Source organism: Paroedura picta, chromosome 6, assembly GCF_049243985.1.
Source record: "Paroedura picta isolate Pp20150507F chromosome 6, Ppicta_v3.0, whole genome shotgun sequence".
Classification (NCBI taxonomy): domain Eukaryota; kingdom Metazoa; phylum Chordata; class Lepidosauria; order Squamata; family Gekkonidae; genus Paroedura; species Paroedura picta.
This window is the reverse complement of record NC_135374.1, coordinates 11,019,196-11,161,808: the sequence shown is the minus strand read 5'-3', so window position 1 is coordinate 11,161,808 and position 142,613 is coordinate 11,019,196. Positions and strand designations below refer to the sequence as shown.

General features: G+C 48.8%; 2 protein-coding genes across 3 annotated transcripts; one reads left to right on the top strand and one right to left on the bottom strand.

Moving 5' to 3' along the window:
• The first annotated feature begins 70,953 nt into the window (after positions 1-70,953).
• Positions 70,954-94,803, top strand: CHORDC1 (cysteine and histidine rich domain containing 1). The gene is made up of 11 exons (XM_077341415.1): positions 70,954-71,210; positions 77,327-77,376; positions 78,286-78,342; positions 79,794-79,954; positions 80,614-80,714; positions 82,065-82,123; positions 83,557-83,627; positions 83,784-83,889; positions 86,192-86,311; positions 87,181-87,243; positions 90,422-94,803. The coding sequence occupies exons 1-11, from the start codon at positions 71,147-71,149 to the stop codon at positions 90,572-90,574; spliced, it is 1,005 nt and encodes a 334-aa protein (XP_077197530.1). The 5' UTR covers positions 70,954-71,146; the 3' UTR covers positions 90,575-94,803.
• A 3,272-nt stretch (positions 94,804-98,075) lies between these two features.
• Positions 98,076-139,889, bottom strand: LOC143839420 (N-acetylated-alpha-linked acidic dipeptidase 2-like). Of its 2 annotated transcripts, XM_077341412.1 has the most exons (19): positions 139,640-139,889; positions 133,684-133,795; positions 133,287-133,473; positions 130,684-130,785; positions 129,467-129,592; positions 127,313-127,499; positions 126,057-126,150; positions 124,197-124,295; positions 123,005-123,090; positions 120,677-120,796; positions 117,290-117,372; positions 115,018-115,081; positions 111,974-112,041; positions 110,397-110,488; positions 107,057-107,147; positions 105,601-105,865; positions 102,100-102,181; positions 99,723-99,815; positions 98,076-99,456 (listed from the first exon to the last, which is right to left on the bottom strand). In XM_077341412.1, exons 1-19 carry the CDS (start codon positions 139,833-139,835, stop codon positions 99,267-99,269), a joined length of 2,337 nt encoding a protein of 778 aa, XP_077197527.1. In that variant the 5' UTR covers positions 139,836-139,889; the 3' UTR covers positions 98,076-99,266. The 2 variants fall into 2 exon arrangements, with proteins under 2 accessions (XP_077197527.1, XP_077197529.1); XM_077341414.1 differs by lacking the exons at positions 133,287-133,473; positions 133,684-133,795; positions 139,640-139,889 and having other exon boundaries at positions 129,467-129,588; positions 130,684-130,766.
• Between the last annotated feature and the right edge of the window lie 2,724 nt (positions 139,890-142,613).

The following is a 142,613-nucleotide window of genomic DNA, read 5'->3' as shown; positions in this document are numbered from 1 at the left end:
GCCTCTTCAGCTCTGGTCATCTTTGAAGGGGCACCTGTCAGGTGCACAACTCGATCCTGAAACGCTTGAATCAAGAGTTTCAGCCAGATCCTTCACCCTCTTCCTATCTGCAATCAGATAGCTCAGCAGTTGCAATGTGGTGGGATAAGCACTCCAGATTTGCTCTCTGTGCATCGTGGCTGACGTACTTTGTTGAGAGTGAAAGGGGAGCGTTTCGAGCAAATTGACAGATCAAAGCGTAATAAATCTCCAGGGCCAGATGGCGGGCACACAAGGGCTTCCAACAACACTCTGAAACGGCTGAGCTATTGATTTCAGTATTCATCCCCTCTCTGGCATCCATCTCTAGGCCAGAAGAGTAGAGGTAACCAATATACCAATCACTGAAACAAAAGGAAAAGGACGAGTCCAGCGACCGTGCTAGAAACTGCTGGAGTTCAAAATCAGCACCGGGCAAATCAAAGTGAGCTTTAGGAGTTAACATTCCATAAGAAGAAAAGAGCTCAACTGATGGGCAACCCTTCAGAAATAATGTGGGTTTAAATAAATACCTCAGGGCTCAGGGCTCGGCCCGGTACTTTTTAACATATTTATTAATGATCTAGATGAGGGGGTGGAGGGACTACTCATCAGGTTTTCAGGTGACACCAAATTGGGAGGACTGGCAAATACTCCGGAAGATAGAGACAGAGTTCAACGAGATCTGAACACAATGGAAAAATGGGCAAATGAGAACACGATGCAGTTTAATAAAGATAAGTGTAAAGTTCTGCATCTGGGTCAGAAAAATGAAAAGCATGCCTACTGGATGGGGGATACGCTTCTAGGTAGCACTGTGTGTGAACGAGACCTTGGGGCACTTCTGGATTGTAAACTAAACATGAGCAGGCAGTGTGATGCAGCGGTAAAAAAGGTGAATGCCATTTTGGGCTGTATCACCAGGGGCATCACATCAAAATCACAAGACGTCATAGTCCCATTGTATACAGCATTGGTCAGACCACACCTGGAGTACTGTGTACAGTTCTGGAGGCCTCACTTCAAGAAGGACGTAGATAAAATTGAAAGGGTACAGAGGAGAGCGACGAAGATGATCTGGGGCCAAGGGACCAAGCCCTATGAAGATAGGTTGAGGGACTTGGGAATGTTCAGCCTGGAGAAAAGGAGGTTGAGAGGGGACATGATAGCTGTCTTTAAGGGCCATTCTGCACCGGGATCCATGTTGCAAATTGTTTGCGGAACGAAAAATCACCATTTTAAATAGTGGAATTCGTCGTTATGCATACCTGCCTTTGGAGTGGAATCCAGTTGTGTTTCTATCGTTTCCCACAGGGTTCTGGTCTCGGCAAAAATCGCTAGCCAGGAAGCGCTATTGCTGAGCTGTGTCCCGCCCCTGGCTGTCAAGCAGCCAATGGGCAGCCGTTAGCATGCTCCCAAACAGCCCCTTTTCCTTTAAGGAAGGTTTTAAAAAAAAAAAACCACCCGTTGCAACGAATATGCGTTGATTCGTTGCAACGGAGAGACCCATCCAGCTAGCAGGTGGTGTTTGAGCTGCCGTTTCATCGTTGCCACACTCCCCCCGAGTGAAAAAAAAATCCCCCCCCTTCACGGGCGCGATTTTCGGCCTAAAACAGTGTGAAAAATAAAGGGAAAATAAACCAGCAAATGGGCCTCTGTGTTGCTTGTGCTTGGTGACTTTAAACAGAGGGACTGCAGCCGGGGAAGCCTCGCTGGGTAAACGAAGGCTCGCTGGTGCATTGATCTCCGCTCGCTCAGAGAAAAAAAAATAGTGATCGCTTTGCCGGAAGATCAGAGGAGAGAGCCAGCAATAAAGGTAAAGGTAAAGGTATCCCCTGCACAAGCACCGGGTCATGTCTGACCCTTGGGGTGACGCCCTCTAGCGTTTTCATGGCAGACTCAATACGGGGTGGTTTGCCAGTGCCTTCCCCAGTCATTACCGTTTCCCCCCCCAGCAAGCTGGGTACTCATTTTACCGACCTCGGAAGGCTGAGTCAACCTTGAGCCGGCTGCTGGGATCGAACTCCCAGCCCCATGGGCAGAGCTTTCAGACTGGATGTCTGCTGCCTTACCACTCTGCGCCACAAGAGGCTCATAATAACTATGCTATAGCAGTTTGTAAAAGGGAATTAAAAGGTTACATTAAAAGGTTAAAAACGCATCAACAATAAAACTTCAAAACTTCTCCACCATAAAAGTCAACATTTAAAAGCATTAAATACCGTTGACTCTTTTACAAGGATAAAAGGAGCCATGAAAGCTATAAAACTATCAAAGCTGTTAAAATATAAAACAAAAATCAAGATTAAGAGACGTACCATAAAAGCTACTAACCAAAAAACATAAGAAGTTCTGTGGACCTATCAGCAAGGTTATAATGGCCATAAATGGCCAAGCCTTTCCTATTTCTTAAAGGTAGCCATGCAAATTTTGCTCCTTTGTTAGTTAAAAAATGATCTGTATCTGATAGCTATAGTTGCAGGCGATGCTTTCTCAGGTCGTGAGGGCATTCTATAAGCATTGGTACTAATGCACCTGTGATAATATGATTATACAGCTTAAATAAGATGTGTGTTCTGTGTTCTCTCCTTCAGGGGTAGTCAACCTGTGGTCCTCCAGATGTTCATGGACTACAATTCCCTTGAGCCCCTGTTCAGCGTTTGCTGGCAGGGGCTCATGGGAATTGTAGTCCGTGATCTGGAGGACCACAGGTTGACTATCCCTGCTCTACTTGACCCTTGTTGCAGATACGGAGTGGATCCTTGAGAGGGAACTTGGTTGTCTAGAAATCTATTGTAGTATCAGGAGATCTCTCAGCCCTACCTGGAGGTTGCCCACCCTGATCATGCCCTGGAGTCCACCCCTGTTGCCCGGAAATCAGTTTTAATCCTAGAAGATTCTGTGGCTGATTCTGGAAAGGTTCAAGGGGGTGGCAGGTGACAGTGGATGAGCGACAGGGTTGTGAGTGTCCTGCATAGTCCTGTGGGTTGGACTAGATGACCCAGGAGGTCCCTTCCAACTCTATTATTCTATGATTCTATACTTTCCCATATAGACACCTTTATCTAGCCCAAGACATTTCCCACGCAATTCAATCTCAAGTGAATCCAAACAAATCCAAATTGCTGGGGGTTTTTTTCAATTTCTCACTGGAATCTGTTAACCATTTCCTTTATGCTGTATGTTAACTGACTCTCGCACTTTGCCTGTAAGTATGAACTGATGATTTCCATTCCATGACATTGTACCTGAAGAGGTGTGCGTGCTCATAAAATCTCAGGCCTCGAATAACACCTTGTTGGCCTTAACGGTGCCTCAAAACCCTCAAAACCCGAAGCGTGAACAGAAACCTTATCCGACCATCTTTCTGCCTTCGAGCATCTCAGCCGAGCTGGCTTCCGCCCAGCCAACCATGTCTCTGAAACCACCTAGACCAAAAGCCTGTGGTTTTCCCCCTCAGCAGAAATCCTCTGGCCAGCGCAAAAGTTCTGTGCAAACCTGGATCGACTGCGCATGAACTGTCAGAAGGCTTTTGAGCAATTCAGCACCTCACCAGAGGCTCGTAAAACATCAAGGCCATTATGGGATAATAGGAATGTGTTTTCTGGCATTAGCAACTTGGTTCAAAGATTAGAAAGGGAGCACAAGCACTCCGCTTTTACAGCCAACAGATGTACGCAGGAAAATGCCTTGAGGAAGAACACTGGAATGTGTGGTTTTTTTAAAAAAACAACCACAAAAGTGATGTTCTGGAAAATAAAGTGTGAGAAGAACACCAAAGTCTGCTACATTATTCGTGGTTAATGCATTGGAGGAAAGCACAGAGGAATGCATAGCAGTGCGGAAGAAATGAACCTTACTGCAAAAAGGTGTAAAGAGCACTGGAGACCTGCATTTCATTCTCCGCTCCTCCACAGGAGGCCTGCTCGGTGACCTTGGGCCAGTTCTCTCAGGACTCTCTCAGTCCCACCCGCCTCACGAGGTAGCTTTTGGGGAAAGAGGACAGAAATGCGATCCTCGGCCACTTAGAGACACATGAGGCCTGCCAGGTGACCTTGGGCCAGCCCCATCTGCCTCACAGGGTGTCTGTTATGGGGGGAGGAAGGGAAGGCAACTATAAGCCGCTTTAATGAGGCTTGCTTGGAGCCAGTTTGGTGCAGTGGTTGAGAATGGTCGCTTCTAATCTGGACAGCCTGGTTTGATTTCCCACTACTCCTTAACATGCTGCCAGCTGGGTGACCTGGGGCCGGTCACAGTTCTGATAGTGCTGTCAGAGCTCTCTCAGCCTACCTCACAGGGTATCTGTTGTGAGAAGAGGAAGGGAAGGTGATTGTAATTGATATAGATTATATAGATTTGTGGAACACAATTGAGAACACAAATACAGATTTGTGGAACACACTTTAGCCACAGTCTGTCTATGGTTTATTTTTAGGTCAGGCAGAATGTATCTTGAGTTCATTGTTGGCTTCTGTGGCACTATGTGTATAGTTATTTCTTTGTCTCTCAAAGTAACCTTGAATTTGTCAAAAGCAGATAGCTCCTGAATGTAGCATCCCTCCATATAAAGGAATGTATTCTTTGAAACAAAGAGAGAGAAAATTGTAATAAGATATATAGCCATCCGTGATAGGTCAGATTGTACGCCCTTCGTCGTCGACCTGATTGGTCAAAGGGACAGTGAGGGACTGAGCGTCAGGATACTTCATGATGACGTATCAAGGTCTTAAAAATGAGCTGCACTGATGCAGACGTCAGAGAATGCACCAATTAGCTTTCTCTCTATGCCTGCAAACATGTATCCTAAATAAATCCTCTTGCTGCTTAGCTGTCTTTGTTGTGGTCTTGTAAATTTTACACTGCATGATCCATAACATAAGCCACTGAGACTCCACCAGGTAGTGAAAATCAAGGCACAAAAACCTACTTTCTTCTCCTTCTACACAGTGTGTTTAACTGGGTAATCTGGGGGGGGGGGTTGAACCAGAGATTTTCTGCTTGCTTTGTTTCGACCACTTAGCCACGGCCCCTCCCTATTCTGGCTTCTCAGAAGAGAGTGCTAAAGGTTAAGGTAAAGGTATCCCCTGTGCAAGCACCGAGTCGTGTCTGACCCTTGGGGTGACGCCCTCCAGCATTTTCATGGCAGACTCAATACGGGGTGGTTTGCCAGTGCCTTCCCCAGTCATGACCGTTTACCCCCCCAGCAAGCTGGGTACTCATTTTACCGACCTCGGAAGGATGGAAGGCTGAGTCAACCTTGAGCCGGCTGCTGGGATCAAACTCCCAACCTCATGGGCAGAGCTTTCAGACTGCATGTCTGCTGCCTTACCACTCTGCACCACGCTCTAAGAGAGTGCTAGGAGAACGCAAAATGTTTCTAGGACTGGTCAGGGAATCAGGGATACTGGCAGTAAAATGATATTAGGGAATACAGGCAGAAAATATAAAAACAACTCCTCTTCTGCTTCTGCCCCCACAACACCTCTTCCTTTATATATTTTATTTTATTTTGACCCCAATGGGGACTCAAGATGAGAAGCCCAAATTGCCTTACGTTGTCTTCTGTGGGAACACGAGGAGGAGGAGGAGGAGGAGAAGGAGGAGGAGAAGGAGAAGGAGAAGGAGAAGGAGAAGGAGAAGGAGAAGGAGAAGGAGAAGGAGAAGGAGAAGGAGAAGGAGAAGGAGAAGGAGAAGGAGGAGTTGGTTTTTATATGCCGCTTTTCTCTGCCCAAAGGAGTCTCCAAGAAGCTTACAATGGCCTTCCCTTCCTCTCCCCACAACAGACACCCTGTGAGATAGATGGGGCTGAGAGAGCTCTGACAGAACTCCTCTGCAACGACAGCAGAGAGGTGGGGCTGTCAGAACAGTCTATTGGGTTCTGTTTTGCAAAATGTTTTTAGATCCATCAATCCTTTTGCATTCATCGATTTCTGTGACACTTTCTATCAATAAAAAACTCTTCTGATTAGTACATGAAGTTGATTTATGCGGAGAGACCAGCCCCAAGGCCTCTCAGCAAGTTTCCATGGCAGAGTCAAGAATCAGACCAGGATCTCCCAACTCCGAGTCCAATACTGTAACCCAGAATTTTCTCAACCAGGGTTTCATGAAACCTTGGGGTTTCTTGACAGGCCTTTAAAAGCTTCTTGAAAGATTTCTTAATTTGTTAAACATTGATCGGGTGATATGACCATATATGGTCAGGTTGACCTGCCCCCTCCACCCAAACTGGCCAATGAGGGGCCTGGAGGGGGTGGGAAGGGGAGGGGCCCCGGGTGGGCGTGTCCACAGCTCTGCTTCCCAACCATACTCTGTACAATCACAACCATTTCTGGGTTTTCTTGAAGCCTGAAGAATGTTTCAGGGGTTTCTCAATGGTAAAAAAAGGTGAGAGAGGCTGTTCTAACCACTAAACCCCCACTGATTTTCTCATGAGGTGTGGCTTTGTCTACCTTTCAGCAACATAATCCCTGCAGTTTTGGGAGCACACTGGTGTGTCATTGGTGTGCTCAAAGTGTTCCATGACATGACGGAATTAATATTATTATCATTATCATAATTATTATAAAAATGCCTTATATGGGCAGGTTCACTCTCTCCCGCCCCCTCCTAGATTCACCAATGGGGCCTGGATTGGGTGGGAGGGGGAGGGGCCCAGCCATTCAAACCATTGTTGATTGAGGTTCCTACCACTTTGTTGACCAGTGTCATTGGTGTTGGCTCGGCCACATAAGACCCCTGTTGACCTCTGGGCCTTGGCTGGCGGGGAGAGGAGCCTTCTGTGACTCTAAAACAGACTGTTTTTACAGTAAAATCTACTTATCAATGGGTTTCAATGGGGACCAGTGATACCAGGTGTTCCATTGTGCCTCATCTGGGGCAGGAAATTGGCTAATGAAGCAATGATTCTATCTTGGTAACGTCACTTCCGGGAGGAGTGGCAAGGAGGCGTGGCCAGCTGACCGCTTCTGGCATGCCTCGTCCGCGAAGAGCATTTTTGTTAGCCGGAATGAACCTTTCCGCCTCTAACTTAAGAAACAGTGGGTTTAATAAGACCCCGGTACCCCAAACACTGCATCTGCATGTGTGGATACATTGGATCCTTTAATTTTAGACTGTCCGCATTCTGAGAGTTACGGCCCAGCTTGGAGGATTTCCTTCTGCTAGGCTACTATCACCCACCCAGATGGGAGCCCCTGCATTGGGATAATATCTAGAATGAGAAGGATCCTGTTACGATGCGTGCAATCGCATCGATTTTATTTTGGACTGTCGCCATTAACTTGGAACGTAGGAATGCTACGAGTGCTAGTAACTGCATGTGATTATCTGTCATTATTTCATTCTGCAAACTTAGTTTTGTACCGTGACTGCGTTTTATTCTTCTTTTACTCCTTCCTTTTTGTTATGCCAATAAAGCCTTCCCTTGCTCCTTTGCCTCGGTCAAAAGGTCGAGAAAGGCTGGCCTAAGAACTCATCCTCCTGATGGCTTTCTGCGTTCTTTGCCTTGCTCTGGTACAGTCGGGCACAATCAAGGTTGCATGAATATTAGCATGACACCCTTACAATTTACTGGTGTCGGCACTGTGCCCATGAAGCTCCCTTATGCCACATTTGACCATTGGTCCTTCCAAGTCAGTATTCTCAGAGGAGGAGCTGCAACTCAGTGGAAGAGCATCTGCTTTGCATGGAGAAGGTCCCAGGTTCAATTCCCAGCATCTCCTGTTAAAATGTGAAAGACCTCCACCAGATATCTTAGAGAGCCACTGCCCAGCCTGAGTGGGTAAAACTGACCTTGTTAGACTGATGGTATGATTAAGTATAAGGCGACTTCATGTGTTGTTCATGGATGTCTATGATGTCTGGTTACAGCTCTCTGGAATCTCACGTCACAGATCCAGTGTGGTGGCATGGCTAAGAGTGGCAGACTCTAGTCTGGAGAACTGGGTTTGATTCCCCACTCCTCCTCCACAGGAGGCCTCCTGGGTGACCTTGAGCCAGTCAGTTTCTCTCTGAACTCTCTCAGCCCCACCTGCCTCACCAAGTTCCTGTTGTGGGGAGAGGAAGGGAAGGTGATTGTAACTCGCTTTGAGGCTCCTTTGGGTAGTGATAAAGATGCGGGGGGCTTATAAAAAACAGCTCTTCTACTACTACTATTTATTTTATTTGTTTGTTATTAGTTTTATACACCGCCCCTCCCAGCAAGCCAGTCGGTGGTGGTTAACAACATAATAAAAATAATAAGAAAAAGAGATGTTTCTTATATACCGCTTTTCTTTACCTGAAGGAGTCTAAAAGTGGCTTACAGTCACCTTCCCTATCCTCTCCCCACAACAGACACCCTGTGAGTGTGGTGAGGCTGAGGGAGCCCTGATATTACTGAAGAAGAAGAAGAGTTGGTTCTTATATTCTATGAATATATTCTATATTCTATGATTCTATGATTCTATGATTCTATATGCCACTTTTCTCTACCGAAGGCGTCTCAAAGCAGCTTACATTCACCTTCCCTTTCCTCTCCCCACAACAGACACCCTGTGAGGGAAGAGAGGCTGAGAGAGCCCTTATATTAATGAAGAAGAAGAAGAGTTGGTTCTTATATGCTGCTTTTCTCTACCCGGAGTCTCAAAGCAGCTTACACTCGCCTTCCCTTTCCTCTCCCCACAACAGACACCCGGTGAGGTGGGTGAGGCTGAGAGAGCCCTGATATTCCAGCTCGGTCAGAACAGTTTTTTCAGTGCCGTGGCGAGCCCAAGGTCACCCAGCTGGCTGCATGTGGGGGAGTACAGAATCAAACCCAGCTCGCCAGATTAGAAGTCCGCACTCCTAACCCCTACAGCAAACTGGCTCTCTGTGTAACAAGTTACACAGGAGTAAAACCTGAACACAACTACCACAATTACTAAAACAACAAAATCAATTACAACATTTCTTGAAAATGCCATCCCCAGGGCAATATCTAGCAGTTGCCAATCAGTGCTCCTTGGTTCCAGGGGAGATGTCTTTAGCAGAGTATTCTGGGGATTGAACCACTGACCTTTCACTTGCTTCCTTTCAGCCACTGACCAACAGTCCCTCCCTATCCTGGCTTCTTAGAAGAAAGTTCAAGGAGAATGTGAATAGGTTTGTAGGGCTGGCCAGGGAAGCAGGGATGCAGGCAGCAAAAGGATACTAGGGAATACAAATAGAAAATATGGAACATTTTCTACTTTTCTACCCCTCCTTCCCTGCATTTCTGTTGTTTGTTCATCTAGCATGCCGGGCGAAACAATGGCAAGATTCAGATTGCATCTGAAGCCATTCTGAATTTACAGGGATCCCCTCCCCCCCAGGCTATTTTACTGCTGTGCTTTAATTCTCTCTCTTCCTTTCCCTCTGCATTTCTTGTCTGTCTAGATTATGTTCTTATTGCAAACCACCTCAGCGGGGACCTGTTATTTGTTAATGTTTGCAGAGGGCCTCGTAACTGGTAATCATGATGCTAATAATCATACCAGGAATGGGATTTCGACACATGCCCAGTTCGTGGCCACGGCCTTCGTCTTCATAAGCAGGTAGAAAATACCTTTTTCTGCAGCCTGGGAGATTAAACAAATCTGGCCCAAAAAATCACCACCACCTCCCCCGTTTATTTGCTCCCGTTTATTGTTAAGAGAGGGGAAATTATACATCTCAATAATTATCCTATCTGGGCAATGAAGCAGAGAGGTATTCACTGCTGGTGATTCCGCAGCTAAGTTTAAAGACCTGGTGGAGTTTTCATGGGATTGTTAAAAACCTGCAGGGGGAGGGGGAGGGGGAGGGAGGGAACCAACCTGCACCAGAGCTACAACTTTAATTAAGGCAATTTTGCTGCTGTTAGACTTGGGGATTACTTTTATGGCTCGAAAAATGGCCTCTCTTTTCACTTCAAACTGAGACTCTAAGCGGAGTCAACTTGGACCCTTCCGTCTCTGTCTCTCAGCGTGAATGGGAAGCTTAAGAGCTCCGGAGAGCAATTTCCCAGTGTGAGATAAATCTCCAGGATCAGAATAGCTGTTTCTTTGCAAGGTTTGGCTTATATGTGTGAAATATGAACATGGGAGGATCATAGATAAAGATGGAAATAGGCGTCTTTTTTTTTTCTTTTAATGTGAGATATTGTGGCTGTGCAGAGGTGCTATCTCCATCATGCGTTATTGTAAAGATCGTAGACAAAATCTGTAATGGATTTCCGCTCTGCGCTCTAGTTTTGGTGAAGGTTTCTAACAGGGTGATCCTATGCAGAATTGTTCCAATCTAATGCCTTTGAAATAAACTCCCCGATATGTATCGTAGAAACAACCTTCTCCCTTAGAGAAGATTCCACTACAGTATTATTCTTCTCCCTTCAGCTGGTGCGTTGGGAGTCCCTGTTGGTCATTCCCTATCCCAAGGTAAGTTACCTCGGTTTCTCTCTCTCCTTCCTTCCTTCCTTCCTTCCTTCCTTCCTTCCTTCCTTCCTTCCTTCCTTCCTTCCTTCCTTCCTTCCTCCCTTCCTCCCTCCCTCCCTTCCTTCCTTCCTTCCTGTCTACTGTTATTCATTCCTTTGTTTCTGTTCTCTGTCATCTTCCTTCCTTCCTTCCTTCCTTCCTTCCTTCCTTCCTCCCTCCCTCTCTCCCTTCCTTCCTTCCCTCCTGTCTACTGTTATTCATTCCTTTGTTTCTGTTCTCTGTCATCTTCCTTCCTTCCTTCCTTCCTTCCTTCCTCCCTCCCTCTCTCCCTTCCTTCCTTCATTCCTTCCTTCCTTCCCTCCTGTCTACTGTTATTCATTCCTTTGTTTCTGTTCTCTGTCATCTTCCTTCCTTCCTTCCTTCCTTCCTTCCTTCCTTCCTTCCTTCCTTCCTTCCTTCCTGTCTACTGTTATTCTTTCCTTTGTTTCTGTTCCCTGTCATCTTCCTTAGAATCACAGAATCAGAGTTGGAAGGGGCCTCCTGGGTCATCTAGTCCAACCCCTTGCACTATGCAGGACACTCACAACCCTATCGCTCATCCACTGTCACCTGCCACGCCCTTGAATCTTCACAAAATCAGCCTCTCCATCAGATGGCTAAAAATTTCCTTCCTTCCTTCCTTCCTTCCTTCCTTCCTTCCTTCCTTCCTTCCTTCCTTCCTTCCTTCCTTCCTTCCTTCCTTCCTCACTACTTAGTATGGTTGTACAAAAAATCAGTATTTGTGAGGTTCAGGTATATTGAACCCCCCCCCTCCCAAAAATTGGTATTTCTCAATAGTCCCAAATCCTAATAATGGGATGATATTTCAATTAAGTAAATATTTGTGAATCCAATTTTTTTTTCAGCTCTGTTATGCCTCCTGGGGACCTTATAATTGATCCCCATAAGGTATAATGGAGAATCAATCTGGAGGTATCTGGCCATCAGGGGGGCTGAGGGTTTTTTTTAGGTAAAGGCATCAAATTTGCAGCATTGTTATTGATGCCTCTTCTAACCTCCTCCATGCCCAGTTTCAAAATATTGGTCCAGAGGGTCCAATTCTATTGGCCCTCAAAGAAGATAGCCCCATATTCTATTGGTATCAATAGTAGGGGAGGGAGGGGAGGGGAGGGGAGGGGAGGGGAGGGGAGGGGAGGGAGGGAGGGGAGGGGAGGGGGAGGAGAGGAGAGGAGAGGAGAGAGGAGAGGAGAGGAAAGGAAAGGAAAGGAAAGGAAAGGAAAAGGAAAGGAAAGGAAAGGAAAGGAAGGAAAGGAAAGGAAAGGAAAGGAAAGGGGAGTGTCTCCTGATCCAATTCATGTCCCACATAACATCAGGGAACAAACATTCCCAGTTATGGCAAGACTGAATTCATCTCGCAAGCACGGCATGGGTGGAGGAAAGTTCTCAGCCTTCTTTCTCTTTCATTCTCCACCACCACCACAACTGTGGTGCAGGAAACCTGGCCACACATATCAGCTAGCTAGACACTGTTTATGCCACCTAGCAAGCAGCATATGCCAACCAGTTCTCTGTTTACCCCTGGCACCTGACGGGGCTGCCTTAGTGGTCCCAAACTGGGCTGGATCTGACTAGCCTCTGGATGGGAGACCAGCAAAGAGCTTCTTGCCATGTACTTTTTACTTTTGGGAAAACAAACAAAAAAAAGAGATCTTTTGCCAGTTTGGTGTAGTGGTTAGGAGCGCGGACTTCTAATCTGGCATGCCGGGTTCGATTCTGCACTACCCCACATGCAACCAGCTGGGTGACCTTGGGCTCGCCACAGCACTGATAAAGCTGTTATGACTGAGCAGTAATATCAGGGCTCTCTCAGCCTCATCCACCCCACAGGGTGTCTGTTGTGGGGAGAGGAATGGGAAGGCGACTGTAAGCCGCTTTGAGCCTCCTTCAGGTAGGGAAAAGCAGCATATAAGAACCAACTCTTCTTCTTCTTCAGTAATCTCAGGGCTCTCTCAGCCTCCCCTCCCTCACAGGGTGTCTGTTGTGGGGAGAGGAAAGGGAAGGTGACTGTAAGCCGCTTTGAGCCTCCTTCAGGTAGGGAAAAGCAGCATATAAGAACCAACTCTTCTTCTTCTTCAGTAATCTCAGGGCTCTCTCAGCCTCCCCTCCCTCACAGGGTGTCTGTTGTGGGGAGAGGAAAGGGAAGGCGAATGTAAGCCGCTTTGAGACTCCTTCAGGTAGGGAAAAGCGGCATATAAGAACCAACTCTTCTTCTTCTTCTCTGCGTCCAGTACATGCAGAATGAGCCGGATCGTTTGATTTCTCCTTGTGTTTTTTTCAAGGTCGCATGAAGGACAAGTGCATGTTTATAAGGAAATATATCTACGGCACCCAGGGCTGGGATGTGAAAGCGTTTCTCAGGTAGCCCGCATTTCTGTTCCGTTCCTGGACCCCCTTCCGCATCATCGCCCTTGCCCGCGTGTCAAAACCGGAGGTTTCCCTTGATGGAGACGACTTTGCCCTGTCAAGAAGGAGCCCTCTTCATTAAAAGCCTCTGAAGACGATTGAACCCCACGACTCCCGGGCTCCTTCTGGGGGGAGAAGAAAAGATCCTGATAAACAGAGTCATTTCGGCTCAGTTAATGCAACCAGGAATTGGCTCCTTAGAAATGCTCTGATGTTGCCGGTTCAAGGCAAGAGCCGGTAATAGGTCATTATCGCAAAGCTCAGAGTGGACTGCAATTTACAAGCAACCATTATCTTGGAAATGGAAAAGGAAGCCATGCTAGCAAGCCAAGCACCATGTGTGTGTGTGTGTGTGTGTGTGTGTGTGTGTGTGTGTGTGTTTAAAAAGGGCTTGTGTGTGCTGAGATGAAGCCTCCATCCTTATTTAGTGGAGGTAAGCAAGTCCTGGCTGGGCGGATTATCTGGGAAGTTTAGAAGTTGGTCACGGTGATGCTTTTGTGCTACAGAATGAAGGATGGAGTTTCCAGAAAGGCTTGCTGGGGGGGGGGGGGGAGAGGTAATTTAGGACTTTAAAAAAAACGAAGAAGAAGTTGGGTTTTACAGCCTGCTTTTCACTGCCCAAAGGACTCTCCAGAAATCTTGCTGGGGGGGAAGAGGTGATTTAGGACTTTAAAAAAACGAAGAAGAAGTTGGGTTTTGCAGCCTGCTTTTCACTGCCCAAAGGAGTCTTCAAGTGGCCCACTATTGCCTTCCCTTCCTCTCCCCACAGCAGGCACCCCGGAAGGGAGGTGGGGCTGAGAGAGCTCTAACAGAAATGCTGCATGGGAACAGCTCTAACAGGACTGAAAGACAAGAGCAAAGGATGTTAGGGACACATCGGAGCCTCTGAAAGGACTACCTTCAGGGAAACATTTGTCCCAGTTTGAGTCCTTAGGTCCTCAAGCAGTTTGATTTATGAACCCAAGAGTCAATGCTTCTGAGGACAGAGGTTGGTGATTCACTTAGGGAGATCTACCCCACAGACTGGGTGCCTGGATGATTTGTGGGAAGCATGGATGAAACCCCCCTGAGCAGATGATCCTGGCATGGCGTCATTTCATTTCATTCCAGCCTGACCGCCTGCAATGCTAAAAATCAGCAAATACATTTGAAAGTGTCATTTTCATCCAGCACTATTTAAGGACTTCTTCATACCAATATGTATGAAGAAAGGTTGGGAGAGCTTGGTCTGTTTAGCCTGGAGAGGAGACGACTGCTATATAGAGGATGGAGCAGAGTTGTTCTCTCTTGCCCCGGAGGGACGGATCAGATCGAGTGGGATTAAATTAATGCAAAAGAAATTCCATCTAAACTTCTGGAAGAGTTCCTGACAGTCAGAGCGGTTCCTCAGTGGAACAGGCTTCCTCAGGAGGTGGTGGGTTCTCCATCTTTGGACATTTCTAAACAGAGGCTGGATAGCCATCAGATGGAGAGGCTGATTCTATGAAGGCTCAAAGGGGTGGCAGGTGACAGTGGATGAGCGAGAGGGTTGTGAGTGTCCTGCATAGTGCAGGGGGTTGGACTAGATGACCCAAGAGTTCCCTTCCAACTCTAAGATTCTATGATTCTATCTTCTGGCACATGCTGCATACGCTCACCCCCAAATTTGGCAAGTTACTTTGAAGAAATATCAGGGAGAATCCAGAAGGTGTCAAACTGCCCTGATCTTCCTGGAGAGTTTAATAAGATTGGTAAGGTACCTTGTGAACCATGTAAGAGCTGTGCAATAGTGCATGCCCTATAGCGGCCTTTTTCAAACTTTTGACCATGGAGGAGCTGCTGAAATAATTTTTCAGGCTTCAAGGAGCCCTGGACCTGACATCAGCTGTCCAAGCCTCCTCGCCACACCCCTCAGCTATACTGACTGGCCAACATCCCCAATGCAGAGCTGGAATAACTGCGCAGCAAGCATTTGGGGGGAGGTGGGAGTGAGGGAAGGGAAAACGTTTGGTTCCATACGACATCTCCAAAGAAAACAAGTGGCCCTGTACATAGGTGGAAACCAGCTAAATAGAGGCTGCTGGCTTGATGTTCTAATCGGAGGCTAAGCTACACTTGGGTCCACACATGGAAGTAGAAGAAGAGTTGTTTCTTATATGCCGCTTTTCTCCACCAGAAGGATTCTCAAAGCGGCTTACAATTGCCTTCCCTTTCCTCTCCCCGCAACAGACACCCTGTGAGGGAGGGGAGGCTGAGAGAACCCTGAAATTACTGAAGAAGAAGAAGAGTTGGTTCTTATATGCCACTTTTCTCTACCCAAAGGAGTCTCAAAGCGGCTGACTATCACCTTCCCTTTCCTCTCCCCACCACAGACACCCTGTGATGGAGGTGAGGCTGAGAGAGCCCTGATATTCCTGCTCGGTCAGCTTTATCAGTGCTGTGGCGTGCCCAAGGTCACCCAGCTGGCTGCATGTGGGGGAGCATGGAATCAAACCCTGCTCCCCAGATTAGAAGGCTGTGCTCCTAACCACTACAGCAAGCTGGCTCTCAGCAGAAACTAGCCGTTGCTTCCAGCAATGAGAACCCCTCTTTGCAATCCTTCCTCATTCAAGCTTTACAAAGTCTACTTATTTCAGTGGATTTGCATCGACATCTCTGTACCAGTTTTCAAGGGGGGTGTTTAGAGAGCTCCCGTCCTCCTTTGCTCCTTGCCACAGGGAGCAGCATGCTGTGTCTGTGTGTGTGTGTTTGTGTGTGTGTGGCTGCTGTTGGCAGAAGTTTGTCACAGAGATGGCCCAGAAGAGAAGTGCTCTTTGGGGGGATCGTCATTACGTTTGGCTGAATGGTCGATGGACGCGATTCGGCATGGTCGCTTACCTTGCCAGGCACTTAGGAAAAGATTATTATTTTTCCTCCCCTCCATCTCAGCGTGCAAATAGTTTGCTTGAACTGCTTGGCAGCTTCGTTAACAGTTCCACGCGGTGGCCTAAATCACGATCCCATTAATGCGGATGGCAGGAATCCGACTGCAGATGGCGGAGGAGCTGGAGAGGCTCTTTGTCTAGGAGGTTTGCCGTTTCCATCTCTCTCCATCCCAACCAGCTCCTCCTCACTCTGCTGTACCAAGAGAAACATCAGTCTTGGCTTTTCCCCTCGGCCACCTGCGTGGGATGACTTCTTCCACCGTACGGCATTTCTGCCAGCGACAGATTTACTCAGTAAGCTGTTTGGACAGGCAGACTTAAACTCTTGACAGAGGTTTCTGTCTTGATAGAGGTTTCTGTCTGTGGTGCTTCCATATTAACTTGATCCCCTGTATCATTCTACCTAATACTCAACAATGGCCTCAGAGTGAGGATCAAGAAACCCGCACAGTGGGGCCATGTACAGAAAGAGACATGCAAGGTCATCAACCATCAAAAATGACGCTTCCGGGTCATGTTCTAACTACTTCACAAACTTGGCTCTCTCACACTCATCTTTTAGTCCCTGTGTCATTTCAATCTACATGCAGAACATATCAAAAGGAAGGCTGGTTTTGGTGTAGTGGTTAAGAGTGCAGACTTCTAATCTGGCAAGCCGGGGTTCGATTCTGTGATCCCCCACATGCAGCCAGCTGGGTGACTTTCTTCTAAACTGGTGGTGATAAAACACTCCCCCCTCCTTGGTCCCGAGATATTCATGCCTTGGGGGAATGGGGGAGGACCAGATGTTAAGGTCAGCCTGGGGAGGGGCCCCAAGATCTTCCTTGCCTTGGCCCCAACTGGGGAAAGAGCTCCATTTTAGTTCTCCTGGGAGCTCATTCCACCAGGTAGGGGGCAGGACTAAAAAGGCCCTGGCACTGATTGAGGCCAGGCACACTTCTCTTGCACCAGGGATAGGTTGCTTATGACTTATAGCAACCCTATGAATTAATAACCTACAAAACATCCTATCAGTAACAGCAAACGGGAGAGCCAGGGCTTCCTAGACTGAGTCAACCCATCTCATGCTGGATCTTCCTCTATTTCTGCTGCCTTTCGATTTTTCCTAGAACTATTGCCTTGCCCAATGACTCTTGTCTTCTCAAGCTCTCCTCCAAGACCACATTTCAAATGAACCAACTTTCTTCTGGCCGGCTTTATTTATTGTCCAACTTTCACACTCATACTTAATAGTTTAGAAGAAGAAGAAGAAGAAGAAGAAGAAGAAGAAGAAGAAGAAGAAGAAGAAGAAGAAGAAGAAGAAGAAGAAGAAGAAGAAGAAGAAGAAGAAGAAGAGTTGGTTCTTATATGCCGCTTTTCTCTACCTGAAGGAGTCTCAAAGTGGCTTCCAGTTGCCTTCCCATTCCTCTCCCCACAACAGATACCCTGTGAGGTGGGTGAGGCTGAGAGAGCCCTGATATTACTAAAGAAGAAGAAGAGTTGGTTCTTATATGCCGCTTTTCTCTACCTGAAGGAGGCTCAAAGCGGCTTACAGTCGCCTTCCCTTTCCTCTCCCTACAACAGACACCCTATGAGGAGGGTGAGGCTGAGAGAGCCCTGATATTCCAGCTCAGTCAGAACAGTTTTATCAGTGCTCTGGCGAGCCCAAGGTCACCCAGCTGGCTGCATGTGGGGGGAGCGCAGAATCGAACCCAGCTTGCCAGATTAGAAGTCCACACTCCTAACCACTACACCAAACTTGTGTATTGGTCTTAATGAAGGGGGGGGGGGTATTGGGGGTTTTATTTTTGTTATTGTGACCCACCGTGAGCCTCTTGGGAGTGGCAGGATATACCTTACAAGATAAATAAAATAAATTAATTAAATAAATGGCACTCCCCATACACACAAATGTCATTTCTGCTTTCCCACTTACTTAAGTTTGTTTCTGTAATATCTTATCTTCCAACCAGATCTTATGTTCAGATTCACTCACCCAGCTTTGTAAGAGTTTTAAACTGGGGTGCTGTTTGGCTTGGCTATCCTCAAACAAAATGGATTTTAATGTCAGAATGGCAACGCTGTGACATTTGCCTCCCTGAGGGCCCTATTCGGGTAGAAGACAGTATTACAATGTTTTAAACAAATATTATGGCCCAGCATGATCAACTGTACGGCCACACCTGCATTTCCCATGAGATACTAGCATTAAAGACAAGCAAAACCGGCTTGTCACAGGTACCTTTGTCGATGCCAAATTAACATTTCTCCAACCTCCAAAAGAGTTCAGATCATACAGCTTAATGAGTTACAGCACCATGGACAGCACCCACAGAGTTTATGCTTCATTCCTTCTCTGGTCCTCGGAGAGTATTATCTGTGAACTGCGTTCTGCGGTATTAATAAAAGGCTAAGGGGGGTGGGGGTGGGGGTGGGCCAAGTCCGGGATGGGGGAGGCAACGATTGGCAACTGGCCCCAGATTGACGAGCGGAGGGGCCAATCGGAAGGCGCAATGGTTTGAGGAGTAGCCGATGTTAAAGACATCTGCTCGAAATCCTGACCTTGATCACCTGAGGGTCTGAATGAGGCAGCTTCATTTGCATTCAAACAGTATCCTGAAATTCCCCCCCCCAAAAAAAATCCTTTGGGTAAGTATAAATTTACCATTGGTAGCAGCTTGGTTTAGTTGTTAAGAGCGTCCATTTCCAATTTGGCGAGCTGGGTTTGATTCCCTCCTCCACCACATGCAGCCAGCTGGGTGACCTTGGGCTAGTCACAGTCCTGATGGTGCTGTTCTCACAGAGCAGTCTCTCTCAGGGCTCTTTCATCCTCACTTGCCTCACAGGGTGTCTGCTGTGGGGAGAGGAAAGGTAAGGCGATTGGAAGCCGCTTTGAGACTCCTTCGGGTAGAGAAAAGCACAGTATAAAAACCAATTATTTTTCTTCCTCCTCCACCCAATTTGGTGTAGTGGTTAGGAGTGAGGACTTCTAATCTGGCAAGACAAGTTTGATCCCCCGCTCCCCCACATGCAGCCAGCTGGGTGACCTTGGGCTCGCCACGGCACTGATAAAACTGTTCTGACCGAGCAGTGATATCAGGGCTCTCTCAGCCTCACCCACCCCACAGGGTGTCTGTTGTGGGGAGAGGAAAAGGAAGGCGACTGTAAGCCACTTTGAGACTCCTTTGGGTAGAGAAAAGCAGCATATAAGAACCAACTCTTCTTCTTTTGTAGATACAAGGGAGATGGGAATCATCAGGGTGACCTTGGGCTAGTCGCAGCCCTGATAGTGCTCTTCTCGCAGAGCATTCTCTCTCAGAGCTCTTACATCCTCACCTACAGCACAGGGTGGGGAGAGGAAGGGACTCCTTCAGGTCATGAAAAACAAGCTATAAAAACCCTGCTTTTCTTCATCATCTTCTTCATTGCAGCTTTGTAAATATGGGAGGAAAAGGCAGTTTTAGTCCAGCATCTTTTCTAAGGAGCTTCCCTCCTTCAGACGGAAGGTGATTATCTTCCGGCATAAGACAAGTTGACTGGCCCCTGGGAAATAATATGACATTATCTTCCTTTCCCAGACAACTAATTAAACAGGTTTGCTCTCTACCAATAGGTGTTATTGTCATTTCTTCATTAGCGTCACTACAAAAATTAGTGTCAGGTACCAAACCCCAGCAGCAATAAAGGAGGCATTGTTGAAACATAATAGGGTAATTATTGCCTAAATATCTTGGAAACCGAATTATGTTGGCATCATAAGACTCACAAATTGTGAATTATCTATTGCTCCTTCCGATGACTATCAACCTTCTGTCTTCGGTGCTGATTCATTCACTTCTCCTTTCTCTGTCCTATTGTTCAGGGATTTCTTGTCCCCCACCACTCAGTGAAATGAAAAGAAAGGGTGAGCAGGTGGTTCCGTTTAGATCTTTCCGTGTTCAGTATCCTTTCCCTAGATTCGTATGCCGGCTCGATTAAATTATATTTGTGTCCCTTAAAGGGTATTTGTACAACGGCGCTTTGCCACATGAAACTTGCAGAAGGAGGAGGAGGAGGAGAAGAAGAAGAAGAAGAGTTGGTTCTTATATGCCACTTTTCCCTAACCAAAGGAGGCTCAAAGCGGCTTACAGTCGCCTTCCCTTTCCTCTCCCCACAACAGACACCCTGTGGGGTGGGTGAGGCTGAGAGAGCCCTGATACTTCTGCTCAGTCAGAACAGTTTTATCAGTGCCGTGGCGAGCCCAAGGTCACCCAGCTGGTTGCATGTGGGGGAGTGCAGAATCGAACCCAGCTTGCCGGATTAGAAGTCCGCGCTTCTAACCACAACACCAGACTGGAGGAGGAGGAGGAGGAGGAGGAGGAGGAGGAGGAGAAGGAGAAGAAGAAGAAGAAGAAGAAGAAGAAGAAGAAGAAGAAGAAGAAGAAGAAGAAGAAGAAGAAGAAGAAGAAGAAGAAAGAGTTGGTTCTTATATGCTGCTTTTCTCTACCTGAAGGAGTCTCAAATCAGCTTACAGTGCTGTGGCAAGCCCAAGGTCACCCAGCTGGTTACATGCGGGGGAGTGCAGAATCGAACCCGGCTCACCAGATTAGAAGTCCGTACTCCTAACCACTACACCAAACTGGCTCTCCATTAGGTAGGATGTGTGAGAAATAAAGACAGAGGTGGGCGTGAATCTAAAAGAGGGGAGAAAGGGTGGACTGGTGTCGCCTTCAGAGTGCATACATCTACAAAGACAAACAGATATTGAGATATTAAGAGGCACATGAATGCATTGGTGCAAGGCCCCACAATACAGGCCCCTCATTGGAGGAAACTGCCTTTGCCTGAAATCCTCCGGGTGGTGGACAAACAGTTCTTAAAAGAAACAGAACAGCCATTTGGGTATTGATGTAAAAGTTACAAAGACGTGACATAGTCTGGCAGCGGAGGCCAAACGGTGGCTCTCCAGGTGTCCATGGACTACAATTCCCATGAGTTTATGCCATGCACTGGCAGGGGCTCATGGGAATTGTAGTCCATGGACCTCAGGAGAGCCAATTGGAGAGTTGGAAAGGACCCCCAGAGTCATCTATGATTTATTTATTATTTATTAATTGGATTTTTATTCCGCCACTCTCAGAGCTTTACGTATTTCCTTGCTTGTGACATTTGCTGTCCCGGGGATCTGCAGAAGCCTCCTCCAGCACCGGAGTTCAAACGAATCGACCCTCCTCCTGTCTGATTTCTTCATTCTCTGACTTTCGCAGCCATTAAGTGACTACTGGAAATAGGAGAGATCGAGCTAATCTACATTTGGCAGTCAGGCTTCTGTCCTTCCTTTTCCGCGTTCGGTTCAAGCTTATCCTTGCTGAGCGACCCAGAGCGATTCAATGTTTACAGCAGTGGGGAAAAGAAATTTCCAGAGGAAAGGCTGCTTTTATCTCTTCACATTCACAGGAACTGGGTGGGTGGGGAGGGGGGGGGATGGAGGCAAGCTTCTAATTTTGCCTGCACAACAGTTTAAAGGTTTTTGTTGCCGTTGTTCTTGGTGTTAATGGGGAAATATTCTACCCCCACACACACACACACACACACAAGCTGCTGGATCATTGTTATGCATATAATCCTTCCACAAAATTTCATTAAGGCTAAGATCATATCTGGAAGCATTTCGGCTCCAGAAAGTTAGAACCAATCAAGGGATTGAGCAGAGCCCAACATGGGAGTGTTAGAGATAAAAGATGAAATTAAAGATGCTCTCCCCTATGGGACAGGGTTTAGAATGCAGGAGCTGAGCAGACCTGTGAATATATAGATGATGAAGAAGAAGAGTTGGCTTTTACACCCCGCTTTTCACTGCCCAAAGGAGTCTCAAAGCAGCTCCCAATCGCCTCCCCATCCTCTCCCCACAACAGACACCCTGTGAGGCAGGTGAGGCTGAGAGAGCCCTGATATTACTGCTCAGTGAGAACAGTATTATCAGGACAGCGACTAGCCCAAGGTCACCAAGCTGGCTGCATGTGGAGGAGTCGGGAATCAAAGCTGGCTCAACACATAAAATGCTGCTGCCCTTAACCACTGCACCACGCTGGCTTACCCTGCTGGATCGTTCATTGATCAAGGTCAGTAACCTTCTATTGCCCTGATAACCCAGGCTCGCCTGATCTTGTGAGATCTTGGAAGCTAAACGGCAGCTGTGGTTAGTATTTGGATACGAGACCTCCAGGGAATACCAGGGTTGTGCCTTGGAGGCAAGCAACGGCAATCCACCTCTGCGTATCTCTTGCACATCAGCTGCCCAAGGTCTCAGGTTGAGGTCCTTCACCAAATGTACAACCAGATCTTTCTAACTGTAGATGCCATGAATTGAACTGGGGACCTTCTGAACGAGCCACAGCCTCTCAAAAGTAACAAAGGACCAGAGGCAGCTTGGTCCAGTTACTGAACTATGACATAAAGCAATGGTCTTGTATGCTCCATGGGCTGACCATAGCTGGCTCCAGCAGGTGGCAAATTGGGGCTTTCGCCGGGACCCCCAAAGTCCGTTTTGAGCAAAGTATGCTGTTCATGTTTCCCTGGCAGAATGCAACAAAGTCCAAGGCAGTGTGAACGAATGCTCAGGGCTGCACACCATGCCCATTCTAGGATTAAAACTAACCAAGCTCTTGTGGTCTGTTGAAGTTCTGGTTCTTCACTCTTTCTTGAAACTGCCTTATAGTGAGTGAGACCATTGGTATCCAGGCAGGCCGTGGGTCTCCAGGGTCTCAGGGTCTCCCACCTCGTTTCTTTTAACTGGAGATGCTGGGGATTGAACCTGGGACTTTCCACCTGCCGAGGAGATGCTCTTTCCCTTAGCCACCGCCTCTCCCCTTTCGATTAGTCATGGCTCCCTTTCCACAAATAATTCTCGATGGGTTAGCCGTGCTGGCCTGTAACCGCAGAATGAAACAGGTAGAAGAAGAAGAAGAAGAAGAAGAAGAAGAAGAAGAAGAAGAAGAAGAAGAAGAAGAAGAAGAAGAAGAAGAAGAAGAAGAAGAAGAAGAAGAAGAGTTGGTTCTTATATGCTGCTTTTCTCTGCCTGAAGGAGACTAAAAGTGGCTTAAAGTTGCCTTCCCTTTCCTATCCCCACAACAGACACCCTGTGAGGGAGGGGAGGCTGAGAGAGCCCTGAGATTATTGAAGAAGAAGAAGAGTTGGTTCTTATATGCCGCTTTTCCCTACCCGAAGGAGGCTCAAAGCGGCTTACAGTCGCCTTCCCATTCCTCTCCCCACAACAGACACCCTCTGAGGTGGGTGAGGCTGAGAGAGCCCTGATATCACTGCCCGGTCAGAACAGTTTTATCAGTGCTGTGGCGAGCCCAAGGTCACCCAGCTGGTTGCATGTGGGGGGGGTGCAGAATCGGACCTGGCTCGCCAGATTAGAAGTCCGCACTCCTAACCACTCCACCAAACTGGCTCTCAACACCAAACTGGCTCAGGAGCACCTAAAACACTAACAAAATTCATTCTCTCATGAGCTTTTGTGAGGCGATTTCATCTGTGATGCACGCTGGCCCCTCACAGGCTGGGGCTGGGGGAGACACAGAGGTGAGACCTCAGGAGTGAAAGGGGCAGCTAAGAGCCCCAGTTCTCCCAGCTAGCAGCCCTGTACGACAACCAGCTGGTGGAAGTGTGTTACCGAAAGAGACCCCCCCCCCCCCCAGCTGGAAAAGTCAGCGGGCAAAGCAGAACAGTCTTGTGAAGCTACAATGGGCTTGTGATTAAATATATTTGAGACACTGAATTCTGCCTCAAAGAAGCTCATCCTGGAATAGCCCTTGCTGCTCTTGAAGGTGCGGCTGGGGGCCTGTTGGACGTTTTACAAATAAGGCACTCTAAAATCAAAATTCCTTTGCTTGCCATGCCCGTTTCCTCTTGAGTCAAGTGCCCTGTATGATTCCGTTGATGGTTGGCTGGAAGGAAAAGCGAACATCAGCAAAGACTTAAGTTCAGCTGGCTGGAGAGCTGCCACAGGCACCCATGGCCAAGTGCCCGGCTTCCTCGGATTACGTCTGCCAGGGGGCTTGTCGTGAGCAGGACATGCCTCGCTTCAAAGCAGCTGTGTTTGGACTGGGTGTGCAGTTTTTGCACCTGGGCGTGATGTTGGCGCGTGCTCAGAACCTACCAGGTCAAGCTACGAGGCCAGGGAGGCAGTGTGGGAATGCAAAGAAGTCTTTTCAGGCGGAGATGAAACGCATAGAGTCCTACACTGTTGGCTGGGATAATAAAAGGGCCAACTTTAGGCCATTATACGTTAAGGGGTCTGCAATGCCAAGGTGATAGCCCCTTCTGCTGCTAGTGATAGGGCATGCTATTGATGAGCTGTAAAACCATCAGATCTCCTCTCTTGGCATGTCCCACATGTTACAAACAGCAAGGCCACCAAGCCTTGAGTCATCAACTGCATAGGGCCCTCTCTCCACCCCTGCCGGTGAGCTCCATAAGAGCTGCCTGCAGCCTTTCCAGGTCCTGGGGGGAAGGGGAGGCCACCATCTGCAGAGTTCTTCCACTCCACCCACCCCATCTAGTGCCCATTGCCTTCCTGAATGCAACAGGCTTGGCCCCTAGTAAGAATAATAACAGAAAAAGAAGAATGACGAAGACCTGTTTTTTCTACCCTGCTTTTCACTACCCGGAAGAGTCTCTAAGCTGCTTACAAACAGCTTTCCCTTCCTCTCCCCACAACAGGTGAGGTAGGTGGGGCGGAGAGAGCTCTGACAGAACTGTTCTGTGAGAACAGCTCTAAGAGAACTGTGACTAGCCGACAGGCCTTGCCAATGTCTGTAAGCCTAAAATATCTCCCAGAATCCTTCTGCGGATGTGAGGTGGTGCTTGGAAGGTTCAGCTTGCAAGACAATGCGGGAACGTGTCCCTGAAGCTTGTAAACCTTTGATCATGTCTAGTTTGGGGCCCCAGTTGAATCTTTGATGCAACGACTGGATGATCCCTCCGCTTCCTTTCTTTGAGTGAGAGTTCTTTGCTCTGATAAAAGATTCATTATACTTTACACTTCCAACCGGGCTGTCGGCCACGTCCTCCCATCCTCATGATTCTGGCACCCACCTCTTCTCCTCACTTTCCCTCGGGTAGGGAAAAGCGGCATATAACAACCAACTCTTCTTCTTCTCCTTCTCCTTCTCCTTCCCCTTCCCCTTCCCCTTCCCCTTCCCCTTCCCCTTCCCCTTCCCCTTCCCCTTCCCCTTCCCCTTCCCCTTCCCCTTCTCCTTCTCCTTCTCCTTCTCCTTCTTCTTCTTGTAGGCTTGGAAAGTGTCTTTCCAAAGGACTCTGTCCAAACGTGTCCCCCAAAATCGACAGAGCGGCGTCTTCCGTGCCACCCACCCATCGACACCTAATTGTGATTTACTCAGTAGTACATAATTACTGGTCACCCCTTCTGCCGATACCAGAAAGGGCAAAAGATCCACAGAAGAAATGCTGATGGCCAGAGAATACCTGATACATTCTATTACATTGTCAAGGACCATCATTAATCAGTTTTACGATCTGTGGCTGGCAGCCAGCAGATGCCCTGCCGTTCAAATCCCCCAAACGCTTGTCCGTGGCCAGTTTGGCCAGGTGTTTTAGCAGCACACATAGTAACAATGAGTCCAGTGTAGGGTGATGAAGCTAGTGAAGGGTTTAGAGACAAGGTCCTATGAGGAGGAGGAGAAGATCTGTTATTTTGTACCCTGCTTTTTACTATCGAAAGGAGTTTCAAAGTGGCTTACAATCACTCTCCCTTCCTCTCCCCACAACAGGTACCCTGTGAGGCAGGTGGGGCAGAGAGAGCTCTAAGAGAACTTGGACTGGCCCCAGGTCACCCAGCTGGTTGGATGTGGAGGAGGAGTTGGGGATCAGCCCTGGTCCTTCTTAACCTCTTCACCAAGGTGGCTCTCAGGGACTGAAAGAGCAGGGAAACTGTGCTGGAGAAGAGATGCCTGTGAAGTGATGTGGTCACCACCTTCAGATACTCTAAAGGGTTGGTGGATATTTATTTGGTCATGCTGAATGATGAACTAATGCAGGCTTTCTCAACCAGGGCCCATTCCGCACACATTGGATAATTCAATTTCAGTGTCCTTTAGTAGCTGGATTTTCCTGTGCAGAACAGGAAAATCTACTTCTAAAGTGCATTATCTAGTGTGTGCAGAATAGGCCCAGGATTTCATGGAACCCTGGGGTTTCTTGATGGCCCTGGGTTTCCTGAATGGGTGGGAATTCATTAATATAAAACATCTATTTTTAACTTGTTAAACATTTATTAGGTGATATGACCATATATGATCATGTTGACCCCCCACCCAGAATGGCCAATGATGGGCCTGGAGGGGATAAGAAAAGGAGGGCCCCCGGGTGGGCGTGTCCACAGCTCTGCTTCCCAACTATATTCTGCACCATCGTGGGAAGTGAGCAGCAGGGTGCCACAGGGCTTGGTAATGAGTCCAGTACTTTTCGATGTTTGTATCAACGATCTGGATGAGGGGGTGGGGGAACACCTCATTAAATTTGCAGATGACACCAAATTGGGAGGAGCAGCGAACATACCAGAAGAGAGTTCAAGGAGATCTGCATACGCTGGAAAAATGGGCAAATGAGAGTATCCCGGGCTTGAAATGGACCAATATTTGGGGTTGCCTATAGACCCTGATGAGCCTCTTGTGGCGCAGAGTGGTAAGGCAGCAGACATGCTGTCTGAAGCTCTGCCCATGAGGCTGGGAGTTCAATCCCAACAGCCGGCTCAAGGTTGACTCAGCCTTCCATCCTTCCGAGGTCGGTAAAATGAGTACCCAGCTTGCTGGGGGGTAAACGGTAATGACTGGGGAAGGCCCTGGCAAACCACCCCGTATTGAGTCTGCCATGAAAACGCTGGAAGGCGTCACCCCAAGGGTCAGACATGACTCGGTCCTTGCACAGAGGATACCTTTACCTTTACCTTTACAGACCCTCATGGCTGCCATTCTGTCTTGGCTTCTTCTGCATCATTCCAGGCTTCCAAAAGTGGCCACAGACTAAACAAGGCTGAAGAACCCTGCAAGAGGAGAAGGGGAGTCAGCCTCAAAGGCAGGATCGCTTCCCCCGCTTATTACCCGCGGAACGCCACACAGCGCAGCAGCCAAATTGTCCTCAGGGTTCAAGAAATCTCTGCCTGCTCGGGAGCGGAGAGCCCGTGCCAAATCTTGCAATGAGTTTTCCGATAGTTTTTAAAAGCCAGGAAAGAAACCGCAGTCAATTTGCATCTTCATGAAAAACTGCTTAACCGTTTTTTGGCAAGCGAGCCTGAAACAGGAGTTGGGAAAGGAAAGTTCATTTGTTTTACTTGCTAAATTATGGACACAGCTGGTACCAAAAAGGCTGAAAACAAACTCCCCCCCCCCCATTTATGTACTCTCCCCCCGCCCCCCATGGAGATTTCAGACAAGTAAAAGGAGCTACAACAGATAAGAATGTGGGTCCTTCCTTCTCTAACAACATCATCCACTTCCAGAAAGAAAAGACTTCCCTCAGTTCTGGAAAGGGTTCCATTTAACTGGAACTCACAGATTCCCATGGAAAGGACTTCTTGAAAAATGTATCATCAATAGAATCCCCTGCCACGAGATATAGTAAGTACACAAGAAGAGCCCTGCTGGATCAGACCAGTGGTCCATCTAGCCCAGCACCTTGTCTCACACAGTGGCCAACCAGTTTCTCTGGAGGACCAGCAATAAGGCATAGAGGTTGAGGCCTTCCTGAAAATATAAGAAGAGCCCTACTGGATCAGACCAGTGGACCGTCTAGTCCAACACCTTGTCTCACACAGTGGCCAACCAACTCCTCTGGAAAAGCCAACATAGATTCCAAGGCCCTCAGAATGTAACAGAAGCCATGTTGGATTAGGCCAATGGCCCATCCAGTCTGACATCGGGTGTCACATGGTGGTCAAAACCCTGGTGTTTCCAGGAGGTCCACTAGCAGGGTCAGAACTGCAGTGGCCCTCTGAATGTTGCCACTCCAAGCCCCAAGAAGAGCATCATTACTCTAGACATAAGAATATAAGAGCAGACATGTTGGATCAGGCCAATGGCCCCTCCAGGCCAGCACTCTGTGTCACACTGTGGCCAAAGACCAGGTGCCATCAGGAGGCCCTCTCCTCCATGATCCTATCCAAGAGCTTTATGGTCTTCAGACCAACATCTGCTCAGGGTCCCTGGCCTCAAAGCAGTGAAACTGTCCTCAACCATTGCCAGGGCCTTTTTGAGCTGGTGGACTGCGCTCCCAAGACCTCAGTCAGTTCTGCAAGGCCTGTAAGATGGAGCCATTCTAGCCAGGTTTTTGGTCAAGGCCTAAAATAGCACCCACCAGTATAGGCTGGCCTCACCGCTGGAGGAGTGAGTTGGAAGATTAGCTCCTTAGAGAGAAAAATAATGTCTGGGAAAATCTTAGCTGGGGGTATCTGGAAAATTGTGAATGTTGTGAATATTATGTTTTAAATATTATTACCCACTCTGAGTAATGTGGAAGGGCAGGATATAAATCATCATCAGCATCTATTTTAATTTTTTTATTTTGTATTTATATTTTTATTTATTTTTATTTTTTATCTTTTTATTATTTATTTATTATTTATTTATTTTAATTTAATTTATTTTTTAAGATGCCTGTGCCTGGAGTCATCCCCACACCCTCTGGCAGCGAATTCCATATTTTAATCCCTCACTGTGTAAATAAGTATTACCCCAATGCCTACAACCCTAGGTCCCGAAGGCCTTCAGAGAATAAATCTTCTTCAGAGAATAAATCTATCCACAGGCACCAGACACTGGACTGAAATGGAACCTCCACAGTCAGAGGCAGTAGCCTGTTGTATGCCAGTTACTGGAGGCGAAATTCAGGGGAGGACTGCGGCTTTTAGCCGGGCCACCGGAGTCTGTGTTGGGTAACATGACAGAGCTGCACGGCCTGAAGGGACAAAAGAGTCCATTGATTTCTTTTCAAAGAGAAATGAAAGATAAATCTCTCTTTTAAAAGACGGGAAAAGAGAGTATGAGGAATCGATGGCTATTTCTGAAAAGCCAGTTTTAGAAAAAGAAATCCCCCTCCCCAGAGCAGCCTTCCACAGCACCGACCCCTGACCCCCAACAACAAAGGGCTTGAAGAAAGGCAGATTTTGCCTCTTCCCCTGAGACTCAGGGCCATCAGCAATTTGGGGAGAGCTGAGCAGAATGTTCACAGAGACCCACTTCCCACCCACTCCCCTTGTGCGTCTCTCCCTGCCTGTGCATGATTCCCTTGCCTGGTTTACAAGCCCATGCTCACAGCCGCTGCACTCCCTGCCCACATCCCGATCTTTGACGGCACTGGAAGAGCTGGTTATTCGGGACCCAGCTTTTCACTACCAGAAGTCCCAAAGCAGCTTATAATCACCTGCCCTTCCTCTTCTCACCACAGACACCCTGTGAGGTAGGTGGGCCTGAGAGAGCTCTGAGAGAACTGTGACTGGCCCAAGGACACCCAGCAGGCTTCATATATCTCAGGGTGGTTGGGTCGCCTTCCCTTCCTCCCCCTGCAACAGGCACCCCATGAAATAGCTGAGCTAAGAGAGCTCTGAGAGGACCGCTCTTAACCGCCACATCATGCTGGATCTGGTGAAGGGTGTGTCGCTAGAAGAGTGATTGGCAAAGCGCTCACAAGTGAGCAGGCAGAGAAGCGGCATGTGGTGGGGGTCCAGAAGCCCTGTGCCCTGGCAGCTGCCCCACCTGAGAGGCCTTTGCGCTGAGCAGGGGGTTGGACTAGATGGCCTGTATGGCCCCTTCCAACTCTATGATTCTATGACTCTATGATGCTGAGACTAGCTCCGCCCTGCTTGTTCACCCTGGAGGCCTTTACAGCAGACCTATGGGCTTCAAGACCCATGACGGCCTCCCCAGTGGCACCAGTCTCCTGCCTCCAGAGAAAGGGAAGGCATGTGCATGTTTGCAGGATCAGCCTCAAGCAGCCAGGAGAAGGATCTGTCCAGCTGCTGCTTGAAGACCGCCAGTGAGGGGGAGCTCCCCACCTCCTTAGGCAGCTCATTCCATGGCTGAACTAGACTCCTAGAATCCTAGAGTGGGAAGGGGCCATGCAGGCCATCTAGTCCCACCCCCTGCTCAGTCCAGGATCAGCCTCAAGCTTCCAGGAGAAGGATCTGTCCAGCCGCTGCTTGAAGACCGCCATTGAGGGGGAGTTCCCCACCTCCTAAGGCAACCCATTCCCCGGCTGAACTACTCTGACTGTGAAATCCCATGTGAAATCCCCCCCAATATCTCCCTGGTACCGTTCTATGTGTAGTTTAAACCCATTACTGTGTGTCCTCTCCTCTGCTGCCAACAGGAACCTTTGCCTGCCCTCCTCCCAGTGACAACCTTTCAAATCCTTCAAGAGAGCCGACCTGTCCCCTCTCAATCTCCTCCTCTCAAGGCTGAACATCCCCAAGTCCCTCAGCCTTTCCTCACAGGGTTTGGTCCCTTGGTTCCTTGTTCCTTGTTCCTTGTTCAGGCATAGGACTTTAGAAGAAGAGCCCTTTCACTGCCCAAAGGAAACCGGTGCAATTTACAACCACGTTTCCTTTCCTCTCCCCACAACAGAAACCGTGTAAGTGAGGTGGGGTGGAGAGAGAGAGAGCTCTAAGAGAACTGCTCTGTGATAACAGAACTGGGACTAACCCAAAGTCACCCAGCTGATTGCATGTGGAGGGGTGGGGAACTGAAATCGGTTCTCCAGATTAGCCATCACCAGGAGGCTGGGCTCTTTGGCCCAGCCTCCATCCAAATCTTCTGCAGATAAGAAGAAGAAGAAGAGTTGGTTCTTATATGCCGCTTTTCCCTACCCGAAGGAGGCTCAAAGCGGCTTACAGTCGCCTTCCCATTCCTCTCCCCACAACAAACACCCTGTGGGGTGGGTGAGGCTGAGAGAGCCCTGATATCACTGCTCGGTCAGAACAATTTTATCAGTGCCGTGGCGAGCCCAAGGTCACCCACCTGGTTTCATGTGGAGGAGTGCAGAATCGAACCTGGAATGCCAGATTAGAAGTCCACACTCCTAACCACTACACCAAACTTGCATCCCCCCCACACACACACACACACATGCCCCCCCCCACACACACACACACATGCAAACACTTCAAGATCTGCAGGGATTCTTTTCTACCGGCAATTCAGCTGCGAACGGTACAAAGTTAATCATCACCATAGATCTGACAGCAATAAGAGCAGGTTGTCAAAATCAAAACAACCTCAGTCCAAGACAGCAGGTGCGCTGGTCTTCTTTGTCCCCCCACCCACCCTGGGAGAAATCATAAAGGACTTTCACTGGTCATCTTTTTCCAGAGCGAGGTTTTCTACAGGACTGTGGAACTGGATGACGGCTTCTTTTTTTATTAGCAGGGTCTAAATCCAGCCGCAAACTGGAGCCGACGTGAAATGTTACCTCCAAACCTGGAGGGCATCTCATTAACGGCTAAATACTCGGTCCAGCTGGATAACTCCCTCGAAAATGATGTCTCAAAACACGAAACCCTTTTGCCAAAGAGAAGCAGGTAATGCCTCTAATTGCGGAGGGAAAAGAATGGAGGATTGCAGGGCACCTGGCTGAGCATCTAAACGCAATAACCCTCTATTATCTTTATGGACGTTCACCTGCGAATCTGTCATACAGAAGGGGAATTAATTTGAGAAATAAATTGCAGGTTTCACTGGGCTTCCTGTAGGCTTCTACTGAGAGGGAAAGAAGGGGCAGGGAAACCAGTCCTCCTGTCTTGGCTTAGACATGACTTTCCGGGACAAAAATACCAGAGATGCTTTTAGGGAATATATTGCTTCATTGTTAAACAAAGTTCCACCCAAGGGCACTTCTGACCAAAGGCTTTCCAGACGGTTTGTGTGAAATAAAGGGAATGGTTGGAATTGCAATTTCAAAAATCAATGAATTACAAACATTTTCATCAGTAGTAGAAGAAGAGTTGATTTTTCTACCCCGTTTTTCACTGGCCAAAGGGGTCTCAAAGCGGCTTCCAATCGCCTTCCCTTTCTACTCCCCACAACAAACACTGTGTTAGGTCAGTGAGGCTGAGAGAGCCCCGACATTGGTGCTCTGTGAGAACAGCACTATCAGGACTGTGATGAGCCCAAGGTCCCCCAGCTGGCTGCATGTGGAAGAACATAGTGCAGCGGGTTGGGCTAGATGATCCATGAGTTCCCTTATTCTATGATTCTAGGGAATCGAACCCAGCTCACCAGATTAGAAGCTGCCCCTCTCAATCTCTACACCAATACACATACAAGGGCCTATGAGAGTAGAGATACTAGTCCCACACACACACACACATACAAACACCCTCTGCAAGAAGGGGTTGTGTCTCAGGAATAGAAACCTACTTTGCAGGGTTCTTGCAAAGGTTGTCCCCTGGCCTAGTGGAATGCTCTTCTAAAGAGCCTTGTGGGACCTCGAATGGGGCCAAGGGGCTTGTGAAATGGAGCTCTTCTGCCAGGCCTACAACTGAGGCCCAAAACAACACTTGAATAACACTGGACTCCTGTCAAAGCTCTAATCCAGGGGTAGTCAAACTGCGGCCCTCCAGATGTCCATGGACTACAATTCTCAGGAGCCCCCTGCCAGCGAATGCTGGCAGGGGGCTCCTGGGAAATGTAGTCCATGGACATCTGGAGGGCCGCAGTTTGACTACCCCTGCATCTATATCAGCTAGTGTGACTTTCGCAGCTTCTCTTTCCTCCTTCTCCACCAAGGAGAAGAAGAAGAGGAAGGGTTGGTTTTTATACCTTGCTTTTCACTGCCCAAAGGAGTCTTAAAGCGGCTTCCTATTGCCTTTCCTTCCTCTCCCCACAACAGACACCCTGTGAGGCTGAGAGAGCTCTGACAGGACTGCTCAGTCAGAACAGCACTATCAGGACTGTGACTAGCCCAGGGTCATCCAGCTGGCTGCAAGTGGAGGAATAGGAAATCAAGCCCAGCTTGACAGATTAGAAGCTGCCGCTCTTAACCACTATACCACTCTGGCTCTCTAGATCTGGCTCTCTAGATTTGTTTTTAAAGTTGAATAGCTTGCATTTCTGATTTCTATTTTTTTTCTGAGTATTTATTTTTATATGTAACTTTATGGTGATGTCATCCGCCCTCAAGTCTCAGGAGGTGGGGTGGAAAATTAGTATAATTATAAATAAATAAGACACAAAGGGGAAAAGCCATGGACACCACCCTGAGTATCTTGGAGAAAGATCGAGATGGAAATAGTAATAGAGTCATGGCTAATGTTCAGGGCTAACTGGGGTTGCCAGCTCAGGGATGAGAAGATTCTGGAGACTTTGCAGTTGGAAAATGGGGAAAGCAGGGTTTGGGGAGGAATCATAGAATTGGAAGGCACTTCATGGGTCATCTAGACAAGGGATGGTCAACCTGTGGTCCTCCAGATGTCCATGGACTACAATTCCCATGAGCTCATGGGAATTGTAGTCCATGAACATTTGGAGGACCACAGGTTGACTACCCCTGATCCAGACCAACCCCCTGCACTATGCAGGACACTCACATCCCTATTGCTCATAGAACTGCTACCCCCTTGAACCTTTCAAGAATCAGCCTCTCCATCAGATGGCTCTCCAGCCTCTGTTTAAATGTCCAAAGATGGAAAACCCACCACCTCACGAGGAAACCTGTTCCACTGAGAAACTGCTCTGTCACGAACATCTTCCGGAGATTTAGACGGAATTTAGAATCATAGAGTTGGAAGGGACCTCCTGGGTCATCTAGTCCAACCCCCTGCACTATGCAGGACACTCACAACCCTCTCGCTCATCCACTGTCACCTGCCACCCACTTGAACCTTCACAGAATCAGCCTCTCCGTCAGATGGCTAGCCAGCCTCAGTTTAAAATTGTCCAAAGATGGAGAACCCACCACCTCCCGAGGAAGCCTGTTCCACTGAGAAACCGCTCTGTCAGGAAATTCTTCCGGATGTTTAGACGGAATTTCTTTGCATTAATTTCATCCCATTCATTCTGGTCCGTCCCTCCAGGGCAAGAGAGAACACCTCTACTCCATCCTCTACATGGCAGCCTTTTTGGATAGGATGATAGAGTCATAGAGTGGAAAGGGGCTACACAGGCCACCTAGTCCCACCCCCTGCTTAATACAGTCTCAGCCTAAGGCATCCAGGATAAGGATCTGTCCAGCTGCTGCTTAAAGACTGCCAGTAAGGCGGAGCTCCCCACCTCCCTAGGCACCCCATTCCACAGCTGAACTACTGGTACTGTGAAAATTTCCACCCCAACGAGATATAATATCATAGAATCCACTCTCTGTCACAGTCATTTTCCCCAACTGGGCTAATCTTTGTAGCTTATTTTAAAGTACAAAACAGAAATATTATTATTTAGGGAATAGATCCTCCCTAGTTTGCAAATAATTCCCGGAAGAACAAAAGGCTTTTTTTATGTCACGTCCATCAAGCTGCCATAAAGCACATGCTCTAATGCTCTCTAAAGACGCTGCACAAGTCAAATTTCTGGTTGACACTTTTGCCACACACAGACTCACCACCTGAAGGCTGGCAACATATCTATACAAATCAGACAGGTCCCCTTTTATTTATGTATTCATGTGTTTATCAGGCTTTTATGCTGCTATTTCTAGCACCGCTTGCCCACAGCTTCTTAAAACGTGGATTAAGACAGCAAAACCGACAGCAGTAAAAATCCCCCCTCCCCCCCTTTACCAGGCTGCCATAATTCTGCTACATGTGCCCAGATGATGGAAATCAGATGCAAGCACCCAAAGGTGCCAGAGGAGGGGTCAGATCTTCCTCAAACTGGCCTCAACCAAACGCCAGGTGAAAGAGCTCCATTTTACGGGCCCTGCGGAACTGAAGAAGCTCTGGCATGGCCCTTGGTTCTTCCGGGAGCTCATTCCACCAGGCAGGGGCCTGGACCAAAAAGGCCCTGGCCCTGGTTGAGGCCAGGCAAATGAGGTCTGGGATCACCAGCTTATTTGTACCCACAGAGCACAAGACCCTACAGGGGACATAGGGAGTCAAATACTCCCTCATATAAATTGGGCTCAGACCATGGATGGACATGAAAGTGAATACCAATACCATGATTTTGATACAGTAAACCAGGGGTAGTCAACCTGTGATCCTCCAGATGTCCATGGACTACAATTCCCATGAGCCCCTGCCAGCAAACGCTGGCAGGGGCTCATGGGAACTGTAGTCCATGGACATCTGGAGGACCACAGATTGACTACCCCTGCAGTAAACAACCGACAAACCCTCCCGAAAAGCTGCAGACGTTTGTGAGTCTGACAGACCAAAGTTTCTCCTTGGCAGAAAATCAGGCCCCCGTTCGTTTCCTGCGTTCTCTTTCGGTCGTAAACATGTCCCCTCGTGGTGCCTAATCTAATTAGGACCATAAAACTAATGAAATAAAAACATGTATCACCTCGGTAACGTTTGTATCGCATTTTGCTATACGTAGCCACATGTCACCTGATCGGCGCACCAGCGGGGAAATGGCGGCACGACCAGACCATCGAGAGATTTCTCTTCGCGCCGGTTAAGATGGCGATGCCCCCACCAAGCGCGGAGACGGGATGGGCCTGAATTATTAAAGAGGATACCTACAAAATAACCTTTGAGGAGAACAAAAAAACATGAGGAGCATTTCTGTACATATATTAGCGGGATAAATCACGGCTAACAATCCAGTCAGAGCTGCAGGGTGCCGGTAAACTGAAATCCATATGATATTTGAAGCAAACGACCTGGAACCCGGCTCGATATGAAGAACTATATTATTTACTACGCCGTATTGACGCCTGGGGGGCTGCCATTCCAGCACGCGACTGGCTGGGCCCAGTGCTAAAGGACACCTCTAGAAATCCGTATGGTCAGGTCATTTTGACCTGATTGTGGGATAATGACCTTACAGAAGCATTCATTTGGACGGCTGGAGCCTGCCTGCCTGTTACAATTTCATACATTCCGGCTGTCCCGGTTTACCAGGGATAATTCTATTTTCTTCGAATTTCATTTCTCTCGCCTCTGCCACTTCCCCCCACCAGCTCTGCTGTTTCCGTTCTCCCTGGTGCAGAGGAAACCTACTACTCTATTTTTCCTGCCCGCCAAAATCCCCCCTGTAAAATATTTATATTTTTCAACGTTATTTGCTTGCAACCCTTTCTGCTGTCAGTAATTCTCACAGGAGAGGAAAGAAGATGACAATCGGACAAGTCAGACATGAGAGTGCCAGGAAATAAGTCTAATACTAATACTAATACTAATATCTACACTGGGAACCATGATTCCTGATGCCTTCCAAAAATAGCCTGCTGGGCTATTGTCATGGCTGACTGATGCCCCGCCCCATCAGATTTGCAAGGTGAGAGAAGTTCAGGGGTGGTTTACCATTGTTTGCACCTGTGTAGCAACCCTGAACTTCTTAGGAGGTCTCCCGTCCAAGTAGAATCATAGAGTTGGAAGAGGTCATTCAGGCCATCTAGTTCAAACCCCTGTTCAGTGCAGGATCAGTCTAAAGCATCCAGGACAAGTATCTATCCAGCCGCTGCTTGAAGACTGCCAGTGAGGGGGAGCTCCCCACCTCCATAGGCAGCCCATTCCATGGCTGAACTACTATGACTAAAATCCCCCGCCCCCCATAACTAGCTGATTTTGTTCTATAAATAGTTTAAACTCATTGCTGCAGGTCCTCTCCTCTGCTGCCAACAGGAACCTTTCCCTGCCCTCCTCTAAGTGACAGCCTTTCAAACCCTTCAAGAGAGCAATCCTGTCTCCTCTCAACCTCCTCTTCTCCAGGCTGAACATTTCCGAGTCCCTCTGTCTTTCCTCGATAGGCTTGGTCCCCAGGCCCCCAGTCATTCTCATGGCTCTCCTCTGCCCCCTCTCCATTTTGCCCATGTCCTTTTTGAAGGGAGGCCTCCAGAACTGCACCCAGGACTCCAGGTGAGGTCTGACCAATGTGGTAGACAACAGGATGAGGACATCTTGTGATTCTGATGTGATTCATCTATTGAAGCAGCATAAGGCTCCCTTTGCCTTCTTTACTGCTGCATCACCCTTTCGGCTGCTGTTTAGCTTACAGTCCACAAGCAGCCCACGATCCCGTTCACGCACGCTGTTTCCCATAAGTGTCTCTCCCATCCAGTATGTATGCTTCTCACGCTTGTGACCCAGACATAGAACTCTGCTCTTCTCCTTACAAAATTGCATCTTGTTCTCATTTGCTCCTTTTTCTAGCATGTTCAGATCTTGTTGAACTCTAACTCTCTCTTCTGGGATGTTTGCTACTCCTCCAAGACTGACCTTGCTTGGCTTTCAAGATACAGTTGGATCTTGAAAGCTAGGCAGGGTCACCTGTGGTTAATACTTGGATACGAGAACTTCCAGGAAGTTCATGGTTGCTACACAGAGGAGTCTGATAAAATAAAGTTCAACTATTCCTAGACAGGAATTCATCCCAGGTAGAAATTTGCATATATTTTGGGTTAGGTTCCCAGTTATGATAGCATGTAATTCGTACAGGGGTAGTCAACCTGTGGTCCTCCAGATGTTCATGGACTACAATTTCCACGAGCCCCTGCCAGCAAATGCTAGCAGGGGCCCGTGGGAATTGTAGTCCATGAACATCTGGAGGACCACAGGTTGACTGTGATGAACATTTTGCTAACTGGAGTTGAAAATAAAAATAGCCTTTACCAAAGAAAAAAATTCTTACTAGAATTCCTTAACAGTGGAGCGCCCAAGTACCAAGGTCATAAACCTCTGAACACTATATACCTTACACTGAATCAGACAATAATCCGAACTTGGTGTAGTGGCAAAGAGCTGTAGCTTCTAATCTGGAGATCCAGGTTTGATTCCCCACTCCTCCACATGCAGCCAGCTGCATGATCTTGGGCTGGTCACAGTCCTGTTAGAGCTGTTCTCACAGACTAGTTCCGTCAGAGCTCTCTCAGCCCCACCTACCTCACAGATGACTGTTATGGGGAGAAGAAGGAAAGGTGATTGTAAGCCACTTTGAGACTCCTTCTACTAGTGAAAAGCGGGGTATTAAAAAGGTCAATATTACAGCCTCAGATTGGCTGTGGCCCAGCAAGGTATCAGGCAGAGGTCTTTCACATCATCAGCTATCTGATCATTTTAAGTGGAGGTCACAAGGATTGAACCTGGGACCTTCTGGACACCGAGCAGCTGTCCAGCCACTGTGCCATTCTTCCTCCCCTGCAGAAAAAGCTCTGGACCAGACGGTGCCACAGAAGAAGTTCTGTGTGAAAGCTGGAAGGCCACGGGGTCGTCGCTCGAAACAAAATGGCGGACTCGGTGAAACGTTAGAAAGTTTATGTGGCTGAGCCGCCTTTGCCAATCTCATGATTCCTTTTTATGTATACAATAAATAGTGTATTAAAGCAGAGCCCATTTTATGATCTCATTCCCTGTCGTTCCGGATGGCACCTAGGAAGATGAATGGAAGTTAAACAGCGCTGAAACCCTTTGGTCGTATCTTTCTTTAAAAAAAAAAAAAAAAGACATCCTCTGAAATACAAATCAGAGCTATTACGGTATTGATCCGAGATATACCTAAAGCCTCCGTGAAAGCAGTTTTTCAAAAACAAAGATGCAGAAAGCCATTCCTTCCAGACGTTTGCGGTTCAAAGACCTCAGGCGTGATTGATTAATATTCGCTTGAGCATGAAGATTTCGGAATAAGCTTGTTTTGCTGGCTGCCGGGTTTTTTTCAGCCAGGTGAGGCGAGGGGCTTTGTGCCCGGAGATCAAAAAAGAAGCTCTAATAAGAAACTTCTCCCCCCCCCCGCCCAACTAAGAAAGGTACTGTCTGCTTACCATCCGGGGGAGAATCTCTGCTTCTTACTTAAAGCTTCTCCCCCAATCCTTCAGATCACAGAAGACTTAGAAATGTAGGTCGACTCTGTCAACCCGTTAACAGGTCACTGTCTTTGATCACAAGGGGGGGGAAGCTGATAAGGGCAGCTGTCAGATATTGTTTTATCATTCTGGCAAAGCGTGGATTGGCAGCAGCGATTTGCAAGCGTTTGAACAGAGACGGTGAAATCGGGCTGCTTTATAAATGGCGTTTCTAGGAGGGGAGGGGCGGCTCTGGGGGAAGCGTCGAAGGCATCCTGAGAACCAAAGCTACCAGATTTCAGTCTTTGTGTAACAACTCAAGCATGGACCTGTTTCTTCTTGGAGACTCCATCCCAGTGTACTTGGTCCAGTAGCTTTCTCAGTGCGGTGGGGAGCCCAAGGTCACCCGGCTGGCTGCATGTGGGGGAGCAGGTAATCAAACCCGGCTCGCCAGGTTAGAAGTCCACACTCCTAACCACTACACCAAGAAGAAGAAGAAGAAGAAGAAGAAGAAGAAGAAGAAGAAGAAGAAGAAGAAGAAGAAGAAGAAGAAGAGTTGGTTCTTATATGCCACTTTTCTCTGCCTGAAGGAGGCTCAAAGCGGCTTACAGTCGCCTTCCCATTCCTCTCCCCACAACAGACACCCTGTGAGGTGGGTGAGGCTGAGAGACCGCTGATATCACTGCTCAGTCAGAACAGTTTTATCAGTGCCGTGGTGAGCCCAAGGTCACCCAGCTGGTTGCATGTGAGGGGAGTGCAGAATCGAACCCGGCATGCCAGATTAGAAGTCCGCACTCCTAACCACTACACTAAACTGGCTCTCCTAACCACTATACCAAGCTTGCTTTATTAGGTGCCTCGTTCATTTATCTACTTTCTCCTTCTCTTCTCCTTCTCTCTCTTTTTCTTTTGTCTATGGCTGACCTACCCAATCACATACGCCCACGGACATTCAGAATTATGTATGATAACATTCCCTCCTTCACGTGCAGGAATTTCCCTTTTGTTGTTTTTCTTACTGAACAGCTCCTTTTATCTACTTTTTTTCTTTTTTCTTTGTCTATGGCTGTCCCATCCAGTCATTTGTGCATACACACACACATGCACACGCATTGATGCTGACCCAGTCCAAGAGACTGATGGGAAAGACAGAATCACCTTTGCTTTCGAAATGGCATATGAGAGGCTTTTAAAAGTTAAAGATAAATGTTTTATCTAATCTGAAAGAGAAAAGGTCAGATGGAATCAACTTGAGAATGTATAATGTGCATAGATAATAAAACTGCAATTTTGCAATTACATAAACACCAGGTCATTTATTGCCAGCAAGTATTTCTGCTATTCCACAAAGTCTTTAAAACCTTAAGGAGAGAGGCTTTCTTTCCTGTTTCTGCTTAAGCACTCAAACATAGGTTTCTCAGTTTCACCACCATGTAAACTTTAGAAGGCAAGGCCATACAACCTAATTCCCCAAACCCTTAATAAACAAACCAGGGATCACTTATCTTTTCCAGAAGCTATTTCTCTCTGGGGTGCTTGAATGAGGATCCTTCTTGAGCCACTCACTCTCTTAGCCTCCTTCCCAGTCTACAGCTAGTGCTTAGTTGACTCTTCTGTAGTTGTTGTTGTTGCTAGGTGCGAAGTTATGTCCGACCAATCGCGACCCCATGGACAATGATCCTCCAGGCCTTCCTGTCCTCTACCATTCCCCGGAGTCCATTTAAGTTTGCACCTACTGCTTCAGTGACTCCATCCAGCCACCTCATTCTCTGTCATCCCCTTCTTCTTTTGCCCTCGATCGCTCCCAGCATTAGGCTCTTCTCCAGGGAGTCCTTCCTTCTCATGAGGTGGCCAAAGTATTTGAGCTTCATCTTCAGGATCTGGCCTTCTAAGGAGCAGGCAGGGCTGATCTCCTCTAGGACTGACCGGTTTGTTCACCTTGCAGTCCAAGGTAGGTGATATCATTCACAGTCACCAATCTGAGTAGACAATCTGACCTTGATGGACCACTCATCTGATTTAGCATAAGGCAGCTTTACACGTGAAAACAAGATGGACCACCCAGATTCTCAGCATCTCAACAGCCTTATTATTACTTATAATATTGAAAATACTGGAGGTAAGTCATAACGTGTAGATCCTATGGTACGCGTCCACAGGCTAAGATATATAGATCCCATATTTCACTCTGAAGAAAGGGTTTATTTCCAGCAGTAAATATGTTGTTTGTGAAATGGGGAAGAGGCCATTTCGAAGCTGTTACAAGACCACTGAATAATTGAATTATTACTCATCAGTGGCCAATGGAATTTGTTACCTGTAAGATTCCAGTGCCTTGAATCAAAGTAATTATGTTCGCAGTGTCACAAAGGTAAAATAATGGCAGGGAGCCAACCACCCATGATGAAAAGGCAATCGCAGACCGGGGGGGGGGGGGGGGGGGAGAAGTTTCCAGTAAAGTCGCCTTCATGCCGCCTCCTCCTCCTCCTTGCTTACTTTATTATAGAGCTAAATAGCTCGTTCCATTTTGCTCCACTGGAGTGACAAATAAAAGAACTGGAAGCTCCATCTCTGGAGAAACGAGCATGTCACGGTTAATGGGAAATGATGTCGCCGTCATAGTTTCTGTTCCCATGCATCTGCCGGAGAACACAAGGGCTGACAGGTTTTATTACGGTGTCCTTTAAAAAGGGGGTTGCACGTCTTAATTGTTAGCTCATCATTTAAAGGGAAATCTCTCCTTGGGGGTGCCCACGTTTCGTTCTGGGTTCTCGAGAAAAGAGGCGACTGCGGCTCGGGGAGGAGGGCTGTACCGCAAACAAGATTGCAAACACAGTTGTAATTTACATCCGTGGAGTTGTGGCCCATGAGATAGGGATGCCAGCCTCCATGCGGTACCTGGAGATCTCCCCGGAATTACAACTCATCTCCAATGGCAGAGATCAAGTCCCCTGGAGAAACTAGATGGTTTGGGGGGCCATTGTACCCCTCTGAGGCCCCTGTCCTCCCCAGTTTGCATCCTCAATTTCAGAGTTTCTCCACCTCAACCTAGCAACCCCACCTGCTCTGGTGACCGGTGGGGATTTGGCAACCGTATTGTGAGGGTGGATAAAGAGGGTGGGAAATTTCCCCCTGACCTAAAGCTCTCCCTACAAGATACTATCAGGCTTGACTTTGGTCTGGAGATCAAGATGTATGAAGAAAGGTTGAGGGAGCTTGGTCTATTTAGCCTGGAGAGGAGATGACTGAGAGGGGGTCTGACAGCCATCTTCAAGTACTCGAAAGGTTGTCACAGAGAATGGAGCAGAGTTATTCTCTCTTGCCCCGGAGGGATGGACTAGATCTAATGGGATGAAATTAATTCAAAAGCATTTCCGGCTAAACATCCGGAAGAAGTTCCTGACAGTTAGAGCGGTTCCTCAGTGGAACAGGCTTCCTCGGGAGGTGGTGGGTTCTCTTTCTTGGGAATTTTAAAGCAGAGTCTAGATAACCATCTGACAGAAATGCTGATTCTGTGAACTTAGGCAGATGGTGAGTGGGCGGGCAGAAGGGACTGTGTCGGTGCTTGGCTCTTGTGGACCTTTCTTGCACGCTCAGGGAAATTGCCACTTTGGGATTGGGAGACGAATCTCCTCCAGGTCCGACATGCCAGGAATTCTTTGTTTTTAGGGTGGCATCACCTGGACATGGAATTGGAGTCATAGTGGGTGGGCAGATAGTTGTGAATTTCCTGCAATGTGACTAGATGGCCCTGGAGGTCCCTTCCAACTCTATGATTCTATGACAGGGGTAGTCAAACTGCAGCCCTCCAGATGTCCATGGACTACAATTCCCATGAGCCCCTGCCAGCATTCGCTGGCAGGGGCTCATGGGAATTGTAGTCCATGGACATCTGGAGGGCCGCAGTTTGACTACCCCTGTTCTATGACTTTTGAGCAAGTCAGTTTGGGCATCCCCTTGTGTTTTAACTGCTTAATGTCTATCACCAGACCGTAACTCTTGAAGCATGTTCGGCTATCTTGGAGGGTATGTTGACAGTTGAAGGGCATCTTTTCTTTTTAAAGTAATTTTTTCCCCACATATCCAGGGAGTCCTTTGAGTAGGCCTCCATCTTGTCTGTAAGATGTTTTCACTGATCTCCTGACAGTATTCTGTTATTAGAGGCAACAGCTTGGGATCAAATGAGGCATCATGGGAAGAAGGAGGATGAATGGCTGGAAAATTCCGTAGCATGTCATCTTTCCCTACGGAATACCAAAAAACCCTTAGCAGTCTGAGGGGCACTTATGCTGAAGAAATCTGAAACTGGTTGGAATCTGTAATGGAGACACGCTCTTAATCTTTAGCCGGTGTTTGCCACAAATAACAGCCGTACACAGAGAATAACTTTTCAACCCTCGGTAAAGGAACAGCCCCCACAAGGCAACAGCTGCCACTTGCAAAGATGTTTAAAAGTCTGCCATCTCTTCATTGAGGGAAAATAAGAATTTTGTTTCTATCCTGACGGAAAGAGGAAGGGGGAAAATGCCCAGTCCTTTTCAGTTCTGCTGATAGCCCTGCAGCCCAGCAAGGTCCGTTTACCTAGCATGACGTCACCCAGTGACATGCCGGACTGGAAAATCTTTTTAATGAGTTTTTATTTTAGCTGCAGCAAAAAGAAAAAGTCCCAGGGGACTAAATGGCCAAAGCTCCTGTGCCAAGAATAAAGGGTTACATAGGGTTTTATACATCTACCTCAGATGCCTGGAGAGACACAATAATGTCACTCCTTCAGCATCATCTACAGGACCACCCCCACCCCCAAAGTCTTCAGGCCAGTCCTTCCTTCCCCTCTCCTTCTGTTTTCCTTTTTTCTCTTTCTCTGCCCCCTCCCTCCCTCTTTCTCCCTTTCTCTCTTTCTTCCCCTCCTTCCTTCCTTCCTTCCTTCCTTCCTTCCTTCCTTCCTTCCTTCCTTCCTTCCTTCCTTCCTTCCTTCCTTCCCTTTGTTTCTGTACTCTGTCATTGTCATTCCCTCCCTCCCTCCTTCCTTCCTTCCTTCCTTCCCTCCCTCCCTCCCTCCCTCCCTCCCTCCTTCCTTCCTTCCTTCCTTCCCTCCCTCCCTCCCTCCCTCCCTCCCTCCTTCCTTCCTTCCTTCCCTCCCTCCCTCCTTCCCTCCCTCCCTCCCTCCCTCCCTCCTTCCTTCCCTCCCTCCCTCCCTCCCTCCCTCCTTCCTTCCTTCCTTCCTTCCATCCTCCCTCCCTCCCTCCCTCCTTCCTTCCTTCCTTCCTTCCATCCATTAAACTTTCCTTTGTTTCTATTCTCTGTCATCGTCATTCCTTCCTTCCTTCCTTCCTTCCTTCCTTCCTTCCTTCCTTCCTTCCTTCCTTCCTTCCATCCATCCATCCATTAAACTTTCCTTTGTTTCTATTCTGTCATCTTCCTTCCTTCCTTCCTTCCTTCCTTCCTTCCTTCCTTCCTTCCTTCCTTCCTTCCTTCCTTCCTTCCCTTTGTTTCTGTTCCCTGTCATCGTCATTCCTTCCTTCCTTCCTTCTCTTTCTCTCTCTTCCATCCTTCTTTCTATCCTCCTTTTCCTCCTTCCTTTTCTCCCTCCCTCTTCCCTCCCTCCTTCCTTCCTTCCTCTCCCCTCTTTCTCTCTCTTTCTATCTCTTCCTTCCTTCTTTCTTTCCTTTCTTTCCTCCTTCCTTTGGTTCTCCCTCCCTTCCTCCTTTGTTCCTTTCCTTCTTCTTTCCAACTGCTTTTTCCAGGTGCTTTGGAGATCAGTTGTTATTTCTATTATCTCCAGGCCCCCAACTAAAGTTTAGTAACCCAGCTGCCTGCACAAGGAGGAGGAGTGGGGGATCATACCCGGGCCTTGAAATTAGAGTCGGCTACTCTTTAACCACTTCACCTTTCTGGATCTCAAGATCAAGCAGAGGGAGGAGAGCAAGGACATGGTGCAGACCTGTGTTCTGCGCACTTCATTCCAGGGTGCAATGGACCAAGGAATAGCAGCCAACCTCTGAATTCCAGAGCCAGGAGGCAACACTAAGGGAAGGCTTCAGTCTCTATGACCTGTGGCTGATCCTCCAGAGGAACTGGCTGGCTACTCTGTGAGACAGGATGCTGCACTAGATGGACCACTGGTCTGATCCAGCAGGGCTCTGTTTGTGTCCCTATCTAGAAGAAGAATGTTGGGTTTTATACCCTGCTTTTCACTACCCAAAGGATTCTCAAAGCAGTTTACAATCGTCTTCCCTTTCCTCTCCCCCCAACAGACACCCTGTGGGGTGGATGAGGCTGAGAGAGCCCTGGTATTAATGAAGAAGAAGAATTGTTTCTTATATGATGCTTTTCTCTACCCGAAGGAGTCTCAAAGCAGCTTACAATCCCCTTCCCTTCCCTTTCCCCACAACAGACACCCTGTGAGGGAGGTGAGGCTGAGAGAGCCCTGGTATTAATGAAGAAGAAGAGTTGGTTCTTATATGCCACTTTTCTCTACCTGAAGGATTCTCAAAGCAGCTTACAATTGCCTTCCCTTTCCTCTCCCCACAGCAGACACCCTGTGAGTTAGTTGGGGCTGAAGGGAACGCTCTGAAAGAACAGCTCTAACTAGCCCAAGGTCTAACAGCTCTGTGACTAGCCCAAGGTCACCCAGTTGGCTGCATGGGGAGGAGCGGGGAATCAAACCCAGTTTTCCAGACTAGAAACTGCCACTCTTAACCACTACACCAAGCCCGCTCTCTGATCACCATCTCTGCTAGAAATTGTCATCATTTGAATTAATACCCCATCTTTAAATTACAAACAAAACACTACCAAAGCATCTAGCCTCCATCCCCAAGGAGCTTGCATTAGACAACACTAGCCAATCCTCAGCATCAGTGGCCATGGAAATGTTGCCCACGGGGCCAGCACAGGAGAGGCCGTGGGTCAGAGGAAGGGCATCTGCTTGGCTCACAGAAGGTCCAAGGTTCGTTCCCCAGTGGAAATGCTCAGGGAGTCAATGGTGCAAAAGACCCCCGCAGGAGAGTTCCTGCTACTCTGAGTAGACAATACTGACCCCAACTGATTCCTCATAAGGCATGTGTTCTGAAAATGTGGGTTTTCCACCATGTTTGTTACGTTTTATTATATTTGAGATGAGATGTCCGGTTTTAATGGGGTTTTATTGGGTTCTTATGGAGGAATATTGTAACCTAAGAGCCTCTTGTGGCGCAGGGTGGTAAGGCAGCCGTCTGAAAGCTTTGCCCATGAGGCTGGGAGTTCAATCCCAGCAGCCGGCTCAAGGTTGACTCAGCCTTCCATCCTTCCGAGGTCGGTAAAATGAGTACCCAGCTTGCTGGGGGGTAAACAGTAATGACTGGGGAAGGCACTGGCAAACCACCCCGTATTGAGTCTGCCATGAAAACGCTGGAGGGCGTCACCCCAAGGGTCAGACATGACTCGGTGCTTGCACAGGGGATACCTTTACCTTTACCTTATTGTAACCCGTCATGAGCCGGTTCAAGAGTGGTGGGAAATAAATCGTATAATAACAAAAACGACAACAACAACAATAATAAAGAAACAACAGCATAGCACGAAACAGCCGAACATTTGCTTTGAAAGGAGCCATGACGGACTGCTCTCTGTTGCAAAAAAAATGCAAATGAAACCCAAAAATTCATTTATGGTTGGAATATATTCCCCTCCAAGCAACCGTCACCACCCCCTCCCCGAAGTAAACAAAATACCCATAGCATAGTAACACAGACAAAATGAATATCTTTTAAAAATATTTTATTCCTAGACTAATAACTCTATTTCCCGGGCAGCCTGAAAACGCATTATTTCCTTGCAAATTGCCATCCTGCCTCTAATTTATGGTGAGATGCGTTTTGCCGTGCAGGAAGAGGAGCGCAAACTTTCTTCTGCGCGAACATTAATCCCTTCATTACTTTGCTCTGTTTTCCTGCTTGCTCCCTGGGGAGCGGCTTCATATACACATATATATCAAGTCAGAAAAGACTACATCTCTTTGATTTTGAATCCTCTGGTAATTGCAGAGGGCAACTTCCACCTGCTGGAGGTGAAGCCTGTCACTGAATTAATGTTACCCGTGCATTTTAACTAAGCCGCCAATGAATTGGGAAACAAGAATTGTCCTTCAGCATTTATACAGTCTCTGAAACAAGGATGGACAATCTAAGGCAGTCTTCAAACAAAGGTTAGATACACACTTTTCTTGGATGCTTTAGGATGCTTAGGGCTGATCCTGCATTGAGCAGGCGGTTGGACTAGACGGCCTGTATGGCCCCTTCCAACTCTATGATTCTATAATTCTATGATTCCAAGGCTGCCAATCCTGGGCAAATCTGAGAGCGGGGCAAGAAGAGTTAAGAGTGTTATGCAAAACTCCATGAATTCTATCGAATCTCTATGGTTATTGGTTGGGGCCAATGAGCTGACGGAATATTATCTCTTGGCTCCTCCTCCAGCATCCTCTCCCATCCTGGGCCAGGAAGGAGCTGTTCAATTGTTTAACTGGCCCCTGGCAGCTACAGTGACTTGATGTGTTTTAATGTTTTTAATGCTGAGTGGTTTTATTATAGAGTAGAACAGAATCTATGATTCTATGATTCTAAGTCTGTTTGCTCAGGGGCTCCTAAGCAAACCTCTTTGTCTTACAAACATGACTCATGCTTGGCCCCTCTGCCAGGGGAATCTCTTCCCCAACCTCAGCAGCAAGACTTATTGAGACATGATGGTTCCCTTTCTTTGACCCATTAACGCCTTTGCGTTAACACCCATCTCCAGACCTGGCCAGGGCATTGCCCAACAACCTGACCCATGGAAAATTCCATCATGCGCTCACCTGGGCTACATCACATAGCCCCCTCCCCAAAAACATATATATATAAACAGTGGCTTCACATAGCCACCTCATGCTTTCCAGTTTGGGACCGATTGGAAACACCCTTCACGCTGGTTCGTGTTGCAGCTCTCTGCCTCTCTACTCTCCGAGACCGGTAATTATACTGAAACCTCTTTTCCCACTCTATTTTTCCCTATCCGACTGCTTGCTAGTGTGATAGATACATATATTTTTATCATTATTCTTTCTAAAGGAGGTGGTGAGCTCCCCCTCACTGGAAGTCTTCAAGCAAAGGTTGGATACACACTTTTCTTGGATGCTTTAGGATGCTTAGGGCTGATCCTGCGTAGAGCAGGGGGTTGGACTAGATGGCCTGTGTGGCCCCTTCCAACTCTATGATTCTATGATTCTATGATTCTAATAAAGATTTTTATTATATTTACTATACCCCTGTTGTCTACCTTGAGTTCTTAAGGGCGTAACCATCTCATAAAACATCGGCAAACGACCCGTTTTGCTATGTTACCACCTCTCTCTCAGCTCATTCCCCACTGCTGAATATACACGTGCCGCAGGACACATGTGTAAGTACGTTTCTGGTGACAGAATCAGATTTAAAAAAGCAGTGCTTGCTATGAAAAGAGGGGAAAAAAGTCCATGATTTCAATTAACTGGAGTTGTGCCTTCAAAATCCCTTTGCAAATTAGACACGCTTAGAACTGAAAAAGGCCCCTGGAGTGAATTCATAATTCTTACGGCAGAGAGGCCTGGCTCATCGGAGGGAGACAGTGAGAATTCCACGGCTAATGAAATTTTATATGAGGTGTTCTTTCTGTTTAACTAATACACCAGTTTATGCTCCTGGAAGCGGCCGAGGGAATTCGCAGATGTAGGCGGCGGCTCGGCCTGAAAACAGGAAATAAATTGATTTTTTTATGTCGCATGAAAACAAATAGCCGCATGGGAAGGCACTTGGTAGGGGATGAATTCCCATATGTGCCGCTGAGTAATTCAAATGGAGAGCCAGCCGCTGTATACCCGCATGGCTGGTATCAGCTCAGCACAGACTCCGGTTTGCTCTAGATTTTTTTCCAGTAGTGCATAGGGTGAGTTACAATGGGAAGCAGACAGGTAGGCACGAGAGATCATTTGTTTAAAAAGAAAACCAACAACAACAGAGGGGTCTCGCTTAAAGGTATCCCTTGTGCAAGCACCGAGTCATGTCTGACCCTTGTGGTGACGCCCTCTAGCGTTTTCATGGCAGACTCAATACGGGGTGGTTTGCCAGTGCCTTCCCCAGTCATGACCGTTTACCCCCCAGCAAGCTGGGTCCTCATTTTACCGACCTCGGAAGGATGGAAGGCTGAGTCAACCTTGAGCCGGCTGCTGGGATCGAACTCCCAGCCTCATGGGCAAAGGTTTCAGGCGGCTGCCTTACCCCCCTGCGCCACAAGAGGGGTCTCGCTTAGGGCCACCCAATTTTCGTTTTACATGAGCCAGAGCACCGACAGAACCAGCAGTTGACATATGAAGAGTTGGAGCGTGCGTTCCAGGTCCGGAAGGTGCACAGGTGGGGATGAAGAATTAGCATTGTTAGAAAGTACAACCCTTACAGGAAGTTCTGACCATGGAGTTCCTGGAGATTCCTAGAGCTACCCAGAAGTGACAAGGGTAGATTTAGGAATTGTCAGAAACCATATGTTCAGAACGTCCTATAAGTAGACATGCTCTTATTTATCTTTAAAAAAATGTTTGCCCTAGGGTGATTGTACCCCCTGTTGCCACCAGGTTCTGCCACCCAAACAGGGGAGCGTTGGTGGGCAGGGGCAACAATTTTCCAAAGGTCTACTGTCATAACCAGGCAAATGAGAACCAGAGCAAAAGTAACTTCCCTCTCATACACCAGAGCTGCCATGAGCCAACTCCGTAACTCTGAGCTGTCTTAGCCTTACATACGCCTGACCTGCAAGGCACCCCTCTTCCCCATGCTGGCTCTTAGAAAAGGCAAAAGCAGCTCTCCCCTGAGAATTCTATCAGTCCCATTCCGCACAATTATAAGCCAATTATAGGATGATGCACTTTAGAAGCAGGTTTTCCTGTTTCGCACAGGAAAATCCAGCTGCAAAGGCACATTGAAAGTGCATGATCCAACCTGCGTGGTGCTGTGTTTGTGGTTTTGCCGAGGATCAAATTTGAGGTCCAAGACAGGATCAAAGCAGGCAATTGACCAGCGCAGTGCTAGATCCCGCCTGCTGGATCCATTCAGTTTAAATCGAAACTGACCAATACTGTGCTACTGGCAGGAAGATCCATTGTTTGATATTGTATATAATTTGGGGTTTTTGGGGTGGGAGGGTTCTCAGTTCAGTTTTGCCTCTTGTAACATCATGCGTAGATCACAATAAAGAGCTGGTTGAACTCCCAGTGGTCCTGGCTTCCTTCAAACCCATGGATTTAACAAATGGAATGATGCAAGGCTGTTTCCGTATTGGTCACATCCCTCAATTTTCATATATTTTAATTATTGAACTTTGCGTTCCTTCCGGCACCTAATTTTGCCCTTCCAGCTGCAGACTCAAACTGCACACTCAGCTATTCTGCCGTTAACAACTCTGCAGTTACAATGTTTTCATTTTTAAGGCAAGTTCTAATTTGGGTCTGCCCCATGGAGACATCCTTGCATTCAGGGTTTCTCCCCCACCAGTGGCCATTTTGAGTCATCTGTGCATATCCCTCTCCTTCATAACGTCCGCTGCCATCCTCCATGTCTCCCTCCCTCCTTTTTAAAGGGGGGGGGGGGTGATCACATTAAAATGCTGCCTCTAAAAAAACAAAGTGGCAGTCTTGATTTTAACACAGCATTTTAATACAATAAACTATTTTTTAAAAATCACACCCAGTATACTTGGGGGGGAAGGCGGTCAGTAATGAAATTGGGCACAGAATGCCATCTGACGGAGAGGCTGATTCTGCGAAGGCTCAAGGGGGTGGCAGGTGACAGTGGAAGAGCGAGAGGGTTGTGAATGTCCTGCCTAGTGCAGGGGGTTGGACTAGATGACCCAGGAGGTCCCTTCCAACTCTAAGATTCTATGATTCTATGGTGGAATGATGGGGTGCATTGAAAAGAAACGCACAATCAGGCACCATTTTCCAGATGTGCGGACTAAAAAAAGTCTTGAAAAAGAGGAACAGGAACAAAGCATGATGGGAGGCTACCACCTTTAGAACCAGATGCAGGAAACATGGCAGATTTCAGCCTGGGAAATGGAGGAGGAGGGTGCCCAAATGCAGAAAGCCTAGCGTCAACTTGCAGCACCAAATGGAAATCCAAAACGAGGCTAAAACGAGATATGTCTCAAATGCGGAAACGGCCACAAGCGTCTTCTCATTCCGTAACATGGATTGGATGACGTTAAGCTAATCAGGTGATTCCTTTCGGCGGAGAACCCTTATCCCTCTCTCTGGGGCTTCCTGATTTGCTGTCTTGTTCCCACTGTGTTCCCTAGAGGCTGGTTCCCATAGCCAGATGGGAACCCTGGGCTACTGTGTGCTCGCTTCTGCCCTTCAGATCTATGCCACAGAACTTAAAAAAGAGGCTGCCAAGTCCATGAATAAGATTTGTGGTGAATGAAAAACACTGAGGAACAAATGCATAGGAATATTACCCGCCCCCAACCCATCCCGCTTTTGGGGCAGAAGATAAGAAACCAAGGAGGAGAGCTACCCAAGAAAGGAGAGATGGCTTAAGGTGTAAAAAGCAATTTGCAGCTTGACATCTGCATTCAGTGCTTTTCCTTTTCTTCCTCTTCTTTTTTTTTGAAATGGGGCCTGACAGCAGAGGAATACCTCCGAAAGACAAGCATTGTGCTTTATTTAGAGATGTACAGCGCTGGCTGTTTTGAATGCATAAGCCAATTACAGGAGAACACCTGGAGCGCACTCTATGAAGAGCTGTTAGGTAAATATCCGCCTCGTATTTATTAGATAAGACACCAGCAAACCAGGGGACACGGGTGATGGATTGGTGCCTTCTTCCCATCGCTGCCGCCTCCGGCCAGGACTCTGCCCAATCGCTAACAATGCAGCTGGCGTCAAAGAGGATATTGCTGACAACTTAATAAACACCAGTGCCGAGAAGCCCAGAAATGCAGATTCCCGACAGGGCCGTCTCTGCGTTGCAGTGATAAAGATATAAGGCCGGCTAGGAGTTGTCAGAGCCTCAGACAGGTGGGCAGCTTGAAAAGGTTCACAAGAGGGGGGGGGGAGGTTAAAACACAGAAGAGAAAGAAAATGCTCAGTTGGAGGTAAGGCAAAATGGTTAAAGTATCAGGTTTCTGTCAAGACTCCCAAACTCGAACCCTCTGGTTGAAGAGATATTGGACTCTTGAAATAAAAGACGCTTGCTGCTGGGGAGGAAAGCTATGGCAAATCTAGACAGCATCCTAAAAAGCAGAGACATCACCCTGCCAACAAAAGTGTAGTCAAGGCTATGGTATTCCCAGTTGCAATGTATGGCAGCGAAAGTTGGACCATAAGGAAGGCCGAGCGTCAAAGAATTGAGGCTTTTGAACTCTGGTGCTGGAGAAGACTCTTGTGAGTCCCTTGGACTGCAAGGCGAACAAACCGGTCAGTCCTAGAGGAGATCAGCCCTGACTGCTCCTTAGAAGGCCAGATCCTGAAGATGAAACTCAAATACTTTGGCCACCTCATGAGAAGGAAGGACTCCCTGGAGAAGAGCCTAATGCTGGGAGCGATTGAGGGCAAAAGAAGAAGGGGACGACAGAGAAGAAGGTGGCTAGATGGAGTCACTGAAGCAGTCGGTGCAAACTTAAATGGACTCCGGGGAATGGTAGAGAACAGGAAGGCCTGGAGGATCATTGTCCATGGGGTCGCGATGGGTTGGACACAACATAGCAACTAACATCAACAACAAAATATACATATTTTCTGAGCCAATTTGATTTTATGGAATTGCATTGCTTACTAATAAATATTGATAAACAGGTATTTCTAAGCTTCTTATAATAAACTTAGATTAGAGGTCGCCAGTCTTAAACACTACACCACGCTGGTTCTGCACCTGAGGGATGCACCTGCATCCCGAATTTAACCTGAAGGGCCGCTGGAGCGGGGCGCTGCTCACTTGCAAAAGGACTATTGACCCAAGTTTGGGCTTTTGACAACCTCTTAAGGAACCGCTGAGTTAGTGAGAAGCAGCAAAGTGTGGTTTTGTGATGGTGTCTGCCATTCTCAATTTAGCAGAGTCCTTGGAGAAGTTTTTAAAAACTCTGCCATACACTTAGCCAAGGGCACTCTTGCTAATCCATCAAAACAGTGTAGTGTAGAGGCTAAAAGCAGCAGCTTCTAACTTAGTGAGCTGGGTTTGATTCCCCGCTCCTCCACATGCAGCCTGCTGAGTGCCCTTGGGCTAGTCACAGTCCTGACAGCTGTTCTCACATGGGGACATGATAGCCCTCTTTAATATTTGAAAGGTTGTCACTTGGAGGAGGGCAAGATGCTGTTTCCATTGGCTGCAGAGGAGGGGACACGCAGTAATGGGTTTAAACTACAAGTACAACGATATAGGCTAGATATCAGGAAACAAATTTCACAGTCAGAGTAGTTCAGCAGTGGAATAGGCTGCCTAAGGAGGTGGTGAGCTCCCCCTCACTGGCAGTCTTCAAGCAAAGGTTGGAGACACACTTTTCTTGGATGCTTTAGGATGCTTTGGGGCTGATCCTGCGTTGAGCAGGGGGTTGGACTAGATGGCCTGTATGGCCCCTTCCAACTCTATGATTCTATGATTCTATGATTCTATCCCTGTCAGAGCTCTCTCAGGCCCACCTACGTCACACGGTGTCTGTTGTGGAGAGAGGAAGGTGATGGTAAAGATAGGCACCATAAACCCCCATTGGTATTGCATCAGGGACCCCTGGGTTAGAGGTCCAGACTAGAGGATTCACGGCACCCGAGTTCAAATCCCTTCACTGTGAGATAGGTGGGGCTGAGAGAGCTCTGAGGGAACTGTGACTGGCCCGAAGTCACCCAGCTGGCCACATGTAAAGGAGTGGGGATCAAACCCAGTTCTCCAGATCAGAAGCTGCCGCTGTTAACCACCACACCACGCTGGCCGATCTGGCAACATCTCCTAACGGAAAGAAGACAGAACCTAGATGAGTGATGCGTACAAAGATGTCCTTTGGAGTATTCTACCGCATCTCTGATCGATCCAGTCACACCCCCACAATGGAACTGCAGCAGAGTTAGTAAGTCCAGGGCCGGGAATCATCCAGAGAAGCCACAGGCACCCTCCTCGGCCACAACTGCCCCCAAAGGCGGCATCTTGCAAAGAGAAAGAGTGAACCCAGGAGGCCGTGAGAGGAACTTCCAGCCTGGCTTTCTTCTAATCTGCCTGTTCTGTATCACCTCCCCACCGCTGTTTTATTCATCAGACATCTTGGGCGGGAGGAGAAGAAAATACAAAACTGATTGCATCAGAAAACAGATAACTGCGGTAGAGATTGTGCATTATTTTTAGAAGGCAGGGGGCGGGCGGGAGAGGGGGGGGCGCGAGATCACCAAAGAAATCTTTACTTTGCACCCTGTTCTAAAGCAGACGGAGGCAATTTATTTCCTGCGCAACCCGCATTCTACCCTTAACAATGACTGTAGATTAAAGCCTATTTACTGGCTCCGTATATATTGCCAAGGTTGGCGAAGAAGAAGACAGGAGAGATTATAGGTTATGGCAAAATACGTGGAGCCAAGATCTGTGTTTAAGATCATCCTTTCTTTGTGAACGGCCCGGGGGTGGGGGTGGGGATGCAGCGCCTCTGGGCTACAGATGAGAACGGCTATTTCTGTTTCATCCGATTTCTTTTGCAAGTCAGGAAAGAAGGCCTCTTCTTCCAACGTCATCTGTACAAATATAAATTTGCCTTAGATTTCGTAGTCATCAAAATGCTCTTTTGTACTACAAATGACTCAACACTTTCTTTCTTTCTTTCTTTCTTTCTTTCTTTCTTTCTTTCTTTCTTTCTTTCTTTCTTTCACAAGTACAGAAAGAGAAGAGCTGGTTGTTTATACCCTGCTTTTCACTAGCCAAAAAAGTGTCCCAAAGCAGCTTACAAACACCTTCCCTTTCTTCTCCCCACAACAAACACCCTGTGAGATAGATGGGACTGAGAGAGCTCTGAGAGAACTGCTCTGCGAGAACATCCCTGAGAGAACTGTGACTAGCCCAAGGTCACCCAGCTGACTGCATGTAGGGGAGTGGGGAATCAAGCCCAGTTCTCCAGATTAGAGCTCACCATTCTTACCCACTATACCACGCTAGAAGGATGAGACCAAGAGATCTGAAAGACCACCTGAACCCTAGGAATTGATCTATTTTCTGAGGTAAATGAAGCAGGTGAAATGAGGAAGGTGATGGCTCCAGACAAGGACGTTTCTGCATGGTAGCTTTCATGTTGAGTTTTCTCCCCAGAGAAAAGTCTCTGACGCTAGTCAAGAGGACCATTTTGTTTCCCATAGGGTTGCCAGGTCTCCCCTAACCACTTGCAGGGGAATGAGGGGGGAGGTAAGGCTGCCAGATCCAGATGGGGAAACTTTTAGGATTAGGGGATAGAGTCTGGGGAGGACAGGGGACTCAGTGAGCTACAGACTCCACCTCCAGCTTGGTGGTTAAGAGCGGTGGCCTCTAATCTGGAGAACCGGGTTTGATTCCCTGGCTCCGCCACATCCAGTCACCTGGGTGACCTTGAGCCAGTCACAGTTTTCTGAGGGCTGTTCTCTCATAGTTCTCTCAGAGCTCTCTCAGCCCCATCTTCCTCACAGGACGTGGCTGTTGTGGAGAGAGGAAGGGAAAGACGTTTGTAAACTGCTTCGGGACTCCTTCTGGTAGTGAAAAGCAGCCTATTAAAAAAAAAAAAGCTGCTCTTCTCCTCTCCTGTCTTTCCTCCCTCCCTGTCTTTCCCCATTTCTTGAGCGATTTTTTGCTTAAATCCTTTTCTTGCTGAAACTCCAACCCCGAGAGGTTTTTAAATGCAGAAATGCCAGGTCTAAATATGCTAAACAAGTACAGTTAACCAAATCAATATTCTCAGCAATTGCATGGAAGAAGCTGAAAGACGATTTAAGTTTCACAAGTGGTAAATCCTGGACAAATTCAGCCCAGTTAACAATTGGGCGGGTTCAACTGATGACAAGAAACGACAAAAATTGCTTCAGATCCCCATGAGGCAGAAAGACGCGATAAAAAGTGAGTAAATATATGACAGGGAGCCAAGGTGGCCTCCAGATTTATTTCTTTTTAAAGACACCAGTGCAAACGTGACCTGGGAAACAGAAAAAGCATGGCGAATACAGATGAGGGATGACTTTGGTTCCACCATCCTTGTTATTTTAACATTTTTTAGAAATCAGTGTTCTGACACCGTGCCTCCTTTCTCGAATTCGAACCCGTGATTCGTTATTTCCATATCATTATCTGCGTTCACTCATATTTTTCTGTCAAACGTACATGTTTTCACTGCTATCTGGTATCAGTAAATGAGCAGCACGTGTCATATTGCTGTTATAAGCATACTTGACATATTTCGGGGAGGGAGGGATTCTCTGGCCACTTGCACACCCAATATGGTTATTTTGGGAGGCAGGATAGTGGTAAATTCTACTCCCACTTGACATGGTGATCCATTCTTCTTTGAACTCTTGCTCTCCGTCTTTTGGCTTATCCAATGACAGACATTCCTCACTGACATTTCCTTAAAACATTGTGGAAAATTAAGACGGGATGAACTAGATCAGGGGTAGTCAAACTGCGGCCCTCCAGATGTCCATGGACTACAATTCACAGGAGCCCCTGCCAGCTTTCGCTGGCAGGGGCTCCTGGGAATTGTAGTCCATGGACATCTGGAGGGCCGCAGTTTGACTACCCCTGAACTAGATCCTGATAAACTGACCTACATGAGGACGTGCCTTATCTAACCTGTTGTGGAACCTGATTTCTTTCGGGTCAGCAACTATGGTCCACTTCAGCGGACAGAGATTCTCCATGGTCTTAACTGCCCTCATGGGAGGGCAGGGTAGATTGTTTCTTGGAAATACTTAATTTTTTCAAGAGCTTTAGGAGCAATCAGTCACAAAATGGCAGCTTGGCAGGAGAAGCCAGTGACAAAATGGCAGTTTGGCAGTAGAGGCCAGTCACAAAATGGCAACTTGGCAGAGGAGGCCTGTCACAAAATGGCAGCTTGGCAGGAAAGGCCAGTCACAAAAATGGCAGCTTGGCAGGGGAGGATGGTAACAAAATGGCAGCTTGGCAGGAGAAGCCAGTGACAAAATGGCAGTTTGGCAGTAGAGGCCAGTCACAAAATGGCAGCTTGCCAGGAAAGGCCAGTCACAAAAATGGCAGCTTGCTACGGGAGGATGGTAACAAAATGGCAGCTTGGCAGGAGAAGGCAGTGACAAAATGGCAGTTTGGCAGAGGAGGCCTGTCACAAAATGGCAGCTTGGTAGGGGAGGTGAGTCACAAAATGGCAGCTTGGTAGGGGAGGCCAGTCAGAAAATAGCAGCTTGGTAGGGGAGGTGAGTCACAAAATGGCAGCTCAGCAGGCCAGTCACAAAATGGCAGCTTGGAAGGAGAAGTCAGCTTGGTGTAGTGGTTAAGAGCAGCAACCTCTAATCTGGAGACAACCCATTAGTCAAGGTACAGGAGAAAATCAAAGAAACTGACAATGGCTAACCATCAGTTTCTAACCATCATCAGTTTCTTTGATTTTCTCATCCGGAGAGACAGGTTTGCCTCCTCCTCCACATTCAGCCAGCTGGGTGTCAGTTCTGTCAAAGCTCTCTTATCCCCACCCACCTCACAGGGTATCTGTTGTGGGGAAAGGAAGGCATTTGTAAGCCACTTTGAGACTCCTTCAGGCAGCAAAAAGTGGGGTATAAAAACCAACTCTTCTTCTAAAATAAACAAATAAACTATTTATGTAGGCTAGAGAGCAGTCATAATTCGAGTAGATTTTCAGCCACTTACTAGAAGTTCAGGAAACTGTAACAACCCATCAGGATAGTTTGGAAGCCAAGAAGACGAAGATGCTGCCAGAAAAGCTATCTCAAGGTTGGCAGTCCTTATCGAACCAAGACGACTACTTAGATTTCAGCACTGTTTTGGATTTATATCACACTTCCAGGGTTTAAGGTGCTTCACAGACATCGTACTGTAATCTGTTTGACACCTCGGCAAGGTAGGCCTTATAGAAACACCAAGGGGGCCTTAGAAGATAACAGGTTAAGAGTGACACCCGAAAGCCAGTTGAGAGAGAGAGGCAAGATCTGAATCTTGTCTGAATCTTTCCAAGCTGAATCTTCCCAATCTGACCCCAGTTGCTGAGCTCTTACACAGCATCAGCTCCCCCTCGCCTAAAAAAATATATTTGCTCACCTAACGTTCAAAGGGACCACTGCTAATCTAAATCGCTGCTTTAAATCCCGTGGTGTTTTGCTATCGGTTTGCTGATCTCAGCTCCCGAGCCTGCAAAATGGCTTAATACCCCTATCAGTCCTTTCAAAGATGTTCCACCTAGATTTAATCTGGCAGGTCGGCATGAGGCCTCGCCCTGGCATGTGGCGCTCCAGGACTTTAGATAAAATTCTCATTTCCAGGGGCTTCCCACCACTTAGCTTTCAAATGCAGATACCTAAAAAAAAGAAAGAAAAGAAAATATACGTTTGAAGAATGGGGTGGGGGGAATTATTTGGAGTCTGTGGTTCTTCTTTTTTGCTAAATCCCCCTTCTGGGGAGGAGTAGGAAAGTATACCTGGGATGCCACCTATTGGAGAAACGTGAGGAATACATTCTCCCCCCCCCCCCAAAAAAAAAAAAACACTTTGGTATTGTTTATGTATTTTTGAATCTATTAGGTGGACAGTAACTGTTTAGCAATTTAAAACTGGTGGTCCGTTCCATATGACGCTCCAATTGCTTTTTTGGGCAAAGGCATGCAAGATCCCCCCCCTTCCCTGTTTAGCAGGCATTATAACACAGGAGTTATTCTAGGAATTTTTTAGATTTGCGGGTGAAAATCCAGAAGCATCCTTGCATACCAGCAAAGGCCTAGTCAAGGAAGCCTACGTGTCTCAGGTGAAGGCCATAGAGATTGATGGAATTCTGAGAGCACCATGGAGGGGGGGGAGGGAAGTGTCATTTCTGGGTTTTTGAGCTGGAAATGCCATATTGATGATCTGTGGTGGGATCTTGAATGTGGCAGTGCATGACTGCTGGTCGTTGACTGGCATCTGGCAAGCCCCCCCCCCCCGGTCCCACTCTCAGATCTCCAGGGATCTCCCAGTCCGGTTAACCTGGTTTCACAGCTCGTCTGGACAGAGATCAGTTCCCCTGGACAAACTGGCCGCTTTGGAGAATGGACCATGGCACTATACTCTACTGAGGTCTCTCAATGCCCCAAATCCCACCCACTTCTGGCTCCACCCCCAAAGTCTCCAGGTACCCCAAAACCCAGAGGTGGCAATCCTGTTTCAAGAATTATCCAGCAGTGATGTAGGCAGCTGTAAAGGTCTCTTGTGATCAGCATTTCCTGCTCTAAGGAGACGACGAAAGCCAGGACTGACTATTTTTGTATGTAGGCATATTTAAGGAATTGAGGCGGTTTGGAGTGGTATAGCCTGACTTACTGCCTTAGTCATGACTCGACCTCAGATCAAGTGGCAAGCAAACCCCCTCCCTCAGCCCCATCCCCTGCTCTCGACAAACTGAGTAGTGGAAGAAAAAAATGGCTGGGAAGAAAGCCCCTATAGTGACACTCTAGGAATTTGTACATGTCTCTATTGTCTTTACCATAGAGATTAGGGGAAATTCCTGGAGCATTATCTGGAAATGCCATCACATCCTACCCAAACTCCACCCCCTCCCAGGCACCATCCTCTAAATCTCCTGGCATTTACTGAGGCACTGCTGGGAAGCCCATTCTGTGTGTGGTGATGGGGAGGCCTTACAGGCCTGGATTACACCCTTGATGAACAGAATATACAGCCTAAACTACATCCCAGAATCCTCGGCACGGAGAATGGTTTCCGTGGCAGTGGGTGGCAGACAAAATGATGGGTCAAAGCGGGTTCCACTTAAATATTAGGATTTTCTGATGGTGAGGGCTGTTCATAGATGGAATATGCTGCCACAGAAAGTGGTGGAGTCTCCTTTGTTGGAAGTTTTTAGGAGGAGACTGGAGGAGCACCTGTCAGGAGGGTGTGGTTTTTAGGTCCCTGAGAAGATTGGACAGGATGGTCCTTTCTGGTTTCTTCCAGCTCTGTCTGATTCTGATTCTGATTCTGATTCTGATTCTGATTCTGATTCTGATTCTGATTCTGATTCTGATTCTGATTCTGATTCTGATTCTGATTCTGATTCTGATTCTGATTCTGATTCTGATTCTGATTCTGATTCTGCTCTGGAAAGTAGAAAGTTTAAAACCCACCGCCTCGGGCAATTCAGCTTTACAAATTTAAAACCCTGTGTTGGCTCCGTGTGCTCATGAAATGACTTTCCATCTACATTGGAAAGCAAAGAACAACCACGAGAGGTTGGGTGGCGATAGCATGCCTAATTATCTAATTGTGGTGCTTCAATTAGTAATTTCATCAAATGTCAGCATCACAATTTTAGCAGAAGGTTTGTATTCCCCGTTCAGAGTTATGGAAATATTATTCATGTAACATTCGACACTCTTATCCTTCTGTTGTTCGTGCTTTTATTTACATCTCATTAAAATTCCCTCTCAGATTAAGACCAGATTTTTTTTTTAAGCTGTTTATTTCAGCTCTGAGGACTGTCCTTCAGCCCGGGGGTCTGGAGTTTTGCTGAGTCTTTCAGAATCTTTGTGGACTTGGGATGCCGCCATAGAATTGATGCTGTGGGGTGCTGGGACTGGTCACAAGATGGCCTGAGGTTATAAAGACCCATCCCAGGCACCAAGAAGGTGGCAGAACAACTATCTTGGCTCTTGAGTTTGGGGGAAAAGACACTTTGAAGAAGACTCAAGGGAGTACCAGGAAATTCACAGATTATGTACTAATGCAGTATAATAAATGTGTAGTGCTTAAAAAAAAAAACTCCTGCCATTTGTTTGATTGAGTCCTCTGCTCTTTCCAGAAACAAATTGTCTTGTGGCACCCTAAAGCTGAAGACATATGTCATAGTTCTTAGATGGATGGATGGATGGATGGATGGATGGATGGATGGATGGATGGATGGAAGGAAGGAAGGAAGGAAGGGTTGGTTCTTATATGCTGCTTTTCTCCACCAGAAGAAGTCTCAAAGTGGCTTACATTCGCCTTCCCTTCCTTCTCCTCACAACAGACACCCTGTGAGGGAGGGGAGGCTGAGAGAGCCCTGATATTACTGAAGAAGAAGTAGAAGAGTCGGTTCTTACCTGCTGCTTTTCTCTACCCAAAGGAGTCTCAAAGCAGCTTACATTCGCCTTCCCTTCCCTCTCCCTACAACAGGTACCCTGTGAGGGAGGTGAGGCTGAGAGACCCCTGAGATTACTCCAAGATGGAGGTCCTGTAACTGGGCAGAAGGGGACAGGATCAGAAAGCTCTCCTCCCCTGCCTGGATGGGGTACAACTTATGCCTGTATCTGTGGCCAAACATTTGGAAGTGATCTTTGGTGCCTCCTTTTCTATGGAGGCTCAGATCATGAAGGTAGAACGAACAGCATTTTTCCACCTGCCCCAAGCTGTATCCATGAGGGTCAGAACTGTCTGTACATATTGGCAGTAGCTCTCTGGGCTCTCAGGATGTGGTCTTCCACATCATCTTTGACCTGATCCCTCTAACTGAAGATGCCAGGGATTGAACCCAGGACCGGAACGCCAGCTCGGGAAAAGCTGCCTCCAACACAAGATGATGTTGGGTTTGGAACTTCTTCCTACTTTGAAGTTGACCCCAACCCTCATGAGAGATACTTCCTTTGGGGCACTACTACCTGCCCAGTAAATTCCAACAGCTCAACAAGTCTGGGGGCCCCTGCTGTGATCAGCTCATAAACAGGGTCTTCTGGCTGATAGCTCGCATCAGAGCAGAAAAACCCTGCTGGATCAGACCAATAGTTCCTCTAGTCCAGCTTCCTCTCTCACACAGTGGCCAACAAGTTCCTCTGGAGGGCCAGCAACAGGGCATAGATGCTGAGGCCTTCGTAAGAACATCAGAAGAGCCCTTCTGTATCAGGCCAATGGTCCATCTGGTGTAGCATCCTGTCTCATACCGTGGCCAACCAGTTCCTCTGGATGGCCAACTAAAGAGTCTGAGGATTTCACCTGATGTTGCCTCCTGGCTCTGGGATTCAGAGGATTAGTGGCCCTGTCTGGGGAGCTTCCCCTCAGCCACCATAGCTAGCAGCCATTGATAGAATCTCCTCCCTTAATCTAGTTAGCCCCCCTGTATCCCTACAGCCATCACTATGTCCTCTGGCAGCAAATCTCACACTTTAATCAGTCTCTGTGCAAAGTGGTATTTTCACTTGTCCGTTCTGAGCCTATGGCCTTTCAGTTTTATTGGATGTCCTTAAATTCTGGTATTTTGGGAGAAGGAGGCAATTTTCTCTGTCCTCTCCACCCGGTGCATACTTTCATAAACCTCTGTCACTTAGCCGCTAACTTTCAAGGCCCAGATCTTGACACAGGGAATGAGGAGTGTGTGTTTTTGAGCGCTAGCAATTCCGAAGCCAACACAGTAAAACAATAACCTGTAATAACAATCTGGACTGGGAACAACATTCGAGTCCAGGGGCACTTAAGACCAACAAATTTTATTCGAGGTATAAGTGTCCGTGTCCACACACACTTGAAGCTCGAATTTAAAAAAAAATTTGGTCTTAAAGGGGCCGCTGGACTTGGCCCACCTGAATCCATCTTGTTTGGGTTTTCGATTTGCAATAGTTTTTCTGCATTTGGCCCAGCATTGCCACCTACTGGCCAATAGAAGGATTTTTAAAACAAAAGAAATGGCCATCGCCCACTGTATCCATGAATGGTTTTTACGAATGGGAGCACTCATGAATCATGTGTCACACCCCAAAGGCTCCGGGTTCCAGTCCAGGCAGCTCTGCTTAAAGAATTTTAAAGTCGATCTAGTTCATGTTCAGGCTGCAGTTAAAAGTAGAGAGCAAAGCCTTATCTAACAAGGGCTTTCCTTTGTGCATCTTTAAATTAATGTTTTCAAGGGGAAAAAAGGAACACAGACACTTTTCTTGGTTGAATGTTCTAGAAATATGTCTTGCACAGATATAAGACAAGGTTCGTCAAGAATATTTAGTTCACTTTTAGTTTAGGCCTGTTTTTTAGATTTGCTTGTTGTGTAAGTGGCTAGCTTACTGCGGCGGTTCCTGGAACCTGAGAAGAACTCCTAATGAGGAGGAGGAGGAGGAGGAGGAGGAGGAAGAGAGAGGGTTCTTAAATACCATTTGCTCTACGTGAAGGAGTCTCAAAGGAGCTTACAATCTCTACAACAGTCACCCTGTGAGATAGGTGAGGCTGGGAGAGCCCTGATAATACTGAAGAAGAAGCGTTGGTTCTTATATGCCGCTTTTCTCTACCCGAAGGAGTCTCAAAGCGGCTTACATTTGCCTTCCCTTTCCTCTCCCCACAACAGACACCCTGTGAGGGAGGTGAGGCTGAGAGAGCCCTGATAATACTGAAGAGGTTGGTTCTTATATGCCGCTTTTCTCTACCCAAAGGAGTCTCAAAGCGGCTTCCAATTGCCTTCTCTTTTCTCTCCCCACAACAGACATCCCTGTGAGGTGGGTGAGGCTGAGAGAGCCCTGATATTCCTGCTTGGTCAGAACAGCTTTATCAGTGCTGTGGCAACCCCAAGGTCACCCAGCTGGCTGCATGTGTAGGACCGGGGATCAAACCCAGCACAACAGATTAGAAATCCTCGCTCCTAACCACCACACCAAGCTGGCTGCTCTAGGGTCACAGGGGGAGGTCTTTCACATCACTGACTACCCAATACTTTTAACTGGAGATGTCGGGTATTGAACCTGAGACCTTCTGCATCCCAAGCAGATGTTTTCCCACTAAGGAGAAGAGCTGGGTTTTACTTCTCACAACCGAAGAACTCCCAGAGCGGCTTACGAAAACCTTTCCCTTCCTCTCCCCACACCAGATGCGACGGAGAGAGCTCAGACAGAACTGATCTGCAAGAACGGCTCTTAGTAAACCGTGACTAGCCCAAGGTCCCCGAGCTAGCTGCATGTGGAGGAGCAGGGAATCAAACCCAGTTCTCCAGATCAGAGCCCGCGCTGATCTCGAACCACTACAGCATGTCCCCCGCCCATGGTTATCTTGCTCCTTCCTTTCCATTTTAAACGCAAAGATACTTATATTGATTTTGTTTTAAACACCCACATTTGCCCAACTTTGGAGGGGGGGGGTTTCTGTTGAATCACAGGGCGACTTTCTTGGACCGGCTCCCTCAACCCTCCCTAACCCAGTCAGAGGCCTAGTTGGAAACCCGACTGATGTTTCCGCTGCCAATAAATGTGTCATGTCCTTTGAAGTCAGGCCTACGCACTCTTCAATGTCACCGGCAACATGGAAACCGACAGCCGTTCCATTTATCAGGTTGTCAGAGGCAAGCGGGAGGGCCCTCAGCGTAGTCAGACCGAGCAGTAAAATCGGGTTAACGAGCAAGCATCCCTCCCCAGGAGGGTGTCTTTAAGTGTGAGGACAGGGACGCTTAATGGGCTTTGACCGGCCAGAACGCTCCTCGGTTGGGGGACGGATCGGTCGCACCAGGATGAAGGAAGCGGCCCGGCTGATATCGCCCGAGGCCACAAGGCGTCCACCCGAGAACCAAATTTGTCGAACTACCACAGATACCAGAATCCTGCCTGCACAATAATCACGGAAAGATGGAACTGCTCTTGCAAATCAAACTCCGTGTGTGTCGGAGACAGAAATTGGGCCCGACGGCAGTGAAAACAAGGAGGCGCTGTTTTGCATGTCTGTCTCCGTGCGTGTTTCGTATTTCTCAGTGTCTTTTGCTCTTTTCATCCATTTCTACCCGAATGACTCCAAAGCAGGAATAGGGTTTAATGGGTGATGTCAACGCTGGCCAATGGTTTCGGTTAAGTCTGCAGGTTCGGTAGATGCAGACATGGCTCTTCGAAAACAAACAGCTCTTGAATAACTCCAACTCCAGCTGGAAACACCGAACAGGGAATATAGGCACAGCACGAATTTATATACAGTACGGCTAGCCTGCCAAGGAATCTGATTGGCCCTTATTGCAGGCAGCTCATTGGTCCATAAGTCCTTTGAGCAAGAGTCGATGATTGGTTGGTTTATGATTCCTCATTTGCATGGTGTACAGCAGTAGCACCATTGAGTCCACGTACGTAGCAGCTTTTTGCAAGACAAAGTTTTTATCCTTCTCTAAAACCACTCGAAGTTTAAAATCTGTTATATTTTTTTTCTCCCAGCTTTCCTCCAAGGTGACCCAGATGTGCCAGTGTGCATTTTTGTTTTATGTACCATGGCATTCTTGTTTTAATATTGTCATGAAATGGTTTTGGATTAAGGCCTAGGGAGCCAAAAACTGGTTTAGTTGCTCACATTTATTAGCTCCAGAAGCCCCCACCCCTTGGTCAGTCTGGCCTGCTGCATTAGAGAGATGGTCCAGAGCTTGACTGGGGGAAAGCTGCTAATCCAGGCTACAGACAACGGTGCCCCCGGAGAAAATGGCTGCTTTTGGAGGGGGGACTCAATGGCCTTGTCCCCCATGGAGGCCCCTGGCTTCCCCAGCTCCATTCCCAAATCTCCAGAAATTTTGCAACCTGGAGCTAGCAACCCTACCCCCCCTCCCCACCCCAATCCCCTGCAAGGGGGCCTGACAACCTATAAAGCCAGTTTTGCATTTTAAAAACCCAGAGAATTCTAAGCCCTTCCAAAATGCTGAAGACTAAGGATGCAGTGATGGGAGACCCAGTCCCCCCTATAAAAAGAAATCCCGCTCAGAATCAAACAGCCAGGGTGGTTTCAGGAGAGCGCTGCTGCCACCTACTGGGCGTTCTCCAGATTCTTGTGCAGCACCAACCACCAGCGGTCACTTCCAGGTAATTTTAGGCAATAAACAGAGCACATGGGATGCAGCAAGTAAACAGATGAATCCGTGCAGGCTCAATAAACAGGTTAATGAGGGAACCTCCTAATAGGAGAGTGCCCCAATTCCAACACCATCTCCAACAAACAAGTTCTGGTGAATTCCCCATGCTTTGCTATAGTTCATCTGGATCAAAACAAACTAACAAAAAGGATAAGCCTTTAAAAGGCTGTCACATAGAGTAGCGATCCCCAACATGTGGGCCACAGACCACATGTGGTCCGTCGACTAATTGGAGGTGGGCCACGAAGGACGCCTTCTCCCCCCCCCCCCCGGCCCTTTACAACTCACTTTGGGTGTCATTGTCTCCCATCACTCCCAGATGGGACTACCTCGTTGCAGAGAAACAAGCTCAGGGTTCCCATTGATTTGTCATTATCATGAGTTCAAAATTTCCATGAAAATAAAATGTCCCTTATGTTCATTGTTGTGGCGTGTCTGTCTCTTATTTTGAAGGGATGTTTAAACATTACCATAGCGATCAGAGAGCGTCAGGGCAGTGGTTGAGAGTAGAGGAATAAACTACCCCCCCCACACACACACACACACACACACACACCAGGCCTCAGTAAAATTTTCAAGCGTTGAGTGGTCCCCGGTGATAAAACGGTTGGGGACCACTGATATAGAGGATGGAGCAGAGTTGTTCTCTCTTGCCCCGGAGGATTGGACCAGAACCAATGGGATGAAATTAATGCAAAAGAAATTCCGTCTAGACCTCCGGAAGAAGTTCCTGACAGCCAGAGCGGTTCCTCAGTGAAACAGGCTTCCTCGGGAGGTGGTGGGTTCTCCATCTTTGGAAATTTTTAAACAGAGGCTGGAGAGCCATCTGACGAAGAGGCTGATTCTGTGAAGGCTCAAGGGGGTGGCAGGTGACAGTGGATGAGTGAGAGGGTTGTGAGTGTCCTGCATAGTGCAGGGGGTTGATTCTAATAACCCCAGTAACAATGAGATACAATGCCAAATGCTCGGCACTCCCTCAGTCTCCACGGCCTGTCCCTGGAGGCAGAGTGAACTCAGAGCGTTTGCCGTTGTCTCTTGTGTTCACCTAGGCTCAATGGCTGAGTCATGCATACAGTGCAAGCAGGTGGGGGAACTCCCTAAACCTCCGCCCCATGTGCAGCAGCCCTGGTCACGGGGAAGGGAACTGTACCCTGGAGGTTCCTTCTAGCTCTGTGATTCTGTGCTTCTAGGGTCACTCCCTGTGTGAGTTTGCATCTGGTGGATGACTCATGAATGGCGTGGGAGGGAGGGTGCCATGCCCATAACCTCTCCCACTCACCTGCATGTGTAAGTCAGAGCATGGATAAGATTTCTGCACAGGGCTAATGACTCCACGGCAGAGGTGTTTGTTGACCCAAGCCTACTCGGGCTCAAAGAAGTTTTTGTAGCATCTATCTCAGACTTTCTCGACTTTGAGAAACCCCTGAAACATTCTTCAGGCTTTGAGAAACGCCAGAAGTGGCAGGATCGTGCAGAATAGGGTGTAAACTGCACGGAGCTTTCATTCCAACCCCAGATCAATTCAGTCCCTGCCCTCTACACAGAATGCGATTTCCGTTTGGATTTGGGGCGATTTAAATTTTCCTTCTGCGGCAAGGATTGATCCGGAATGACCCTACCGTTATTGTGTGATATCTCAGACTGCTTTTAAGCCTGAATATATTATAAAATCGCATTGTTTTGAATCTGGGCTCTCCTCCGTGGTAGAGGACCCATGATTGGCTACAAGTGGTCATGTGACAAGCCTGCCTTAATTTCTCTCTGTCGGCCTTGGATTTTTTTTTTGTGCCTTCTTCATTCCCCCCCCCCCCACCACCTTCAAGAAAAGAAAGGATTTTTTCCTCCCTCCTCTGACTTCTTTGATCCTCTCCCCCCTTCAAGAAAACAAAGAGTCTCCATTTGCCTCCCCACCCCTCTTCTGAGCCTCCCTAACCACATGCAGAAGACTTTCCTGTTTCAATGGGGAGGGGGGAAGATGAAGACCCGAGTTCAAATCGATCTGAATTCAACAGGATTGACAATGGAATAAAAAAAGTAAGTGCAGACTCTGCCTAGGGTTGGGAAGCAGAGCAGTGGACACGCCCACCTGGGGCCCCTCCCCTCCCCACCAGGTCCACTATTGGCCATTTAGGGAGAGGTGGGAGGGTTGACATGACTGTATATGGTTATATCACCCAATAAATGTTTAACGACTTTAAAAGGATACATTAAAAATCATTGGAAGAGGGGGAGCGGAAATATCACAAAACCCTGATTGAGAAAGCCTGATCTATCATTTTTTCACAGCTGAGCCTGGAACATGCCTGTCTACGCTAGGAGACAGCGGCGGGGCAGGGTTGCCAGCTCCAGGCAGGGAAATTCCTGAAGATTTGGAGGCAGAGCCTGGGGAGGACAGATAACTCAGTGGGGTACGGCATCATAGACTCCCCCTCCAAAGAATCAGTTTTTTAACAGGGGAGCTGATCTCTGTTTCCTGGAGAGGAGAGCCAGTGTGGTGGGTGACCTTGGGCCAGTTACAGTTCTCTTGGAACTCTCTCAGCCTCACAGGGTGTCTGTTGTGGAGAGAGGAAGGGAAGGTTATTGTAAGCTGCTTTGAGACTCCTTCAGGTAGTAAAAAAACAGGATACAAAACAAAAAATCCCAGCTTCTCTTCTCTTCTCCACATCCAGTCAAGCTGGGTGGTTTTCTGTGGGCTGTTCTCACAAGGCTCTCTCCGCCTCACAGGGTGTCTGTTGTAGGGAGAGGAAGGGAAAAGTGTTTGTAAGCAGCTTTGAGACTCCTTTGCGTAGTGGAAAGCGGGGTATTTAAATCGAGCTCTTCTTCATCTCTAATTTCAGGTGAGCCCCAAGTCCCACCTGCAGGCTGGCCTCTCTAGGCAGTTGGTCCAGTCATGATTGCCAGAGAAGCATTCTTATCATTTCTGATCTTCTCCCCAAGGAATTCCTGAGTAGCTTCCCAAGGACAACAGGGTTCCTCAGAACACGCTGGGAAATCTGCTCTTATAAATTTGTCATGGATAAGTTTAGTGAAGAGGAACTAAAGAGCCTGTTGATGCGGGTGAAGGAGGAGAGTGCAAAAGTTGGCTTGAATGTCAACATCAAGAAAACAAAGATCATGGCATCCGGCCCTCTCAATTCCTGGCAAATAGATGGGGAAGAAATGGAGATAGTGACAGATTTTATTTTCCTGGGCTCCAAGATCACTGCAGATGGGGACTGAAGCAAAGAAATTAAAAGACACTTGCTCCTGGGGAGGAAAGCTATGGCAAATCTAGACAGCATCCTAAAAAGCAGAGACATCACCCTGCCAACGAAAGTGTGTTTAGTCAAGGCTATGGTCTTCCCAGTTGCAATGTATGGCTGTGAAAGTTGGACCATAAGGAAGGCCGAGCGTCAAAGAATTGAGGCTTTTGAACTCTGGTGCTGGAGAAGACTCTTGCGAGTCCCTTGGACTGCAAGGCGAACAAACCGGTCAGTCCTAGAGGAGATCAGCCCTGACTGCTCCTTAGAAGGCCAGATCCTGAAGATGAAACTCAGATACTTTGACCACCTCATGAGAAGGAAGGACTCCCTGGAGAAGAGCCTAATGCTGGGAGCGATCGAGGGCAAAAGAAGAAGGGGACGACAGAGAATGAGGTGGCTGGATGGAGTCACTGAAGCAGTAGGTGCAAACTTAAATGGACTCCGGGGAATGGTAGAGGACAGGAAGGCCTGGAGGATCATTGTCCATGGGGTCACGATGGGTCGGACACGACTTCGCACATAACAACAACAAAGTTTAGCTACGCAAAACTAAGGCAAAGCGTTCAGCCAGGAGGCCTCTACAGTGATCTCGGTACTGCTGCGTGGCACCCTGGATTCCACGAGGGTTTCTGCAAGTTAATTACGGCACAGCTAGTGTTTTGCTGCCAATGCCCCATCCCGAACATGAAATAATATATGAGCAATTTATCCCTTTCATAATAGAGGAGCAATTCAACCAGTTCCGTGGGGCCTGCAAGACAGAGCTGTTCTGCCAGGCCTATAGCTGAGGCCAGAGTTAACATCGAGAAGATGCTCTTCCCCCTGCCCAAAAGCCCACCCGTAGGCACCATCTTATCTCTGGCAGAAATGTACTTTAATATTTTACGAGAAAAGGAGGCCATAGGTTTTCCAACAGGACCAGCTGAACTGTAGAACTGATTTTTAGAAGTTAAACTGTATTCAATGTAATTACTTTGTATTTCATTTTTATCTTAAGCCAACCTGAGCCCTATCAGGGAATGGTTGGGTAATAGTCAAATAATCAATCAAAAAAGAAATGCATTTGTAATAGGGATGGCCAAACTCTGGCTCTCCAGATGTTCATGGAGAAAAAAACAGAGGAGGGTCACCCAGTTCGGACCTCATAGGAGGTTGGGACACCTTCCCTATGAGGAAAGGCTGGGAGTTTTCAGTTTGTGCTGACTGAGCACCAGGCCAGGCTGGATTCTGGAGATTTTTGGTGGAGGGAATGCTTGGGCATGGAACTGGGGTCATTGCGGGTAGGTAGGTAGTTGTGAGTTCCTGCATTGAGCAGGGGGTTGGACTAGATGACCACAGAGAACCCTTCCAACTCTATGATTCTAAGTGGGGGGGCATGCTAGAGGTTTGCAAAATTATTTCTCCATTTCCCCAAACACTAGAACTCAAGGGCATCCAATGAAACTGATGGGACATTCCAGGGGATCCCCAGTTCCCACCTGGAGGTTGGCACTCCCACCACCCTTTCTAGGATCCAACCCCCCTCCCCCCCCTGATGTTTTCCAGCCCGGAACTCGCAACAGATTAACAAAACATTGAAATATACTAAAGGCCGGAAGTTGCAGCGCGGCTCTTTAAAGAGTTAATTCTCGCGGTCTCGAATTATTGCAGTAAAAGGCAGGGCACGAGGGGGTTAATTAAACCTCCCCATATCCACTGAAAGAAACAATGCAAAAAGCTACTCCTTAAGTCAAAGAGGGCCTATTAAAACCATACAAGGGAGCAAAACAGTTGAACCATTCAAGAAAAAAAATGAGAAAGACCTAATCAGCAGCGCCGCTCTGCAGAAAACGGCCTTTGCGCCGCCCCTTTAAATCCCCCGCCCAACTCCACCATGCCCGGGCTCCAACTTCATCCCTTGGCAGTGCGCATGTGCACATCTCCTTCCCGCCCCACCCCCTTTGCCCTCCCTCCCCCTGTCCTTTCGCCAAGTTCGCGCGCGCGCCTTCTCCGCGCCTGCGCCCTAGACTCCCGCCCCGGCCGGGAAGCTTCGTGAAGGTTCCCGAAGGCTCCGGTCGGTTCGGCTCTTTCCGGAGACGCCGGCCGCGCTTCCTTCCTGTCAAGAAGCGGCTCCTCGGCCGGCTGGCCTCGCTCGTCCTCGGCGCGGCGGACACGGCCTCGGCGGCCCCTTCGTCCCTCCGGCCATGGCTCAGCTCTGCTACAACCGGGGCTGCGGGCAGCGCTTTGACCCTGAGGACAACACGGACGGTCAGGCCAGGGGGGAGGGGAGCTGGGGTGGGGGAAGGGGCAGGGGGCGTGTCCGGGGGCGTGTCTAGAGGGCGGGGCGTGCGTAGCGGGGGGCAAGGTGGGTATGGCTGGAGGATCGGTGTATTATAGGGGTGGCGGGCGGGGGCTCATGGGAGTTGTAGTCCATGGGCAGCTGGAGAACTACCGTTTGGCCACTCCTGGTTTTTATAATGATAATAATCACCTTTGGTTTTTATAGCCCACCCTTTCCTCTAGGCTTAGGGTGGGTCACAACATATAATGATAATCTTTGGTTTTGTAGCCCACCCTTTCCTCTAGGCTCAGGGTGGGTCAGAACATATAATGATAATCTTTGGTTTTGTAGCCCACCCTTTCCTCTAGGCTTAGGGTGGGTCACAACATATAATGATAATCTTTGGTTTTGTAGCCCACCCTTTCCTCTAGGCTCAGGGTGGGTCAGAACATATAATGATAATCTTTGGTTTTTATAGCCCACCCTTTCCATTAGGCTCAGGGGGGGGGTGACAACTTATTATTATGGCTGTTCCATGTATTACCCCTGCGGTGTTGTCTGTGAACCGCCCTGAGCTGTATGGTAGTGCGATATAGAAATCTAATGATGATAATACATAATCTTTGTTTTTATGGCCTGCCCTTTCCCATAGGCCCAGGGTGGGTGACGACCTGTCGAAGCACAGAATTAATAAATGCATAATTTAAAAAATGTAGAAGTATCGATAAACTATATTTAGAAACGGCCTCTTAAAAGATCCGTGGAAGCTTAACCCAGGTGCTTCTTCACGTCATCATCATGAACAGCATTTAGAAGAAGAAGGAGAGCCGGTTTTTATGCCCCGCTGCTCACTGCCCGAAGGAGTCTAGATGTAGCTGACAGTCACTTTCCCTTCCTCTCCCCACGACACCCTGTAAGGTAGGTGAGGCTGAGAGGCCTCTGACAGGACTGCTCTGTGAGAACAGCTCTTACAGGACAATGACTGCGTATGGAGGAGCGGGGAATCAAACCTGGCTCGCCAGATTAGAAGCCACCACTCTTAACCACTTCACCCAGCTCTCTACATCCGTGTGCACAGGAAAATGCTTCTTCCTCCTCCTACTGCATTGTTAAATTTGAGTTCCAGGGATGTGGGGTTCCTTTGAACCAGAACCTGGCCTTTGAGTCCTTGCCAGAGAGGTGTAGGTGGCACGAGAGCTTATGTCAGCCAACCTGGCAGCATGCGTTGCCCTAAAATGTGTCGCCATGATTAAAGCAACCGCAGCACGTGAGTGGGATGACAGATGTATTAATAATTATCTATTTATCATTGAATTCAGAAACTGCCCCTCCCTGATGACGGGCTTGGGGCGGTTTCTAACTATAATATACATTTCAGAACGATAAACCTGTGCAAACGTAATGATAAATGTTAATTAACAGAAGCATTCTTGCTTCAGTGGTAACAAACCAGGGATGGCCAAACTGGGCATGACCTGATGTCCATGGACTACAGTTCCCTTGAGCATTGGGTCAAGCATTGTGCATGTGACATCTGGAGAGCCACAGTTTGGCCACCCCTGTAATACAGGGGTGGCCATGCTCACGGACTTCTCCATGAATCCACCTAATCCCCTTGGAAAGCTGTTTATTTCTGTGGCCATCGCAGGAGCTAAGGACACACTGGCATGTGGCCGGTCAATAAAACGAAGCAGTTGTTATGAAACTTAATAATCAGCCTTATTTTTGTATCCCGCCCTTCCTTTATCGCTCAGGATGGTTAATGACATTAATAATAGGGCCCAGCATGTATCAAATTAATGCCACCGGGTTTGCCTTTTGACCCAGCAGGAGTTCCGGTTGAAAATGAGGGTGGGGAATGCAGGATGTCCTGATTTTCTGCCCCCACATAGGCACATGGTATGTCCATGCTCGGTGCTATATTTATAGCTCTTTCTCTCTTCCTTGCTCCCTGCCGTTCTCCCTAGATTAGGAGCAGGCAACCGTTTTAAAGTCCAAATTCCCTTCAAGTAATTACCTTGATGGTCCAGCATACATTTCCTTCAGGTATCTGTGGGGAGACATGGGCTAAAGATCATGTGGGAAGGTGCTTCTGGGCCTTGTTCAGGACTACGTGGATATTGATAGTGGGGTAGAAATGCTCCCCCTGCAATGCTTAATTTTTTAAATTTGTTTAAAAAAAAACATGTCCTGCTTTTCTGTTCAGTCATCAGTCTAGGCTGCTCACCTATCATGAAGAGACCAACCCAAGTTCCCTATTCATTCAGCCTTTGTTAGCAGAGGGGGACAATGTTTGCGCCCATTTCATCATTGAAACTCACCTGGGACTGTTAGGACACTTCTTTTCCTCCTCCCATCAAACTTTTACTACTTTTTTCTCCATGGACCTCTCGTAGCTACATGAGCCCAGATGGATCTGACCAATGGTCCATCCAGTCCAACATCATGTCTCACACAGTGGCCAGCCAGTTCCTCTGGAGGGCCCACAACAGGGCTTAAAGGCCTGATATGGCCTCCTGACTCTGGGATTCAGAGGTTGACTGCCTCAGAATGTAGACATTCCCTCAGCACCATGGCTGGTAGCCATGAACAGACTTCTCACAGAATCCTAGAGTTGGAAGGGGCCATACAGGTCATCTAGTCCAACCCCCTTCTCAACGCAGGATCAGCCAAAAGCATCCAACAAAAATGTGTATCCAACATTTGCTTGAAGACTGCCAGTGAGGGGGAGCTCACCACCTCCTTAGGCAGCCTATTCCACTGCTGACGTGGAAATCATGGAGGAGAACTTCTCCATGAATCTGCCTAATCCCCTTTTCAAGCTGTTTATTCCTGTGGCCAGCTTGGTGCAGTGGTTAGGAGTGCGGACTTCTAATCTAGTGAGAAGGGTTTAATTCCGTGCTTTTCCACATGGAGCCAGCTGGGTGACCTTGGGCTCGCCATAGCAAAAAGCTTTTCTGATCAAGCAGTAATATCAGGACTCCCTCAGCCTCACCTCCCTTACAGGGTGTCTGTTGTGGGGAAGGCGATTGTAAACCGCTTTGAGACTCCTTCAGGTAGAGAAAAGCGGCATATAAGAACCAACTCTTCTTCTTCTTCAGTAATCTCAGGGCTCTCTCAGCCTCCCCTCCCTCACGGGGTGTCTGATGTGGGGAGAGGAAAGGGAAGGCGAATGTAAGCCGTGAGTCCATGGACATCTGGAGAACTGTAGTTGGGAACTGTAGTTCATAGACATCTGGAGAGCCACAGTTTGGCCAACCCTGATGTAGGGATGAGAGTGTCAGGCCAGGTTCTGGGAGTCTTGATCCCCACCGTGCCGCAGAAGCTGGTGGAGTGACCTTTGGCCAGTCATGGACTCTCAGCCCAAAACAGAGAAGAAGAAAGTAACGTCAGGCACTCTGGGGAGGAGAATGGCTCTTCCCAAGGCTGATTTCCTGATCTGTCCATCCTTCGTTCGCTGGGGACCCATTTGACAGCTTTCCCAGACCTTCATGGTTGAGAGCCAGTTTGGTGTAGTGGTTAGGAGTGCGGACTTCTAATCTGGCATGCCGGGTTCAATTCTGCACTCCCCCACATGCAACAGGATGTCTGTTGTGGGGAGAGGAAAGGGAAGGCAAATGTAAACTGCTTTGAGCCTCCTTCGGGTAGGGAAAAGCAGCATATAAGAACCAATTCTTCTTCTTCTACATCATCTGGCAACTTTTTGGCACACTTTTCTCCACTTGCCTATGCTAGTAAATAGTGGTTTAGACAATCCCGCATGACTGTTTGAGTCATCTTGTGCCCCCGATAACGTTCCAGGCTTATTCTGGGAACAACGTGTTGTGCTCCCACAAGCTAACAGTGGTCTTGAGTTACCAATGGCTTTTAGCTCTCTTTGGAGCTGAGCCCACTCGTGATGCGTCTTGGTGAATGTCCTTTTCCAAAACATCGTTGGGCTGTTGCTTCATCGCAACAGAACCGTCGCTTGGGCAAATAAATGTCCAGTGCTGTTATTTTGATCAGTGTCGTTTTTTCGGCATTATCACTGGACGTTTATACCTCAAACTTCCATAAGGGGCTACTGGGTGGGAATCTAGCTGTCCTATTTTCAGACGCTCTGAAACGACATTATTGCTGTTATTAATAGGAATGCCATGCTGTATGATAGCAACGAAGTTGGAACGCGGCCCAGTACCCTGACAAGTGTAAAATGTAAATTTAGACTAGGAGAAGGAGACAGTAGCTCAGAGGTAGAGCATCTGCTAGGTATGCAGAAGGACCCCAGTCCAGTCCCTAGCAGAGCCATTTTCAACCTTTTGACTGGAAGAGCCCCTGAAATATTTTTCAGGCTTCAAAGAGCCCCGGAACCAGGGCAGAAGTGATGATTGAGGAGAACTGGGGGGGCAGTGGGGGGAGGCAGTTTGAGGAAAGAAGAAGAAGAAATGGTTTTTGTACCCAGCTTTTCACTACCTAAAGGAATCTCAAAGTGGCTTACAATCGCCTTCCCTTCCTCTCCCCACGACAGACACCCTGTGAGGGAGGGGAGGCTGAGAGAGCCCTGAGATTACTGAAGAAGAAGAAGAGTTGGTTCTTATATGCCTCTTTTCTCTACCCGAAGGAGAGTCAAAGCGGCTTACATTCACCTTCCCTTTCCTCTCCCCACAGCGGGCATCCTGTGAGGTGGGTGGGACTCAGAGAGCTCTGATAGGACTGCTCAGTCAGAACAGCTCTATCAGGTCTGTGAGGAGCCCAAGGTCACCCAGCTGGCTGCATGTGGAGGAACAGGGAATCAAATCCTCTTCTCCAGATGAAAGAATGCCACTCTTAGCCACTATACCAAGTTGGCTGCCAAACTCTGTCCCCTTTTTCAGGTGTCGTAGCCATGCAAGAACGCCACCCCTGGGTCAATGGAAGTGGCCGCTTTCCTGCTGTTTCGACAATGCCAAGGGGGTTTCCCATGTCCTAGTCTGACACTTTGACCACACTGGCTGTCTCTTGTGACAGCAGTGGTGCAGAATAAACCAGTGGGGGCACTGGAATGGAATGGCCAAAGCATGCCAATAAATGACTCTTGACTCTTAAGCATGGATAGCTTGCCAGGAAATATGTATCTAGATTTCATTTCCACTGAAGAAGAAAAAGTTGATTTTTATACCCTGCTTTTCACTGCCTGGAAGAGTCTCAAAGCGGCTTCCAATTGCCTTCACTTGCTTTCCCCACAAGAGACACCCTCTGAAGTAGGTGGGGCTGAGAGAGCTCTAAGAGAAACTGCTCTGGGAGAACAGAACTATCAGGACTCTGAATAGCCCGAGGCCACCCAGCTGACTGCTTGTAGAGGAGTGGGGAATCAAACCCGGTTCACTAGTTTAGACACCACTGCTCTTAACCACTACGCCAAGCTGGATCATAGAAGAGGTGTAACCTGGTGTAACGACCTCCCCAAAGAGATCAGGTCCCTAATGGAACTTAAAACAGTTCCATAAGGCTTGCAAAATGGAGCTCTTCTTCCAGGCTGTTGGCTGAAGACCAGCTCTGTCAGACAGCCCCACTGCCCCCAAGCTCACAGGCTCCGCCTTCTCAATTATTGCAGTTGCTCATGTTATGTGGCTGTTGCCTATTGACTGAAAAGTTTTCCATTCCTAAGGTAAAGGTATCCCCTGTACAAGCACCGAGTCATGTCTGACCCTTGGGGTGACGCCCTCCAGCGTTTTCATGGCAGACTCAATACGGGGTGGTTTGCCAGTGCCTTCCCCAGTCATGACCGTTTACCCCCCAGCAAGCTGGGTACTCATTTTACCGACCTCGGAAGGATGGAAGGCTGAGTCAACCTTGAGCCGGCTGCTGGGATCGAACTCCCAGCCTCATGGGCAGAGCTTTCAGACTGCGTGTCTGCTGCCTTAACACTGCGCCACAAGAGGTTCAATTTTCCACTGCTAAAAGTAGCTTAATGTACGTTCTGTTTTATTGATTCTACGTACGTCGCCCTGAGACATTACAATGAGGGGCGGTATAGAAATGGAGTAACTGAGTAAATCACTAACCTAACCTATAAATCAAAAGCGTTGTTTACTGACCCTTTCAGTTAATGATGTTCTCTCTCTTTTGGTCCTTTTTTTTTTAGTGTCGTGCACGTATCATCCGGGTGTGCCAGTCTTTCACGATGCTCTTAAAGTAGGTGTGCAAGTGGCCGTTGTGGGTCTTAGAATCATAGAATTACAGAATCATGGAGTTGGAAGGGGCCACACAGGCCATAGAATCATAGAATCATAGAGTTGGAAGGGGCCACACAGGCCATCTAGTCCAACCCCCTGCTCAACGCAGGATCAGCCCTAAGCATCCTAAAGCATCCAAGAAAAGTGTGTATCCAACCTTTGCTTGAAGATTGCCAGTGAAAAATTGAGTCTTCCGGGCTGGGTGGCCATGGCCTGGTCCGGCACTTTTAGTCCCTGACGTTTTGCCAGTAACCGTACCTGGACTCCTCAGAAGTAGGAGCCGGTCAGGTGGAAATCTCTCCATGCCAAAGCGTGGAATGTGCGAACAGTCCCTGGGCATTTTATTTATTTACTTCTCGGGGTGTGCGTGTCATGTAGTGGTTCTCAACCTGGAGGTCGGGACCCCTTTGGGGGCCAAACAACCTTTTCACAGGGGGCGCAGCAGGGCAAGCAGCTTGGCGAGGGGGGCGAGGGGGGCAGCTCCACTGTTGCCACGAGATCGGCATGGTGGGACAAGAGGCAGAGATGAACTGAGAAACTCCGGGAAAAAACCAATTTATATGGAATCCTGAGCAATGGGTCTTCACGCCATTGGCCAGTTTCGGTTTAATTTCTGTGAAAGAAACCTTGCATCATTTAATGGTTGGGGGTCGACCACAACATTAGGAACTGTATTAAAGGATCACGTCGTTAGGAGTGTTGAGAACCACTGGTGTAACGCATCACATTCCTGCCTTACTTGGGAGTCTTCCCGTGGAGGGACTGGAACCAGGAAGCACTTTTCCTAGTGTATAAGTATTTTAAATCCTTTCAGCCAGAATATCGTTGAAGGTTCTTAGATATATTTATTTTTGCCTGCCTTTTACAGGGCTGGTCATGTTGCAAGAGGAGAACAACTGACTTCTCTGATTTCCTAAGCATTGCGGTAGGTATTGGCAACGCTTTTAGTCATTACTGCGTCGTTCTCTTGATGCCTGATTGCCAAATCCTGGTCCAATAAATCACGTCTCTCTAGGATAACGTGATGCAAAAGGGAGGCAAGTTCCCGGGCCTCTCAGTGGTTGCCTTGTCCTAGCATCACAAGTCGGTTGAAGAATTGTTGTCCTTGCAGCTATTGAAGTTATGGGGGCCCTGTTTGCAAATGAGCACACTCTTTTGGTCCTAAGAGCCAGAGTCAATTTGAATGTTAGAATCATAGAATCATAGAGTTGGAAGGGGCCATACAGGCCATCGAGTCCAACCCCCTGCTCTACGCAGGATCAGCCCTAAGCATCCTAAAGCATCCAAGAAAAGTGTGTGTCCAACCTTTGCTTGAAGACTGCCAGTGAGGGGCAGCTCCCCACCTCCTTAGGCAGCCTATGTTGAATAAAATGCATGTTTGGGTACAGTATAGATGGAACTGAGGGGGCCCCTGCAACCGTTTTTAGGGACAGAAGCCACTCCATAGCAACTGCTCCTATGAACGGGCTCCCTTGTGTTATTGACCTTCTTTGAGAGTTAAAAATCATTTGGAACATCAGTGTAAATAACAAGAAAAATCAGGACCTGCCAGGACTTATGGGGCCTTGCATTTTGCTTTGTGACCTCTCCTCCCCTATTTTCCCTTTCCCTCTTGCTGTCAGCCCCTGTATCCTCTTCATTTCCATGCGTCCTGCCCTCCTTCTCGCTCACCCACAAACCTCCTTTTTATCTGCCCCCTCCCGCATGTGAACTAGAATGCAGTATGATGATTTACAGCTCAGCAAGTAAAAGCTGCTGTACCTGCTGAAGAAAAAAGAGATACTTTAATTTTCACTCCAGTGATTAACATGCTGGTACGAGCCAGGCATCCCTTTAATTTTCAGCCCCGTCAGTTAAAATTGGTCCTCAGCTTTTAAAAGGTGAATTGAATAAATGCCGTTTTAACGTCTCCTCTTCCAAAAAGATAGAAGCCCCTTTTCTTAGAAAAGTATCCGTGGGAAATCATTCCCTTTTCCCTCGAAGTGGCAGATGTCAGAATTTAGGTTTGTGTGTTTGGATATGGTCCATAGAATTTGTGGGACTGTTCTGGACTTGGTGCTTGCATGTTTTGTTTCAATACTCTTTGAGTGAACTTATTTATTTGAGGGGGGGGGGGGTTTGCATTACCCACAGATGTTTTAATTGGTTCCTGGGTTCTGACACTTTCTACGTGGGTATCTTTTGCTTAAATGCATTTTCCAATTTCGATAGCATGTTCATCAGGATGCGTGGGTATGAGAAATGTGTAAATTACTGCTAGCATGGTCTTTGCTGACAGTTGTCAGAGACGAAGGACCAGGATTCCCTTTTGAAAATTACATTGGTGAAGCTGAATATCACACAGTTGATGGTGCAAGCATGTTTTATCTACCACAGGGTTGCACGAAGGGCTCCCATAACAGTGAGAAACCACCCGCGCCCGTCAAGCCCGAAGTTAAAACTACCTCTGAGCGAAAAGAGCTCGCTGACTTGAAACCTAAATTTGAAGAACACATCATTCAGGCGCCAAAGCCAGTGGAAGCAATTCGGAGGCCCAGGTACTGTCCTGAGATGGTGTGCTCATGCCAAATACGCTTCCAGTTGATAGTAATGTTTTTATCTAAATTATATATGTCCGAAGGCTGATGCAGTGTTTATGCAGCTGCAGTGTTATATCAAGGAATGTAAAATAACAGTTTAAACCAGTGGTCTCCAACCTTTATGAGGCTGGGGACCGGCAGGGCATCGGGCCGTGCCCGCGGGGACCGCACCCGCGCGGCCCACCCTGATTCCCTCTCCCCGCTCTCCCGCAGTAAGAAGCTTCCCGGGCCACAAGTTTGCGGCCTGGGAAGTTTTTTACTGCGGGGGGGGGGGGGCGGGAGCCACGGCCTAGCGCCATGGCCTTTGTGGCCCGGCACCGGGCCGCGGCCCACAGGTTGGGGACCACTGGTTTAAACCATAAACCGGTCACCCAGCTGGCTGCACATGGAGAAGCAGGAAATAAAACGTGGCTCGCCAGATTAGAAGCCGCCGTTCTTAACCACTGCACCAGGCTCCCAGCTAAAGACCAGTTTTGTGGGTAACAAGCAGCGATCCGACTGGCTACAGTCATACGTTCATGCGAAGGGAGCCTCATTAGTGCACATTGAAGCCATGTAATGCTTTTATATTTTAATCTTGCAAACCACAGTAACGCACGCTTCCGTCCTTCCTTCAGCCCAGATGAGCCGATGACTTACTTGCCGCTGAAGGTATCGGCTTCTTTGAAGCAGGCGCTAGACAAGCTCAAATTGTCATCGGAGAACGAAATTAAAAAAGGTATGCGGTTTGGTAGGATTCCGGACGATGCTTGAAGGGGAGAGGCCGTCGTGGGCTTGCGCCAGCTTTACTGTATTTAATCTCACCGTTAGTATTAATCATAGTTCAGGGCATGGTGCAGGGGGCTGTCTCATTCCAATTGGCTTGTAATCAGGGTTAAGACAAAAAAAATACACCCTGGCCTGGATATTCCAGGCTAGCCAGATCTTGCAGGGGCTCATGGGAATTGTAGTCCATGGACATCTGGAGGACCACAGGTTGACTACTCCTGCTCTAGTTTATTTCACAAGAGAACCAACAGCATCAGAGGAGTCATGCTCGGGAAGGTTCTTATCTTCAAAGGATAGTACTGTTTACAGCTTGCACCTCTAGGCGAGGAAGAAATAGCCAAAAGATCTAAAGGTGTGAGAGAGACAACTGGCCCAGAGCATGGGAAGGAAATGTGTGTGTGTGTGAGAGAGAGAGAAAGAGAGAAAAGGAAGGAAGGAAGGAAGGAAGGAAGGGTGTGAGAGGGAAACTGATGAAAATGGAAGGAAGGAAGGAAGGAAGGAAGGCAGGAAGGAAAGAGAGAGAGAGAGAGAGAGAGAGAGAAAGAGAAAGGGAGAAAGAGAAAGAAGGAAAGAGCGAGACAGAGAGCGAGACAGAGAGAGAGAGAGAAAGAAAAAGAAAGGAAGGAAGGAAGGAAGGAAGGAAGGAAGAAAGGAAGGAAGGAAGGAAGGAAGGAAGGAAGGAAGGAAGGAAGGGTGTGAGAGGGAAACTGATGAAAATGGAAGGAAGGAAGGAAGGAAGGCAGGAAGGAAAGAGAGAGAGAGAGAGAGAGAGAAAGAGAAAGGGAGAAAGAGAAAGAAGGAAAGAGCGAGACAGAGAGCGAGACAGAGAGAGAGAGAGAAAGAAAAAGGAAGGAAGGAAGGAAGGAAGAAAGGAAGAAAGGAAGAAAGGAAGAAAGGAAGAAAGGAAGAAAGAAAGAGCAATTCTCCCTGAAAAGCTCTGGGGTTCTGGTCAATCAAGGCATGGCAGGAGCCGGTGACTACCAGACAGTGACTTGACAGTGATTTTAAAAAGACAACTATGTTGGATCCAGGTTTTCTGTTGACAAAATGGAACTTCCCTGCCTCTCCCCTCCCACGGAGATCTACCCAATGCTGGTCTTGTGGGATTGTGGACCCTGATAGACTGTGTGTGTGTGTGTGTGTTGGGGGTAGGGGAGGGGGTGACTGCAGTGAGAAGAGTGGAAATTGCCAGTTCAATCCGGCTCCAACCCAGCCTCTTCTGCATCTATATAAGCTGGGGTGGGGGCAACGACCTCGTCTTTAGCTTCTGAACGAAACCTTCTCTGGCATTCTCTTACAGAAGAGGATAGCGATGAAATAAAGATTGGGACTTCGTGTAAAAACGGGGGCTGTACAAAGGTAAGTGTTTTCGATTTCATGTACGCATTTCAATCAGATGCTTAAAAACCTCTGGCTCCCCCCCTTCCCCCTTTCTTGATGTTTAACGAAGACTTTCATGTATCGTTGACTAGTTTTAATGTAAACCGCCCTGAGCCTTCGGGGAGGGCGGTATATAAATCTAAATAAATAAATAAAAGCGTTGTGTGATGTGTTACTCATTGCACACTAACAGCTATAATGTGTAGTTCTGTGATTTGTACATGGCCCCTTTATTGGTGGAAGTTGCAGCGTGATGTGGGAATGCCTAGAATCCTAGAGTTGGAAGGGGCCATATAGGCCGTCTAGTCCAACCCCCTGCTCTACGCAGGATCAGCCTAAAACATCCAGGATAAGGATCTATCCAGCCACTGCTTGAAGACGGCCAGTGAGGGGGAGCTCCCCACCTCCTTAGGCAGCCCATTCCACTGCTGAACTAGACTCATAGAATCCTAGAGTGGGAAGGGGCCATATAGGCCGTCTAGTCCAACCCCCTGCTCAGTGCAGGATCAGCCTCAAGCATCCAGGATAAGGACCTGTCCAGCCGTTGCTTGGAGACGGCCAGTGAGGGGGAGCTCCCCACCTCCTTAGGCAGCCCATTCCACTGCTGAACTAGACTCCTAGAATCCTAGAGTGGGAAGGGGCCACGCAGGCCATCTAGTCCCACCCTCTACTCATTGCTGGATCAGCCTCAAGCATCCAGGATAAAGACCTGTCCAGCCACTGCTTAAAATCTACCAGTGAGGGGGAACTCACCACCTCCTTAGGCAGCCAATTCCACTGCTGATCTAGGCTGAATGCCCACCCAGGGACCCTCCAATTCCTACCCCCTCCAGGCCCATCACTGGCCATTTTTGAGGGTGGGGAGTGTCGAAATGACCATATATGCTCTCACCACACAATGACCATTTTACAAATTAAAAAAATATATACTAGAAATTAGTTTAACTCCCAAACATTTAGAAAACCCTTCCAGGGTTATCAAGAAGCACCAGGGTTTCATGAAACCCTGGTTGAGAAAGCCTGATTCAACCCCATTCCTGCCGGTCCTCTACTTTGCTGCCAACAAGAACCATTTCCCAGCCCTTCTCCAAGTGATAGTACTTCAAGCGAGCAATCCTGTCTCCTCTTCTCCAGGCTGAACTTTAAAGCAGGGGGTAGTCAACCTGTGGTCCTCCAGATGTCCATGGACTACAATTCCCATGAGTCCCAGCTGGCAGGGACTCATGGGAATTGTAGTCCATGGACATCTGGAGGACCACAGGTTGACTACCCCCTGCTTTAAAGTACTTCTCCTCTTTGAGATGACTCCTTGAGTTCCACCAGCTTGGGGGTTGGGTTGGGTTGGCTGGCCGAGGCGGTCTTCAGTTCAGTGGCCAGCAAATGACTGATACCTGTCCTGATGTTTCCCGCAGACATACGAAGGCCCAGAGAGCACGGAAGAAGAATGCACCTACCATTCAGGTGTGCCTATATTCCACGAAGGGTCAGTATCACGTACCCAACAACCCGGCTTTCCTTAACCTCTGTATCAATCCTTCATCCTTCCTCGCAAGTTAGCTTGCTCCCTCCTGTCGGGTGGAAGTCGGGACGAGTACTGCTGTAGCCCAATGATCTCTTGAAACTTTATTTCCCCTCGCAGGATGAAGTACTGGAGTTGCTGCCGGAGGAAAACGTCGGACTTCAACACCTTCTTGGCCCAAGAGGGCTGTGCGAGAGGAACACACGTGTGGATTAAGAAAGATGTTGTAAGTAATCCGAAGGAGGAGGAGAGTTGATTTTTTCATGCCCTGCTTTTTCACTGCTCGGAGTCTCAAAGCGGCTCACGATCCTCCTTTTTGGGCAAGGAGATCATCGATTAGAGTTATCCGAGGGGTGTGGCGGGGGTGCGGGATGTTCCATTTGAGTGTCAAATACAGGGAGGCAAACTTTGTGCAGAGAAGCAGCCAGAAGAAGTGGGTTTTGCATGTGTAAGAATCTCTTGACCAGCTGGACTCTTTACGAAATGATGGGTTTGGTGCTCTTCCAGCATTCTTCTCTTGGCCGTCCTATTGCAATGTACAATTATGGGAAACTAGGGGCCAAACCCATTCCATTCAGGAATACAATGGGCGGTAGATTGGGGAAGGGGACAGCCTCACCCCCCAGGACCTGGAAAGGCTGCAGTCTGGAGGCCCCTGGGCAAGGAACTCATTGGCAGGGGCAGCTCTCATGTGGCAGGGATCTGCAGCCTCCAAGCCTCAGAGGGAAGTGGAAGGAGGAGGGGGTGGTCAGGGGCGGGGGACAGAAGGCGATTGGCTGGCCACTGGACAGACAGGCCAGTCGATTGGACAAGGAGGCACTCAGGGGTGGGACAGCCGCCCTGAGTGGGTGTTAAACACTGAGTGGCACTTGAGCCATGAGACAAGCTCCTCCTCCAAGGCCTTATCAGAAATATACTATGTGGAACGGATGGTCAGAACAGTTTCACGGTGGGCAAGCCTATTCATCCTACTAGAGCTGGGCAGGGAGGCCTTGGAGACGCTTCAGTAAGAACTGTGCTGATGGATGCTGGCTTTCTGCTGAGCCATTCCCTCACATGGATGTCCCAGGCCAACATGTGAAGTATGTCTGTCTGTATTAAAAGGTGTTTTGTTTTTTAAAGTAGTCTCCTTCCCATCAGAACCGAACCTCTGTTAATGGCAGTGACTGCTTATTTCATGGAAGGAATGTCACAGAATCATGGAAGGGGCCATACAGGCCATCTAGTCCAACCCCCTGCTCCACGCAGGATCAGCCCAAAGCATCCTAAAGCGGCCTTGTGTCGTGGTTAAGAGCGGCTGCCTCTAATCTGGAGAGCAAGTTTGAATCCCCAGATCTCCCCATTTGGCCAGCTGGGTGACCTTGGGCCAGTCACAGTTCTCTGAGCGCTGTTCTTTCAGGGCAGTTCCGTTAGAGCTCTCTCAGCCCCACTTCTTTCACAGGGTGCCTGTTGTGGGAAGAAGAAGGGAAAGCTGTTCGTAAGTCGCTTTGGGACTCCTTTGGGTAGGGAAAAGCAGGGTGTAACAAAAAGGGGGAAGGGGACCCAACCTGAAATACAAGCGAGAACCAAAAGGGGGTAGAGATAAAATCAATTTTAGAAAAACACAAACTGTTTATTATAAGAGTTCAAATGTTTAGAAACCACAAAAGCTATTTGACACATATAAAACATCTTAAGTGCATGTACCAATAATGTGAAATAATTTTTTTACCTTGACTTAACATGTTACAATCAAATAGTACCAATGCGCACAGATATATAAATAATATTTTTTTACGAATTTCAACAGGAGGGGGGGGTGAAAAAATGACTGTGCTTTGAGCCTGTCCTCAGAGAAGCACACCATCCTGTTCTCCGGCACCCAGGGGAGGAACAAGAAATGTTTGCAGGCTGAGGATTCTGCTGTTAAGAACACCTCACAGGACCAGAACTAGCTGGAACAAACTAAAGTTTTTCTTTTCAATGTGTGCCAAATATGGTATTTTGTGTTTTTTAAACATTTGAGCTCCTATAAAGGTAAAGGTAAAGGTATCCCCTGTGCAAGCACCGAGTCATGTCTGACCCTTGGGGTGACGCCCTCTAGCGTTTTCATGGCAGACTCAATACGGGGTGGTTTGCCAGTGCCTTCCCCAGTCATTACCGTTTACCCCCCAGCAAGCTGGGTACTCATTTTACCGACCTCGGAAGGATGGAAGGCTGAGTCAACCTTGAGCCGGCTGCTGGGATTGAACTCCCAACCTAATGGGCAAAGCTTTCAGGCGGCTGCCTTACCACTCTGCGCCACAAGAGGCTCAGAGCTCCTATAACAAATGATTAAAAAAAAAAAAAAAAAACCCAGCCCTACTTCTCCTTTAGGAGCAAACCTTTAGTTTATACTGCAAGAAGCCTGTTCAGTCTTGCGAGGGGAAGCACAGATCTCGCACCTGCCAGCTCTTATGGGTTTCAGCTTGTTTTATCACACTGTCCCTCCTCTGCTCTTTGCCTTGACGAAAACCATATGATGATGGCGCTTTCCACTCCCTCTGTAGGGGAAAAAGATGGTTCCCTGCAGGCACGATTGGCATCAGACTGGAGGGGAGGTGACCATTTCAATCTATGCCAAGAACTCCATCCCTGAACTCAGCCGTGTGGAAGCAAACAGCACGATGGTGAGTGGCTACTGGCAGTCCCCTTCCTGCTTTGCTCTGTCTCTAGAAATTCCTCATGGCCTGACTGATAGTGCCTGAGAGAAGAGTTGGGAGGGGCCATGCAGGCCATCTAGGCCCACCCCCTGCCCACCCCCACCTCCTTAGGCAGCCCATTCTGTGGCTGAACTTGACTCCTAGAATCCTAGAATGGAAAGGGGCCAGCCAGGCCATCTAGTCCCACCCCCTGCTCAACGCAGGATCAGCCTCAAGCATCCAGGAGAAGGATTTGTCCAGCTGCTGCTTGAAGACCGCCAGTGAGGGGGAGCTCCCTACCTCCCTAGGCAGCCCATTCCACCGCTGAGCTACTCTGACTGTGAATTTCCCCCCTAATATCTAGCTGGTATCATTCTACATGTATTTTAAAGCCATTACTGCAGGTCCTATCCTCTCCTGCCATCAGGAACCACCCCCTGCTCTCCTCCAAGTTTGAAATTCTCTTTGAAATCCTTCAAGAGAGCCATCCTGTCCTCTCTCAACCTCTTCCTGTTTATGGCTGCTTGCTCTGGGGTGGGTGTTGACTCAATCGCTCCAACCAGTCACAACTGAATGCTTAGATGTGCAGTGTGCACTTGAGCATTAGCACGATGGTGCCTGGCTATTCATTATCCATAGTTAAAGCTAGCTGAGATTTTGTCTCTGCAGGGTTTTTTTTGTATGTGCACTTATAATTGAACTGCCCTCTCTCAGGCTGTGGTTTGTGAGCATGAGCACATTGGCTTCTCAGTAGGGTCAGTGGAATGCGTCCTTTGTTGAATAAAGAAGCACATACAGGAGTCAGAAGTGCCATGTGGTTTGTTTGCTTTCACCTAAAATCCTTCCCTTCTTTTCAGCTAAATATCCATATTGTGTTTGAAGGCGACAAGGAGTTCAACCAGGCTCTGAGTTTATGGGGAGTAAGTACATGTGCATTTTCATTCAAGACAATTTCAGACTGATTTTGTGTTCTGGCCTGGATTCTGCCCCCATCCCTCCCTTCTGAATGACTTCCATGTGAGTGGCCTTCGTAACTCCCAAAGCGGCAGGGTTGTGTGAAAGAGGGAATTGATTATGCAACTGTCAACTATTTATATCTGTTCCACATATAATATTTCTGGTAAAGGCTTGGAGGAGGAGCTGGTCTCATGGCCTAAGTGCCCATCAGTGCTTATCGCCCACTCAGGGCAGCTGTCCCACCCCTGAGTGCCTCCTCCTCCAACCGGCTTGCCTGTCTGTCCAGCGGCCAGCCAATCGCCTTCCGTCCCCCACCCCTGACCACCCCCTCCTCCTTCCACTTCCCTCTGAGGCTCAGAGGCTGCAGATCCCTGCTGCTTGAGAGCTGCCCCTGCCAATGAGTTCCCTTCCCGGTGGTCTCCAGCCTACCGTCTTTCCAGCTCCTGGGGGGAGGGAGAGGCCATCCGCAAAGTTCTCCCACCACTACCCCCAATCTAGCACCCGTTGTATTTCTGAATGCAATGAGCATGGCCTCTAGTTTTTTCATTAAATGTGTCGACCACCCCTCTCTGCAGATAGCCTCGGGGCAGTGTACAGCATTAAAACTCTAGTTATTCAAATACAATAAAAACAGTAAAAACAACAGATACCCCCTGATATTCCGCCGTCCCCGTTCTCAGCCATATGTTCAGAGGTGGGATATTGTGGAGAGGGAGGCCCATTAGCTTTTATTTACTTGTTCTGGCCCCAACCATAAGGCTGGTGGAATAGTGGCATTTTTTAATTTAATTTTATTTTAGTTATTTAGTTATTTAGATTTTTATGCTGCCCTTCCCTACGCCTCGGGTCGGTTTACATAAAACATTTTGGAACGTTTACATAGAACACTATTGAAATCAATCTAACAGTCTAACAATAACACCAACTAGAACAGTATAACGATAACAACAACACACCAACCAGAACAGGCCCTAGCAGCTCACGGTGGCTTACAACATAGTTCGATATATATCCTCCCAGGGATAAAGTTGGGATGCGTCAATATGGCATAATTGCATTAACCATTACAGCATTCGAGCCATCACACCCAATATTGCGTCAATATTATTAAACACGTAAACCAGTGGTCCCCAACCTTTCTGAGGCTGGGGACCGGCAGGGCATCGGGCCGCGCCCACGGGGGCCAAGCCCGCGGGGGCCACGCCCACGTATCGGCCCGTGCCTGCAGATCGGGCCGCGCTCGTGCATTGCGCATACGCAATTCGCGGGCGCGGCCCGGCCCTGATTCCCTCTCCCCGCCCTCCCGCAGTAAGAAGCTTCCCGGGTCGCAAGCTTGGGGACCACTGACGTAAACCATTACTGCCAATGTATGTGTCTTGACCGGATTGCATAAAAATGCTCCAGCACATTGTCGCCCTGTTTTGGAACACGGCTTAACACACAGCATAATCTCAGCGTTTTCAATTCTCCTTGCATGAATTCTGTTTTATTGCAAGCCAGCAGTATTGGGAGAATCGCCTCCATACTGTAGCATTTTCCTGGCCTGAGGCGCTTGGGTGAGATGCGTCTCATTCTCCCTAGATGGCCTGTCTTCCTTCTCAAGTGTTCCCTTCCTGAGGCCGTTGGGAGGAAGCTCATGGTCTGTGCCACAGCCGCCACCGACACAAAAGGCAGAAACGGGGACCTTGTGTGACAGTCTACGTCGCTGCATTTGTTAGTCCAACCTGCAACATTCCACGAAATAATATTGAAAGTGCTAGCAGTTGGCCTCTGGGATAGTCAGTTCTGATTGGAGATTTGGTCCAGAGCGCCATCAAAGTCATCGAAAATGCAGCCATTAAGGATGGAGGTTCTTGGACTAGCAGATGGAGCGGAAGGATTCTCAAGTTCAGTAGGGTTACATGCAGGACTTCCTAAAAGGACCCCAGCTTCAGACAGCTCTTGTGCCAATGATTTGCTGTTACACATCGCTTGTGATGTCAGACTGGGGCATGATTTAAGTGGAGTTTGCATGGCCAAGTCACAGTCATTGTAGATATTGAGTAAGTGGGGGGTGTGACAGTCGTGCTCATGTCATAGCTCCCAATGAAATGAATTTGGCATCTGACATATTCACACTGCCTGCCTTGTTTGGCTCACAGCAGCTGTTGAGCCAGGTGATTGGTTTGAACTTTTAAAGCCCTTAATGGCCTGGGACCAGCGTACCTGCGGAACCACCTTTCCCCTTATAACCCCCACCTCCCCAAGAGCGTTTAAATTGTCGTAACAACATCTGCTCAGGGTTCCCAGCCTGGAAGAGATGATGTTGGCCTCAACCAGGGCCAGGGCCTTTTCGGCTGTGGCCCCGGTCTGGTGATTTGAGGTCCCAGGAGAGATGAGGACCCTGCAGGACCTAAATCTGTTCCATGGGGTCTGCAGTATGGAGCTACTCCTCCAAGCTTATGGTCAAGACCAAATCTAACATCCACCATAGAAGCTGGCCTCATTGCTCGGGGAGGAAGGGAGAAGGAATGCTGAAGATCAGCTCCGACCACAACTTCCCCCATCTGGGACATAGTCCAGGGCATGACTGGCAGAATTTGGAATGTTTTAATGTTTTCACCTTGTATATGTGTTTGAGGCCATAACCCGTCCTGAGCCCTGGAAGGGCAAGATATATATTAAAAATCATAATGATTACTATCTCCTAGTAGGGGGTACAAAAAGGGTCTCTTGTGGCACAGAGTGGTAAGGCAGCAGACATGCAGTCTGAAGCTCTGCCCATGAGGCTGGGAGTTCGATCCCAACAGCCGGCTCAAGGTTGACTCAGCCTTCCCTCTTTCCAAGGTCGGTAAAATGAGAACCCAGCTTGCTGGGGGGTAAACGGTAATGACTGGGAAAGGGAATGGCAAACCACCCCGTATTGAGTCTGCCATGAAAATGCTGGAGGGCATCACCCCAAGGGTCAGACATGACCCGGTGCTTGCACAGGGGATACCTTTACCTTTTTAGGGGGTACAAAACGGGGGGGAAATAGCTTGGAACACTGTGTCGGGGGAGAATAGTTTGAACAGTGCATCAACAGTCCGATTTTAGCTGCGGCCGCAGGACACACGCACGAAAACATAGCGCTTAAACAGAGATCTCTGTGTCCTCGCCCAGGTGATCGACGTGAAAAGGAGCTACGTCACCATGACGGCTACAAAGATCGAGCTCATCATGCGGAAAGCGGAGCCCATGTTGTGGGCCGGCCTGGAACTCCCGGCGTCCAAACTTCAGCCGAAACGGCAGCAAGACATCGCCGAGCAAGCGTGAAGTCCAAAAGAGGCCTGCCGTTCCCCAGAAAGGAGCGGAGGCTTGCCGTTGTAGCGTGATTTTTGTATACAACCTATTTTCTTTTCTTTTTTTTAAAGAGAAGCATAATAAACCTTGCATTCCCTGTCCGACACAGTGCTCGGCTTCCCAAGAGACAGCAGTCTTGTTTCCTGGAGGTTGATGCCAACAGCCACCCGGATGAATCAGCTCGAGGCCAAGGAAGCATCCGGATGTCGCCATGAAATTAGTCGCCGTGAAAAATCCCAAGGAGGGGGCATTACGAGCTGCTCCCTCCTGCTCCGGGCACAGTTTCCCTCTCATGTCTCACGTTCCCCAGGACTTTCCTCGAAGAGTCGCGAGAGGGTTAGTTCCATGTCTGGGCTGTACCACTGCAGAAATGGATCCTCGCACAAACACCCAGGAAACGCCACCTGTTCATGTCTGAACCTACCATGCTGGGGAGAAAGCGTGCTAGCTTTCAATGAAGAAAAGATATTTTGCGGGTCGGGGGCAGAGTTTTCCGTCACGCGAGTAGGCTTGCGCGCTTCGGCCGGTTCGGTGGCCGTTCAAAGCTAAAGTCGGGCTTGAATGGCCACCGAACCGGCTGAAGTGCACCGAATCGCACAAACCCTACGAGTCCTTCCCTACTGTCTGAAGCAGGAACGGCCTTATGGTAGCTTAGAGCAGGGGTAGTCAACCTGTGGTCCTCCAGATGTCCATGGACTACAATTCCCATGAGCCCCTGCCAGTGTTTGCTGGCAGAGGCTCATGGGAATTGTAGTCTATGGACATCTGGAGGACCACAGGTTGACTACACCTGCTCTAATCTACAGGTCGACTACCCCTGGCTTAGAGTTTCTGCTGCAGAGGAGTTCCAAGCAATCTAGTCAATTTAGGTGTCAGGTTTCTCCAAACAGAGCTGCTCTGTCACCCCATCTTGTCCTCGGTTCTTCCTGTTTAGATTCGAGCAGGCGTGACGAGCCCCTCCCTCCGTTATCTTCCAGCACCGCAAACGGCGTGCATCAAAGGTCATTCCGATATCGGCCACAGTGTCTCGAGAGCGTCTTCCCTGAGTCCCCTTGAAGTGGCTAAGGGTCCAGAAGGAGCACTGTCGTCTGCAGGGCTGTGCGGGGGCAGCTCCTTGAGCAGCAAACATCACCTTTTCTGACACAATGCCCGGTTAGTCCGTACCTGGAAAGGGCTTCCCTTTTTGTATGGAGGCGTGGCCGTTAAAACTCTGAAACGGAAACAAAGAAAGGAGCAAGCCCAGCGCAGATTAACCCGAAGCTGGGATTAAATATAAAATCGAAGAATGAGAGCTTTGGAGACCGTAGAGCAGGGGTAGTCAACCTGTGGCCCTCCAGATGTTCATGGACTACAATTCCCATGAGCCCCTGCCAGCATTTGCTGGCAGGGGCTCATGGGAATTGTAGTCCATGAACATCTGGAGGGTCACAAATTGAATACCCCTGCCGTAGAGGTCTTCCTTAGTTGGGAGCCTTCCACCACTTAGCTGTCTGTCCTCACTAGCACTCCTCCCACGGAATCTCCGATTTGGGTGTTTGTAAGGGCACACATTCCTTGCCTGTGCCTGCAGCAACATGGAGCGGCAAAATTCTTCGCTGCACAAACAACCTGGAAGGATACCGTTCTTGCTCGGCAGCTGAAAACTCTGCGAAAAAACCAAAGCAGAGGAGCAGAACAGAACTCTCTCTCTCTCTTTCATGAGCATGTTTTACCAGATTCCCCCAGTAGAGAATTATTAACATAGATAGATAAACTCAGGGAAACAAACGAGAACTCTTCCTTTTAAATGGAAGCGGTGTGATCCGGCGCTCCCTCCCCCCCCCCCCTCTGCGTTTCGCCCCTTTCCGACTCCTGCATTCTGTTTTCAGGCGTGGCTCAGATCTTCATCCCTTTGCAGGAGGGAAAGCTGTTGGATTCTTGCCTCTGAACAGCTCCTGGCTGCCGTGCTCTTAAGCTGAAGCAGGAAGACGCCAGGCAGGTTTTTGCTTTCCTTTCAGCGTTGTGGCATTGGCTCAGAGAGGGGGCCCGTCCCAGTGCCTGTAATCGGTGGTGATTTAGGAAAAGTTACGTGCAAAAGCCATCGGTCTCGTTCCCCCAGAAAGCTTGGTTTTGAGTGGAAAGGGCTGCTGCATCCCAGATGTTGTTACGGGTGGGAGGGCAACCCTCTGTCTTGTATGAACGCCTGAAAATTCTTGGAATGTTCCCTGTAGAGCAGGGGTAGTCAACCTGTGGTCCTCCAGATGTCCATGGGCTTCAATTCCCATGAGCCCCTGCCAGCTGGCAGGGGCTCATGGGAATTGTAGTCCATGGACATCTGGAAGACCACAGGTTGACTACCCCTGCTGTAGAGCTTTGGCAGCTCAGGAGATTATTCCATTCGTAGCCTGTTCCTTCCACTTCAGGAGGCCTCTGAAATTCTGGCCGTCCCAATGCTCCTAGAGGAGGGGTGGCCAAAACCGTGGCTCTCCAGATGTCCAATTCCCATGAGCCCCTGCCATTACTGGGAACTGCAGTCATGGGAATTGGAGATTAATTTGCATTCATGGGAATTGTAGTCCACAGACATCTGGAGCACCACAGTTTGGCCGCCCCTGGCCTGGAAAATTAACAAGGAATGTGTATACTGAGCCATAGGGAAACTTTTCCTTGGAATTGCATTGGGCTCTGCTTGGAAGTTGAGGAGTACAGCTGGATACAGGAAACCATTGCTAGTTTGGACTGGAAACAGAAAGCAAAGCTAGAGCATCGTGCTTAGCAATGGTTTCCTTCTGCTTGTTAGCCGCTGTGTAGTAGACCGAGGTGCTGGAGCACCAGCTTCCGGTTCCCTGCTTTTGAAAGGAAAGCCAAAGCCCCCTTGCCCAGGACAGCAAAATAGGCCTAGGGATGGCCAATGGGCTCCCTTTTCCAGCAAAGCACCCTTAGAGGGGATGCAGAGTTGGTCAGAGGAAAGACTGGGCACTTCCTTTGGTCATCCACAGAGGTGCGAGCTCGTGGGTCGAGGGCCCTTGAAAGGGGTCCCTTTTGGAAACATTTCACATTGAACCGCGATGCCTTTGTAAACGGTTCTCGCTACAGGGTACGTCTACGCGCTTCCTTCCGTTGACGTTGCGCTTTTCTTCGTAGTAAGAAGCCGTGGCCATTGCGACGGCCACCCTTTTTAACGTCCGCACGGCCCCGGGGGCCCCCTCCGCTCGTAATACTTAGAGCCCGGTTAGCAGGCAGCCGCGAATGCAAAGCCAGGCAAGCAGAGTGGCTGTCTGAGCAAAGGGAGGGCCATAGGCACTTGCTATGGTGTCCATCTTCAGCCCTTGGCGGCCTGCTGCTGCTCGCTCCCTCGTTGGCTCTCTGAGGGTATTTCACAACTTCTGTGAGCTTTATTTGGTTCCGATCACCTGTACTGCGAACAGTCAGAGTCCTGATGCTCTCTGGTTTCTGTACCCCCAAATCCAGCCGCCAGAAGAATTTGATCGAGCCCCTTCCCTGTGGCCCGCAGTACGTGGCTGGTGTTCTGCGTTTGGATCAGTTACGCTCAAGCTAGTTGCTGGTAGCAGCTCTCCGCAGCATTTGGGGTCACCCTGAGTCCTCTGCCCGTGTTGGGTCACTGGCTGCTATTTTGGTCCGGGGCTTTAATATAAAGAGGGGGAGAAAAAGAACTACGATGAATGTACGTCACTTGCATCTGCATGACTTTTTTTTCCCCAGCGCAAATTAATCTGCTCCGGCCAACACAGGCTTGGGCATGCATGCATGCGCTCCCTGGTTCATGCGCCCCCTGGTTCAACCTGTGTTCAGACTTGCGCCTTTCGGTTGGAGAAGTTCTACAACCAACTCACCACTTCAGCGGTCAAGTACTGTTCGGTTAGTTTTTTTTTTTTTTTTTGCCGTGAAAAGGAAAAAAAGAAATGATTCCGTGCAATTCTTTGCTTTAGAACATCGCATGTGATTTTTTAAAAACTTAACAGTAGTGGTTCCATTGAGTTTTTTCCATACTGCAACCCAGAACGTCATTTGTATATAGTAATTAAAAAAAAAGAAATAGGTGTCTGGAACACTAGAGGTTTTTAAATTGGTTTGTGTTTCTTCCAGCGTGCTTTTGTTTATCCATGCATGGATGTCAGTTTTCTGTCGATACAAGAATGTTTCTTAGAGGTCTCATGCCTTCAGACCTTTTTCTAAATTTATGAAATAAATGATTAACTGTACCCTGAATCTGCACTTACTTTCTCTATTCCATTGTCAATCCTGTTGAATTCAGATCGATTTGAACTCGGGTCTTCCTCTCCCCCCCCCATTGAAACAGAAAAGTGTTCTGCACATGCGTGGCAGGAGCCTCTTCCATTTCTTGAAGCGGGGGGGTGGGGGGTGGATTGGAGACAGCAGAGGAGAGAGAGAAAAAAAACAAGATGCAAATATCCACCGACAGAAGTTAGGGGTCGGCTGAGAGAAATTAGGGGCTTCCCCTTTAAAGCAAGCTTGTCACCTGGGCAGCCTTGGCCAATCAGGGCTCCTCTACCACGGAGCTCCAGCAATCTGCATGTTTTCTTATTCCAATTCTCTCATGCTTTCTTATTCCAATTCTTCAAATATTGAGGTTTAAAACCACGTATATCGCAAGGAAAAGTTAGGGTCACTCCGGATCAATCATGCTTGTTGCGGAGGTAAAATTCAAATCAGACAAAATCAAAATGGAAATCGCATTCAGTGGGGAAGGCAGGGACTGAATCAACCTGGAACTGGAATAAAAGCTCCGTGGAGCTTACACCCAGGTTTCAGTCTGTTTCTGATGGCCGCAGTGTGTCGATTTGGGAGGGGAGGGGGAGCAAGGAAAAGAGCAAGGTTTTTTCTGCATTTTGTACAACAAAGGAAGAGGAGAAGGAGGAGCTGGTTCTTATATGCAACAGAGGGGAAAGTTTGCGTTAATCCTAATGAAAATCATGATTATGCAAAACCTGTACGGACCAGTTTCTAGCTCTCTCCTAATGTTATGCTTCCCAGTTGAAACATTTTCCCTTGGATCCCTCCCACCCCCACTACTTCATGGATTTTTCTGCTACTATAAAATAATGTAAAAGGTTCACTGGTGGCAGATTCACATTAAGTACATTATATGCGTGTTTTAAAAACAATATTGGGAGCAACCCTTTTGAAGAAGAGTTTGTTCTTACATGCTGCTTTTCTCTACCTGAAGGAGTATCAAAGCAGCCTCCATTCTCCTTCCCTTTCCCCACAACAGACACCCTGTGAGGGAGGTGAGGCTGAGAGAGCCCTGATATTACTGAAGAAGAAGAGTTGATTCTTATATGCCACTTTTCTCTACCCGAAGGAGTCTCAGAGCGGCTTACAGTCACCTTCCCTTTCTTCTCCCCACAACAAAAACCATGTGAGGGAGGAGAGGCTGATAGAGCCCTGAGATTATTGAAGAAGAGTTAGTTCTTATATGCCGCTGTACCCAAAGCAGTCTCAAAGTGGCTTACGGTCGTGATCCAGAGAACTTCCACCCCCAGAATACTAGAATATAAGGGAGCCTCATCAGGGCATGGAATCGTGGTCACTGTAGGTGGGCAGATGCGAATTTCCTGCTTTCTGCAAGGTGCTGGACTAGATGACCCTGGAGGTCCCTTCCAACTCTATGATTCCAGGGGCTGAAATAGAAGGGCAGTACATCATGCAACTAAAACCCAAGCCTGCCTGCGAGTAATTTAATTGTGGAATTCCCCACCAGGAGAGGAGGCCGACAGCCATTAACTCTGGTGGCTTTAAAAGGCGATTAGACACATTCGCGGGCGGCAGGCGTCCACCCGTGGCTCTTAGCCAGGACGGCGGAACGGAACGGCAGCAGGGAGCAAAGTCTTTTTGCGCATCGGGGCGTGCCGCTCTCCGTCTGTAATCGCGCTGCCCTTCACCCCGCGGGGGTGTCCCCCTCTGATTTCTCTGCCGTTTTGCATCTCGCATCCAGGTGTAGCCACTCCGCTCTCCGAGGGAGGGAAAGAACCCATCAGGTTACTCAGGATTTATCCTCTTAACAGCCTCTCAGTGTGATTTGATTTAGTTCCCGCAAAACAGCCAATCTGCAGGGCTGCCAGCGGGCGCTGTAGATTAGAGGAGGATGGATGACCTTTGAAAGGGGCGGGGTGGGGAGAGGAAACGCTGGCTGGCCGAGGAATACAAAAGGGAACAAATTGAGGGCCGGCTGGGCTTTTGGGAGAAGGTTAAACTGTTGGGAGAAGGTTAAACCATCACTGGGGGACCCTGCTGAGGACAGGGATGGTGCGTCCGTATAAACTGCCAGACCAACAACTGCATTCAGACTCAGTCCATGATATAAATCAGATTTCCCAGCCCGGCTGGCTGGCTGGCTGCCCTAGTGTGAATTAGCAATGGGCTACAGCTGCAGGCTTGACTGGCTACCAGTTATCCTTCCCAGGTGGGCCTCAGTGAATCCTGGAGCCTACTGAAGATCTATGGAGTTTTACATAATTGCCCACTCTGTTGGGAAGGATGGCTTTGAGATCTGGACCTCCCAGCATTGTGGGGAGGGTGCCGTCATGCACGTTAGCGGCCCGCAATCCGAGCAAGAGGCAATGCTTTTTCTTATTTGAAAGGCTTTGGGGTGGGGGATACCAAACATAATTTTTCAGTTGGAGTAGTTCAGCAGTGAAACCGGCTGCCTCGGGAGCTCCCCCTCGCTGGTGGTTTTGAAGCAGCGGCTGGACAGATGCTTATCCTGGATATTGAGGCTGATCCTGCCTTGAGCAAGAGGTTGAGCTGGATGGCCCGTCTGGCCCCTTCCAGCTCTATGGTTCTATGATACTCGCTCCTGGAAATAACGTCCTTCGGTATACTGCGCAAGCCGGTGAAATAGCCCAAGGGGCTTTTCTCTTCAATGTTACCCGATGCTTAGTTTGTTTTCTGTGAAGATAGATTTAGGTAGGTCTCCTGGCTGCACTACACACATGCCATAGAATCATAGAGTTGGAAGGGACCTCCTGGTTCATCTAGTCCAACCCCCTGTACTAGGCAGGACTCTCACATCCCAATAGCTCATCCACTGTCACCTGCCACCCCCTTGAGCCTTCACAGAATCAGCCTCTCCGTCAGATGGCTCTCCAGCCTCTGTTTAAAAATCTCCAAAGATGGAGAACCCACCACCTCCTGAGGAAGCCTGTTCCACTGAGGAACCGCTCTAACTGTCAGGAACTTCTTCCGGATGTTTAGACGGAATTTCTTTTGAATTAATTTCATCCCATTGGTTCTGGTCTGTCCCTCCGGGGCAAGAGAGAACAATTCTGCTCCATCCTCCATATGGCGCCCTTTTAAATACTTGAAGACAGTTACCAGATCCCCTCTCAGTCGTCTCCTCTCCAGGCCAAGCTCCCCCATCCGATAACTAAATGACCAAAATGGACCCGCTGCATCCAACACAGAATCCCAAGTGCAACTAACCCTGCAGGGCTTCCGCAAATAAAACAGCGACTAGGAAATAAAACTTTTAATTGCATAGAGTGACCTGGCAATCTTTTGCACACACACGTGTCAGAAAACTCAAGAGAAGTGTCTGCAGTGGGAGGGAGACGAAACAAAGTTATGCTTGTAATCCTCCTCTAGTGCTAGCAAGGAAACACCTTGCTCTCTGTTCACCATTTTCTTCAACAGCGAGGGGTAGTCAAACTGCGGCCCTCCAGATGTCCATGGACTGCAATTCCCATGAGCCCCTGCCAGCAAATGCTGGCAGGGGCTCATGGGAATTGTAGTCCATGGACATCTGGAGAGCCGCAGTTTGACTATCCCTGTGATAGACGCTTGACATTAGTGCCTAGGGGAAAGATACCTGACAATGAATCATGCCAGGGGGATTTCAAAGTCACTATTGTCTTCTCAAACCATCTCTCCAAGGTCTCAGGCAGAGGTCTTTCCAATCCCCTCTTGCCTGGCCCTTTGAACTGTAGATGCGGGGATTGAACCCAGGATCCTCTGCTGACTCACAGACTCTCCCTCCAAAGATAATTGAATACACGGAGCTCCCTTCTGCTTAATTAAAGCATTGGCTCCGTAAGGCTTTGTGAGGGCCGTGGAGCATCATCTAGGCATGGAATTGGGGTCCCTGTGGGTCTCTTATTGTCCCGTGTCCTAAACAGACTCTAGAGAAACTGCTCAGAGAGGAACGGAATTGGTCCCGGCCTTGAGGGGCTGTGCGGAATCCGTCTCAAATGTAACGTGGCAGGGCAGATCCAGGTGGCGGCCATGTTTGTCAGAAGCAGCAGGATAGAGTGGGACTCCAGCGGACCTTTAAGACCAACCCAATTTTAAGCTGGGTTTCAGGGCCCGGACCCTTCTTCAGGAACAGGACGCTGGCGTTTGGGAGGGACGAGAGAGTGGCTTTTGTTCGGGGGTCGGGGGCTTGGTTCGAGGTAACAAGGGCGACGCCAGAGGTGGAAGAGGCAGGGACGAGCTGCTCCATAAGATGGTCTTCCCAGTCGAATGGCCTTGATTAAGGACCAGACAGCGTGGGGGAGAATTCAGGAGGGCGCCGCATCTCCCCATCCTGCCGTTGCCTGCTAGGTGGCCCCAGCTTCCTGAAAATCCCAAGGAAACGGTGCTGTCACGATGGATTTGTAGAAAGGGGCAGCTGCTCTTTTCTTGAGATGCCCTCTGTGCAAGATGCCGCCTACGCCGCAGCCTTCAGCGTCCCCGCGGCAGCCTGCACCGTAAAGACGGCGACGGAGATTTGCCTCTTGACTTCCTGCCACGCTTTCCGCTGATCCTTCTTGCTCGCAATGTCAAACATGGCGTCGTAGATCCCAGGAAAGGAGGTGCTGGCGTACTTGTTGTGAGAGCTCGGAGCAAAAATGATATGCCTGCAGAGAGGAGAATCGGTTTCGACACCCCGCTTCTCACCACCAGAAGGAGTCTCAAAGCAGCTTAGGATTGCTTTCCCTTCCTCTCCCCACCATCGACGCCCTGTGTGGCAAGTGGGGCTGAGAGAGCTCTGGGAGAACTGTGACAGGCCCAGGATCAGCCGGTATAGGGACGAGCGGGGAATCGAGCCCAGTTCTCCAGATTAGAGGCCACCCCTCTTAACCACGATGCCACATTGGCGTGGTTCCTCGGTGGGTGCTTTTACCTGTAGAACTGCCTTCCCGGCAAGCCCAGTGGGTCCGTGAAAGCTCTCTCCAGAAGCATCAGTTGATCGTTCATGCTCCGCGTGGCCAGGAGACTGCAGGAGATGGAGGCAAGAGGCAGAGCTTAGTCATCCCTGGGCGTGGATCAGACCCCGGGACATGCTTTTGCTGCGGTTTCTACCGCTTCCTCCCAATCGGCTGGAAGCAGTTTTGCAACTTGGATGGCTTGGGGAACCCACACTGTTTGCTTTTGTGCTTGCCCTCTTGGCTGCCTGCCTGTCCCGCCTGCGACCACAAAGTAGCATGTCAGAACCAAGTGTACAGCGCGAACCCGTGGGATTAGCTGGAGAAGAAGAAGAAGAAGAAGAAGAGTTGGTTCTTATATGCCGCTTTTCCCTACCCGAAGGAGGCTCAAAGCAGCTTACATTCGCCTTCCCTTTCCTCTCTCCACAACAGACACCCTGTGAGGTCGGTGAGGCTGAGAGAGCCCTGAGATCACTGAAGAAGAAGAAGAGTTGGTTCTTATATGCTGCTTTTCTCTACCCGAAGGAGTCTCAAAGCAGCTTACATTCGCCTTCCCTTTCCTCTCCCCACAACAGACACCCTGTGAGGTCGGTGAGGCTGAGAGAGCCCTGAGATCACTGAAGAAGAAGAAGAGTTGGTTCTTATATGCTGCTTTTCTCTACCCGAAGGAGTCTCAAAGCAGCTTACATTCGCCTTCCCTTTCCTCTCCCCACAACAGACACCCTGTGAGGTCGGTGAGGCTGAGAGAGCCCTGAGATCACTGAAGAAGAAGAAGAGTTGGTTCTTATATGCTGCTTTTCTCTACCAGAAGGAGTCTCAAAGCAGCTTACATTCGCCTTCCCTTTCCTCTCCCCACAACAGACACCCTGTGGGGTGGGTGAGGCTGAGAGAGCCCTGATATCACTGCCCGGTCAGAACAGTTTTATCAGTGCTGTAGTGAGCCCAAGGTCACCCAACTGGCTGCATGTGGGGGAGCGCAGAATCGAACCCGGCATGCCAGATTAGAAGTCCGCACTCCTAACCACTACACCAAACTGGCTCTCAACCATGAAGGTCTGGGAAAGCTGTCAAATGGGTCCCTAGCGAACTAAGGATGGACAGATCAGGAATCAGCCTTGGGAAGAGCCATTCTCCTCCCCAGAGTGCCTGACGTCACTCTCTCCTCCTCTGTTTTAGGCTGAGAGTCCATGACTGGCCAAAGGTCACTCAACCAGCTTCTGCGGCAGGGTGTGGATCAAGACTCCTAGAACCTGGCCTGACACTCTCATCCCTACATCAGGGTTGGCCAAACTGTGGCTCTCCAGATGTCTATGAACTACAGTTCCCAACTACAGTTCTCCAGATGTCCATGGACTCATGGGAAGTGTAGCCTATGGACATCTGGAGAGCCACAACCTGCTGTACATCATGAACCGAGGCATTCGGGACAGATGCGATGCAACACTACGGTTACTCCCAGAGTGATGCCCTTATAAGGGTTCCAGGCTGAGGATCCCTGCTTTCCTTGAACCTCAGTGGGCCAGGATTTCACTCTCAGCCCGGCTTGCTTTAGAAGAAAAGTTGGTTTCTATACCCTGCTTTTCATTACCAGAAGGAGTCTCAAGGTGGCTTACAGTTGCCTTCCTTTCCTCTCCCCACAACAGACACCCTGTGAGGTGGGTGAGGCTGAGGGAGCCCTGATATTCCTCCTCAGTCAGAACAGCTTTATCAGTGCTGTGACTAGCCCAAGGTCACCCAGCTGGTTGCATGTGGGGGAGCACAGAAGAAAAAGAAGAGTTGGTTCTTATATGCCGCTTTTCTCTACCCAAAGGAGTCCCAAAGTGGCTTAAATTCACCTTCCCTTCCTCTCCCCACAACAGACACCCTGTGTGGTGGGTGATGCTGAGAGAGCCCTGATATTCCTGCTCAGTCAGAACAGCTTTATCAGTGCTGTGACTAGCCCAAGGTCACCCAGCTGGTTGCATGTGGGGGAGCACAGAATCAAACCTGACTGGCCAGATATCCAGTCAGCACTCTTAACCACTACACCAAGACAGGAGAGGGGCCACGGCTCAGGATCAAAACACCTGCTCAGGATACAGATGCTTCTTATTTCAATCTCCAGTTCAAAGGATCAGGCAGGAGAGGTGAAAGACCTTTTGCCCCAGAGAGCCACTGCTGGTCTGAGTGGACAGTCCTCACCTGGATGGGCCAGGGGTCTGATTCGATATAAATCAGCTCCGTGTGTCCATCGGAGACACTCCTCTGGAATCGTCCCACTTCTGTGGTTCTTGGGAATCTAACCCAGGCCAACGCTGAGCAAGCAAAGGTGTGTTTAGGCAGGGGTTTATTTCTCGGCTCTTTTTTTTTACTTACTCGTTCTTCTCCAGCTGTGTCAGCCGTTGGTGGAAATCTGCTGCAGCTGCTGTGAAATTAGCCACGGAGGAAAAAAGGGCATCTGGAAACACAGAAAGAGTGCAGCAGTCAGTAGCTCCAGGAAGAAGGCTGGGGAGAAAAACTGTTTCTGGGGAGGGGGATCTGTCTTTCTTCCAGGAAAACAAATAAACAGATGCTGGAAACCCACAGGACGGGCTGTCCTAGATCAGCAGGTCCCCCTGCAAGTTGTAGTCGGGCCAGTGAGGATCGTCCAGGCCCCACGCACCTAAATGATGCAAATTTTGTAATGTGTGTCAAGTAAGATGACTTGGTGTCACAGGTTGGGTTTGCTGCTGCTTTAGGGGATGAAGGAGCCAGGGAAATCGGCTGAGTCATGGAGAAACAGACTTTAGACACGTCACATTTGCAACATCAAGGTGTGCAATACCTGGATTGTCCTCACTGGCCTTGCGACCACCCCCCGCCTGCTGGCTATAACCTGCATACGAGCTGTGCTGAATAGACTTTCTAACAAGGCCATCAAAAGCCCTGCAAAAAGGTAGGATAGAAATGTGGAACTCCCTACCAGATAATTTATTGATAGCCACAATCATAGGGATTCATGGAGGACTGGTCTTATCAGTGGCTACTAGCCATGGTGAGTAAAGTGATTCTCCATCTTCAGAAGCAGTCAACCTCTGGATCCTGGAGCCAGAAGGCAACAGCAGGAGAAGGCCTCAGCCTCTATTGCCCTTTTGTTGGCCCTTCAGAGGTGATGGATGGCCACTTAGTAAGACTGGATCAGATGGACCACTGGTCGGATCCAGCAGGGCTGTTCTTAAGTTCTCATGAAGGTCTCAGCCTCTCTGCCCTGTGGTTGGCCCTCCAGAAGAACTGGTTGGCCACTATGTGAGACAGCATTAGATGGACCACTGGTCTGATCCAGCAGGGCTCTTCTTATATTAAATCACCAGAATTATAACTGGTCCCAGACTCTCTGGGGCAAAAAAAAAAAAAAGCTGGTCTGATCCAGCAGGGCTCTTCTTATGTTCTTATGACGGCCTCAGCCTCTAAGCCCTGTTGCTGGCTCTCCAAATGACCAGTTGGCCACTGTGTGAGACAGGATACTGGACTAGATGGACTACTAGTCTGATCCAGCAGGGCTCTTCTGATGTTTTCATGAAGGCCTCAGTCTGATCCACTGGTCTGATGTTTTCATGAAGGCCTCAGTCTCCATGCCCTGTTGTTGATCCTCCAGAGCAGTGGTCCCCAACCTTTCCGAGGCTGGGGACCGGCAGGGCATCGGGCCGCGCCCCCGCGGACCGCGCCCGTGCGGGCCACGCCCACGGATCGGGCCGCGCCCGTGGGCCGCACCCACGCCGCGCCCGCGGGCCGCGCCCATGCCGCGCCCGCGGATCGGGCCGCACCCGAGCCGCGCCCGCGAGCCGCGCCCACGGATCGGGCCGCGCCCACGGGCCGCGCCCGCGGATCGGGCCGAGCGGGCGTGGCCCGCACAGGCGCGGCCCGGCCCTGATTCCCTCTCCCCGCCTCCCGCAGTAAGAAGCTTCCCGGGCCGCAAGCTTGCGGCCTGGGAAGTTTTTTACTGCGGGGGCGGGGCGGGGAGAGGGAGCCGCGGCCCGGTGCCATGGCCTTTGCGGCCCGGCACCGGGCCGCGGCCCGCAGGTTGGGGACCACTGCTCCAGAGGAACTGGTTGGCCACTGTGTGAGACAGGATGCTGCACTAGATGGACCACTGGTCTGATCCAGCAGGGCTCCTCTGTTCTAGGCTCCTGCCTTGTGCATGAGGCACCTGTACATATGTGCTCCTTGCAAGCTCTTTCATAGATTAAGACAAACGCACACCGGAGGAGTGAATGGGCATTATCTTGTCACTGCCTTTGTGCACAGGCCATGTATTTGGGGCCCCTTCAGCTGATCACAGAGAGTTCTAAGAACCTCCTCATGAAATCAGTGCAAGGGACTTTTGTAGATATTTTTGTTCCTGTTGAGGGTGGTAGTGCTGTTTGAAAGTGGGACTCAAACGGCTTCCTGGAAGCCAGTGAGAACATTTTAACTGGGGCACGAACCAAAAGGACAGCATGGTCCTGGTGCCCCTCTTTGCAGTGGCAAAACGATTTTCTGCAGAGAACATGTTCAGGCCTTGTAAAAGAAGGAAGGGGAAGAGGACAGGAAGCAAACCAGAAAACGGGAGGAAGGGTAACTTTGAGGGGCAGGGGGACAGGGGCCCAGGGGTATTCCGGGAGGGGAAAAAACAGCAAAAAAAAGGTGGACTGCATCTGTTTCCTTCTGCAGCTGCAACTCTCAACTTTTCCCTACAGACCCGCAAAAAGCTATAAGATACCTAACGGAACCGTTACGGCCTGTCCCTGCACACACCTGGCTGCTCTTTACCGAGTCAGACCTTTGAGCCATTAAGGTCGGTCTTGTCTGCTCAGACGGCCTGCGGGACACCCGGGTCTCACGCAGAGGTCTTTCGTGTCACTCCTACTTGATCCTTTTAATGGGAGATGCCAGGGATTGAACCTGGGACCTTTGACATGCCAAACAGACACTGTATTGCTGAGCCCCGGCCTTGATTTCATCCCATTTTGTGTTGTATCACCACTGGCACGGCCATCTCACAAGACTCATTGAATGCTGTGTTCGGTTTGGGGGCACAAGGTTTAAGAAGGAGGTCAACTGTGGCAGAACGAACCCACCCTGTCCTCTAAGGCAGGGGTAGTCAACCTGTGGTCCTCCAGATGTCCATGGACTACAATTCCCATGAGCCCCTGCCAGCAAATGCTGGCAGGGGCTCATGGGAATTGTAGTCCATGGACATCTGGAGGACCACAGGTTGACTACCCCTGCTCTAAGGCTTCCCCAACACTTGAGAGGTGGCTTTTCTTTCTCTCTCAGACTCTACACACCTGTCTACCATCTCCCTTGCTGATGGAGAACTTGTTAGGCTTTATCTCTTAGCAAGAGCCAGCCACGGACTGTCAGTTCCGGGGTTAACTATTTGTTTACTCATGTTGCTAGTGGGGACAGGCAGAGTGGGTCATGTGGTCTGTTTACAGATGTGTAGGTTTGTTTAGGGGCCATTGCCTCGTGCTTGTTTACCACCTCCACAGCTTTAGCAGGAAGAGAAGAATTCTCCTTCCTCCCTTTCTTTGAGAAGAGATCTGCTTTAGGCAGAAAATTAGATCCATCTTGAATCTTCACCATGTTAACAACTAAGGTGTAGAGCTCCTGAATGAGCTAAGGAAGCTATGTGTTATATCGTTTCACCTTCCAGTTTCCTCTAGCTAGTAAAACTTGTCTTTTATATACAGTATATACAGCCTTGTCTGGTGTCATCATTCATATACTAACTCTGCTATTTTTTATAACATCAACTTCCAAATTACACCAACAGAACTGCGGGGCGTTGCTGCAAGGGAAAAAGAAAAAGAAAAGCAAAGCTGGAAGGATTTTAAGTTCTGTTCCAATAACGCTCACCGAAAGATACTTCATAAGTCACGAGTTCCGTCTCGTGTTTCAGGGCTAGATTGTAGATCTCCTGGGCGTAGGAGGTCAAAGCGTCTGCATAGTCTTGGCAGTCGAAAGGGATGATCGGGGAGTCGGCGAGTTCGTACACCAGGCCTCCTCGGAGCCGAGCGACGGAAAGCTGCTTCCGGAAGGAGGGGTCGTAAAACCTCTCGACCAACTCAAAGGTCTCGTAGATGGTGTGGTAGACCGGGTAGCTACTGAACTTGTCCAGTTTCTAGAAAGGGGGTTGTAGAAGGGGAACAAACCATGGCAAATCAGCAGAGTCTCCACTTCACCTGACGTACGTTTCTACCCACCACCCTAGGCTAAACCAGGTGTGATGGGGCCAGATTCCAACCAGTGCAATGGCTTGGGGACTAGGTGGGTTCTAGCCCTTCAACCTATCCTGTTCTTCCTGCCCTGAATTGGACCTGTAGAATTGCTACTGGTCTTGCTGAGGCACCTGATTCACCTTCCAGATGTCTACCCAATAGGGAATGGTGGTGATGGGAGTACCATAAGGTCAGAGATGACTTACGGAGTCTCTGTAGGATTTTCAAGGCAAGAACCATACAGAGGTGGCTTGCCATTGCCTGCCTCTCTGTACTGACCCCAGGCTTCCTTGCTGGTCTCCCATCCAAGTACTAAGCAGGGCCAACACTGTTCCGCCTCCAAGACCTGGCGAGATCATGCTAGCCTGGGCCATCCACTGGCAACAAGAGCACAGGCAGGAAGACGTAATCCCTGCCCCACAGTCCCCATTGGCTTTGATCAGATAACTAAATTGGAACAGATCCTGAAAGTATTCCCTACAAACAGGGAGGATGCAAATATAGAATCATAAAGTTGGAAGGGACCTCCAAGGCCATGTAGCCCAGCCCCCTGCAGAATGCAGGAGATGGCACGTATCTTTACAGCCATGAAGGCTACTAGCATTGAGAGCCAGTTTGGTGTAGTGGTTAGGAGTGCAGACTTCTAATCTGGCATGCCGGGTTCGATTCTGCCCTCCCCCACATGCAGCCAGCTGGGTGACCTTGGGCTCGCCACGGCACTGATAAAACTGTTCTGACCGAGCAGGAATATCAGGGCTCTCTCAGCCTCACCTCCCTCACAGGGTGTCTGTTGTGGGGAGAGGAAAGGGAAGGTGATTGTAAGCTGCTTTGAGCTTCCTTCGGGTAGGGAAAAGCGGCATATAAGAACCAACTCTTCTTCTTCTTCTTCTAGCATGCTTTAAAAACACACACGCATGCACAGATTCTCTGGATGCTGAATTTGGCATCCAATATTTAATTCCTCCCTTGCAAGCGGCCAACACAGAACATGCTTCCCTGTCCAGTGAATAAACCATTCCAAAAACAATATACGTCTAATAAAAAATAAGTCCACCCACCGCAGTGTCAGCTTCCGGACAAGCTGGTTGGCTTACCCTGTTCTTAGTGTAACGGGCTCTGCCGGAAGTGATCCCCAGCCGCTGGAAGTACGCCTCGAAATCACTGCCCGATCCCAGCTTGTTTATTCTGCCCAGAGAACAGAAACATTCGGGTTAGACCTCCTTCAAGGCCAGGGGTAGTCAAACTACGGCCCTCCAGATGTCCATGAACTACAATTCCCAGGAGCCCCTGCCAGCATTCGCTGGCAGGGGCTCCTGGGAATTATAGTCCATGGACATCTGGAGGGCCGCAGTTTGACTACCCCTGTTCAAGGCCTTGAATACAGGGAAGCTGTCCTTATAGCGCAGGAGTTTCCGCCAGATGTCCATGGACTACAATTCCTTTGAGTCCCAGCCAGCATACTGTATGGCAGGGGCTCATGGTAATTGTAGTCCATGGACATTTGGAGAACTGCAGTTTGGCCACTTTTGGAAAGCGGTTAAGAGCGGTGAACTCTAATCTGGAGGGTCAGGTTTGATTTGTATAATCCTGAGAGAACACTGATAAAGCATCTATCCATGAAATTACAAAATTATATTTTCTACAGGTCTTATAAAACGGGAGGGGGGGGAGGATGTGGGGGGAGCAACAAAGAAATGGAGGGGTGGGAGCAGTGTCTTAATTTTGTTTCTTGGTATGCTGATTTATCCAATGTCTTCGGGGACCAATGTTTTAATGTGGTTTTTCATTCTGAGACATTTTACCAGGCCAAATAGGAAGATGTATAATAGAGGAAAATAAATACATTTTTCCTTTCCAGTGACTGGATGGCTTGGAGAAAATGAGTTTTATTAATCCCTGCTGCATCACACCACAGCTGAACCACCAAATTATTATTATTATTATTATTATTATTATTATTATTATTATTATTATTATTATTATTATTATTATTATATTTGGATTTCTAGCCCGCCACTCTCAAATACGTCAAACACCTTTCATCAAAGATTTTATTTTATAAATGTAAGAAGATAAAAAGGAGTAAAAGTAAAAATGAAAATGACTGATTATATATTCCACAGGGTAAATAATATTAAAACAAGCTTCGCATAGCATTTCCGCCCTATTTCTGAAGCTGAGATTTTCTTGGAAAGCAACCGGGCGCTGTCCTGCCAAAATTAAGTTCTGTAAAACCGGTTACATGCATCATTTGCTGAATAGCTGTAATTTAAAATCAAGGTTTATCAGAAGTCTTGTTCCAAAAACCATGCATTTTCAAAGAGGTCCCTCTTAACGCTATAGACTGGTAGCTGACTCTAAACTGCCAAACTTTTGGATTATGATCCCTGTTCGGGGAGCCCAAAAATATCCAAAATATTGCATTTCCAGGAGTCCAAAAGATTGCAAAGATTACTGAATCCAGATTAATTTTTTTTTTTTGGGGGGGGGGGGGGAATAAGGCAAAGCTCGTTTGGGGCTTTATTGGCAAAAATCCTTATCTCAACTGCCCTTGAAATCTCCAGATTCCAGGCAGAAACCTGACTTATTAACCCCCCTGTGGGTTTATCTGCCAGTTGAGACTCCCCCATGGGGAGAGGTAAAGACAGAGAAGTAAATTCCCTCCTTTCCTGCAATGTTTACCCCACAGTGAGAAAGGACTAGAGCCTCTAAAAGTGCTCCTGATGATACTCTTATGTTCTCACAGTGCTGATGGGCTTACCTGGTCAAAGGCTACCGGAAAGCTCAGTCATTACTGTCAGAGCAGCTCAGCCAGGGCTGACAGAAGACGTGAGGAATAAGCACAGAGGCTATCTAGGAAAGCAAGCGCGGAAGAGAGAGGCTTCCAGGAAAAGGAGGAGGAGAAGGGAAGTCAACCGGCAGAGATCTGAACAGGAACAAAAGCAGAAGAGATGGCAGGCAGAGAGGAGGATGCGGCCGAGAGCCAAAGTTCAACTACTGAGCTAAGACGGCCGGCCAAATTCTTGTCAGTGGGCCTATAAGCTACAGCTGCGTTCAGGCTTCACAAGAAACCGTGACGTGATGGACATCCTGGATGCAGGCAATCAGCTCCACCAAGATGTCAAACCAGGTCCTGTGGCTAGTTGCTTCGTTTGTAATAACCGTGGTTGGCTGGCAACATTAATTTTAATAAAGAAAAACATATGAAGCCTGCTGGGTGACCTCATCCCAGCCCCTGTTCTCCCAAAACTCTTGCACAGTCTCTCCGAAATTCCTCACAAGGAGACTGTTGGGGGGAGAAGAAGGGAAAGGCCACTGTAGGCCACTGTGAGACTCCTTAGAGTCGAGAAAAGCAGGTTATAAAAATCTACACTTCATCAAAGCAGCGATTGGGAATAGGAAAAAGGGGGCCATGCCTGTGGGATCCCACTTATGACAATGGAAGGGCTGCAGGATTGGGTGGAAGATTATCTGTAGCCACCGAGCAGCCTTTCTTGACTTTTTGACCATTGAGAACCCCCTGAAATATTCTTCAGGCTTTGAGAAACCCCAGAAGTGGCACGATCATGCAAAATAGAGTTAGGAAGCATAGCTGTGGATATGACCATCTGAGGCCCCTCCCTTTCCCGCCCCCTCCAGGCCCGTCATTGGCCATTTTGGGAGGGGGAGGGGTCGACATGACCATAAGGTAAAGGTAAAGGTATCCCCTGTGCAAGCACCGAGTCATGTCTGACCCTTGGGGTGACGCCCTCTAGCGTTTTCATGGCAGACTCAATACGGGGTGGTTTGCCAGTGCCTTCCCAGTCATTACCGTTTACCCCCCAGCAAGCTGGGTCCTCATTTTACCGACCTCGGAAGGATGGAAGGCTGAGTCAACCTTGAGCCGGCTGCTGGGATTGAACTCCCAACCTCATGGGCAAAGCTTTCAGGCGGCTGCCTTACCACTCTGCGCCACAAGAGGCTCTTCAAAAGTTGAAAAAGGTTCATGTATGACATGACCATACATGAACCTTTTTCAACTTTTTGACCCTTGAGAAACCCCTGAAATATTCTTCAGGCTTCGAGATACCCCAGAAGTCGTGCGATCGTGCAGAATATGATTGGGAAGCATAGCCAGGTACATGCCCACCTGGGGCCCCTCCCCTTCCCACCCCCTCCAGGCACATCACTGGACACCTGAGGGGAGAGGGAACAGGTTGACATGACCATATACAGTGATATCACCTTATAAATGTTTTAATTTTTTTTTTAATATATTAAAATTTTGTTAACTCCCACCCATTCGGGAAGCCCTTCCAGGGCCATCAAGAAGCCCCAGGGTTTCATGAACCCCTGGTTGAGAAGGCCTGCAGGAGAGCTTTGGTGGTTCACTGGAATGCACCAATAATCCACTTAGCACCTGGTGGCTGATACTCAAACTAGAGGATCTCTTACCTGGGAAGATTCGGCCTGTCAGGGGAAGGGTCCTTTTCGAGCCAGCTCTCGTAGAGAGATTTGCTTTTGTACCCTTCATCGGGGCTGGAGAGCTAGAAGGGAAAAGGAATACGTTGTGGTCATTATTGCTACTCTCACCACCACTTTTTTTGGAGGGAAGATATAGGGATTTATTAATTTATTAATTTATTAATTTATTAATTTATTAATTTATTAATTTGTTCGTTTGTTTGTATTTTTATACCGCCCTTCCCTACGGCTCTGGGCGGTTTACATAAAACATTTTGGAACATTCGCATAGAACACTATCAAAATCAATATAACAGTATAACAATAACAACAACACATCAACTGGAACAATTAGAACGGCACTTCAACAATAACTGTGACACTCCCTTAGTAGGTTCGGGTCCCTCATTCTGGGGGGGCACCTGTAGATGTTATGGGTCAGTCGGCCCCACCAAATGCCTGGTGGAAGAGCTCCTTTTTGCAGGCCCTGCGGAACTGTGGAAGTTCCGGCAGGGCCCTGATCTCTTCGGGGAGCTCGTTCCACCAGGTGGGGGCCAGGACTGAAAAGGCCCTGGCCCTTGTTGAGGCCCGACATGCCTCTTTAGGGCCAGGGATCCGTAGCCAGTTGGAGGTGGCGGAGCGTAGCGCTCTTCTGGGGGTACAGGCAGGATCCAGAAAATGCCTAAAAGGGACAGATTCCCTTTCGCCACCTAGAGAAAGCAATGAGTCACAAAGGGACAACGACTCCGGAAGTCACATGGCACCAGAACTGACGTGAACCCAGACACTCCTCCCGGATGTGACATCATGCTCTGTCATCCCCCTCCCCGACCCCAATGCCAGAAACGGCCCAGCGGCCTAGTCCATGGCAGGGCAGGCATCCACTTCTTCATGCCCCCTGCCGCCCCCACAACACCGTTATGACACTCAGCCAGCACGGATTCCTATGACTGGGCTCTCCCCTTTCCATCCCATCCTGGACATCATTGGCCTTTTTTGGATGGGGGTAGGGTCAACAAGACCATATATGGTCCCCTCTTTCTCAATACATTTTTTTAAAATAATAAATACACAAAAAAATTAACTCCCACCCAACTGGAGAAATGCTTTGGGGGCTGTCAAGAGACACAGGGGGTTTCACGGAACCTCTGTTGAGAAAGCCCGGGCTAGCAGCTGGAAGCCAAAGATCAAGTGCTCAAGAAGAGTTCTGCCCCATGCTGGCCGTCTTCTGTACCTTTTCCGCACTTGCAGGGAATCAGCAAACAACCCTGGGTCTATTTCTATCACTGCCCCAGCCCTGCTGGGAGTCCGGGGTTGCCAGGAGGTCCTGGCAGTCTCTCAGAACTGCACCTGATCCTCCAGGATACAGAGGTCAGTTCCCCTGGAGGAAATGGGAAATGGACTCTGCAGAAGGATGCCCTGTTGAGGGCCCACCACTCCCCAAACTCCAACCTCTCCAGGTTCTGCTCCCAGATCTCCAGGAATTTCTCACCCCAAGCTGAGCAGGGACTCAGCGAGAGGCCAGCAGGAGGAGAAAGCAGAGCCAGAGAAACAAGGCGGTTTTGTACCTCTTTGGTCAGGCGGTAGACCAGCTGGTTGAGAAGGGGAGAGCAGTCGACCCGTAAGGTGTAGTTGCCTGAAATTCAACGCACAGACCGCTTCATTACAATACAAATTGTCGCTTCATTGCAATATAAGTCGCTTCATTACAATACAAATCACGCAAACAATGCAGAGAGAGAGGAGCAGCTAATAATTTGCAAGTGACCAAGTCTGGACAGCCATCTCTCACCTCCAGAAGATCCATAACCTCTCACGGGTAGTCTTCTTTAGCAACCAGGTACCCGCCAGCTTGCATGTGGAGTCCCTCAGGTAGTCCCTCTCTCTAATCCTAATCATATCTTCCTGCACCCTCTTGCTCAACTGGTGTGGAAGTTTGGGCTGGGATACCACCAATATGCTGATGACACCCAGCTCTTCCTCCTGATGGATGGCTGCCCTGATTCTCCCCCAGAAACATTAGCCAGCTGCCTGGAAGCGGTGATGGGGTGGCTCAAGCAGAGTCACCTGAAGCTCAATCCTTCAAAGATGGCGGTCTTGTGGCTGGGCAGGAGGGGCCCAAGCAAGGAAGCATGCCTACCCAACCTGGACGGAGTGCAGCTCTCAGTGGCTCACTCCGCCAGGAACCTGGGCGTGATTCTTGATGCCTCCCTCTCAATGGAAGCTCAAGTCATGAAAGTAGCACGGCTGGCATTCTGCCATCTTTGCCAAGCCAAACTAAAGGTAGAGGTAAAGGTATCCCCTGTGCAAGCACCGGGTCATGTCTGACCCTTGGGGTGACGCCCTCTAGCGTTTTCATGACAGACTCAATACGGGGTGGTTTGCCAGTGCCTTCCCCTGTCATTACCGTTTACCCCCCCAGCAAGCTGGGCACTCACACTGGATGGGCACTGAGGTCCCACATTCGGCCCATCCTCCAACAGCTGCGTTGGCTTCCGGTCAAATTCTGGATCAGACTTAAGCTTCTGGTAGTCACCTTAAAGGCCATAAGCAGTCTGGGCCCACTGTATCTGAGGGACCGCCTTTCTGCCTACATCCCTCAATGAGTCTTACAGTCTGCTACCACCAACTGGATCCCTGGCCCCAAGGAAGCTCACTTGACCTCAACCAGGGCCAGAGCTTTCTCCATCCTGGCCCCCACCTGGTAGAACGAGCTCCCAGAGGAGATCAGGGCCCTGATGGAGATAAAGCAGTTCCGCAGGGCCTGCAAAAGGGAGCACCCCTGCCAAGCATTTGGTTGAGGTCAACCTTGAACCAATCATCTTCCACGCCCCCGCCCCCCCGAGCCTTCCTCCCATAAAATCCACCATCAATTCATCCAACCCACATGGCCATCAGTATGCTGTAGCTGAATTGATGTTCTCACCATTGTTCTACTGTTATCACCGTATTGTTACTGTTTATAACTACTGAGTTATCTGTATTGTTTTCCCTGTTTTATGTAAACCGCCCTGAGCCTCAGGGGAGGGTGGTATATAAAATGAATGAATGAATGAATGAATGAATGAATGAATGAATGAATGAATGAATGAATGAATGAATGAATGAATGAATGAATGAATGAATGAATGAATTCTTCCTGCAATAGCACAATACACATGCACTTCTCTTACAGTTTGTCCCCCTTTTTAGCTCAGCACAAAGGTTTACACTACAGGCAGCACTAATCTCCTCGCCGTCTCCTCATGACTTTGGCATGTCGAAAAATTCGACCTTGGTTCCTCTCCCCCGTTGTTTCGTAATGGCAGAGAACTGGTGGAGTGTCTTGGGGAGAGCGGAGACGTGACATTTTTAACAGCTGCTTTCTGGGGCAATGTGCGATTTCTTCTCCCCAGCTTTGGCTGGTTGTGTCCGCTCGCCCCCACGTGGCAAAACCAGAAATTGAACTCGGGACTTGGGGAATGTTCTCTCATCCGTTCGAAACAGAGGAGATGGAGATCTTCCAAAGGTCAATGGCTCTTAGGTGCAGCCCCAATTCAGACCCATGTTCCAGGGGACGGGGGATTTAACCTTTCAAACACCCCCCGCCCCCCGCCCTGCTTGATTTTGCTGATTGAAACAGGCATCCTCAGCCTTTCTGAAAGGGGGGGGGGGGGACAGACTAACACAGCCACCTGTCTTGAAATATCTGCAGCAGTGAGCCGTAACCCACGATCGCTCCTTCCCAGCCACAAATTTTATTAGCCTTTAAAGTCCTTCTGGACTTTGGCTCTTTTCTACTGAAAAGGGGGATGAAATGACTCGTTTTAAAGGAACTCTCTCCTGCCTTTAAAATTGGAAATATTTTCAGCTCGTGAAGCTCAAAACGGCTTGAAAGGTTACATCCTTTACACTGCCCGCCTCTTCCCATGCAAGTTAAGGACACGTGTACAACTTCTTACTTTGTATTAGAAGAGAGCTGGGTTTTATACCCTGCTTTTCCCTGCCCAAAGGAGTCTCAAAGTGGCTTACAATTGCCTTCCCTTCCTATCTCCACAACTGGCACCCTGTGAGGGAGGTGGGGCAGGGCTGTGATGAGCTCAAGGTCACCCAGCTGGCTACATGTGGAGGGGTGGGAAGTCAAACCTGGAAGAAGCCACTGCTCTTAACCACACGGCCATGGTGGCTTACTGAATACAGTTTATTCTTCATAGAATCATAGAGTTGGAAGGGAGCTCCCCGGTCATCTAGTCCAACCCTCTACACAATGCAGGAATACCTGCCTGTTTGCAGCTTTCCCCCATGATGCTGGCTACGGACTGGCTCCAATTATTCCTGCTTTAATTACTCGGCATGATGGCTGGAGAAAGACAGGTTAGAACCACTGCAAATGAAAATAGTTCGGGCAGGACGTTTTCCAGCAGGAAAACAACAGGGGGGGATCAAGGCTGTCAAAGAACCTCTGCCCTTCCCTCTGCCAGTTTCCTCCCAAAGGCAGCTTCCCCCTTGGCGAATGCTTTTTAAAAACTCACAGCAGAAATAAATGTAAAATAATCTCCAGCGATAGGATTGGGGGTTACTTTGAGTGGCTTTACAGAACCAAAACCCAAATTACAGATTGGGGAACACTCACCCTCTATTGAAGAGTCCGTGTTGATGTACGCGACGGCACGGGCATGCAGAATCTTGGCATTCTCCTGAAATTGGGAGATTAAAAAAAATAGCTCCTTCATCTTCTCCAGCCCATTGCTCCATGGGAGAGACCAGCTCGCACCCCCAAAGACCCAAGCAGAAGGGGGAACAAAGCTCAAGAAGAGAAGAAGAGCTGGAGGGGGGTGGGTTAATACCTTGCTTTCCCCCAAAGCAGCTTACAAATACCTTCCCCTTTTTCTACCCACAACAGTCATGCTGTGAGGTAGATGGGGCTGAGAGAGCTCCGAGAGAACTTCTCTGCAAGAACATCTCTAATAGGACTGTGACTAGCTCAAGGTCACTCTGCTAGCTGCACGTGGAGGACGAGTGGGGAGTCAAACCTGGCTCTTCAAATTAGAACCCGCTGCTCTTAACCACGACACCAAGCTGCTCCTCAGATTCTTCAGCCTTTCCTGCAAGGGAACGTGGTCCAACCCCCTTATCATCTCGGTTGCCCTCCTCTGGAATTTTTCCAGCTCTGCCGTGTCCTTTTTGCGGATACGGTGACCAGAACTGTTCTCAGTACTCCAAATGAGGCTGCATCACAGATGTGCACAAGGGCATGATGATACCGGACATTTTGTTCTCAATCCCTTTCCTAAGAATTCCTAACACAGATTTTGCCTTTTTAACCACTGCAATGCAAGGATAGAAGGGTGGGACCCAGTGAAATATGCAGAACAAGAAGAAATCAGGGGACACCTATAAAAAAGGATTTTTTTTTTCACAGTCAGAGTAGTTCAGCAGTGGAACAGGCTGCCTAAGGAGGTGGTGAGCTCCCCCTCACTGGCAGTCTTCAAGCAAAGGTTGGATACACACTTTTCTTGGATGCTTTAGGATGCTTAGGGCTGATCCTGCATTGAGCAGGGGGTTGGACTAAATGGCCTGTGTGGCCCCTTCCAACTCTATGTTTCTATGATTTCTATGATTCTAAAGCACAAAATCACTGAATATAGAGTTGTAAGTAGACACATAAGGAATGTTCCATCTTCAAAATACAAGAATGCTTCCATCCCCATCCCCCAAATACCCCGGCTCAAATAATATATTTGAAACAAAATGTGCCATCGCACGAAAGATAATATTCTGATGTACCTTGGGAAGGTTCCATTCCACTGACTCCACCTCTTTAAGTACAAGTCTTTGAAAAACATTAATTTCCAGGAGGAATAAAGGTGGAAGAAGGATGGAAAACAGAAGTGTGGGTCATGACCGAGTCCCTAAAATGAGCTTTTAATTTCACCAAACAGAAACATTTATAAAGTGCTCCCCTGGTATGAAAAGGATCATAATGCGGATTAGGAAGAAAAGAAAAGCCACGCTCCAAAGTTTGCAAAGTATCAACCTTAAATTGTTTGGAGGATTCACTACTAAGTTAGATTTCTTCCTCTGGAAGCATTTCTATTTTGTGGCTTAAAGCAGGGGTAGTCAACCTGTGGTCCTCCAGTTGTCCATGGACTACAATTCCCATGAGGCCCTGCCAGCAAATGCTGGCAGGGGCTCATGGGAATTGTAGTCCATGGACGTCTGGAGGACCACAGGTTGACTACCCCTGGCTTAAAGAGTCTAGTAAAAGTTCTTCTTGAAAGACCTTCCTCACCAGAGGAGAATCCTTCTGCCATGCCCTACACTTCTGTTTTCCATCTTCCTTCCACCTTCATTCCTCCTGAAGAGTTTCCTGAAATTAGTGTTTTTCAAGGACTTGTACTTAAAGAGGTGGAACCAGAAGAACGTAACCTCCCCAAGGCACATCAGAATATTATCTAGCGTGTAATAGGACATCTCGTTTCAAATATATTATCTGAGCTGTGGAATTGGGTGGCAGTGGAAGGACTCTTGTGTTCTGAAGGTCAAAGATTCCTTGTGCGTCTACTTACAACGCTGGATCCAGTGATTTTGTGTTCTCCTCTAGATCATAGAATCAAAGAACCATAGAATCATAGAGTTGGAAGGGGCCACACAGGCCATCTAATCCAACCCCCTGCTCAACGCAGGATCAGCCCAGAGCATCCTAAAGCATCCAAGAAAAGTGTGTATCCAACCTTTGCTTAAAGACTGCCAGTGAGATGTCCCGGTCTCCCCTAATTTGCTTTTTTTTCCCACGGCTGCAGCACGCTGGGTTGACGCTTAAATTGAGCTATCCACTACAACGCCAAAATATTTTCCCCTTCTCCATCTCAGCATTATATCCCAGTCCCAGGTCAGCGCCTTACCTCTGCCCACTCTGTGGATCCTAATAAGCCAAATTCTTCTGCATCCCAGCTGGCAAAGATGATAGTTCTTCTAGGCCTCCAACCTGCAGTCACAGAATTCAGCTTTCATGAAAAAGCCCTCTCCCATTACAACCCTCAAAGAGCATTGCGGTCAATGGACCAAAGTCTGTCCAGGGTTCCCTGGTAGGGTTGTGCACTCCGGCTGCTTTGGCCAAGCAGCCTAAGCGTGCCGGAGTGCACAACCCTAGTTCCTGGCCCCAAAGTGGTGAAACTGGACCTCGACCAGGGCCAGGGCTTTTTTGGCCCTCGTCCTGACCTGGTGGAACGCTCTGCCAATCGAGATCAGGGCCCTACGGGACCCTGACTATTCCACCAGGCCTACGGTTGAGCCCGGGAATATAACTCTATAACATCCAATGGGCCGGATTCCCTCGAAAGAATCCCCTGGAGAGAAACGTATCACAACAACAAGGCAAAATACATCACCGAAAGAAGAGGACCGCCCTTAACGTTGAATATTACTTAGTTGGCAGATTCATCAGATTTGGTTTTATAAAACGTGATTTCAATCATTATTTTATACTAGTAATCAAGCCCGCTGCAGCTAAATGCAGCGGGCGCTAGACCACGGAGCCTCCGCAGCCGTGCGGAGCGCGACTGCCGGGGCTCCGTGTGTCAGGGGGCTGACGCTGTGAGAGGCGCTTCGCGCCTCTCGCAGCATCAGCCCGCCGGGCAGGGAGCCCCCGGCAGCCACGGGGGCTCCCTAGCCGGCGGCCTGACGCGTCGGAGGCGCTTTGCGCCTCCCGACGCATCAGGCCGCCCTCAAGGAAGCAACTGCAAGCCGCGCTCCGCGCAGCTCGCAGTTGCTTCCTTCAGCAGCCTAGGAATCGGCCGGGCCAAGCCTAGGAATCGGCCGGGCTTCGCGCCTGCCAATTGGCCCGGCCAATGGTCTGTCAGGAGGAAGGGGCCAATTAGGCCCCTTCCTCATCACGGACAAAGCCCTCTGCCTGAGGGCTTAACGAATTATTTAGTCTGCGGCGCCCACAGGCGTGTTAAGGATTATACTCTGATGGAACCTGCCCCAAGCCTTAAGAGAAGGGCAGGGTAGGAAAGCAAAGATTCATTTATTCTGTTCATTCATATTTTCAGGTGATGGAATGCGTTTAAAGGGGGGAGTGGCACTCACTGATGTTGTGCGTTCCATTTAAGTGCTTGGGATGAACGTCAGCAGCCAGGACTAGCCCAATCTTAGAATCATAGAATCACAGAATCATAGAGTGGGAAGGGGCCACACAGGCCATCTAGTCCAACCCCCTGCTCAATGCAGGATCAGCCCTAAGCATCCTAAAGCATCCAAGAAAAGTGTGTATCCAACCTTTGCTTGAAGACTTCCAGTTAGGGGGAGATCACCACCTCCTTAGGCAGCCTATTCCACTGCTGAACTACTCTGACTGTGAAAAACTTTTTCCTGATATCTAGCCTATATCGTTGTTTTTTTGTTTGTTTGTTATGTGCGAAGTCGTGTCCGACCCATCGCGACCCCATGGACAATGATCCTCCAGGCCTTCCTGTCCTCTACCATTCCCCGGAGTCCATTTAAGTTTGCACCTACTGCTTCAGTGACTCCATCCATCCACCTCATTCTCTGTCGTCCCCTTCTTCTTTTGCCCTCGATCTCTCCCAGCATTAGGCTCTTCTCCAGGGAGTCCTTCCTTCTCATGAGGTGGCCAAAATATTTGAGTTTCATCTTCAGGATCTGGCCTTCTAAAGAGCAGTCAGGGCTGATCTCCTCTAGGACTGACTGGTTTGTTCGCCTTGCAGTCCAAGGGACTCGCAAGAGTCTTCTCCAGCACCAGAGTTCAAAAGCCTCAATTCTTTGACGCTCGGCCTTCCTTATGGTCCAACTTTCGCAGCCATACATTGCAACTGGGAAGACCATAGCCTTGACTAAACGCACTTTTGTTGGCAGGGTGATCGTTGTACTTGAAGTTTAAACCCATTACTGCGTGTCCTTTCCCCTGCAGCCAGCAGAAAGAGCATCCTGCCCTCCTCCAAATGGCACCCTTTCAAATACTTAAAGAGGGCTATCATGTCCACTCTCAACCTCCTTTTCTCCAGGCTGAACATTCCCAAGTCCCTCAACCTATCTTCATAGGGCTTGGTCCCTTGGCCCCAGATCATCTTTGTCGCTCTCCTCTGTACCCTTTCAATTTTATCGACGTCCTTCTTGAAGACGTCCTTCTTGCCAGACTTCAGAAGCTTAAGCAGTTAGTAATGCGAGAGGAGATGGTTGCGGAAATCCAGGGTCGCTATTTAGGGGCAGGCGATGGGAAGCCAGTTCTGTATAATTCTGGCCTTGAACGTTCCATGAGAGGCACCATACGTTGGTTGCACTTGGTTGTTATTATATCATATTATTATTATTATATACTAGGGACAAAGAAAGAGCCTCTTGTGGCGCAGAGTGGTAAGGCAGCCGTCTGAAAGCTTTGCCCATAAGGCTGGGAGTTCAATCCCAGCAGCCGGCTCAAGGTTGACTCAGCCTTCCATCCTTCCGAGGTCGGTAAAATGAGTACCCAGCTTGCTGGGGGGTAAACGGTCATGACTGGGGAAGGCACTGGCAAACCACCCCGCATTGAGTCTGCCATGAAAACGCTAGAGGGCGTCACCCCAAGGGTCAGACATGACTCGGTGCTTGCACAGGGGATACCTTTACCTTTACCTTTAGGGACAAAGCCCGTTGCATTCAGGAACACAATGGGCACTAGATTGGGGGGTGAGGTGGCAGAACTCTGTGGACAGCCTCCCCCTTCCCCCAGGACCTGGAAAGGCTGCAAGGCAGCTGTTAGGGAACACACCGGCAGGAGCAGCTCTCACAAGGCAGGGATCTGCAGCCTCCAAGCCTCGGAGGCTAGTGGATGGAGGAGGGGGTGGTCAGGGGTTTGGGACACTGAGTGGCACTTAAGCCATGAGACTACACTCCTCCTCCAAGGCCTTACCAGAAATATTATGTGGAACAGATTATAGAGAGAGAATATATCATTATATATTATATATTATACATGCTGCTGGCAGAGGTTCATGGGAATTGTAATCCATGGAGATCTGAAGAGCATGCTGGCAGGGGTTCATGGGAATTGTAGTCCATGGACATCTGGAGAGCATTTTGACAGGGATTCATGGGAATTGTAGTCCATGGACATCTGGAGAGCATTCTGGCAGGGGTTCATGGGAATTGTAGTCCATGGACATCTGGAGAGCATTTTGACAGGGATTCATGGGAACTGTAGTCTGTAGACATCTGGAGAGCCACAGTTTGGCCACCCCCTGGCCTACGCTCTCCATGAGCTATACACTTCATCTTTTCTGCTCTGTGCAGATTGTTACCTTTTGACACCATCTTGCCAAAGCTCCGGGCAACCTCTTGCAGGACGGCTGCCCCTGTGGTCGGGTCGATTCCGCCAAACACCCAAGAATCCCTATGGCCTCCGAAAATAACATATCTGTCTGGAGGAAGAAGGGGGGGGGATGCACAAAGAGACTGGATCAAATGCAGTCTAATTGGAAGGCTTCACTTCCATTTTCAGATCAAAAGTATTTCAAGTGAAGGAAGGAAGGACTGTAGGATGTTCCACATGACAGAAAATCTTATTCTTTGTGTTTCAGAGCTACACTGCTATAAATAGCATTCATTTTAAAAATTATATATAGACATATCCATACACAAAGAGAGAGAGAAAGAGAGAGAGAGAGAGAGAGTTTCAGCTCTTCCCATTCCTTGCCAGGAAATACAAAGGAAGAGTTGCAAGTTACTTATGGGCATCTGTGCAGTTTAGCCTTTTAATCTATTTCCCTTTAAAATATTTCCATTTCTCTGTACGTTTTGACCATTAATCTCTTGAGTTTGGGCTGCTTTGGTCTACCTCCTGGATACATTGTGATTTTGACTCAGACTCTTCTGGAAACCATTTTACTTGTGCATTTAGGAACTTCTTTACTCATCTTTCTCCCCAAAAAAGCATACAGGGAGCTGACAAATTTAAACCACAATAATATATTAAATCTACAATACAGCAGCTAAACTAACACATCCCAACAAGGGTTGCAATTATGCTGGAAGAGGGACTCAGTGGTAGAACGTCTGCTTGGCATGAAGAAGGTCCCATGTTCAATCCCTGGCAATTCCAGTTGGAAGGATCAGGTCAGAGACAACATGAAAGACCAATTGAAATCCTGGAGGCAGGGGCTCGTGGGAATTGTAGCCCATAGACATCAGGAGAGCCACTGCTAGTCAGAGGAGACCTGACAGATCTGGATAGACTCTGTGTGATGCAGCTTCATGGTTTGCCTCTCTAAAGGGATAATTCATGCAATAAGGCAGGGGTAGTCAACCTGTGGTCCTCCAGATGTTCATGGACTACAATTCCCATGAGCCCCTGCCAGCAAACGCTGGCAGGGGCTCATGGGAATTGTAGTCCATGAACATCTGGAGGACCACAGGTTGACTACCCCTGCAATAAGGACAGGACAGTAGTCTGCATTACAGATGAAGGCGAGGGCTTTGCAAAGGTACCTTGCTAACTTAGTGCCCAGGTGAGATTCAAAATGGAGAGTTGACCATGTTCTAGACCAGCTGACAAATGTTCTCAACAGGATCAACATGTTCCAGTGACGGGAAAGGACAAGCCAGCGAGGGATGCCAGCCTCCAGGTGGGACCTGGAATTACAGCTCCTCTCCAGACTAGAGAGGTCAGTTTCCCTGGTGAAAATGGCTGTCCCAAGGGTAAACTCTACAGCATTATACCCCACTGAGGTCCATGCCTTCCCCGGGCTCCATCCACACATCTCCTCAATCTGGAGACGGAAACGGTGCCCCCAGCACATGGCCAGCACAAAGGGTCATCTCACGTTCCATGTTCACTTTCATGTTCCTGATTGGAGCCCAGTAATACCGTAAGGACAGACAAGATTTCCAGGAGTCAAAGCTCTCTTTGTCAGATACCCATAGGAATGAGGAATTCAGAGCTCTTGTTGGTCTTTAAGGTGTAACCAGATTTGAATCCTGATCGACTACTGCAGACCAGCCCATAGGGATGGCACTGCTGGTGGGGGAGGTGGGGTGCATTCTGGGAGCCCCCTCCCACACACAGTGACCCAAACCCAGAAGAGTATCCAGCATGCTGATGACACCCAGAAGTAACATCGGCATGACGGAAGCATCAGGGCCACGCTCTGGCTTCTGGGGAAACTCTATAGTAAAAAAATGGCCTCAGACCATAGAGTTTTGTCCAAACCTCTATGGATATGAGCAGGCCTCCAATGCTATGGCTTCTGGGGAAACTCTATGGTAAAAAACTGGCCTCAAACCATAGAGTTTTGTCGAGCTCCTAGAATGTCACACACACACACATGCCCCTGCCTACTGATGTCACTTCCAGGTGATGTCAGCTCATTGGAATGTTCTTCCTGGGCCTGGTGAGTGGGGGAGGAGTGGGGGAGGATCACCATAAATTTGTCTATTGGGGGGATCCCCCCCTTGCTTTCTCAAACCCCCAGAGTGGGAGGAGCAACAGCAAAGCTGAGGTTCCCACAGTCCCAGCGAGGGCCAGGCATCCCTATCTGCCCAGCTACCTCCCTGAAACTATTTCATGTTCCTATTATTTATGTTCCAACCCCTTCCCTGCCCCCAGTCTGTGAATATTCGGCAAGCCTCACCACGTTCCACTGCTCCTTTGATGGTCCCGATCACGTTGTAGATGCGTGTGAGTTTATTGATTGTGTGAATGTGCATTCTCACTTTCCTGCAGGGGGAAGGAAAAGGAGGCAAAGGGAAGGTGCGGTTCTGTGAAGGAAGAGCGATGCCAGCCAAAGATCGAGACTGAGGCGGGGTCGCCAGGTTGAGACCAGATTCCAAAGCCAAGGAGAGAAATGCCCAAACAGAACAATGATCCTGTGAGCAACCGAACCACAACGTAAGAGAAGGCATGCTGGACCGGAGAACAACCTTTTTCTTGTGGCCCTGTCTTGAATGCCTAGGGAAATACTAATAGCCACCTTGGGGACAGGAGACAAAGTTCTTCCAGACCAGTCTGGCCAGGGATTCTGTTTTTGTTTTTTTTTTTGGAGGCAGGGGCATCATCTGGGAATGGAATTGAGGTCACTGTGGTGGGCAGGTAGTTATGAATTTCCTTAATTCTGCAGGGGGTTGGACTAGATGACCCTGGAGGTCCCTTCCAACTCTGTGATTCTATAACCCATCTGATCTGACATATTCTTTGAAACAAAGGTCAAACAGAGGACTCCTGAAAGGCCTGCTATCAGGAGAAAGAGGCCTCCCGCTCAAGTATGCTAATGAAGGGGACTAGGCAGACTCATGGAGGATAGGTCTATCAGTGGTGGCTGAGGGGGACCTCCACATTTGGAGACACTAAGCTTCTGGATCCCAGAGCTATAAGGCAACACCTGGGGAAGTCCTTGGCCTCTGTGCCCTGTTGTTGGCACTCCAGAGGAACTGGATAGCCACTATGTGAGACGAGATGCTGGACTAGATGGACCATTGGTCTGCTCCAGCAGGGCTCTTCTTATGTTCTCATGAAGCCTATCTGCCCTGCTGTTGGCCCTCTGAAGGAACTGGTTGACCACTGAGACAGGATGCTGGACCACTGGGCTAGTCTAGCAGGGCACTTCTGATGTTCTTATCAAGGTCTCAGCCACAGTGTGAGACAGGATGCTGGATGCGATGGACCACTGGCCTGATCCAACTGGGCTCTTCTTATGTCACAAGCCACCTAACAGATGCAAGGTAAGGGAGCCAGATGCATTAGTTTCTCCACCAGCTCCCTGCTGTCCAACCAACTTATCATCTAGCATAAGGCAGCTTTGAAGGGCAAGCGATGCTCAGACTGACCTTGTAGAGTGATTGCCTGAAAATCCAGGTCCAATGTTGTAGGACACGTTGAGACGACCCTTCCAAGTCTCGTCTGGAGCTGCAGGGCCTCCCATGAAACTGTGGCAGGGACAGCAAGACGAACAGTCACCATGTGAGAACAAAAACAAGCAGCCTCTGGCGTCAGAGGGAATGGCTCCTGCCAGAGTGGAGGGCAAACCAGCTGGAAAGGAAGTGCCCCATTATCGAGATCTGGTGTGTCCATGTTCATGATCTTCCCATGCAAGGTTTTCTTGACCCATTTTTAGTTAGTTAGTTAGTTAAATTTATATACCGCTGTTCCTGATTGGGCTCACAGCAGTTTACACAATAAAAGAATAAAAACACAATAAAAACCATAAATACCCATAATTTCAATTACTAAATAAGATGGCAGGCAAGAAAACTACTAACCAAGCTCATAGTATAGTTTTTGACCTGTTCCATTATTATATGCGTTGGCCGATATTCTCTTGAAGCTGATATCACTGCTCAGTCAGAACAGCTTTATCAGTGCCGTGGGGAGCCCAAGGTCACCCAGCTGGCTGCATGTGGGGGAGCGGGGAATCAAGCCCGGCTTGCCAGATTAGAAGTCCACAGTCCTAACCACTACACCAAGCTGGCTCTCCAACAAGTTTATACCTTGAATGTAACTTCATTAGTCACAAACTTTGTTCTGCTGCTTCAGACCAACCCGGCTACTCATCTGAAGCTATCAAATATAACCCTACGCCACAGTTCAATTAATCTGTGATTCATATATTGGGGCTTCCTGTGCCATCTGAAGATGGCTGAAGCCCATCCAAAGCCGTTCATCATGATACTTAAATAGATCCTTCATATTCCCATGCAGTATATCTCCGAATACCAAATATCTGACAAATAACCAGGGGGAAAACATTGACCTCATTCTTGGTGCACGAGAATCCCGAGGGTGTCTGGCTGGCTGCTTAGGAAACAGGATGCTGGACCAGATGGAGCCTGGGCTGTTTCAACCTGACTCTTCTTAGGTGTTTTATATTAAACTAGTAATTAAGCCCGCTGTATGCCGAATACAGCGGGCGCTAGAAACTGACCTTGGGGACCGCCGTCAGTCTGCTGGGGGCCGCCGTCAGTCTGCTGGGGACCGGCTCGGGCCGCGCCCGGGCCGCGCCCGCGGGCCGCGCCCGCGACCCGCGCCCGGGCCGCGCCCGCGAGCCGCGCCCGGGCCGCGCCCGCGAGCCGCGCCCGCGAGCCGCGCCCGGGCCGCGCCCGCGAGCCGCGCCCGGGCCGCGCCCGCGAGCCGCGCCCGCACATCGGGCCGCTTGCTGGCAGGGCCGCTGGTGGACTGTTTCTTCCTGGGACCTTGTTGGCCGGGAGCGGCTGCGAGGACGGCGGAGACCATTGTAAGTTGGGGGCGAGGGGGTGGTGCGCGGGGGCTGCGGCCTGCGTGGGTTCCCTCGGGCGTCAGGCCAGGAGCAACTGCAAGCCGCGCTGCGCGCGGCTCGCAGTTGCTGGGGCTGGGAATCAGAGGGAGCAATCGGCAGGCGCTTCGCGCCTGCCGATTGTTCCCTCCGATTGTCTGTCATGAGGAAGGGTCCAATCCGGACCCTTCCTCATCCCGGACACATCCCGCCCCAGAACGCCTTACTCTTTTATTTAGTCCGTGGCGCCCGTGGCGCCACGGGCGGTGTTCAGATACTGTCAAGCAACCTAATCTCATTATTTGTTTTCCAGACCACTGCCTGGATTTATTTTCCCTTGCTGCTAGAACTCAGGGCAACGCAGGGAAATAATCCTGTTCCACAGACTCCCCCTCCTTCCTTGCACACAGCAGCGTCAATGTCAATTAAATCCACGTACCGTAATAGTAGTTCTGCATCGTGGTAGCCAAGGGGATGCACTGGGATTCTGGGGATCCCGACCCCATCTTCAACTTCGTGCCTAAAGGTGTACTCTGAGAAATCAAACACAGCTCACAATAAATGGGTAGCTTAGAGAGCTGGACGCAGACATAAATCATGCTGTGGAGCAGGGGTGGTCAACCTGTGGTCCTCCAGATGTTCATGGACTGCAATTCCCATGAGCCCCTGCCAGCAATGCTGGCAGGGGCTCATGGGAATTGTAGTCCATGAACATCTGGAGGACCACAGGTTGACTACCCCTGCTGTGGAGGACAAATCAGACGCAGCAGCAAGTCTTAACATTACAAAATTATGACTCCACAAGCACGGTGATTAAAGGGGGGTGAGAAGAGAGGCATCCCCTTGTCTTCCACAAAATGCTGATGGGTGTCAAGGGGCAGCTGCAGCCGAATTTGGATTTTCTTCCACAGTTCTGGCCCTGCTGGTGGACCTATAGGCCTTGGTCTCTGTGGTTGACCACCCAAAGAAGCCAATTGCCCAATGTGTGAAACAGGATGCTGGACTAGATGGACCATTAGTCTGATCCAGCAGGGCTCTTCTGATTTCTCATGAAGGCTTCAGCCTCTATGCTCTGTTGTTGACCCTCCAGAGGAACTGGTTGACCACTGTGTGAGATAAGATGCTGGACTAGATGGACCACTAGTCTGATCCAGCCGGGCTCTTCTGATGTTTTCATGAAGGCCTCAGTCCCCATGCCCTGTTGTTAACTCTCCAGAGGACCAGTGGCCTGATCCACTAGTGCGCTTCTGATGTTCTTATGAAAGCCTTAGCCTCTAAGCTCTGTTGTTAACCCTCCAGAGGAGCTGGTTGGCCACTGTGTGAGACAGGATGCTATAGAACAGTGGTCCTCCAGATGTTCATGGGATACAATTCCCATAAGCCCCTGTCAGTGTTTGCTGGCAGGGGCTCATGGGAATTGTAGTCCATGAACATCTGGAGGACCACAGGTTGACTACCTCTGCTATAGACCACTGGTCTGATCCAGCAGGGTTCTTCTTAAGTTCTCACAAAGGCTTCAGCCTCCATGCCATGTTGTTGGCCTTCCAGAGGAAGTGGTCAGCCACTGTGTGAGACAGGATGCTGGACTAGATGGACCACTGGTCTGATCCAGCCACACGTTGGCCACCCCTTCTTAAACAAAAAAAAAAGGTACTGGGACAAGATTGTTCCATTGCTTATAGGCTAATCACTCACCTTTTGCTGGATACCCCGGTGTCAGCGGATCTCCGGCACCATTTAAATTCAAAACATTCCCACGCTGCACTCCTCCTCCAGGAAGATTCCACCCATCTGGGTAGGGATCCACTCCGGGTGCACAATAATCCGCAGGGTCTGAGTAAAGTATAATCCCTTTAGCTCCAGCTAACATGGCATTTTTAACCTACAGAGCAGTCAAACATTAAGAGGTTGTTTTCGACATTCAACAAGATTTAGTAGAAGCATCTTGAGATTCCGGGTCGGAGGCTTTAAACCAGCAGAGTCCCAAAATTTGAACCGGATGGCAGGTTTTTAATGGCCTCAGATCAATCAAGCAATCAGTGGAAAGGGCAATTAACTCATGTAGGCCTGCCTGAGAACTCAGATCTTTCCTTGAGGTTTCGTTATGCCTCTCGCCACCTTCAGAGGTGAGTTGGGTCTTCATGTGACTCAGGACCTTGAGATGTGGTGGCCCCACTGGTGGACCTCCTGGGTTGAACTGGATGGGACATTGGCCTAACCCATCCTGATTTATGTTCTTAAATCTGGGTCAATGATGCTCTGTCTTGGTGTCTGGGGAGCAACAATGGGAGGGCTTCTTGAGTTCTGGCACTGCTGGGGGACCTCCTGATGGCACTTGGGTTTTGGCCACTGGGTGACCCAGGGTGTTGGACTGGATGGGCCACTGGACTGATCCATCATCATCATCGTCGTCATCATTGTTATTATTGTTATTATTGTATTTATTACCTGCCTCACCCTGAATGCTTGAGGCGGGTTACAACACTCAGATAAAAACCCCAGTACAATCCATTAAAAGAGCCTCTTGTGGCGCAGGGTGGTAAGGCAGCAGAAATGCTGTCTGAAGCTGTCCGGCCATGAGGCTGGGAGTTCAATCCCAGCAGCCGGCTCAAGGTTGACTCAGCCTTCCATCCTTCCGAGGTCGGTAAAATGAGTACCCGGCTTGCTTGCTGGGGGGTAAACGGTGATGACTGGGAAATGTACTAGCAAACCACCCCGTATTGAGTCTGCCATGAAAACGCTAGAGGGCGTCACCCCAAGGGTCAGACATGACTCAGTGCTTGCACAGGGGATACCTTTACCTTTACCTTACAATCCATTACAACTGATGTAAAAACCACACTACATACCATAGAATCATAGAATCATAGAGTTGGAAGGGGCCATACAGGCCATCTAGTCCAACCCCCTGCTCAACGCAGGATTAGCCCTAAGCATCCTAAAGCATCCAAGAAAAGTGTGTATCCAACCTTTGCTTGAAGACTGCCAGTGAGGGGGAGCTCACCACCTCCTTAGGCAGCCTATTCCACTGCTGAACTACTCTGGCTGTGAAATTTTTTCCCCTGATATCCAGCCTATATCGTTGTACTTGTAGTTTAAACCCATTACTGCGTGTCCTCTCCTCTGCAGCCAATGGGAACAGCATCATGCCCTCCTCCAAATGACAACCTTTCAAATACTTAAATACTATACAAACAACCCCATAAAACCGCTGCGGTGAAAAACCTCTTCCTGGTCCTAAAACCCCAAATCTACTTCACTTAGAGGGTGCTGATAGACCTCGCTTCCACCATTCCTATGGGGGGGGGCCCTGATCTACCTTGCCGCCGGCCCTCCACCATAGACCTTGCAGAAGAGCTCTATTTTGCAGGCCCTTTGGAATGCTGAAAGCTCCCGCAGGGCCTGCAGGTTTTCTGGGAGCTCATTCCACCAGGTTGGGGCCAGGACCGAAAAGGCCCTGGCCCTGGTCGAGGCTAGGCGTGCTTCCCTGGAGCCAGGAATGGCTTCTCATGTTTTCTAATCAGGAATAAAAATAACCCCAACACTTTTGGCGTATACTCTACAATTCACAAAAAAATCGTAAGGGGAGGAGGGTCAAGAAACTTCTCTGGGGAAATGATCGCATTAAGATTTAATTTGTTTCCAGAACAAATTTACGTTCTTTTTTTTGGGGGGGGGGGGGGGGGTTGATGATCTTCAGAAAACAAACAGAACTCTGAACCTAGCACCAAATTCCTCCTTCCACATTTGCCACGCCCCCAAAACCTAGGATGTTACCACTGAGGAGAAGGAAAGAGAGGGGGAACACAACAACAACAACAAAAAACACGCCCACAACCATCGACTTACTTTATTCCCCCTGAATATCTTCCCGTAACGGGCAATGACAATCTTTCCCGTACAGTTGATTCCCATCTCTCGTTCCAACTTGAAAAAATCTTCGGTCCGTGCATAATTCACATACACCAGATCTGCCTTTTCGGGAGCGAGAAGAAAAATCACACTTTTTCGTTACTCGGGCTCGAATCATTTCTAAAACATGTATGTTTGACTTCTATCACACACTTGCAAAGTGACATTGTTTGAAATCCCTCTTCCGTGATATGATGCACATAACATCTGTAGATATGCCATAATGCTGTGAATTGTGCACATAGCTCTTAACAGGTGTTTTAAAACGTAAGGAAATTAGCAGAGGGGGGATTAAGAACATGGGTGTGTGTATTTTTTAACTAGCCTAGGAAGCTTTAACTAGCCTAGGAAGACCTAGGCTAGTTAAAGCTTTGTAAAATGAAGTAGTTACAAAAGCCAGATATCGTGGTTAAGATTACAAACAATTACGTTTATCATTGCTGTGTTTGTAGACCTGCCCAGGGCTGAGCTTGAGATTTGAGGCAGGATCGTAAGTCTACACTACAATTAGCCAATGAGTGGATGGATCCCGTCTGCAGGATCCAGTCAGTTTAAAGTGAATCCTTCCCTTCTTCTCCTCACAACAGACACCCTGTGAGGGAGGTGAGGCTGAGAGAGCCCTGACAGGACTGCTCTGTGAGAACAGCGTTACCAGGACTGTGACTAGCCCAAGGTCATGCAGCTGGCTGCATGCAGAGGAGTGAAAAATCAATCCCGGCTTGCCAGATTAGGAGCGGCCGCTCATAACCACTTCACCAAGAAGACCTTGGATTTCCTTAGTGGGATTTCTTCTAAGTATTAACCAGGACTAACCCTGCTTAGCTTTCAAGATCTGACAAGACTGGCCTATTCTGGGCCAGCCAGACCAGGGTGTATATAATTGTGTGCCGTGGAGTAAGATGAGGAGAAACGGGCAGCAGATAAAATAGGAACAGAACAGAACTTGTTTACCTCAGGCTGCAGAAGGTCACAGCGGGAAAATTAAGTGTATTGTAATGGAGAAAAGTTCCCAAAATTCAACATACAGGAAAGCTGTGTGTAACTGTAAATACCAATTTACAGTCTGAAGCATCCAAGGCCCAAATTAAAAAACGTGGGACACGTTTTATCCATACGGATGACCATCGTGACACAGACGGTTCCCCGGGACTTACCGTTAATACGCCTTGTGGTGAAAAAGCATTATATGGCGGCAACACCCCAGAAACGTTTTCATATCCAGGAGGGGGGGTCTCGAAGAGTGACGTGTTGAAAATCTATCGCAAGGAAAAGATAAAAATAAATAAAACGCTGAGACACAGAATTTCATACACTTCAAATCTGTCCACAGTTCAGACTTTGAGATGGATTCTGATCTTTAGAGAGATTCCCGTTTTGGCTTTGAATTTTGCTTTAGGAATATATTATTTTTTTAAAAAATCAGGCACAACGGAGAAGAAGAAGAGTTGGTTTTCATACCCTGTTTTTCACTTTGGGTAGTAAAATGTCATAAGCTGCCTTGGGGTTCCCCATAACAAAGAAAAGCGGAGTATAAATGCACTAAATAAATAAGTATTCCTGAGGATTTTTTCCCTTCAGTTGTTTTTTCCAAGGGAGATACAGAAAATGGGGACAATATTTATTTATTTATTTATTTATTTATTTATTTATTTATTTATTTATTTATTTATTTATTTATTTATTTATTTTCTTATATGGGGGGGGGTAAACAGCTAAAGTTGAATGAAACGCATACTTTTTTCCCAACCTTTAAATTGCAGCCATGTGTGTCTTTGTGGGGAGGGGGGGGATTAATCTGTTTCATCACACCATTTGCAGAATCTCCTCCACTGACCATTTACCTGCGTAGGGAGGGCACAGGTGTGATACATCCGTATCCCACCCACTGTGGAAAGAGCACTCTCAGCACAGATTGGGATTGCAGAAGCAGCACAGGAAGAGAAGAGTTAAATTCTCCCCTCTGAGTCTGAGGCTCATGAGTTCAATTTAAAGTTTAACAAACTAGAACCATCCCCTTCACCTGGCCAAGTCTCGTCCAAAGTCAAGCTGCTAAAACCCTTTTGCTCCTGTGAGTCCTTGGCTTCTCCCGTTCCGGGGAAGCATGAGCTGGATTCCTAGTTCTATAAACATGCGTGGCCCAGATTGAAGCCCTGGTTTTAAGAAGAGGAAAATGTTGACCTCCCCACTGCCCATGACTCAAACACCATTTTGCTCTAACCAGCAGTACTCTCTGGATTAAAAGCATAAGAGGAGCCCTGCTGGATCAGACCAGTGAGGGTCCATCCAGTCCAGCATCCCATCTCACACGTGGGCCAGCCAGTTCCTCTGGAGGGCCAACAATAGGGCAGAGAGGCCAAGGCCTTCCTAAGAACACCAGAAGAACCCTGCTGGATCAGACCAGGGGTCCATCTAGTCCAGCCTCCTGTCTCACACATGGGCCAGCTAGTTCCTCTGGAGGGCCAACAACAGGGCAGAGGCTGAGGACTTCCTCTGATGTGGCCTCCTGGTGCTGGGATTCAAAGGTTGACTGCCTCTGAAGGTAGAGGTTTCCCTCAGTCACCACAGCTAGTAGCCACTGAAAGACGTATCCTCCGTGGATCTCTCAAATCCCCGTTTAAAACTGTTCATTCCTGTGGCCATCACTACATCCTCTGGCAGAGAATTCCACATTTTCCAGCATAGATCCAAGAAGAGCAATAGGGCTACAAGCAGATGGTAAGTAATGTTTCCTTTGTCCATTCTGAACCTACTACCCATCAGCTGCCCCCGAGTTCAAGTATTTTGGGAGAGGGAGAAAAATTTATCTTAGTGCCCTATGTCCACCCCACACAAAATTCTAGAAACCTCTATCGTCCCCCTGCCCCAACCCAGTGACATTTGTGCTAGTCACACCCCAGATAGTGCTGTTCTCACAGAGCAGTTCTGTCACATCTCAGCCTCACCTACCTCTCAGGGACCGATTATGCACAATCAGGGAAGGGTGGGCCAGTGACTGCATGACAGTGGGGCTAATCCCTACTTATGCATGACGTCGGTGCTATGTTGGAGACTCCCGTTCTACAGCATTATTCGCTTCTGAGATCTCTCCCCAGTTTTCACCCCCAAATTTCCAGGAATTTCCCAAGCCGGACAGCTTAACCAGGGTGTAATCGGTATGGGGCTTTTTACCCAGTCCCAGTTTGAATGAATCCCTCCCGTCTACACTGAATTTGATCTGCATTTTGATTTTGTACACTGTAAATTTTCCCTCTGCAACAAGCATGATTAATCCGTGGTGACCCTACCTTTCCCTCACAATATCCTGGAGTGGATATAAGCCCCGATATTTCAAAAACCGCCATGAGTAAATGTGCAGATCTGAGCTCTTTGTGAAATAACTCGCCTCCAATGCTGTAGCAAGGAAGTCTTCCCTGATTGGCCAAGGCGTCAGTTCAAAGACTTCCTGATACCCGGTCGAAAGGCTTCCCTTAAAGTGACTGTGCTCCAGAAGCCCTAACCTCTCTCAGCAGAAATTTGCCTCTAGGATTTATTCCCCCTCCTCTGCTATCTCCAATCCCCCCCCCCCCAATTCAAGAAAGAGACTCCTGCTGTGTTTGGCTCCCCTCCCACATTCTGAGCTTCCACAATACAGTGCAGAACACTTTCTGTTTTAATAGGGAGGGGAGGAGATAGAGGAAGACCCGAGTTCAAATCAATCTGAATTCAGCAGGATCCACAACGGAAGAAACAAAGTAAGTGCAGAATCAGCCCAGGTTACCTCGTATCCATGCTCATCTGTAATAGACACATAGTTTGGGGCGCTTTCATTCGGGTATGACAGCAAGACATCGTAGTGAACCAGCTTGGCCGTATCCAGGCCGAATTGCTTCCACTGGGCTTGGATCTCCTTGGCCAGCTGAAGGTTCTGCTCCGTCCCTGCCACGTGAGGGAATTTCGTGAAAGAGCTAAAAGAGACACAGAACAAAATGCAGCGTGGCTGGAGGCAAAGTTGGGACACTTTTATTAAGGGCTACATAATTTTTCAAATGCTCAGAAGGCTTCCTTGGGTTTCAGTTTCTCCCAGGGCTCTAAAAACACAGAGAGATCCTTCAGGAGCTCCCTGCGGCCATCTTGGGAGCTTCTCGGTTTGGGATCAAAGGAAACCCAACACTTACCGCAGAAAATCCTTGATGTTGCCAGCTTTCATCTCTGCGAACAGTTGTCTTCGTGCGTCTCGATAACCGTTGGTGGGTCCCGCAGACTTGCCTGCGGGTTTCACACTCCAGCCTGCAGGGCGTCACAAGAAACTGTGATGAGCTTTTCTCTCACTCGGATCCACGCAAAAGTAAGAAGTCGAGAAGAAGAGACGGGTTTCTTTGTACCCCTGCTTTTCACAACCCTTAAGCAGACTTAAAGCATCTGATAACTGCCTGATCTTCCCTCTTCCCACAACTGACACCTTGTGGGGTAAGTGGGGCTGAGAGCTCTGAGAGAACTGTCCCTGGCCCAAGGTCATCCAGCTGACTTTGTGTGGTGGAGGAGTGGGGAAATCAAACCAGGTTCTCCAGATTAGAGGCTGCCATTCTGGTCATTTATAAGATAGTTACCTTTGATATTAATAGACCCAAGTTATGTGGCTTAAAATATAAAATATAAGGTATAAAATATAAGGTAGTGTGTTGAAGACTTTGTTAGTATCCTTGAAAAAAAAAACAATTAAGAAAGAAGCCCCCATGAAGGTGCGGGGCTGGACTAGATTGCCTTTTGGGGTCTCTGTGTGATTCTGATATCTGGGGATTCCCAGAATTACAGCTTATCTCCAGTCTACAGAGATCAGTTCCCCTGGAGAAAACGGAGGGTGGACTCCTTGGCATTGTACCCCACTGAGGTCCTTGCCCCCCCCCCAGACTCCATCCTGACCTAGAGCTGGCAACCCTGCCCTCCAACCCATGCCAGGGAGGGTCTGGCAACCCAAATTTCCCAGGCAAGACGGCATCAAGAAGCAAAGGGTTTGAATGAGCGGCTTGCAGCTCCCAGGGCAGGGGTGCCTCCCTCTCCGTAAGCCGCTGCCCAGGAATAAGTAAGTTAGCGCCGTCCTTGTATGGTCTTCTTTGTTCTCTGTGACCGACATAGCAAAGAGGAGAAAAAAAACCTTGTTTGGATAAAGCTGGTGGCTTTTGTAAACCAGAAGTGTTATGTAAGGTTCAATCTCGGCAGAAAGGCCTCCCGGTTCACAGCCGACCCTCTCGGAGTTCAACAGATAAACAGTTCTCCTTGCTAGAGACAGCTTGGTGTGGTGGTTGGGAGTGTGGACTTCTAATCTGGTGAGCCGGGTTTGATTCCCTGCTCCTCCTCCACATGCAGCCAGCTGGGTGGCCTTGGGCTCGCCATGGCTCTGATAAAGCTGTTCTGACCGAGCAGGAATATCAGGGCTCTCTCAGCCTCACTTCCCTCACAGGGTGTCTGTTGTGGGGAGAGGAAAGGGAAGGCGAATGTAAGCCGCTTTGAGACTCCTTCGGGTAGAGAAAAGCGGCATATAAGAACCAACTCTTCTTCTTCTTCAGTAATCTCAGGGCTCTCTCAGCCTCCCCTCCCTCACAGGGTTTCTGTTGTGGGGAGAGGAAAGGGAAGGCGAATGTAAGCCGCTTTGAGACTCCTTCGGGTAGAGAAAAGCAGCATATAAGAACCAACTCTTTTTCTTCTGTAATATCAGGGTTATCTCAGCCTCCTCTCCTTCACAAGGGGTCTGTTCACAAGGGGTCTCCCCTCCCTCACAGGGTTTCTGTTGTGGGGAGAGGAAAGGGAAGGCGAATGTAAGCCGCTTTGAGCCTCCTTCAGATAGAAAAAAGCGGCATATAAGAATCAACTCTTCTTCTTCTTCTTCTTCTTCTTCTTCTTCTTCTTCTTCTTCTTCTTCTTCTTCTTCTTCTTCTTCTTCTTCTTCTTCTAGTCCGCAGACAAATGAGCCTTCCTTCACACCTGCCAGGATGGGCCATGGCCTTTTGGGCTGTGAATATTCTTTGGCATTAAACAAATCCTTGAAACTAGAAAGGTAGCAGCGCAGGGGAAATGGCTCCATCCAATCTTTTTAGCTTCTCTGTTGTTGTTTTAATTGCACAAAGGTTGCTGACTTTGGGTTGGGAGATTCTCAGAGTTTTGGGGGTTGAAGATGTATGAGGAAAGGTTGTGGGAGCTCGGTCTGTTAAACCTGGAGAGCAGATGACTAAGAGGTGATATGATAACCATCTTCAAGTACTTGAAGGGCTGTTCATATAGAAGATGGAGCAGAGTTGTTTTCTGTTGCTCCAGAGCGTTGGACCAGAACCAATGGGATAAAAACAGTTCAAAATAATTTTCAGCTAAACAGTTAGAGCGGTTCCTCAGTGGAACAGGCTTCCTCGGGAGGTGGTGGGTTCTCCTTCTTTGGAAGTATTTAAGCAGAGGCTGGACAGCCATCTGACAGAGAGGCTGATCCTGTGAACTTGGGCATATTGTGAGTGAGTGTGCAGGAAGTGATTGTGTCAGTGCTTGGCTCTTGCTGCCCTTTCTTGCATGCCCAGGGAAATGCTGATTGCCACTTTAGGGTCAGAAGGCAAATTTCTCCAGACCAGACTGGCCAGGGATTCTGGGTTTGGGGGAGGGGGGCATCATCTGGGCATGGAATTGGAGTCACTGTGGGTGGGTAGGTAGTTGTGAATTTCCTGCATTGTGCAGGGGGTTGGACTAGATGATCCTGAAGGCCCCTTCCCACTCTATGATTCTAAGAAGGGCAGAGTTTGGGGAGAAAAGGGGCCTCAGTGGGGTACCAAACCATAATGTCTATTGTGCCTATAGTTTTGCTGAGGACCAATCCTGAGGTTTGAGGAAGGATCCTAAGCTTGCAGTGTAATTGACCAATGTGTGACTAGATCCTAGCTGCAGGATCCAGTCAAGGTGAAACTGGCCAACAACATACACTGGCAGGAAGATCTATTGCAGGGGTAGTCAAACTGCGGCCCTCCAGATGTCCATGGACTACAATTCCCATGAGCCCCTGCCAGCGAATGCTGGCAGGGGCTCATGGGAATTGTAGTCCATGGACATCTGGAGGGCCGCAGTTTGACTACCCCTGATCTATTGTGTATATAACTTGGGGCTGGTTGTGGGTTGGTTGTGGGTTTCTTTGGTTCTTTGGTTCAGTTCAGTTCTCCTTGTTCCATACTGGGGTCCTAATAAAGAGCTCAAATTATTTCCAGTGTCCACCTCTGAACCCATGGATTTAACAAAGTCCATCCTCCAAAGTGGCCTTTTGCTCCAGGAGAGCAGACTTCTGTAATCTGGGGGTTGGATAAAATTCCAGGAAATTTCCAGGTCCCACCTGGAGGCTGGCAACCTGCTTTTGTTCAGGTTTTGTTTTTTTGCTTTAGATAGCAGTCCTGGCCATGCTCTTCACGTCTGCATTCTGAAAGACTGCAATATATTCTTATTTATATTTCCATTTATTTTTATATTTCTAGCCCGCCGTTCCCCAAGAGCTCAGGGTGAGTTATGTCATATTTTCTACTGCATTCCCCAGCAGGTATGAGTTGCCGCCTTCAGGTTGGGAGATATTTGGAGATGTTTGGAATAGAGCTTGAGGGGTGCAGGATTGGCGAAGGGGAGGACTTCCATGGGGTATCATGCCACAGAACCGAACTTCCGAAGCAGCCGTTTTCTCCAGCTGAATTGCTCTCTGTTGCCGGAATCACAGAATCATAGACTTCCAAGGGACTTCCAAGGTCATCTAGTCCAACCCCCTGCAGAATGCAGGAAATTGACAAGATCCACTGAAATCCTGGGAGGTCTCCAGCCTCCCCCTGGAAATAGGCAACCCTAGACATGAGCCAGCTCTTACTTGGGAGCAAACCCCACTGAAATCAATCCTCTGATTCATTTCTGAGAAACCTGACCTGAGATCAAGATACTGTTTATGTGCTATGGAAAGCCTGTTGCATTCAGGAATACAACGGGCGCTAGATGGGGGGGGGGGAGGTGGAAGAATGCAGACGGCCTCCCCCTCCCCCCAAGGACCTGGAAAAAGCTGCAGGCAGCTGTTAGGGAACTCACCAGCAGGGGGAGCTCTCATGCAGCAGGGATCTGCAGCCTCTGAGCCTCAGAGGGAAGTGGAAGGAAGAGGGGGTGGTCAGGGGTGGGGGACGGAAGGCGATTGGCTGACCGCTGGACAGACAGGCAAGCCGGTTGGAGGAGGAGGCACTCAAGGGTGGGACAGCTGCCCTGAGTGGGTGTTAAGCGCTGAGTGGCACTTAAGCTATGATGACTTAAAGGAACCTCCACATTCAGAGGCAGTCAACCTCTGAATCCCGGAGCCAGGAGGAAACATGAGGGGAAGCTCTGAGCCTTTATGCCTTGCTGTTGGTCCCCCCAGAGGAAGTGGTTGGCCCCTGTGTGAGACAGGATACTGGACTAGATAGACCCTGGTCTGATCCAGCAGAGCTCTTCTTAGGTTCTTATGACTGGCCCAGGGTCAAACAGACAGAGAGGAAGGTCCTGTTGGCAGAGCTTAAATTTGCAAAGGAGGCACGAAGCACTGGCTGCTTAAAGGATAGAGAAACAACTATGTAAAGAAGATAGGAGAGAGCTATTCCTAACAGTCTAACTGCTGTTTTGGAGGCAAGCAGGGAGGAAGTGGGCTCCAAGGAGCAGGAAGTCTCCAGTTGAGCCAATGAGGACACAGGAGGAGATTCTTTGAAAAATACCAGAAAGTTCCAAGTCTAACTATGCTAAATCCACTTTTCCTCCAATGCCCCCTGCAGGACATTCTTCATATGCTCTTGGATCATGCACACCATGGATCTAGCATATTCCACAGTTCCAGTCTCGGTTTCCCTCTCCCCTATCCTAGCCTGACACTGTAACCACCATGCCATGCTGCATTATAAGAAGAGTTGATTTTTACACCCCACTTTTCACTGCCCAAAGGAGTCTCAAAGGGGCTTACAATCACCTTCTCTTCATCTCCCCATGACTAGCTCCCTGTGAGCTAGGTGGGGATGAGAGAGCTCTGACAGAACTGCTCTGTGAGAACAGAACCATCGGGGCTGTGACTAACCCAAGGTCACCCAGCTGGCTGCATGCAGAGGAGCGAGGAAACCAACCCGGCTCGCCAGATTGGAAGCTACTGTTTTTAACCACTATACAACGCTGCCTCCGTAACTTTTCAAATGCTCTGATCTTAGGCAGGCCCTTGTGGGAATTTATGAAGGAGTCCGGAAGCTGCTTACAAACACCTTTCCCTTCCTCTTCCCACCCCAGACACCCCTGGGAGGGATGTGAAGCTGAGAGAGCCCTGCAAGAACCGCTCTGTGAGAACAGCTCTAACAGGACTGTGACTAGCCCCAGGTCACCCAGCTGGCTGCCTGTGGAAGAGTGGGGAATCAAACCCAGTTCTCCACGTTAGAGCCGCCGTTCTTAGCCACTCCAACAAGCTGTCTCTTCCAGTACTTTCTGTAAACACCTTCTCAGGAGCACAGTCTGCACAGCTGAACAACAGGGAAACTCTCAGGCCTGCATTTAAAAACCTGTATTTCTTGAACAGGTCCTAGGCGGGGCCAAACTGTGCTCTGGGAATGGTGAGGCACCTGTGGGCCTCTGTCCCTGCCCCAGAATGAGTGAAGGGATGCCTGCTTCTCCGGAAGCCTGGGGTGTCCGGGTTGCCAACCTCCATGTGTGACCTGGAGTACATGTTTCCCTCCCAGAGGCCAACCCCCCCTAGAGAAAACAACAACCTCAGATGGTAGGCCATCATTCCAACTCAACAAAAGTCCCTCCTCTCTCCCCAAATTCTCCCCTCCTTGGGTGCTATCCCCAAATCTCCAAGCATTGTCTCCATAGCTGGCCACAGCGCCTCTGTAGTCCGGGAATGAGCCGTCATTCCGGGAGATCCCCAGGGCCCGCCTGGAGGCTGGCACTCCAATTTGTCCGCGGGCTTGTTTTGCCCACCCCCCCCCAAAAAAAAAAAACCAACAACACCCCACCCTTCACCTTTGCAGCGCTCCCTTTCGAGGGCGCCGGCGGCCAGGTCTCCCCCCCCCCCCCCGCCTTGGCGCTCCGGTTGACGAGAGCGCTGTGGAGCATGTGCAGAGGGCTACTCACCCAGCAAGACGCCCAGGGCGAAGAGGGCGGCGAGGGCGAAGGCGCCCGGCCAGCTGCACAGGGTCACCTTCCGCCGGGCCATGCCGCTGCTCGGGCGGCCGAGGGCAGGACGGCACACGGGCCGCGGAGAGGGGCCCTCCTCCTCCTCCACCGCCGGGGGGCGAGGCCAGGCGGCGGGCAGGGCGCTCCAGGCCATCGCCTCCCCTGCGGCCGGCCGCGCCTGGACGGCCCCGACGGGCGCCCTCTGCTCGGGAGCAGCCGCAGGGCGCAGGGCGGAGGCCGGGGCGGGATCGCAGACGCGGCCGCCCCCGTTGGATCCTGCCAGCGGGGTCAGGGCGAGAGGGAGAGAAACCCCCCTGGACAGCCCTCCAGTGCGCTCTTCCTCCATTGTATCCCCAGGACAGCCCTGTGAGGTAGGCTAGGGTGAAAGGAGCAGACCCCCCTCCCTATCGTCTCTCCAGTTTTGCCTCGTTCGTTTTATCTTCAGGATGCTCCTAAAAGGTAAGCTAGAAGGAGAGGGACCCCACCCACCACCCCTGCCCCCATCACCACTCAAGTTCTGTCTTCCCCAATTGTATCCTGAAGACAGCCCTGCGAGGGAGATTAGATTAAGAGGGATTGAGCTCTTCATCTTCTTTCCTTCCCGCATTTCATCTATACAGGGCAATCTCTGTGGGGTGGGGTGGGGGTGAAGGGAAAGGGACAAGGTTTTACTGCGACTGGCCCTGCGCATCCTCGTGGAATTCGAACTCAGCTCTAGTCCTAAATCAGGGGTAGTCAAACTGCAGCCCTCCAGATGTCCATGGACTACAATTCCCAGGAGTCCCTGCCAGCGAATGCTGGCAGGGGGCTACTGGGAATTGTAGTCCATGGACATCTGGAGGGCCGCAGTTTGACTACCCCTGTCCTAAATTGACACTCCCTCTGCCCATGAGGCTGGTTCGATCCCAGCAGCCGGCTCAAGGTTGACTCAGCCTTCCATCCTTCCAAGGTCGGTAAAATGAGGACCCAGCTTGCTGGGGGGTAAACGGTAATGACTGGGGAAGGCACTGGCAAACCACCCCGTATTGAGTCTGCCATGAAAACGCTGGAGGGCGTCACCCCAAGGGTCAGACATGACCCGGTGCTTGCACAGGGGATACCTTTACCTTTACCTTTTTACCCCACCACACTAATTCTTTGACAGGGAACCTCTGGAGTAATTCTAAGGAGGCAGAGCTCTTTGACCGTGCAATACCAGTTCTTCCAGTTCAGTATGGCTCAGTGTTTAGGTCCCACTTTTTGAAATGCACTTGGAAAAAAATTAAGGATAGCTGGTGCCCCCCAAAAACTCACACACACACACACACACACCTCCATCCACCCATGATTTCCTCTGTGGGGTGAAACCCCTGCTATGTTAAAAAAAAATGAGTAGTGCTCAGTTTGATCCTGCGATTCTCAGGTCTGGCCCCAAGAGAACTGGCTCCATCAGATACACCCTTCTCCATTGGAGGAAATCTTCCTCCTCCGTGTTCTGCACATTTGGCCAGCCAGACGTGACGGATTTGCAAACAGGCGTCATCATTATCTCACACCTGGATTAAAACCTCGAGCATCCAAAAGGTACATGGAAGTGCCATAAAAGTCATGCTTCTCCACCAGGACAATCCCAGGGGTATTCTTTCTTCATGGGGCCAGGCTTGTGTGTTTTCCCTTCCAGGACACAGTGGCAACAGTTTCCCAGTAGCAAGCCTCTTCACAGTTTCCTTGCCCCAGGCTCCTGACAACAGCTATTTCCTCTCCACAAAACACTGGCTCTTTCCATTTTAACTGCCAAGGGACTGTTCTTTTACCCTGATAACAATCTGTGCATGATATACTCTGATTTCCCTATTAGGTTTATTTTTAAGGGTGCTTTCCCGCATGTTAATGCAGTTTTTCAATCCACTTCAGTGACAATTTGCAAGTGGGTTTTGCCGTCTAACGCAATAAATCCAGTTGCAAAGTACGCCGAAAGTGCATTATTTAATTGGTGTGAAAGCAATAAGTTTCTAGCCCCTTTTGTTATGGAGATATAAGAGGAAAGGCATATATCCTCAATAAGAGACTGAAGCAGAGACAACGTTTTAAAAGATTGGGATTCAGAGAATCTTTTGCATGTATTATTATTACTTTGTTGATTTTTTTTAAAGTCTGGATAGAATAAGGATGCTGTGGCCATCCAAGGTTTCTTCCCCTCCCAAAATTTCATAGCAAAGCAGACTTGGGCAATAGCAGAGAAAAGCCAAGAAAATTCCAGGAAGTCCACAAAAATGCACCACAGTGTTATGTGTATGTGTATGTGGGGGGGATGGGGGAGGGGGACACTTCCAAACAGTGCCGAACTTGGAACAAATAACTCAAATACAGAGCCAATACCTTGATACCAGAGAGTTTGCAGAAACCTTTATACCAATTCACATGTGTGTGATCTTTTCAAATGCGCATTTAAGTGCCTGTTCTGTAAGTGGGAAGTTGGAAAGCACAAGCTTCTCTCCCCCCCCCCCCCCTTTTAAATAAGCACATTTCTGGTTGCCTACCTGGGTAGATTCTGCACACAACAGATAATGCACTTTCAATGCACTTTAGAAGTAGATTTTCCTGTTCTGCGTAGGAAAATCCAGCACATTGAAAGTGCATTATCCTATGTGTGCAGACTCTGCCCTGAATTTATACAATGTAAAAAGCTGTTCTGCTACTGAGTACTGCATGAGTCATGTAGCAATCCCAACAAAGTATTGTGTGCAAATGTCTTTACACACAATGAAATAATGCTTGGGTGGTGGGTATCTTGCAGGAGCTGGCTCCGGAGATTAAGGGGATGGCTGAAACAATGGAAAGAATATCTCATCTGTCAGATAACCATCATTTGGATTTCCAGGCTGGTTGCAACTCAGCAACTGGGCTGGAGGTCTCCTCCTTCTGTTCTTCACAAAGGGCATGAATCACAGAA

Bases quoted from the DNA above. Each gene is read 5' to 3' on its own strand.
- LOC143839420 (XM_077341412.1), bottom strand. From the start codon at position 139,835: ATGGCCTGGAGCGCCCTGCCCGCCGCCTGGCCTCGCCCCCCGGCGGTG. The intron at 123,091-124,196 runs GTCAGTCTGAGC...TTCCCCCTGCAG, and splicing joins TCAGGCAATCACTCTACAAG to GAAAGTGAGAATGCACATTC. The intron at 120,797-123,004 runs GTGAGGCTTGCC...TTCTTCCTCCAG, and splicing joins CAAAGGAGCAGTGGAACGTG to ACAGATATGTTATTTTCGGA.
- CHORDC1 (XM_077341415.1), top strand. From the start codon at position 71,147: ATGGCTCAGCTCTGCTACAACCGGGGCTGCGGGCAGCGCTTTGACCCT. The intron at 78,343-79,793 runs GTAGGTATTGGC...TATCTACCACAG, and splicing joins CTGATTTCCTAAGCATTGCG to GGTTGCACGAAGGGCTCCCA. The intron at 79,955-80,613 runs GTACTGTCCTGA...TCCTTCCTTCAG, and splicing joins GAAGCAATTCGGAGGCCCAG to CCCAGATGAGCCGATGACTT.